Genomic DNA, 144,179 nt, shown 5'->3' on the forward strand with positions numbered 1-144,179 from the left:
GGGCTGCCCTTTGTCACCGGTTCTGTTCATAATTTTTATGGACAGAATTTCTAGGTGCAGCCGAGGGCCGGAGGGGGTCCGGTTTGGGGACCACAGGATTTCATCTGTGCTTTTTGCAGACGACGTTGTCCTGTTGGCCTCATCGAACCTGGACCTTCAGCGTGCACTGGGGCGGTTTGCAGCCGAGTGTGAAGCGAGCGGGATGAGGATCAGCACCTCCAAATCCGAGGCCATGGTTCTCCACCGGAAAAAGGTGGTTTGCCCTCTCCGGGTCGGTGGGGAGTCTTTGCCCCAAGTGGAGGAGTTCAAGTATCTCGGGGTCTTGTTCACGAGTGAGGGAAGGATGGAGCGTGAGATTGACAGACAGATCGGTGCAGCGTCTGCAGTGATGCAGTCGCTGTACCGGTCGGTTGTGGTGAAGAAGGAGCTGAGCCGAGAGGCGAAGCTCTCGATTTACCGGTCAATCTACGTTCCTACCCTCACCTATGGTCATGAGCTTTGGGTCATGACTGAAAGGACAAGATCCCGGATACAAGCGGTCCTAATGAGTTTCCTCCGTCGGGTGGCTGGGTGCACCCTTAGGGATAGGGTGAGGAGCTCAGTCACCAGGGAGGAGCTCGGAGTAGAGCCGCTGCTCCTCCGCGTCGAGAGGAACCAGCTGAGGTGGCTCGGGCATCTGCCTCGGATGCCTCCTGGACGCCTCCCTGGGGAGGTGTTCCGGGCATGTCCCACCGGGAGGAGACCTCGGGGAAGACCCAGGACACACTGGAGAGACTATGTCTGTGGGCTGGCTTGGGAACGCCTCGGGGTCCCCCCGGAAGAGCTGGAGGAGGAGTCTGGGGAGAGGGAAGTCTGGGCATCCCTGCTTAGACTGTTACCCCCGTGACCCGGCCCCGGATAAAGCTGAAGATAATGGATGGATGGATGGATGGATGTACCGAGGTGAAGTTAGCAGCGGGTTGGATATTCGATGGACATTCAAAAGTCATCGCCTTAGGGACTATCAATAAATGACTGCTCTAAATGTTTTTCTTCAATAGCTTCTCAGTCATGTGACCCAGAGACTCCAAATCAGTCTCAGATTATTATAATAAACAGGAGCTTTAGGAAACACCACTTAATATTTCTGTCCAGTCTATATTAATATTGTTTACGAATATTATTCATATTTTTATGAAAAAATGTCTGTTTTTTTCAATAGATTCTCAGTCATGTGACCCAGAGACTCCAAATCAAAGCTCCTGTTTATTAGAATAATCTGAGACTGATCTGGAGTCTCTGGGTCACATGACTGAGAAGCTATTGAAGACAAACATTTAGAGCAGTCATTTATTGATAGTCCCTAAGGCGATGGGTTTTGAATGTCTGTCGAATATCCAACCCGCCAGGGCCAGATTAACACTTCATTGTACCCTGGGCAACAATATTCAAGGGCCCCATCATCACAACCCCAGGATCCCTATAATCTGGCAAAATACAGAATAAGTTCCAGGAATATATGTAAACATACCCCACACTCCAATATCTAACTATTATCAATTGCATTTTGATGTACAAATGTGTAAATGCTCGTAGAACTATAAGTGCACCACTATAGCCTCTTGTCAAGGCCACTCACTTGCATATGATGATATGAAAACAAAACACATCATCATCAGTATAATCAAAAATTGATCCACTACATTAGAAAAAGAGGGAAGTGTCCTCCATTTTCACAAAAAATAAATAAGAAACCATTTCCAAAGTATCCAGTATTTATTTAACAACACTTTTTGCCAACACAAATGTATTGAATCGTCAGAAAAAGCCCACAGACAAAACACAAACATAGTCTGATAGAATCAGATATGAATTTTAAACAGAAATCCCCTTGTCACCTCAGAATTCAACAAGAGAGTTAAAGTGCAATGTAAACATCTTGAAATCTGCTTTCTCTCAACAATAAACATATCTCAACATTTTCATGGAGCCACCACAAGGAAAAAATAAATATAATGCAGTATAATCTGCTAAAATAAACATTTTGGTCCCAGTTTAACTTTTAAACAGAAAACACATCACAATTCAAGGCATGTCAAGGCAAGGGTTAAACATTTTAATACTAAATACTACATATACTAAATACTATAAACCAGTGCCGGCTGCTCGTCTTTTACACAGGGGAAGCTCACTGTCGGCTGACATAAAAAAAAAAAAAAAAAAAAAAAAGAATTAAGAAAATGCTCAGTAACCTTATCGTACCAAGTAGGCGTCTTTTTCAGGGACTGGACCAGTGTCCTCTCAGTATCCAGCAGAGCTGGTCTGCTCAGACGGCCTTGGCTCATTGTGTTGTGGGTGTCAGACTTCAGCCTTTTTAAACTACAGATGCTCCTTTCACTCCGACCTAGGCGACAGTATGACTGATTTAACTATCTACAAAACAATATTAAACTCGAACAAGAAATGATTAAATTATGGAACTGAAACAAGAAAACGCTGAAACTATGTTAAATTGAAACAAGGAAGTCCAATGAGTGTGTTTTATTTACAGTGCAAAAAATGAACGAGTAATTTCGTAGTACTTTCTCTCTTGATTTCCCAGCAGAATGTGTGACGGTATTAAAATGAACTGTGTCAGTGAAGGAGGAGATCTGAAAACAGCTGTCAGTCAAACGGGATTCAGCCTTTCGACCGATCCTCCAATCAGCACGTGGGATTCTGGCATCCAGCCCGTTCGAGCTCCGCCCACAGCTCCATTCACCCGCAGAGAAACCCGGCGACCGGGGGCGGGACAACATCGTGGCATTTATCCAATTACCGTCCAGTTTTGACGCAATGAAAAAAACTGTTCCATTCAGTCCCATTGAAGCCCACAGACGGACACAGTCTGTGGACACAGTCTGTGGACACATGCACTGAGCAGAGATGGAGGAGAAAACACAGACACGGGAATGGAGGAGAAGTGAACAACATCGAGTCCGTTGGTTTGTGATAAAGCTGATTTGAACGAACTCATCTTTGAGATGAACGTGTTGTAACGCATTTGTAGTCAATAAAATGTCAACACAACCGAACAGATTTAACCATTTAATTTTCATCATTTTAGGGGAAGCCGGGCTTCCACTGCAGTCTATGAGAAATCGCCACTGCTATAAACATCTGGAAAACCGTCAATTTCTCTCAAAGAAATACTTATCTGACCAATACTAAACTTCCCACTTAGCTGCTTCTCCATGTTTGCAATGTTTTGATTCGCGTACGTCGCGTAGTTCTTGACGTCTCATATCCCGCTCAGTGCACGCACGTTGATTTGCGTCACCGCTGATTGGCTTTTTGGACTGACCAATGAGGAGAGGGTCTGAGCTCACGGTCACAGACAGCAGGAGCAGGGTTTGTGTGCAGTGCAATGGCTCCGGGCAGCGGACAGTTTCATTTATAAGCAAAAGATAACCAGATATTTTCGTTATGCCCGAGCTACCCAGGGCCCTTCAGAGGTCGCGGGCCCCTGGGCAATTGCCCAGTTGCCCATATGGTTAATCCGGGCTTGCAACCCGCTGCTAACTTCACTTCGGTTAAACATGTTAATAACACATTGTAATAAACACATCCAAAATAACCTCATAAACATGTTCCTAACGACACGTTTGCATGTGAAATTATTTATCAAACAACAGAATGACTGACACATACAGGCGCTGAACTGCAGCAGTTCCACACACTTGGATTCAGCATTACCGGGACAGTTCGCAGGCTTTTCTGTCTCAGCTGCACCGGTGTCCCGCAGCTCAACTCGACAGAACACCGGCACCGACTGATGCGTGTGGAGCGCCAAAATAAAAGCATGAGTTTCAAAATAAGAGTCCGTATGTATAAATTAACTCAGACTTGCTTGAAAGGCAGAACGGCATTAACGGGAGATTTAAAAAATTGTCAGCGTTATTTAATGAATGCGTTAACACGGTAATAACGCGTTAATTTGCTCAGCCCTAGAAATAATACAACAGGAAGGACTCACAACCAGCCAACAACAGGACCGGACCTGCCAAAACCCCAAACCCACCAACAGAACCAGACCACTAGCCAAGTCCAGCCTCAGGACAGATCTGGTCTCACCAGTGTTTCCTGTAAGTCTAAACCCAGGGCAGCACCACCTGGTCCCAGAGGTCCAGAAGGAAGTAAACCCCTTCTGTTTCTGGAAAAATGATAGAAATGACTGAAAGAATGACTGAAAGAAAGAAAGAAAGAAAGAAAGAAAGAAAGAAAGAAAGAAAGAAAGGTCAGTCCTTCCCGCACCAGGTTCATTAGCTCTGAAGAATCGGTCCAGTTTATATAAAATATACTTAAGTACCATGTTTATGTGTAAATTGGCCAATTTCACAATAATTAAATACTGGACAAATTATTAATAATCTATGTTATAAAAGCCCAGTGGTGTGTGTGTGTGTGTGTGTGTATTTACACTAAACCCGTACACAGCTGACTGCTGCAGTTTGTCATATTTGTGTATTTTTGCTCCAGGAACAGACTAGCGAAAACACTAAATTGATAGGACCAATATTTTGGGAGATATTAGTAACTTTGAACACAACAGCCTTACAATCATGTTACTATGGCCAGAACACTTTAGCGGTGACTGCTGGACAAATGTGGTACAGCATGTACGAATACACACCAGCATAAAAACGACCACATCTAGAACCTGTGGGTCCTCACAGATCAACGCACTCGTTAATATTTTAATGTTGCAGATGCTGATGTTCATTTTATTAAAGAATCAGGATTCAGTACAGAGTATTGTCAGTGTTCGCTGGTTAACGTTCAGTCTTCATCTCTGCAGTTAAATGTAAAACCACCTCACCTCAGGCTCCTAAACTGGAATAGTGACGTCATACTCTGGAGTGCGGACTGCTGCTTGTATCATGTAACTTAAAGCTGAACGCATCTCTGCATGCCCTCCTATTTATTATATTTATTAAGTTTAAGTGGCCTACATTTGGACAGCGAATGCTAAACGCTGGACGGCTCTAACTCTACAGATCTGTAACATTATCGTCTTTCCTTAAATGAGCAGACTTGTGCCTCCGTAATGTGACACAAAGTGTGATGTAAAACAGAGTCAGACACTTGTTCTTTCTCCTCGTGTTCACAGATGCTGTGTCGTCTCCTCCGGGAAACGGTACCATAAATACTGACAGATGCTGTTACCCAATCACATCATGTACCTGTCCTGGGACCGCCCACTCGCCACCGGGACTGATTTAATCTGCTGAAGTGCTGAGGTCGACTCCCCGGTTCCTCCCAGATATGAATCTTTTTAAGGCTGAATCTCATCAGGTTAGGAGGTGAGGTCACTGCCAAAACCCTGCGCCCCTCCATCCCCCTGTCCTCAAACTATTATTTATGATCTGAGCGGCTAATTTTGTAAATGCATCCGTCTGCTAAAGGTTTTGTCGCACACCGAGGACTACACAGACGATGAATGGTCTCACACCAGCCAATGTCACTGAATTGGATGGACTTTCCACTGGGAGACGGAATCACATTTGTTCTGCACGGGTCATTGTCTGGAAGCCAAACAGTGTCCCTCAGCAGACGGAGTCTAAAAGACAAATGACATGCACACACTTTTACATGAGACCACTGGTGTCAAACATGTGGCCCGAGGGTCCAATCCGGCCCACCAAAGGGTCCAAACCGGCCCACCAAAGGGTCCAATCCGGCCCACCAAAGGGTCCAAACCGGCCCACCAAAGGGTCCAATCCGGCCCACCAAAGGGTCCAATCCGGCCCACCAAAGGGTCCAGTCTGGCCCACCAAAGGGTCCAGTCTGGCCCACCAAAGGGTCCAATCCGGCCCACCAAAGGGTCCAGTCTGGCCCACAGGATGAATTTGTGAAATGCCAAAATTACACTGAAGATATTAACAGTCAGTCCACATACAGACACATACAGACCAATTAGGTTTGAAGTGGGTCAGAACCAGTAAAATATTATCATAATAACCCATAAACATGGAGAATCAGCGTTCAGTTTCTATGCTCCGTAGATCTGGAACAAACTACCAGAAAATATCAGGTCTGCTGAGAGTCCAGGTTCCAGACTCACCTGTTCACTGGGTTCTGGTTCTGGTTCCAGACTCACCTGTTCACTGGATTCTGGTTCTGGTTCCAGACTCACTTGTTCACTGGGTTCTGGTTCTGGTTCCAGACTCACCTGTTCACTGGATTCTGGTTCTGGTTCCAGACTCACCTGTTCACTGGGTTCTGGTTCTGGTTCTGGTTCCAGACTCACCTGTTCACTGGGTTCTGGTTCTGGTTCCAGACTCCCCTGTTCACTGGGTTCTGGTTCTGGTTCTGGTTCCAGACTCACCTGTTCACTGGGTTCTGGTTCTGGTTCTGGTTCCAGACTCCCCTGTTCACTGGGTTCTGGTTCTGGTTCTGGTTCCAGACTCCCCTGTTCACTGCTGCCTTTGACTCAGAGGCTTTTTACATTTTAGATTCTCCTTCCAAACTCTGCACTGCAGCTCTTACTTTAATGTGTGTGTTTTTATATTTGTGGCTTTTCTGTGCTGTTTTCTTGCTGTTTTAATCCCCTTTTACATGTTTGTTTTATTATATTTTAAATATGTTTCCTTTTCCCTGTCGTATTTCAGTGTCCTGTGTGAAACTCCTAGAATTGCCTTGTTGCTGAAATGTGGGATATAAATAAACGTGCCTTGCCTATAAATAATGACAAACCCCAAATTTTCTCTTTGTTTTTTGGTGCAAAAAAGTAAAATTACATGAAAACTGTTTACATTAACAAACTATACTTTTATAAAAATGTGAATAACCTGAACAAATATGAACAAACAGAAATGTGTTCAGAAAAGTAAATGCGATTGTACCAATATTCTGCCTGTTCCTAAATGTTTTGTGTGATTGTAACGCACATGTGTAAATGATAAACTGAGGCAGAATATTGTTCAAATTGCACTTGTTTTTCTTAAGACAATTCAAGTTGTTCGTGCTATTTAGATTTTTAAGGAAACTTTGTAGATGTAAACCTGATCATAATTTTAATAATTTTACTATACTTTTACTTTTTTCCAATCCAACTTTATTTATGAAGCACTTTAAAACAACCACAGTGGACCAAAGTGCTGTCCAGAAGAATAAAAGCACAATACAAATGAATAAAAGCATTAAAAACATTCAAATCAAATCAAATCAAACAAGTTAAAACATAAAAACACAAACAAAATGTCAACATTGCACGAGTGTTAAAGGAATGTTTTCACTGTTATTATCTGACTGGTCTGACCCACTTGAGTTCAGTTTGGGCTGAATGTGGCATGAGTTTGAAGGCCCTGCATTAGAAGGTGTGGCTGCAGAACCAGGCTGAAGTGGAACAAACCAACGTACAGAACATGGTGTAGATGCAGAAGACCAGACCAGACCATCTGCTTCTGATCTCAAAAACACCTCTGATTAAGTAGAAATGCATAAAAGTCCAAAAAAAAACACAGTCAAATGTCTGGCTTCATAAATCCAGACGTGTCACGGTGGATGTGTCCGTTTCTTACCCTGGTGTCCTCATGGTCTGGATGTATCACATGGATCCTCCAATGAGAGCGCAGCCTCAGGTCACCTGCTCAACACAACCCTCAGGACCAACCAGGTGTGAACATCTGGGCTGAAAGGTGGAGCTCATGCAGTAACGGGAATGTCCACTAGGGGGCGGATCTAAAGTGTGATCTCTGTAGTTAAAGGAGGGGTCCGAGATGTTTTCCTGGAGCATATTTTACTCTGTTCCTTAAAATCCCCTTCACACCCCAATTACTGCTAATTAATTAAAGGCTCTAAAACAAAAATTAAAAAATCAGTCACCTGTGGAACGGACAGGACTGAAAAAACACCAGCCGATCATTCTGAGCGCCCACTGGAAATGACTGAACAGTGACATGTCTGTCAAACTCAACTGCCATTGGCCCCTCCCCCCTCTGTTCAAACCCCTTTTCGAGCATGAATGGTGCGTTCCCAGAGGCTGGAGCGCTTGGACAGGAAGTGAAGCCGGAACCTGGTTCTATCAGTTCTGTTAGGATGGACAGTTCACCTCCAGACTGTGTAGTCTCAAACATAAACCAGTAGGAAATGGAACATTAGTCCCACAGCTCTGAACTGGGACTGTTCTGGAAGGGGCGGGGTTAGAGGAGACGGAAGGAGGTATCCATGGATACGCCAGCAGGAGGCTCAGCCGGTGTCGGAGACAAGGTTATTATCGTTAACGAAAACGAACGAAATGACGAAAACTAAAATTGAAATAACATTTTCGTTAACTGAAATAAATAAAAACTCTAATTAAAAGAAAAAAACGATAACTAACTGAAACTTTATCGTGAGCTTACAAAACTAACTAAAACGTATACAAATTATGGATACAATTCCTTTCGTTTTCGTCTCTGTCAATGTCGGATTGATATGAAATTAATTTCTTTGGCTCCAGCAGTTTGAGCTGGTGACACCATAGGACACTTCCCAGTCTGTCATGTGTGGTCACTGGTGGTTTCCAGTGGTCTTCTGGTCCCCACTCTACCTGGAACATACAGACTAAAGCTGGGACACAGCAGCACAGTCCTGTCTGGGGTTTACTGTAGTGACACATGGGTCGGGTTTTTTTGTTTTGTTTTGGCGTACCGTGTGTGTGCGCGTGAGTGACAGACAGAGCAGAGCTAAAGGACAGAGTCAAACAGGACTAGCATCCAGGTTAAAACTGGAGAGTTTATCACCATGAAAAGGCCTTCCAAGCCCTGAACTGCACAGTTTAGAAGAGGAGAAAAGAGGAGGATGAAAACTAATCCAATTACAGAGGGATGGAACCTGTTAGAATGTTAAGAAACGTTTGATGGTACAGCTACAGCTAGCTGAACTGAACTGAAGCAAAGTTAGCTAATAATGGAACTGGAGATGATTAAGAGATGAGAGATCTGCTAAGGTGTGGTTTACTGATGATGAACTGGGTTATATATGTTTATAAGTGGTTTATATATGTTTCTATCTGCTTTAACTGCTGGTTAGCTGGTTTATATATGTTTCTGTCTGCTTTAACTGCTGGTTAGCTGGTTTATATATGTTTCTATCTGCTTTAACTGCTGGTTAGCTGGTTTATATATGTTTCTGTCTGCTTTAACTGCTGGTTAGCTGGTTTATATATGTTTCTATCTGCTTTAACTGCTGGTTAGCTGGTTTATATATGTTTCTATCTGGTTTATATATGTTTCTATCTGCTTTAACTGCTGGTTAGCTGGTTTATATATGTTTCTATCTGCTTTAACTGCTGGTTAGCTGGTTTATATATGTTTCTATCTGCTTTAACTGCTGGTTAGCTGGTTTATATATGTTTCTATCTGCTTTAACTGCTGGTTAGCTGGTTTATATATGTTTCTATCTGCTTTAACTGCTGGCTGCTTTGTGCATCTCCTCTCATGCTTTGCACATCTTTGCATTGTTTCACATAAGTGACGTTGTGTATGGATTGCACCCCCCCTCAACCTGCTATAGGGAATTTATACATTGTACGGTACATTGTGTCTCTACTCAGTCCATGAGCCGCCCTAACCCGACCCCCAAATAAAGTGTCCAGGGTAACCCATATCCACGCCTCACTAATTTCTTTGAATAGGATGATGAGGAAGATAAAATATATGAAATAACTCAAACTAAAACTAAACTAAACTAAAACTAAGCATTCAGAAAAAAACTATAACTAATAAAAACTAACAAACCTGCTCTAAAAACTAATTAAAACTAACTGAATAAGAGAAAAAAAAGTCAAAACTAATTAAAACTAAACTATAATTAAAAATCCAAAACTATTATAACCTTGGTCGGAGACGGTTCGGCCGGACCGGACCGTAGACGGCGTCGGAGCCCAACCCGGGTCTGGAGCAGAGCCTCAGCAGGTGAACTGTTGGTGTGCAGCGCTGGTGAACCCTCAGGAACAAGCACTGTGTGTGCCACCACTCTGGAGGCGTGGCCTCAGAGGCACGTCTGAAGAAAGGGGGTGGGACTGTTGAACGGAGGATTTTCAAAATGAAGCTGCTGGAACTGTTTTTCTACGATCTCAGACCCACCTTTAATTTCCTGTCCTATGACACCAGTGACCGTATATAAATCACCTGTTTAGATCAAATCAGGGCTTAAAGTTCTGCATAATTAAGGGTTAAATGTGTGTGGGTTTAATTAGCTTTAGCTCAGCTGTGGAGTCTGACACCCAGACTGTACACCGATAAGACCACCAGAGGATTCTGTCATGAAGTTTAACAGACATTCATTCCAACAACCAGAGGAACTCTAGCTTTAGCTGTTAGCATTAATATGTATTGAAATCTATAATGTGTCTAGTGTCTAATTAGCCCAGGGAGGCATAATTAGTGTGTTTGTATATTTATACTGTCGTCCACATGACTGTGTGTGCTGACATTATTAAGGATCTGACATGACCTGATGGGGTTTATTATGACACCTTTAGTGGGTGTGGGCGGGGTTTATTATGACACCTTTAGTGGGTGTGGGCGGGGTTTATTATGACACCTTTAGTGGATGTGGGCGGGGTTTATTATGACACCTTTAGTGGATGTGGGCGGGGTTTATTATGACACCTTTAGTGGATGTGGGCGGGGTTTATTATGACACCTTTAGTGGATGTGGGTGGTGATGGTGTGGTGGGGGGGGTAATTACGACACTGTTAGTGGATTTGTGCAGGGTTTATTGACACTGTTAGTGGACGTGGTGGTGGGGGTGGGTTTTATTAGGACACTGTTAGTGGATGTGGGCGGAGTTCAGTATGACACAGTTAGTGGGTGTGGGGGGGTTATTATGATGCTGTTAGTGGTTGTGGGCGGGGTTTATTACGACACTGGTAGTGGATGTGGGCGGGGTTTATTACGACACTGGTAGTGGATGTGGGCGGGGTTTCCAGGAAGTTTCCGCTTCAGACCAGAACCATTAAACCTCTTTAACACTTTAAGAACCCAGTGGAATCTGTGGCGGTGACCCCACACTAGAGGTTTCTTCACTATTTTCCACTTAAATTATTTCCCATGGTGCACAGTGGAGGGGGCGGGGCTTCAGCTCTCTTTACTTAAACCAGTGTGAGTTCACACTCTGAACTGATCATAACTGATGATCTGACAGAGTTCAGTCCAGTGTCTGCTCAGATCCGGTTCATGGTCAGATGAGTCCGGGTCAGACCGGACCACATGTTCCCAGATGTTTAACCCGAGGGAACAGCGGTGGATTATCTACAGACGTTCAGATCCACTGGACCGTCGGACCACAAACATCACATCAAAGCCAAATACGTGTTGGAGGAAGTTACTAGAGTGGATATTAAAGAAATGAAGAACATCCTGGTTCTGATTTTCTCCATTTGTCGTTCCATTTGTGGAAACAGATTATGTTTTGTCAGACGTCCAGACCTGAAGAAACAATCTGAGACCAGGAAATGACTTTTCAGGCAGATTGTTCATGACGGATGGACACGATGCAGGCGTTCAGTCATAAAACAACACATTTTAAATGAGAGAAGAACTTATTCATTCTTCTTTTCAACTGGACGTGGATAATCTAGGACATGGACGTCAAACTCATTTTAGTTCAGTTCCACATTCAGATCAGTTTGATCTGCAGTGGACCCAACCAGGAAAATAACATATATAACAATATAAGAGAATAATATAGAAATAATGTCATCTCCAAACTTTTCTCTGTTTTAAAGTGAAAAAAGTAAGTTTACATGATGAACAGGTTTACATCTGCAAACTATCCTTTCAAAAGATGTGAATAACATGAACAAACTAAAACAAAGTGTAATTTAACACTATTCTGCCTCAGTTTCTCATTTCCACATGTACATTAGAACGTACAGATCACAGTGGATCTACAAACACACACATTTAATAACAGACAGAATAGTGTTAACATTGTACTGACTTCTCTAAAGACATTTATTTGTTCACGTGATTCAGATTTTTTGTGAAATTATACTTTGTTTTAGTGTAAATACATGAAAATATTTACATTTACAAAGAGAGAAATTGGTAGTTTTCATGATTTTTATGTTATTATGACAGAATTTTACCCATTTGACCCGCTTTAGATTGAACTGGTCTGAATGTGGAACCTGAACTAAAAGGATTGTTCATATCTTAGTGTAATTTTTGCATTTCATAAATTCATCCCCAGGGCCGGACTGGACCCTTTGGTGGGCCGAATTTGGGCCCCGAGACACATGTTGGACACCTGTGATGTAGGACATGGACGTCAAACTCATTTTAGTTCAGAATTCTAACCTTTTTTCTGAGGAAAAAAGTCAGACTTCTGAGAAAAAAGTCAGTTTTAAAAAAAAAAAAAATTCTGACATTCAGGGAGAGTGTGACTTTAGCTTGATGGCATGCAGGAGTATAGCAGGCTGACATGATGATGGATTTAGGTGACTTTGAACACATCTGAGGGCTTCTGGAGGAAGCCGTTTCACTATTAGATAAGCAAAAGGAAAGGAAACAGATACCAGAGGTTTTTTTTCAAATTTATGAACACAAGTTTCAAAACATAACATTTACTCACCTGTGGGTCATCTGAGAAAAAAGTCACAATTGTGAGGTTAAAGTCAGAATTCTGACTTTAACCTCAGAATAATAATAATTTAAAAAATATGTTGGACCTTCATTTTTTTTCTTTTTTTTTGCAGTGGCCCTAACCCTTCTCTGTAATACTGGGCTGAATGTGGCCTGAGCTCAGATGAGTTTGACAGCCCTGGTGGAGACGGACGGAAAATCTCCTACTTCTTGTGTAACTTTGACTTTTTTTTTTTTTAACTTGTAACTTTGACTTTTTTTTTTTTTTCATTAAAGGTGTGACTGTCTCATCACCTCCAACACAAGATCAATGGATCAGAGACATGATGGTTAACAGAAAGTCAGAAAAAATTAGGTGCACCTTAAATAACTTTATCTATAAATTGTGCGAAGTATGGGAGCCTCTGCTCTCTATGTGTTTATGTCTGTAAATGAGATTCTCTTTCATCTGTGTCCGTGTTTTTGGTTTTATTAGTGGTTTTCATATTCTGAGATCCAGGCTGGGCTGGTATGGGGGTCACCACTGGTTCTGGGGGGGTGGGGTTTATACTTTGTGTGTCACAAAAGCTTATATCATAAAATGTGAATTTCTTTCTTTTTTTGCATCGAACTTCTGGAGATGCACAATGAAAATAAATAGAAAAAATAAATAAAATATGGGAGTCTCTTTTACGCTGTGTGAATGTGTTACCTGGCCTGGAAGTGTAAATACATTTTAGGTGTTTATATTGTTATGGACCTGTTTTGTTTATTTATTTATTTTCTTTCTTTCTTTAACGGTACCAGAATGTTTGTTCTGCCTTGTTTTTTGTTCATGTTGGTTGTTTTTCTCCCTGGGTTTTGGTATCATATCCGGTGTCAGTCTCTGTATCATGAGTACATTTTTGAAATTATAAATGATATACCTGTCGAATGAAAAGTTCTGTAAATAAAGTTTGAATTAAAAAAAGGTGTGTCTATTTGGTGTCGTTCAGAACCTGTACCGCCGTCATGGATCAGCGCCGTCGCCCTCTTGGTGGTGAACCCAGATAAAGAACGCAGTCGTTTTATTGGCTCAGCCTTCGCTGCAGAAACCTGAGCCTTCTTCTGCTTTCCAAGACGCCATAACCACCGGCACATCCTCTGAGACGCTGTCGGATCAGGTTGCTAATGGCTTTTACCCGCTGATGTACAAGACGGTGGGTGTACGGAGGTCCCACGCATTAATATTTACCAGCCTTTGAGGGGGGGGGTGGGGTGGGGGGGGTGACATTAATAAAACATGTCACCGCTGTGACCGTGCCCTCACCGTCCACCACTTCTTCTGAATTTACAGTTTGATTCATCTCGGTTCCGTGCGGGTCGCCGTGGAAAACAAGCGGTGGCGGCCATTTAATGGGAGTGGTTTAATCCACTTTATCCCAGAAACTGAGGATAAATCAACACATAAAGTCCTGCTTCGACTGTAAAAATGATCAGTGTGGTGTCTGAGGTGGAAAAGCTCTTACAGCACATATCAAAGTTTTATGTCGCAGGCTTTTAGCGTTCACCGTGGGTCTGCAGACGGAGAAGAGCGACGGCCGCATCCAAACACCACGGACAGGAAGTGCAAGAGGAAAAGGTCACAGCGGCGCAGGAGACCCAGACGTCTGATGTAGGAGATTCATGAGCAGAACAGGGAGAGTTTCTGAGCAGATACTGTCTTCTTCTGTGTGACCTTGGTCTTATGAAGCCTTTTCAGAGCAGTGCGTCTGCAGCTGCACTTGTCCACAGTCACTGAACTACTGAACCTTTGCACCGTCCACCAAATTCTAACAGCTTCTGAAAGCCGTTTGACGTTTGGACTTTTCTATTGCTTTATAATCCATTACAGCAGAGGCCTGGAGGGGTAGAAGTGGGCGGAGCCAAAAGCAGCAGAGTGCAGTCAGTGAGAGAGAAATGGGAGATTTGTATTATACTGACAGTCAGTAGAACTCTGAGGTGTGAATGTCTGCACATTCCTACTTGTGGTTGGCTGTAGTTCTTCCTAGTGTACTTCTTGCTGCCTTAGTGCTGCTCGTTCAGATCATGCTCAGTCGTCCTGTTGTCACGGTTCATTCCACATGGGTCGGTCTGTTTGTTAAAGTGGACCAAATACACACTGAGTAATACTCAGTGGGTCTGTGCACAGTCTGAGGACTGGTTTGGAAGGCCTATATAAAGGCCCAAAAAAGGCCTCCACTGTTAGTCCAGTGAACGCATCATGCCTCGTCTGTCACCTGAACGTCTGTGGGCTGGACCTGGTATGGAGGAGGAGCTCCAGTCGTACAGCCAGGACTATGGATGGGCTGGTCCCAAACCTGGACCAGGACCAGGACCAGGACCAGGACCACTACTGTTGGGACTGTGTGTTTGGCAGGTGTCATTTTCTTTCATTAAGTTTTTTGTTTTGAAATTATTCTTGAAACTTTAGATTTGTGTTTCTGTGCTGATATCCTAGACAAATGATTCACATGAAAAAATTCCAGTTTAGGGTTTCAACATAAAAATTATGTCAAAAAATATGGTCTCAAAGTTTTCATTGACTGCGAGTGTACTTTTAGCGAGGTTTAGCTGTGTTTTTGTGGTGAATTCTTGTCAATAATTGTATATAATCGTGATAGTGCTATGTTGGAATGTTCTACTAGTGTGATTTGCTGCATTTTTGTTGAGTTTCACAAAAAAATGTTCCCCTTTTTTCCCCTCTGTTTTGAGTGGACTGAAATGCGGACAAATGTGAAGTCTAGATGGACTGGGGTTGTGGGTGTGAAATTATGGAATGGACCTGATGATGCATTTAAGTTATTCACTCCTTTGGCGAAGTGCCTTAAGTTTAAAATTACTTAGAAATGTTAAATTGAGATGGTTGATATGTTTTTGTTGTTGATTTTTATTTTATTTTTTTTTAATTTTATTATTCTGGTGTGAATGTTCGATGTTGTTCACATTTAAGTTGATATAAGCAGTGTACTAGTTGAAAAGGAGAGGCAAAGAAATAAGCTTTTGCTTCCAGCCTATTCCTTTTTTGGTTTCCAGGTGAGTATTAATGTACTAAGTGCAATGACTGATGTAAAACCAAAATAAATTCATTCATTCATTCATCTGTATTTTTTCAGTTCGCAGAGTTCATTGACAGTTATATTTTAGCTGTAAATATTGCATAAATATATATGTACATGACTCAGGCTAAAACTGGCGATAAATAACTAAATATCTGAAGCTGGAACATGGATACAGCATGATCTAAATAAAAGAAAAAAATTGCGCACATGTAAAATAGTTGAAAGTTTACTTCTATAATCTTATAAAGCCTCGTTTTGCACTTTTACAGTCGTTTTTCATAATATGATAAAAATTCTTTCTTTTTTTTCTCTAACACACTGTTTTAATCATTACATATATTAATGATAATTTATGGCCAGATTTTGACAGTAAGTTGTTCCTGAAAAAAGGTGCAAAAGAATTGGCAAAAAAAGTCATTTTCTGACACTCTTAAAACAAAAATAACAAAGAAACCTCGGCGGTCTGTTATAATGGCAGTCCTTATGGGGGTTTAAATATCTCCGTCCACATGATAAATCAACAGATTGTGTCTAATTTTAACTTCTATAAACATTTGCAAATGAAATCTTCAATGCACATTAAATATGTTTAGTAAAATGTACCTCGTGGTGATTTCTAAAATAACTCCATCCTGTGGTTTTAATGACTGCCGTTTTACGACAGAAACACCAACCTACGTATTCGTGAAGAGTCTTTTGTGACGATGACACTGAAAATCGGAATCATCTGGAGTCTCAATGACACGTTTGACTGAAGGTTAAAGCTGATGTTCCGCTGCATAATTCATCAAGTCAGATATAAATCATCATTAGGATTTAATCCAAAACCCTGAATATGCACCTGTTTCCTAACCGGCCTGTTCTTGTTTCCTACATATTAATTAATTACTACTAATTAATTGAATCTAATATTGAATAATTACCAGGACCAAAATGCTGGAGGTGAGAGAACACAGAGGTTCAGTTTGTGTCGGAGTATCTGTAACCTGATTTATTTGAAGCCAAAATTCCCCCAAAGTGTCTCAAATTTTCATCTTTTTGTTCTTCTTTTGCATCTTCACATTTAATTCTCACCATTTAATTTTCACAACTCTAGGTCAGTGGTTTCCAACCTTTTTTTTACTCCTGACTCCATTTTAACATCACACATTTCTGTCGACCCCAGACATTCAAAACGGAGACTTTTTTTTGGCTAAAATTAATTTGTTTCTGATCATGTAACAGTTTGCTATAATATGTTGCAAATAAATGTTAATTTTAGGCAACATTTAGGCTATATAATGTAAATTTTTATTAGTAAATTTAAATTTTTTAATGTTTTTTTTTTTTTATAAATTATTAGAAATTTCAGGTGACCCCAAACATTCAAAACGGAGTTTTTTTTTTTTTGCTAAAATTAATTTGTTTTTGATCTTGTGATAGTTTGCTATAATATGTTGCAAATAAATGTTAATTTTAGGCAACATTTAGTCTATATAAGGTAAATTTTTATGAGTAAGTTTTAATTTTTTATCAATTACTAGAAATTTCAGGCGACCCCATTTGAATTCCAGGTGACCCCACATGGGGTCCAGACCCCCAGGTTGAAAAACACTGACCTAGACACTGTCAGCTGAGGTCCAACTGGACTCCAGATGTCCAGAGTTTTGTTTTAAAAAAAAGGTGTAAAAGAAAACATTAAAATAAAGAGAAGAACCAGAGAGTCAGGAGGTAGAGAAAAGGAGATAGCTTTACTATAAAGAAGGCGTCGCTAGCAGAAGTTGCAACATCTCATCATACACGCATACATGGTGAATATATTTATGCCATTTTGGGAGTAGATGTACCTTACAAAAGCTGTTATTCTGCGTGTCGAAGCAAGACTTGGATGAGCTGCTCTGATGCACATGGGAAAGAGAAGAAGATGCTAACATGGGAATTCATAAAAAAGCCGAACAGTACGTGATCGTTTAAAAAATCCAGTTGCAAATCTTTTATGTGCACCAGTAAAATTCTAGATTTTGCAGCATTTCGAAATGAGGAAAAAACAAACAAACCCACAACGATAGAAAAACCAAAGCTGTGAAACTGCACACGGACGCAGAACGGGACTTGAACGCACCTCAGAAAAAAACAGAAGAAAAGCACTGAGCATCAGCAAATATGCACAATTCTGTTTCCTTTGTCATGGGCTGCAGGCGTCCAGACCGGATGGGGAAGAAAACTCCTGGATTGAGTCCGTAGTGAGGAAGTTCGGATCTACAACGGGACGTCGGATCCGTCAGAGGGGTTTTCCTTCCAGTTTCAACCCCCAACATCAAAGGTGACGTTAACACAACATGGGAGAAAACACCCCGAGGATTCAAACTCAGGATGACGCTCAGAGGTTCTGCAGAAGGGCCGCAGGAAAAACAGGCTTCGGACCCATTTGGAAGGGGGAGGAGTTACAAGGCCGGAAGTTTCTCAGAACGGCAGCCGATCACCTGGACGTCAATCAGCCAAAGAAGTTCCTCATTGGCTCCAATTAATGGAGGAGACTTTCTTTGACAAATATGGAGGATTCATATGCAACCAGGATACAGGGAGAAAAGGCCTGGTTTTCAGGAGACTGTGTCCAGAGACGGGTGACAAATGAAAGGAAAAACCAACATTTAGAAGGTGTTGGTCCAACGTCTGCAGCCTGAGCAGATTCAGTGGATGAACACCAGGTTTGGATGGTGTTCGTCCAGTGTCTCCTGCAGGTGTTTAGTTGGGCTGAGACCACTCCCACCAGGTTTTTCCTCTGCTTTGTCAGCTGTTGTCATATCCCATCTTCAGGACATGCAATGAAAAAGCATCTGCAGGATGGAAATAATGGAATAAACTCCACCAGAGGCTGTAAACTGGAAACCACTGCACTGTTCGCCATCGTCCGGTCATGTTTTAGATGAAGGTTTCACTGGATTTACCCGAGTTCAGCACTGGAGCAGAACACTCCAGCACTGCCAGTGCAATTATACATGTGTAATATACAGACTGTGCAGATGCAGTCTGTGGAAAAGCAGAATATTCCAATATTATGGTTCATGTAACTCATTTTAACTGTTCCTTCCATCCAATTTGTGTTAATTTTCTCCTATTTACCAAATTCCAAAGCTGAGAACTGAAGAACCACGAGGACTTCATTAATCAGTGACCCCTTTTTTGAAGTTAACCCTTTCATGCACACTGGTCACTCCAGTGGTCACTCCAGTGGTCACTCCAGTGGTCAGTTCTTCTCCAGCTGTTCTCTTGTATATTCATGGGTTTAGTTGTTTCAGTTCCATATCAGCCGACACAGTGGACACTTATGTACCATCCCATAATAATACACTGACATTCATATCATTACTGTAACTGTGCTGTTCTAGATAAACCTGATCTGCAGGAACGTGTTTGAGTGGAAAGCAATTGCTAATTGTTATTAGACTGTAATTAACAGCTGTTTTTTGAAACAAAAAGGTTTTTTTTGCATATTATCTGAGTAATAACTAGGATTTTGGGATGTTAAAATGTGAGCCAACGTCAGATTAGCAGAATTATTTTGTTTTTTACTTCATAGTTTTCACACAGTTTGTCAGTAAATACGTTTCTTTACTTCAAATATTAAACATATTTTTGTAACTCCATGAAAAATAGGTTTATAAAAAATTTCAATGACATTGTTTTTTTCATGCCTAAGAGGAATAAAAACACCCAGGAAAAAATCTCGATTAAGGTCCTCATAATTCATGCATGAAAGGATTAATGACCTCTACTTTCAGACCATTTACTTTAATATGTGGATAAAATACAACCTGAACTACACCAGGTTCAAATTAGCTGAAACTGGTTTTTTTTTTCTCATTTTTTCAAACATTAAAAAAAAAAATTATGACAAGAATGGTCCAGGCGTGTGACACCAAAACATGTAGAAGTCTCATTAGCTTCCATCACTATCTATTGGATTCTTTCACTAATTATATTCTTTGCCAACGAATACTGTAAAATAAACTTAGAGACTCAACTGTGGAGAATGTAACAGTGTACAGCATGTCTATACTGACAAAAGTGTGACTGTAGAAAATAGTGCCAGGTGTGAATAAGCTACGCTTCGTCTCCTTTTCGAATACGACTTTTTCTTTTTTGTGTGTATTATTATTTTATGCCTCCTTGAATTTTCATTTCTACATTATGTTGCGCAAAGAAGTCAATTAGTAGCAATCAGGAAGCTTGTGTCATTTCCACATTCGAAATTAAAAAAAAAAAAATGTGTGAATGAAGCTTAAACCATTTATGACCATTTCAACCAAATCTAAAATAGTTTTGAATTTGGAAAACTGGTTCCTGGTTGTAAATAGAAGCAGGTTTTTCCATGATGCAAACCACTGTACAGGTTGTAAAGAAAAGATGTGAACCCTTGTGTGGTGTTCATGTTTTTGTTATTCAGCCTGTGTTCATGGGTGTGGTGGACCCGCTGCATTTGTAGGTTTTTAATTCAACATAAACAGTTTTATGTTAAAATACTCAACAAATGTTTACTTCATCCCATTTACAAGTATATAAGTAATAAAAGGCCATTTTTATGTTTAATATTTGCCTTTTGACTTTGTTAGGTCACATTTATGAATTAAAGTGCTGTTCATTTTTATTTATTTATTTATTTATTTTTAATAAAATGTAATATAATGAAGATATGAGAGGAAAACAATTCATAAAAAAACAAAAAAAATTACCCATTATTTTTTATGTTAATAGAAAATGAAAGCGGGTCCCACAGCCCCAAACACCATACAAGGGTTAAATAATGATCTGAGAATCTGATGGAAAACTAAGTCCAGATTGGTTTAAGTGACTGTTTGGAGGTACGGGGAAATACACATTCAAGTTCATTACAGACTTTTTCTACTGAAAAAAAGAGCAGGAAGAATCGTTCACAATGTTGGTTTTGGTGAACACACAAGTCCACTATTTTTCCAGTCTAAAACTATAAAACTCATTGACCTTGTGGAATTCAAAACTATTCAAATAATGTATAAAGCAAAGAATAACTGACTGACAGGAAATATTCAAGAAATGTTTAGTGAAAGAGAGGGAGGGGATGATTTAAGGGGAAAATTTAATTGACAGATTCATAAAGTACACACCAGGTTCAAAAGTTTCTGTTTGACCATCTGTGGAATAAACTGTGTGGAGATCAAACAAATATCAAATATAATTCAGTTTAAAAAAAGATATGCAGAATTGATTCTTGTGAGGTCCAGTATTTAATAATGACACTGAGTTCTGTTTGTTTATGATGTTGAACTGATAAATCTGCTGCAATTATTGAATTAAACTGTTGAACTGTTGAGTCTGTTTGTGTGACTGCACTGACATGAACAGACTGGTGTGTGGAATTCAGTTACTGCAGGATGGATTAATTGTGGTTCGATGCTTAAAATTAGGAGAATAGAATAATTTGATTGTTGTATAAGATAGTGATAAAGGTGTAAAAGCACTGAGGGCTTGGATTAAATCAGTTCAGACTTCTTCTTCCTACTCCTTTTCGACCATGAAAAATTCAGACTAGTATGTGCTGAAGATAGATTCTGTCCATTTAAAGGTTTTATTTTGTTTATTTTGTTTTATTTTGTTTCTTTGCGTGTTCGAAGTAAATAAATAAATCAAATCAAATTGGTTTGGTTGGTTCGAAATGGCTCAAATTTACAGATCCTGAAAATCCAAAGGAGTAACAGTGGCTAAAATCGGGTAAAAGTCGTGAAACCCAAAGTAAAACCATGACCTCCACCTGGCCAACAGTGCAGATGTTGGTGGAGACTGTGAATGCAGCACATTTGGACAAAGGCCTTGAAACGGACGGAAGTTTGTGCTAAAACTTCAGCGAATGCGTGACTTTAGAATAGGAGCATTTGGATGCTACAGACAGTTTATCGCAGGAGCACTTGCACCTTATTTACATCGTCTATTCCTCTTACACAATATAGAATCCAAACCATCATCAAACAAGTGACACATTTGCCGTAGCCGTTATCTTATATTACAATGTCAAAGCAAAGGGCAACACAGAGTGAAGGATGATTTTTGTTACTTGTTTTCGAGTGCAAATATTAGTCAAAGCTACATTACAACGGTGCACGACAGGCTAAAGATGCACCGCTCGCATTTGCTTGGTGGATACAGATTTGTGACTTTTATTCAGATAAAGCATTATTATTATTATTTTTTTTTTTGTCGGGAGGGGAAGGGAAATCAACCTTTAAATATTTACAAAGATATGAGCTTTTTATCCAAACCTACATGTACAGAATATATGCCAAATAAATAATAAGCAACGATAATCATTTTCCGTGTGGTGGAAACAGTTATGTTACATAAATCTGAATAACGACACAGAACAACAGTAATACAACATGAGTACGAGAAGAGCAGCAGCACAATGGACAGATAAACGCGATCTTTATGTATGAGGACTTTATGTCGTCGATTCGTTTACAGCAGAGAAGCAGCTGCTACAAAAATATCGTGAACATACTATTTAGATTAATGCCTCTCATGATTAACAATATCATTTTGGCTAATTCTGGTGTGAAACGACAAAATAAGTTGGTCAAAAATGTGTATATAACAAGTATTAAATTAAGGACTAATATATTAATACTATCCACATAATGTAATAAATAGAAATATAAAATAAATATCTGAAATACAATGTGAACTCCAGTCGCTAACTGTAGTTTTAGTTGATTTAGCATCGACAAACTACGACGTGAGCGGCAAAATTGTGCGACATTACCGACGAGCGTGAAGCTAAAGTAAAGAGAGTCGGTCTGTTTGCAGATCGACCACGTGACAAAACGCTGCTGAACAAGTCAATACTGAGCCGACGCACTCGGAAAAACATCGGATTCTCCTTCTTCTTCTGCAAAAAACTGAAAAGTCGGCTTTAAAGTTTACTTTCCGAAGGTGGCTGTGAATTTAATGGATATATTTTCATGCACTAATCTCAAAGTATTCTATGCATCCTTTTATGCCGTCTCTTTTTTTATTATTCGTAATGTTAACAGCATGATCGGATTTATTAAAACTAGCAGATGTTTGGGTTAAAGTGTGTCCAGACTTGAAATAAAAAGAATAAAAACTGTACAGATAAAAAATTAAGAAGGCAGTCTGAAAGAAAAAGGTCTTGTTGCTAACTAGCTTACAGCTAACGTTAGCATGGTTTAAGTAACATTAATGCTTCAAAAACATTAAAATATGATGATAAATCTGTCAGATTTCTGTGGAATAAACACGTCTGAACACACTTCTCTTTTTTTATGCTGCATTTATGTCCCATGGGAGACAAAACATCTTAAGCTAATCATGTTCGGAGAAAATCCGCCTCTGTAGGTAGTAGAGTAAAATATAGTTTAGATTATTTTTAATAATTTTGTTGTCATCTAGTCGGGTTCTTTGGTCATTTGATTTGACATTGATGATTGATTCGTTTCTCTTGATTACACAGAGAAACTGAAGTCGGGCGTCGAACAGTTGTTCCCATACGACATAAATGCAGCATTAGCCTGCATGCTAACTAGCTAATACGCTGGGATGTGATCTACAAGCTAACATCCTCTCTGTTGCCTTCCAGTTTCTCTTACGCTACGGTTCTACCATGCTCCAAAATCGTACTCGTCATCTTTTACACAATGGGATTCGTTAAAAACAAACCGTGAAGTCGCTGCTTGTGGTAGGAATGGCGTTAGCGGCGGCCATTTTGGACAGTTATTACAGAAAACAGAGCTGGGCAACGGGACGGTGGTTATTGCAGTACACATATTTAGTCTTTAGGGATTATTTAGCGCACATTTTCAGCTAAAATTATTTATTTTGTTGAATTGAACTCATACTTTTTGATGTTGTGCAACTATTTTTATTAAAATGCAGAGCTGAAAGTCTAGATTACACTCATTGTTTTTTACGTTGCTTTAGTGTTTTGTTACGTTTTATGCCAGTTTGTCTTATTTCTTTTACATTGTCGTCTGATAGTTTTTCTGCTTTTGTGAATCAATTAAAAAGAAATATAACTGTTCAGATTGTTCGGTAACACTTTATAATAAGTACACACTATGAAGTATTAGTTAAGCATTAATAAATACTGTATTCATCATTTATAAAGTATATTTATGACATGAATACTCATTAATATATGGTTTATTAACACAGTTATAAATGTTTTACTCATCATTCATAAGCTCATCTACAATGTGCTTAATGATTGTATTTTCATACTTTATAAATTATGGATTCAATGTTTAAACATTTAGTATTCACACATGTACTAATGGTGAGTGAATATGTTAGTGTGTATTTTATATTAACTCACACATTTATTTTCCAATAGATGTCCTATAAACAGTTCTTAATACAGGAATTCATTCTTTCAGGTAATTATAAAACACTTCCTACTCATGAATTCAGTCTATGGTGTGAGCTCATCTAAAGTGTGCACTATCTGTGACATTTAAAGCATTTACAAATGAAATTTAAAGGATGGAAATGAATAAAGACTCACAAAAGTCTGAGTTATTCTAACAAAGGAAAGACACAGCACGTGGGATTATTAAAACAAACTGCATGACTGAATGATGAAGGATTATTAACGATTAGTAAAACATTTATAACTGTGCTTATAAACCATATATTAATGCGTATTCATGTCAGAAACCTGCCTTATAAATAATGAATTCAGTATTTGTTAATGCTGAACTAATGCTTCACAGTGTGGACTTATTCTAAAGTGTTACCGACTGTTGAACTTTCACTCACATCTGCCTTTAACCGTAAACGCTGCCCACATGGCCCAGCCCTGTTGGAAAACCCAGTGAACCACAGTGTGAAAGGCAAAGTGAAGAAGATATTTAGCCTGTGGTAAAAAAACAAAACAAAACAAAAAAAAACACCAACCAAAACATGTACTTTTACTAACCAGACTGACCCCAAAACAGGAATGGAGGCGGTGATAGTGCATAGTTTTGCGGGCACTAACTGCGTGCCAGGACGGTTTACAGCATTCGTTAGGATTCAGTGACTCGCCGACCGGCCGTGGAAAACTCACTGTGTATCATATCAATATGATAAACATATCTGCCGGCATTTTGCTGAGTTTGATGGTTAGAAGCTGATATGTTACGGGGTGGGGGGTGCGGCCTCTGTGTCTACTTTAACTGGGATGCTACACAGAGGGGAACTGGGGGGGTGGGGCGGGGGGACCGGGGGGGAGAGCAGGGACACCGGAAACATTCGGAGCAGAAACGAACCAAAGAAGAATCTCCAGAAGACGCTCGTCCATGTCTCCAGATGCTGAAATCTGCCCCGAAGGCACACGACAAGTCTGTGTGGGTGGGGTAAAGGGGCGGAGCAACGGAAACCAACGCCGTCCGCTGGGTCTAAACTCCGCCTCCGAGGCTCGATTCTCAGAGCTGGAAATGAAACGTAAAGGCTCGTGGTTTAGCTCCGCCTTCGGCAGAGGAAAGCCCGCCCAGTCTCTAGACGGCCCCGCGGCGTCCTTCTGTTCACGTGTTTGTCATTTATTCATGTTTTCGTGTGTGTGTGTTTGTGTCTGCTGTGTGGTGCCGTGTGACCCGATGGCGGCGGCGGCGGCGCTACGCCAGCGAGTAGATGGCGTTGACGGGTGAGGTAGCCTCGGAGCTCTCGTTGCCCTCGGTCTCGTCCTTGTCCTTCTTGACCGTGTACTGGCCGATGAAGGAGCCGTCCTCGTTGAACTGGCCGTCTCCGCCTTCGCCGTAGTCCACCAGGCTGTCGTCGCTCTCCTTCACGTTACCGTCCAGCGACGTCTGGCTACCCTGGAGCGGTTTGTTGTCCTCGTCGCTACTGCGGAAGCACAAAAAGGGGCGGGGTTAGAGGCTGAACAGAGGCGGGGCTTTCAGGGACCTTCAGGAGGATGATGGGGATCGCAGGTAAAGAAATGAGTAAGAGCGCTGATTCAGTGGCTAAAGCTTCTGTACAGTTTGACGGTTCATTTCTTTATCCCCTCGTCCTTAAAACACAGGTTTGGATGTTTTAAGTCTGTTCTAACACAATACTCACATGCTTTAACCCTCCTGTATCCAGGTGAGTAGATTATGCACACTTTGCACCTCTAATTATTTCACTTTGTTTTAGGTCAGAATTCAAAAGTTGTTCGTTTTTGCATAATTTTTTAAAAATTCTAACCCAGTCACTAACTACATTCAGCACATTATGAAAAAATGGAAAATTACTACAGTAACACATTTTAGCATTTAACGTTTGACCTAGCATAAAAAAAACTAATGTATATTAACCCTTTCATGCATGAATTATGAGAACCTTAGTCAAGATTTTTTCCTAAGTGTTTTTATTTGTCCTTAGGAATTAAAAAAACCAATGCGACTGAATCTATTTTAATGATAATGAATTACAAAAATGTGCACCCAGCTGGACGCCATGTGTTTAATTTTTGAAGCAAAGAAACGTATTTAAAACGCAATGTCAGAATGTGATATACTGTGTGAAAACTATGAAATAAAAACATTTTTAATGCAGCTAATCTGATGTTTTCTCACATTTTATCATACTCTAATACTAGTTATTACTCACTTCATGGAGAGAATATAAAGAAAAACATTTTTGTTTTTTAAAAAAAACCCTGTTAATTACAGTCTAATACCTATTAGTATTTGATTTATACTCAAACATGTTAGTGCAGATCAGGTTTATCAAGAACAGCAAAGTTACAGTAACTGTATGAATTGCAGTCAATCAGTCAATCAGATTTTTTTATATATAGCTCCAAATCATAACAAAAGTTATCTCATGACACTTCACGTATCAAGTCGGTCGAAACCAGACTCTAAGCCAATTTACAGAAACCTAATAAAATCAGTGTATAGGATGGTACATTAGTGTCCACTGTGTCGGCTGATCTGGAACTAAAACAATAAACCCATGAATATACAAGAGAACAGCTGGAGAAGAACTGACCACTGGAGTGACCACTGGAGTGACCACTATGCATGAAAGGGTTAATCAGTGTTGCTGTTAATCATTGACATATAGCAGGATACAAAAATGAAAAAAAGTAATCCAATTTTTATGCAGTATATTGAAAAAGTTTTTTTTTTTTCAATAAACTACTAGAAGAACATATATATATATATATATATATATATATATATATATATATATATATATATGTATATGTAGAAGTTTTTTGTGTTTTTTGCATCAAATAATGTGGTTTGTTTACATTACAACCATGACATTTAAAGGGTTAAACAATATGATGTTATTGAGCATGTGATAGCAAGTTGATGATATACAAAAAAAAAGGAAAAAAGTGTGTGAAATAAACGCCTTTCCTACTTCCCTGCACAGAATCCATGTGTCAGTGGTTAGAAGGAATCTGGGCCGGATACCGGAGGGTTAAATATGTTGAAGAGTTATTGGACTGTACACATCCCTTCATTTCTTTGTCGAGTTTAAACATCAGGTGGAACTTTTTCTGAATTTGAACTGAACCCAATATGAGGCTTCACAGTCTGACCGCAATCAGACCACGCCCCCTTAGAGGAGGCGGGATCAATAACGTCATATCTTATCTCATCTCACTTATAGCATTTTCTAAGTTCATCTTTTAATGAACTTCACTTTCTTCACTTTTCATCTGTTGTTTTTATTGCTCTTTTTTCTTTTTCTTCTGCTTTTCTTTCTTTCTGTTCTATATCTTCTTTTTTGCTCTTTTGCTTGTCATTTCTCTTTTTTCTCTGAGTGCTTTTAAATATTTGCTTTTCGATGCTGCTCTTTCCCTGTTCTTCACCTACTGTGTGTCTTTCTGCCTTTTCAGTTTCATAGCAGTAACTCCATTTTCCTCAGACTGTGTGCTTTCATGGTTCATTTCCTGTCAGATCTTCTGATAGTTTGGACGTTTGGACCAAATGTAGGAACATCTGCAAAGCTACTGCTGCCAAAACTTTAAAAATTAGCTAAATTATCACCTGCCAGTGACAGATTTATGTAGATGATGACGAGAAATATTAGCTTCATTCTAAAATTGTAAAACTAACTAGACCAGCACATAACTAGTCACATAAATCCTGCAGAAATAAATGGAAATAAATTAACTTCATATCTACACCTTTGGCAGAGCTTCACAGATCTTTATTATAAACACTATGATGAGAATTTAAGGTTATTTTTTACATTTTTGACAGTAGAAATATTACATATAAACCCTTTTATTGTCTGGTGGACATGTTATCCTACATTTAATGGTAGAATTTAACTAAATACTTTATAATAATTAAGTCCATATTTGATCTATTGGATCCATTTTTTCATGTTCAGTGGAAACAGTGAGGCTTCTGTTTTTATTATTTATTTTCTTTGACTCTAGATGTTGTTTTTTATGATTCTCACCTTGTCAAATTCTCTAGTTGTTTACTTTCCAATACACTGTGAGAACAGCCGATTGAAGGCTTCAGTGACTCACTACTCCCTCTAGTGGTCACATAAATCCACTAGAAATCAATCCATTTCATATCTGTACAATCAAATACGATGGCATCTTTGGCAGAACTTCACAGATCTGTATTATACACACTATGATGAGAATTTAAGGTCATTTATGAAACATTTGACAGTAGAAATATTACATACGAGGGCTGTTCAATAAGTTCATGGCCTCACCCAGAAATACTGGTTGTTATAATACAGGATGTTACATTCTTTCGTGATGGGATAGTGATGCTTGAACATCGATGGACCAAGTGCATTGCTGTAAATGGAGATTATGTTGAAAAATAAAATATAAATTATCAGTCTGGGTTGTTCTGTTCTGGGTGAGGCCATGAACTTATTGAACGGCCCTCGTATACACCCTTTTATTCTGTGGTGGACATGTTATTTTACATCTAGTGGTGGAATTAAACTAAATACTTCATAATTCTGTTCATATTTCATCTAATTGGATCCATTAATTTACTTCAGAGTCGTCTTCAGTGGAAACAGCGATGCATCTATCTTTTATCTCTTCGTTCCTTTGACTCTAGATGCTGTTTTTAATAATTCTCACCTTGTCCAGTTCTCTGGTTCAGTTTACTCAAGGCTTCAGTGACTCACTACTCCCTCTAGTGGTCACATAAATTCCTTGGAAATTAATTCATACAATCCAATACACTGGCAGAACTTCATAGAGCTTTATTCTAAACACTAATGAGAATTTAAGGTAATTTTTTTAACATTTAACAGTAGAAATATTACATATAGAACCTTAAATGTACGTTTGTTCAGACTTTGGCCCTCAGACTCTGACGCCTCATATCCTTTGTCAGAATGTTAAATTAAAGTACAGAAACCTTATGAAGGTATTAACATGATCATAACCAGTTTGGAACGAAGGTCTGATGACAGCCACCGACAGCTCTCAGCATCTTCACAGCACATGAGTATTATTTTATGCAAGACTGAGCTCATAACCAGTCAGATCTTCCATTTTCAAACCAAAGATCTGTTGCCACGTTTCATTCTATTCTCATGCGTTTCTGTTGCAAACAAGCTCATCGAAGCTGAACATGACCCGAACACACTCTCCTCCACCGCTGCAGATCTGAACTCGGAAAAAAGGAAACGTACAACAGCAGTGGAAACATGTCTGACTTGTGGAAATCCCCTGATTCTCTGCATTAACCCACTCGAGGACGGTGGTTTTCTGCGGTTCTTCGGGGATACATGCTTGTGCCGAACCCATCCACGCTCTGGCATTCATGTTCCTGTTCGTATGAAGCCTTTTCAGATTAATTCCATGCACAAACCCTGGCCTCACACTCTGCTAAATGTACGATGTGGTAACACTTTATCTGACGGTCTAGTTTATAATGCATTAAGCACACATTCATAAGACATTATAAAAGTCATTACAACAGTTTATGATCATGTACAACAGCTTATACCAAGGTTAATAAAGCATTCTAAGTGTAGAGGGAAGATTAAAGAGTGCATAAGTGAAATGAAGGAGAACGGTACTTTACTGCCCAGTGCACATTAAATGTAAATGAAGCTTATGGATTGTTCCTGAAAGTGCATTGTTTAGTTGCTCAGATGTTTGGTTTTAAGTTTACAGTTATCAGATTAACATTGTGTGATTTGGATTCTGGCACAGAAGCAGTGTGAAGGAATTTAGCTTTTTAGGTGGGGAACTTTTATTAGGTTTTGTCACTGGTCTCTATACCCATCTATTTTAGGGATTTAATTTTTATTAAAAAAAAAAAAAAGTATGTGTTTGAATCAACACAGATTTAGAGCTGCCACATATCTTTTTTTTATTTATGTACAAAGCAATATGTAACACTTCTATTTACTGTCTCTGTTCTTTTAATGCTTTGTTTTCGCACAGTAGAGTTATTCAGAGCACTTGGATGTATAATTTTGGACTTAGACTTTACTCAGATCCAGCAGATACTGCTCATACGTCATCATACTTGTGTTATAATATCATACAATTGCTAATAACCTTAGACAGTGTTGTCACTTTACTAAAAGCTCTGAAAGCCATCCTGTAACTTATTATTGATGTTTATAAGGCATTATTCAGTTTCAGAAACCAGCAGTAACCTCTGAGGGTAACACTCCTCAGAGGAGAACCAACACATATTCAAATCCATATTTATATATTTTTTGCACTACATTCATATCAACCGTATTTGCACACTCCTTTTGAACACTTTTTAAACACTTTTTTTAATTTGAATTTATATGACTGTTTGTTTTACGTGTATGTTAATGTGTATGTTTTGCTGCTGAAAACACTGTGAATTTCCCCATTGTGGGATCAATAAAGGAATATCTTATCTTATATTCTAAATCTTCTATTCCTTCAGCTATGACACTTTTAAACTCTGACAGAAGCCATTTTAGTCATTTTATATGATTTATTTGTTGTTGTTGTTTTTTTTCTTTTTTTAAATATTAGTGGAACCAAAAGGGTCTTTTAGTCTGCATTGGTATTTATTGATTATTTATTGTTGATTATTTAAATGCATTTACTCGTAGTTGCTTTCAATAATCCTGTATTTGTGCACTGATTTATTCATGTTTGTCACAGTGCACTTTGGATGAGGCTGATGTCTGTGGTCAGCTGCTAATAAATTGCCCGTATGGGATAAATAAAGTTTTCTGAATCTGAATCTGAGAAACTACATGTCAGAGCAGTTCTGTGTGTTTTTATAAGTGTCTACAGTTCTGATGGTTAGAATGTGTTCTGTAACCCAGGACTGGAGATTCTTCCTTCAAACACTGTTGTCACTTTGGTGTGGAGGTATAAACATTATGAAAGCTGCATTTATAATACATTATGCCTACACTTATAATACTTTATTAACCTTGGTATGAGTTGTTGTACATGCTCATAAACTGTTGTAATGACTTTTATAATGTCTTATGAATGTGCACTTAATGTATTATAAACTAGACCTTCAAATAAAGTGTTACCTAAGATGTTTTATAGGAAACATTCAGGCACTAATTAACTTTCCAACCAAACCTTCTTAGGGGGAAAAACACCAGACTGATCAGGAGACAGGGTTGTTAAAAGAGACGAATGCTGCTTCAGAAATTCATCTGCATCCACATGCGTGTTGGACGCCATGTTCTGACAGGAGACGGAGCTGATCTCAGGTCAGAACGTGGCTTCATGTGTCTTAGCTTTGATTTAACGAGGAGGAAACTTCATGCACAGGTTGTGAGAGCTACAGACTAGCATTAGCTTCTTGAATCAGATCAGGCCAGAAGCATAACAGCAGACGATGCAAGGAAGGATGCAAGAACCGACGAGTTTATGCTCAGGTACCATGGAGACGACGCGATCTACACAGGAAACATGACTGAACCAGATGTACGTTAACCAGCATCACACAAGAAGAACAATCCAACAACAAGCAACAAATCCACAACTTATTTTCAACATTGAGAGCATTTTCCGAGTAGAACAGACGAAAAAATGAAAAGATCGGAAAACCTAAACGCCAAGCTCGTGTACGACGTCCTGACGAAAACAAAACCGTTTCAACAAAACGGACCAAGTCGACATCGAACGAAAAAACGGAGTCGATCAAAGACGATGCCTTTTAGTGAAGTCAAATGTTTCCTGATCTGGACCAAATTCAGCCCAATTTGACCTCAAACGGGTCGGACCAGGAAAATAATAACATAATAACCTATAAAATAAGGACAACTCCAAATGTGTCTCTTTGTTATGGTGCAAAAAAAAGGAAAATTATATGATGAAAATATTTACATTTATAAACTATGCTGTCACAAAAAAAAGTGAATAACACAAACCTCAAATTTGTTTTGAAAAAAAAAAGTGTAATTTTAACAATATTATGTCTCAGTTTATCATTTACACATGTGCATTAGAACTTGATCTACAAATACACAAAACATTTAATAATAATGTTGTAGAAGATGACAGTGTTTCCATGGTAACTACAGAGCCTCTGAACGTCCAAATGGGTCATATTTGATGACCATGAAAAGATGAAGAACTGCATTTTATGCCGATTATTGACATGTACTGATAGGATTAGTGGATCAACAGGTGTTAAACAGTTCAGATCAGTAGATGGTTTTGGACGATGGTGGATGTTTGGGTCTTTATGGTTTAACTTTATGATCAAAACTACTTATCGTGACTTAGTGACACTTGTGTTTGTTAATATCTTCTGTGTAATTTTTGCATTTATGAAAAGAGGTGAACGACACGCACATCCAAAAAATAAGAGGTGTGCAGGATCCCAAAATTAACGATGAAAAAATAAAGGAAGGTCCGCACAACCTGTGAGCTCCAAAAGTTTTATTCCACAACGTGACGTTTGGGGCCGAGGCCCTTCATCAGACTGAGGACAGATGGATTTACTCAAGTGTTTTATATGTAGTGTCTGATCACAACACCTGACCTGCAATATATGTCACTGTAGAGAAACAGAAAAAATTATTTTTAAACTTGTCAAACATATAATCAATCATAAATGATCAAATGTTTCAAATGTCCACAAGAACAAATATTTTTAGTGATCCAACTGCTTTACACTCATGTAAGTATGTATTTGATGATTTATGATTGATTATATGTTTGACAAGTTTAAAAAAGTTCTTTTCTGCTCTTCTAAGATGACGTATAGTGCAGGTCACATGTTACTGTGGTCAGACACTGCATACAAAACACCTGTGTAATTGAAACATTTGATTATTGATCATTTATAATTGACTATACGTTTGATAAGTTTAAAAATAATGTTTTCTGTTTCTTTACAATGACATATATTGCAGGTCAGGTGTTGTGATCAGACAGTGCATATAAAACACTTGTGTAAATCCATCTGTCCTCAGTCTGATGAAGGGCCTCGGCCTGAAAGGTCATGTTGTGGAATAAATGTTTTGGAGCTCACAGGTTGTGCGGACCTTCCTTTAATTTTTGCATTTAACAAATTCACCTCATTGGAGGGACTGGACCCTCTGGTGGCCACTTTTGACCCACAGGCCGTATGACTGACACCCCTGCTTTAGATCTTCATGGAGCGAAAACGTATCTGTGAGTGAATTCTTTTTCCTTAAAAGCCTGGACGTTACTGATGAATGGTCCTGGGTTCATCGTCTGCTGAAGTTGAACAGACTGAAGGTTTGTCTACGGTTCATCGGCTGAATCTGAACCACGCCTCAGCCAATGAAACGCCTCCAGATTAGATCTGTCGCAGCTAATTAAATCAATCCGGCCAAGAGGCAGAGCCTTTTTCAGATCGCCGCTCGTATTTGCCAAACTCGCTTTCATTTGTTGACCGTACGGCGGCGGGCTTTTATTTCAGTGCCTTCAGACGGCGTCAGAATGAAAGAGGGCTGAGTCAGGAACGATTCAATTATCTGATTAGGTGGGGGTTTTTTTCAGTCGAGGAGCAAAGGTGGGGAACTAAGTTAGAAACGGGAGTGGATTTTCAGATAACCTGCCGCACATAACAAACCATCTGCAGCATAAAACGAAACTCTGCAGACACAGATTAACAAGGTTTAAGAGGCAGGAAGTCACGTCATCCTGGTGTTTTCGACCCTCCACCTCCACATGAACCCGTATTGTTGTTATCAGTCGCCTTCATTAGAATAACAACAGGACAGACGTCGGTTCATTAAAATGCACCAAATACAGAAAATAAGAGTGTTTTTATTCAGAGCAGGAATAAAAAAGGCGCAGGTGGTGAGACAGGAGGCGTCTCTGTTCATACCTTTGTAGAGACCTTTGGACCAATGGGGAAAAAAAATCCAAAAGGAAAACAATGACAGAGACAGAAGGTGGAAACAGAACAGAGACAGACACCAACACATGAAAAACAGGATGGAAACAGAGCATCACAACAACCAAACACAAACAGTAAAAGAAGAAGACACTGGAGCTGCACTTTAAAGGTAGAATTCAGACAAAGAGTTGAAGAAATCAGTCGCTTTTATCAGTAAAACTTTTCTGTATCAACATGTTGAGCATCTTTCATTTTGGGAAAAACAAATAATCCACATTTTCCACTTTTATTTCCACTTCCTGCAGCTTTTATCTCATAAATTCTACCTTTAAGGGAACAGTGTGACATCCACCTGTCTGTTCTGTTTGTCTGATATCTGGTATTAAATGTAAAAATCTGCAGTTGAAACACCGTCCGGTTAAATTAACCTTTAGTCTCGAAACATGGAAGCAGCTGGAATCAGAGCAGAGTAAAGCATCCACTGTAGTCGCTTTTCCATTGACCCTCAAATTGCATGAATATAACTTGCGCATAAAAATGTAACTGATGGATAAATGACAATTTTGCCAAAACTGTCGTTTTTTGATGAAAAGTTTCTGCGCTATCAAGAGGTGGTTTTTCGCAGTTGGTATATCACGCAAAACTACAATGGAGAGACGTTTTTCTGCAACTAGTGTCACATGAATAAAAAAAAAAACAAAACAAAAAAAACAATGTTGACGGATGTTACAACAAGCGAAGAAGAAGAAACATGGTGCAGTGTGTGGACACATCAGGAAAGTGAATATTTTTTAAATTTAGTACGAGATAGAGGGGTTATATATAATAATAATGAATATATCTGTAGATCAACACCATATTTACATTTGTCACCATGTTTATGGAATGACTTCTCATGTCTTCTCACGAAAATAAATTAACAAATCATCGCATTTGTGATTTAATGGAAAAACCAACATTACACACTTCTGTTTTTTCAACATTTAGTAAATATCGTTAAAATTTTGCGAATATGTCCAATGGAAAAGCAACTTGTGTCTTCAATAAAGTGGAAAAAGGACTTTAAAAATAAAAATGAGCTAACTGTCAGTACCTGATCGGGACCAGAAACTGGGTTAGTTCTAGACAGGAGCTAATGTACGACTGCGGCCAGGATTTCAATGGATTTTATGACATTTTCTAGGATTTTAAGACAATTAAGATAAATGTGTTAGCTGTGTTTTAGTAATAACCAAATATTCATTCATTCATTCATTCTCTAAACCACTTAATCTTTAAGATGGTTGTGGTAAATAGTAAAACAGAAGATTTTTTTTCTCACTCAAAATCATTCTAATCAACCAGGAAACATTAGCTAACGTGCTAACAGTGGCTAATGTTAGCTAACAAGCTAACAGCTGTTTACTCAGACAGATGGGAAATGTGATTAAAAAAAAGGCTCTTTTAAAGATGTAAAACATTCAGGGCTGCAGATTTACTTTATGTAGCATTTTTGTTTTAGTAAATCTACTGAGTTTATTATTTCAGCTCTAGTTTGTAGGTCTGTGAATCTAATGTCAGTAAAGATGAAATGAATCAATGAAGTAAATGTATATTATTTTCTGTTTCAGTGCTGTTGTATCTCAGACACTGTTACCAAAGGAAAAACTGGGGTTTCATACAAAATAAAAGTATCTAAGAAATCCTGTAGAACAGACTTTGTGTGTGGATGTTAGTGGAAGGTGGTGTTTTCCAGCTGTTTCCACGTCGTCTCAGTGTTTTAACTGTTTAACCTTAAACCTGATTCATTTTCACTTCTATGTTTAGTATGGATGATTCATGTGAACTTCATGTAAAGTTTGTGCTGGAGTTTTGAGTTGGATCTGGTTGTTGTTTTAGACATTAAAGAACTCTGACAGTTGCCATGGTAACAACCTGGATGTTAATTTCCACCTAGAGAACAATCTGATGTTTCCATCGAACTGAGTTTATTCACATTTTTAATCTTAAATTAGAAGTGTATGATAAATGGGATACAAACAAACAGCAGATAATATATGTTTAGTTCGAAAACAAATGTAAGATAAATGTAGAGAACAATATCTGCATTATTGTGGACGTTAAACTAGACCCAGACTCAGGTTATTACATCGTTAATGGATCAAAAACTACACTGAACTGGAACCAATGAAACATATTAAATATATCGATGATGAACCAGCTCTAAAGTAGAAAAAGGAAACAAATATATTCGTGCATTTTCTGAAAATGCACTTAATTTGAGATGAAATCTGCGTCGTAAACCAGATACTGTTAACGACTCCAACACAAACATCATGTTACACATTCACATCGAACATGGTTTTATGTGATTTAAAATGACTTTTTTTATTTAATATAAGCCTGTCAAATGGTGTAACCACAAAAAACTGGGAAAATTAGAATATCCCATTAAACTAGACTGAATGTAAATGTACACAAATGAATAATGACTATGTTTTTAAAATATCACATGAATATTATTATTAATTTCATTTTACGGGCTGATTTTTAGTCGAAGAAACCGGATTATAAAATTATAAATAAAAGACTTAAAAATGAAACAACCTTAAAGGACAAAACAAACTCTTTTTTTTTTGTTTTAGTTCATTTTCATTTAAATAACTGAAGAAACGTGAATTCACTTCGACTTCCAGACCTGTTAGGATCTAAATGTAATTTTTTTTTTGCATTCGTGTAAAACTGAGCAGAGGGGATGAACGTGTTATTTTTTTTACTGCATTAGAATAAAGGATTGCATTGTTTTCCAGATTAATTCTCAGTTTATTTTCAGATGATTATGGAAAATATCGGTTTCACCATTTGACAATGACACACGTCTTCAGCTGGACTTGATGCGGTTATTTTAACTTTTTTTAATATTTGGTATTTTAATATATTTTTATGGACAAAAGCTGAAAAAACATGGACGTAATACTGAACAGTGATTCTAACAGGAGTTAGTGTTCTAAATGTTCTCCAGTTGTTTCCTCTCCTCTCTGTTCCTTAAAGGTGTCAAACTGTGCTAAACATGTTTTTTCTTCTCGACCCCTCCCACCTCGCTGAGACCTCAACTCATTTCCCCGCCATCACTGAACGCCCCTGGCAAACGCTGTAAATGTCAACTCTAGAAGAAAAACAAAGCAATTAACCTCCAGAAGGTGAAAAACATGTTAACGCCTCCGATGGAGCTGAAAGGAGGAAGAACGGAGGATTCACAGGATCGAAACGGATCAGAACCAACCTGGGAAGAGGTCTGAGAGGGTCTGAGGTGGTTCAGTTTTATGGACCGGATACAGGGTTGAATCATGGGAAAAGCTCCAATACGGATTCATTATCAGCTCTGGATCATATGAATAAAAATAAATTATTTAGTTCAAACCAGTCGATATCAATAAACTCATGAATGTCAAAAGGTTTAGCGGTCAATCTTTGGTCTCATGTTAAAGTTGAAGAAACCAGATGGTTAAATTATTCATAAAAGACATAAGGAGGTAAAAACACTCATTAAAGATGACAAACTAACAAAAATAAATAATAAAATGATCAAAAACTGAACAAAAATGGAAAAAAAGAAATGAAAAATAACAAGAATGAACAAAATAATCAATAAAATGAACAAAATGAATGACAGAAAAAAAATTTACAAAATAGAATAAAATACTAAAAAAACGATCAAAATAAGAGATAAAATGTGCAAAAATAAAGAAAGTAATCAATAAAATGAACAAAATAAGATATAAAATGTACAAAAATGAAGAAAGTAATCAATAAAATGAACAAAATAAGAGATAAAATGTACAAAAATTAACAAAATAATGAAAAAAATGATGAAATAAGAAATGAAATGTAAAAAGAAAAGAAAGGAAAGAAAAACTAAACCTCCCCCAGGTGTAAATGGATGCGAACACGTTTACAGGTGGAAGTTGTGGGCGGAGTCTGATTCTCTGTTACAGGTGAGTATTGTCACCTGGTCCTCAGGTGAACTCCAGCTGTGGGCGTGGCCACCTGGTTCTTACTCGATCCCTGTTGGCTGTTTGACACCTTTAAGGAACCTGGATCCACATCCACAGACTGGACCAACAGCTTTCCACTAAAAACACACCAACACTGTCCAATGACCAGTGTCCTCGACCCCCCCCCCCACCCCAGAACCGACGCCAGCCCCGCCCCCTGCCCCGCCCACTCATCCATCCATCACACATGCTCAGGCCGGGAGATGCCGAAACCAAAGTACCTGTTCTCGTTCTCGTTCCTGTCAGGTACAGACGACCCATTTCAGCGTGAGGAGAGAGAGGGACGAGATGTGAGGACACAGGGGAGACAGCGAGGGGGCGGGGCAACTGGGCATCCATGCAGGACACTACATGCACACGCACATGTAAGACCACACCCACAGCCACACGGACAGACAGCTGATTGGACAGGGATTAGAACAAGGATGGGTCCAAACCAAGGAGACCAGGTCCTGCTGGACCGGACCGGACCAGGACCCAAACGGATCAGGACAACGTGGACATGTGGGCGTTTAGGCAATGTGAGGATAAACATAGGTTTAATTACGGATCAATAACACGTTAACGATTAGTCTGAAGAACGACCTCACATGACAGAGTTTTACCCTCATGATGATGAACTGAGTTTATACGTTTGGATTTAGTTCATGAAGAGTAAATAAAGACTGAATCAAACAAATGAACAAAACTGAATGAAAAATTAACAAAGTCATGAAAAAAATCCACAAAATAAGAAATAATGAAAAATGAGTAAAATGAACAAAACTGAACAAAGACATAAAATGACCAAATATAAATAAAATAATGATTAAAATGTACAAAGTAAATAAAATGAACATAATAATGAATAAATGAACTAATGACTAACAAAAATTGCAGAAAAAGAAGAAAATAATGAAAAAAAGCATAAATCTGAATAAAATAATGAATAAAATGAACAAAAATGAACACAGGAAGAAATAAAATGAACAAATATATATATAAAAAAGATTAAAATGAACAAAATAAATAAAATGAACAAAATAATGAATCTGAACTGAATAAATGAACTAATGAAATAAACAAAAATTTGCAGAAAATGAACCAAGTAATGAAAAAAAAAGCATAAATCTGAATAAAATAAGAATAAAATGAACAAAACTGAACAGTAAGAAATAAAATTAAAAAATTTGAACAAAATAATGATTAAAATGAACAACATAAATAAAATGAACATAATAATGAATCTGAATTGAATAAATGAACTAATGAAATCAACAAAAATTTGCAGAAAATGAACAAAATAATGAAAAAAATGCACAAATCGGAATAAAATAATGAATAAAATGAACAAAAATGAACCACAAAACTAAAACAAAGATCAAGTCAATAAGCTCCAGGGCTGGTCTGTGGATTTTCTTCTTCTGGTTTAATGTGTTCATGACGTGAGGATGTAAAACTGACATTAATCTGATGTGAATCAAACTGTGGGTCGGCGTCTCTATGTGGGTTAAACCGGATCAGAACCGGCTCAGAACTGGACCGGACACACGGGGTTAATGGAAGCAGCGGTGACGGGAAACGCTGACGGCGCCGGTTTGTCCCCGAAGACGCCGTCAGACGCTGCGTTAAAGCACGTTAATGACAGCTGAGGTCCGTCTGTCCGTGCCCTGGTGCATTATGGGTAGAGGACAGAGGACGCTGCGTTAATCTGGACGGATGTGTTACAGTTACACACACACTCTGACGGTTACAACACGTATGTTAAGATCAACACGTTAGAAAGATTAAGAGAAGAAAGTCAGATCAACAGGACCTGGAAGAACAGAAGACACACAACTTAACACATTACACACAAAAAGACACACAACTGAACACATTACACACAAAAAGACACACAAAAACATCCTGAAAATGCACAAAATATATCCACACAACAACAAATGAACGAAACGAAATCAAATACTAAATAAAATGTAAACCTTCTATAAATGAGTACGATAAGCGTTTCCATGTGCGTGAATATTGATCATTATCGCAATAAATGTAAAGGCTGAAGTTTTGATCCTGAGTGAAAGTTGAAGAAACCGGATATTAAAAGAAGTTTGAAATGTTCTGAAAAAAATTGTAAAAAAGATGCAAAGAGGTTGAAAAAACATAGTAACAGACTAAAATACAGACACGGAAAAGCTGTAAAAACATAAAAGATGAACAAAGATAAAAATGTAAAAGAAAAAAATGTAAAAGATGCAACAGGGTGAAAATTTAAAATTAACAAAACAAAGGAAAATTATTTAAAAGATGCAAGATGAAAATATTATAAATTATTTTTAAAAATTACATTAAAAACTGTACACAAACCAAAAAATAAAAGATGAAAATATAAAAGACACAAAAAGCTGTAACGACGCAACAAGAAAAAAGATGTAAACTAAATAAAAATGTGTTACGACAAATTCAGTAATCACCATAAAACAAGGAAAAATGCTACAACAAAATACTACTACTACTACTACAAATACTACAAATACTACTACAACAACTACTACCAGTACTACATCCACTACTACTACTACAACTACTGCCAGTACTACAACTACTACTATTACTACTGCTACTATTATGACTACTACCAGTACTAACCCACTACTACTACTACAACTACTGCCAGTACTACTACTACTACTACAACTACTGCTAGTACTACTACTACTACTATGACTACTGCTACAACTACCAGTACTATGACTACTACTACTATGACTACTACACCCATTACAACTACTACTACTACGACTACTACTGCAACTACTGCCAGTACTACAACTACTACTATGACTACTATTACTACTACTACTACCACCAGTACAACAACTACTACTACTACTACCAGTACTACTACTATGACTACTACAACTACCACCAGTACTACAACTACCACTACTACTACTACTACTACCACCAGTACTACTACTATTACTACTACTACTACTACTACTACTACCACCAGTACTACTACTATTACTACTACTACTACCACCAGTACTACTACTATTACTACTACTACTACTACCACCAGTACTACTACTATTACTACTACTACTACTACCACCAGTACTACAACTACTGCAGCAGATCAGTAAAATAAAACACATTAAAACCTTTTAACTGACTCATGATAAAATGAAATGAGGATTTAACAGAAACAGAAGTTTTTTAATGCAGATAAAATCAGGTTTAACTTTTATAGAAATGTAGTTCTGTTGCATTTTTTGTCTTTTTTTTGTCTTTTACGGTGTTTTTTTCTTGTGCGTCTTTTATAAAGTTTTCATTTTATTAGATCTTTTTGGTCTTTTTTGCATATTTTACCAATAATTTTCACTAAAAACTGTTTAGTTTCACTTTCACTCAGGATGAAAAACATCTTTGAACGTCTCTTTTAATTTGTCAGAGTTTGATTCTGTAAAGTTAAAGGTTTTTCCTCATTATTTGACATGTTTCTGTCTGTGATTCGTGGATGCAGATCTTAAACTTGATCCGGTTTCAGTGAACACAGGTTGTTCTTTTCTACTTACTGGTAATCAAAGGATCCGTCCTGGTCTTTGTGATCCACCGGGTCCAGAGGAAGGTCTTTTTTATCTCGAACTGAGGGAAAAAAAACAAAAAACAAACAGATTCAGGATTTTAGGTCCACAGACGTTAAATTAAACCCAAACCTTAATGTTAATGTGAACATTTAACGACAAATACAAAAATAAATGTTAACGATCGGCCGGTTTATCAGTTTATCAACTTTAGTATCAGCAGATCAACAGTAGAGGACAATTGATTATATTGTAACTGATACGGAGGAAAATTAACAGATAATAAAAATTTAAACTCGTAGAGAGAAAGTGTATTTAGAGTCTTTGAAAGAAGATTATGGGAAAACATTTTACTGACTGACATTTTATCCAAGTTAACATTTAACATGGGTCAAAAATCATTTCCATGAAGCAACTTTTAATGAACAAAAGTTATTAACATTTAGGACATTAAGTTTGCATTAATTCCGGTTAAAATGTTAAATTAAGTCATTTTAGTTTTAGTATTCAGCCTTAAAATGTGATGTGACCATGATTTATCTTAAAATCTGTTAATTTTCTTAACACACTCATCATTTTCCTCTTTTCTCAGTATTTTAAGGGATTTTTAACAAAATGATCTGCATTTCTTTTCAGTTTTTGTGAATATTATATAATTTTCTTATATTTTTGCTCTGTAATGTCACAGTTGTCTTCTGGAGGTAGTTAATGCAGTTATTTTTCCTGTAAATCACATAAAACCAATAAAAACCTAGCTCAGTGAATCTTATTTAATACAAATATGACAATTACTCCATTCTCTTTTCCTATTATTGATGCACAAACTGCACAAAAACTGCAAAAAAAACCCTTATATTTTCAATAAATTCAGTCCTATATATGTATTATTACACTATTGACTACAGTTTTTACATTTTTTTTTGTATTTTTTTATACCAAGTGGAAAACGGAATAAAATATTATTACATAATTGGCTTTATTCCATGTAAAACGACCAAAGTTATTCCATTATTTGTTGCTACAAAATGTTTTCATAGTCACACCACATGATATTTTGATGCTAACAAACAGACAATTGTATGCCTTAGTGCACAGCTGCCAAATCCAGCCCCCCAAAGGGTCCAGTCCGGCCCACGGGATGAATTTGTGAAATGCAAAAATTACACTGAAGATATGAACAATCCTTTTAGTTCAGGTTCCACATTCAGACCAGTTCAATCTGCATTGGGCAGGATCAGTCAAACACTATCAGAATAACATAGAAATAATGACAACTGCAGTTTTTTCTCTTTGTAAATGTTCAGGTTCAGATTCAGAAAACTTTATCCCATATGGGCAGCTGACCACAGACATCAGCCTCATCCAAAGTGGAATGTGTCAAACAGAAATAAATCAGTGCACAAATACAGGACTATTGAACACAACTACGAATAAATGCATTTAAATAATCAACAATAAATAATCAATAAATACCAATGCAGACTAAAAGACCCTATTGGTTCCGCCAACATTAAAAACAACAACAAAACATCATATAAAATGACCAAAATGGCTTCTGTCAGAGTTTAAAAGTGTGATAGCTGAAGGAATAAAAGATTTTGAATATCTGTTGGTTCTCCTCTGAGGAGCGAGGGAACACCTGAAGGCCTGAAGGCATTAAGACAAACTTCAGATGGAACACATGCTGAGGGTCCTGATGATGGACTGGGCTGTTGACCACCTGAAGCTCCCAGAGGGAAGACCAGTCTGTAAGTCTGACTCCAATGATCTGGAGCATATTTTAACAATAGCAAGCAGACTGTTCTTGTCTTTCAAAGTTAAAACATTGAACCAACAGATAAAAGAAAAAGTTAAAAGGCTTTCAATAAATGAACAATGAAAGTTTCTTAAAATCTTCTCACTGACATTAAAAGAGTTCAGTCTCCTCATGTAAATATTTTCATGTATTTACACTAAAACAAAGTTTAATTTCACAAAAAAATGTGAATAACCTGAACAAATATGAACAACCTGAAATGTCTTAAGAGCAGTAAGTGTAATTTTAACAATATTCTGTCTGTTATTAAATGTTTTGTGTGTTTGTAGATCCACTGTGATCTGTACGTTCTAATGAACATGTGGAAATGATAAACTGAGGCAGAATAGTGTTCAAATTACACTGATTTTTTTCAGTTTGTTCATGTTATTCACATCTTTTGAAAGGATAGTTTGTAGATGGAAACCTGTTCATCATGTAAATTTACTTTTATCTCTAAAACAGAAAAGTCTGGAGTTGACAGTATTTTTATATTATGATGTCATATTGTTATGCATGTTATATTATTTGACTGGTTCGGCCCACTGCAGATCAAATTTAGCTGAATGTGGAACTGAACTGACATCAGTTTGGCATGCCTGCCTTACTGGATGTGCATCTAAAACCACTGATAACAGGATAAAAATCCTCCGTACAGCGTCATGAGTCGTGTGCAGATTTGGAAAACAGTGCGTTTGACCACAGCCAGTGTCAGTTCACACAGTGAGTCAGTGTTAGTCTGCATCATGTGTGATTCTCTTCATCACCGGGTGTTAGTTTGGTTTTTCGTGTCCAGTTCAACACCTACCTAAACACTCTGTGAAACCAGTCACGCATCCACCACCTAGACATTATAGAAACTGAAAACATTAACACAACTCTGTAAACCAGCGTCCAGGTTTCACCTACACAGTGTCTGTTCGCTGTGTTCGTACTTTCAGGTTTTCATTCAGAGTGAACAGACAAACTCACTCTGACCATGAAATAAACAGCCTTTACACATTCACCTTCTGGTATCTAGGTGAGCGCATCATGCACACTTTGCACTTCATATTATAAAAGGTCTTTTTTTTTTTTTTTTTACAATTTGTATTTGGTCAGATTTTAAAAGTTGTTCATTTTTGTATGATTTAAAAAAAAACTCCTACACTAACACTCTCTTCTGAGGTGAGTAAAAAATGCACATTGACACATTTTAGCATGTAATGTTTGACCTAGCACAAAAAAAGTGTAATAACCAATGTTGCTGTTAATCATTGGCATATGCCAGGCTACAAAAATAAAAAATAATGAATCCAATTTTATGTAGTACATTGGAAAAAATAAATAAATAAAATTGTGTGTTCTTGCATCAGAAAACACGGTTTGTACAAAAGTGATAAATATAAAGTGATACAAATAAAAGCCATTGTTTCCATTGGACACAACTGTAAATGAAAATGATAAAGTTTTTAAATGATTTTAAGCCTTATTTTAATTTCTCTGTTATTCATCGGGGTAACGAGTACAATCCTGAACAGTGCAACACAATTTACTGCCATGAAACCCTTTAGTTTATTTACTTTCAGAACACTGTCTTTTTCAGAATTAAGCTAATTATGAACCTCCTGCCTTCGTTCTTACCTGGATATTTGCCGCCACGACTCCTCTTGATGAAACAGACGATGAGGAGGATGAGGATGATGAGGGCGATGGCGCACATCAACCCGATGAACCAGCCCTGAGTGGCGATGTCCACCTGGTCCATGTAGGCTGGAAACACAACCACAGGACGGAGGAAGGAAAAGAGCGTGAGCGACTCCGGACATGAAACACCAATCCGACAACATCGTCATCAACTGGAGCTGAAGCCATGACCCTGAGGGACGCTGTCGGAAACAACCTCTGAACCAGTGAATATCAGTGAAAGGTCATTTTAGAGACATCAGAAGGTTTTAAGTCCAAGTTAAAAGAACAGACTCTGAAACAACGTAATAAGATCATGTACTAACGAGGTGACATTTGGAAAACTTCATCTACTTAAAAACACTGTAAAATGAGTAAAACCATGTCATTGAGACACTGCTGCTAAAAAGAGGATTTCATTTTGAGGTCTGCAGTTTCTGGACGGTGGTAAACACACAACAGTCTAGGGATGTAACGATTACTGCTATAACGATAAACGGCAGTAAAATCACAGATGGTTAGTATTACTGTTTAAATTGTAATTATCATGATAACTGTGTTTGATTACCACACTTTTAGGGGAAAAATACCTATGTAAAGATAATAATAATAATAATAATAATAATAATAAAAATAGATAATAATAATAAATTGCATTTATGAAGCACTTTTCATTCAGCAGAATCTCAAAGTGCTACAGAAAAAAGACAGTCCAATAAAAAATAAAAGAATAAAAATACTAAGAAAATACTCAGATAATACTAAGATCTGCTTTTATGTCCAATATTTGAGTATAGTTTTAATTTATTACAATTTTAATTTTCTATACCTAATATTTGGAACCAATATTCACTTTTAAAGTCTCTGAAAAGGTTCATTAAGCATCTGTGTGTCATTTATGCAATAAATTATATACGTTTTTGAAATCGGATTTTATATTTTTTGTGTGTTTTTTGTCCTTTTGTTTTTATAGTAGGTTAAAGTGAAAAAATAATAGACAGATGATCTAGATGAAGTTGTGCTGAAAAAACAGATCCCAAACATGGGTACAGTAAACATTTGTTTCTATAGTATATAAAGGCCAAATCAAAAGGACTGAAAAACAGACAAAATAGACTCAGACCACTAAGGGTTAATATTGGAATGTTTCTGACACAGAAGGGACACTGGGACTATTATTTTATTTGTTTGTTGTTGTTTTTTTTTAAATACAACTTGGTTAAATTCTTTCAATGTGTGTATTAGTACTTTTTGAACATTTTGAGCACAGTTTCAATAATATCGCGATACTAATGATAACCATGATAATTTTGGTCACAATAACTGTGATCGTTACATCCCTAGTTACATCATCAGCAGTCCTCGATGCCGCTATAAACAGATGTGACAACTTTGTTTCCGACAGTATTCCCTGTGTCGTCAGCAGCTGTAACCGTTTCTGTTCCGTGGGCTTTGGTCGTCTTTTCCACCTATCCACCACAAACCCCAGAAATGCGATCTATAACACACTGAAATGGCATTAAACGGTCGATCAAATGATTAAGTTGTTCATGAAGAAAATACATGCATTTGTGTGTTTCTTTCGTCACACTGCTGCACTTTTTTGCTGCATTTACCTCCATCTTACGAACTGAATTATGGGAAATTTCCCCTACCCCTCCGTTCATAGTGTGGTCCTGAAAAATCTCCATTTCGACGGCCAAACAGCCCTTCCCCTCCGTCTAATCGAGAATCGGAACAACACTATCCCTTCATGTGTACGCGCAAAACAGAGAGCTAGGGGTAAGGGGTGAAGTGGGATTGGGGCCAGCATTAGCAAAACAGTTTAAGCAGCCATGTTTTTTAAGCCCAGGATGGAAAGATGCTTTATCATATCACTACCTTGAGTTAGCATCAATCACCGCTAAATCTCACCATCAACTCGCCACAACAAAACTCAGATCCATGTCTGGTCAAACAGCTGATTTACACCCAAGTGCACATGCAAAAAAAATCAGTGGTGTGACGGTGGAAGCATTTTTTTCATTTAGGAGCCACATCTACTTGGACGGGTACAAGGTCAGGGTTAAAGAATCATGGTTTGGAAAAAAAATTAACCAGGTCTAAGAAAACACTGAGTACTTAGTGCAAATGTAGTACAGTAGAAGCCAATGTAACACACAGGTATAAACAGCACTCCACATATAGAGGTGAAGCCACGCCCACACCGCCGGGCATCATGGGACCAAAACTATCATTCCATCAAATATAAACATGACAATTAAAATAGTTTTGCAAGTCAAATAAGCGCCCATTTGTGGTAAAACAGACATAAAATCCTCACAGTGCATTCCGTTTCCAGTAACAAATAGAAACATATACCAAGAAGACATCTAAATACCCACAATCCCCTGGTGTTGCGTCATATGATCACTTATTTTACATATATGGTAAATAATACTGACTACTGGAAAAACTATTTAAGTAGTGGCAAATATTAGTGTAGTGTGAAACCTCTCATTGGGCTGGTTCTCTAATACCACATTCCCACTACATGGTATCGGCTCGACTCGACTCGGCCTTTTTGCGTTTCCATTACGAAAAAGGACCTGGAATCTGGTACCCCCGGTACTAGTTTTTTGGTATCACTTCTGCCAAAGTTCCAGGACTGGGGACCAGATACTAAAAGGTGACGTGTAAACACTGCAGACCACTGATTGGTCAGAGAGTTGCTTCTGTGACCCGTCCTTTTACACAAAACAGATGCGGAAGTTTTCAGTAAATATAGCGGTAGGTTAATCCACATGATGACAGTCCAAAAACTACACCATGGTCGGTTGAGGAGATTCAGTCTTTGGTGGCCGACGTAAAAATTCAGACGAGACAACACGCAATGAGCGAGTTTATCAGCAACTCCCGGTTCAGATGACACAGAAGTAACGTGCTGCATCGCTATGACGACCAGGTACTGTAAAGTGGGTAATATCCTGTAATGGAAACGGTCTGGAATAGGACCTGGTACCAGAGTCGAGTCGAGCCGAGTCAAGTCGAGGTGGTTCCATGTAGTGGAAACGCAGCAGGGGGACTGAAAAGTTTTGAGTCTAACATGGAAAGGATTAAGATAAGAAGACCAAATTTGGTCCATGAAATCTTTCACATATCTTAATCCTATCCACTACATCTCTTGGTCAGGTCAGTCTTTTTCCTGTTTTCCAGGTCCCTGAACTTTCTGTAGCGAGTGTTTCCTGAAAAATGGACAAACTTGAGTATGGGGCTGTCATCAAGTATGTGTCCGACCTTTGGCTTCTTTGTGGTTGGTGACGTGGGATGTTTCCATAGTTTTACTGCTCCTTGGTCTCAGGCTCATAGTGATGGACCCCAGTCTCATCCATCGTCACAAATCAGCCCCATACTCAAGTTTGTCCATTTTTCAGGAAACACTTGATACAGAAAGTTCAGGGACCTGGAAAGCAGGGAAAAAGATTACTAGGATCAAGAAATTTAGTGGACAGGATTAAAATATGTGAAAGATTTCATGGATCAAATTTGGTCTTCATATCTAAATCCTTTCCATGTTTGGCTCAAAACTTTTCAGTCGCCCCTCGTAATACAGTTCCCACAGGTCTGCATTCTAGAGCCATCCTTAGATATTTTAGACAGATTTAATACAAATTGTCGCTCCAGAAACTGCATTCGAAACATATTTTATCATAGATGAATCATAGACATAGTTTTTTTTTTCCACATTTAGCTGAAAGAACACAATCACAGATATCGAATATGGACAAAACCGGAGAAAACGAGAACAAACATGGCCTGGTGAAGGTGTTGAACAGCGTTAGAACCAGCAACCGCTCACCTGGCGTGGACTGACCTACAGACACACCCCCCGACAGATCCCGGACCGGCCCACCGAGCCGGGAACCGGGCGTGCTCTCACCTGACTTGGTCACACAGGAGGTGATCTGGCTGCTGACGCTGTTGAGCTCGTGGGAGTAAACCCTCACATGGTAGGTGGCCTCTGCGTTCAGATTCCCCAAACGAATGGGGGGCTGCTGATTCACCCGCACCACCTCCACCGACTTGTCGCCTTGGAGACACAGGAAAGGGGGCGGATCACACTCCGAGGGGGGCGGGCCTTCGTTCCACAAATCACGGCTAAAGGTCACGACATCGCAGTACTTTACAGGGACATGTGATCTCAGTGGAAGCAGAGAATTGAGCTGAAACAATGCAGAGCCAGGATCGTCCACGTGGTGAAGGGTCGTTCATGTATTTAAAGTCCACAAAACGGAACATGTGACCGTTTAAAGGCCCATTTATGCTCTACGTTAAAGATGCACACGTTCATTACAAGCTTAATTTGGTCCATGCTCTGGGAGTTTGTAGATGCGAACCCAAACGGAGAATATGCAGCAGTACCCCAACAGAAACCATAGGGGGCAGTGTTGAGATCTGAAGAGAATAGATTCCAGAAGTGGTGGAACTTTTCAAAGAGTGACTGTGTTGAGCTGGTGAAAAACTACTGACACATTTACAACTACCCTTCTCAGTATCAACATACCTCTGTTGTGTTGTGTTTGTTACCTCTGCCAAGGAACGGCGGAGGTTCTGTTTTCATCTGGGTTTGTTTGTTTGTCTGTGTGCAAGATAACTCCAAAAGTTATGGACAGATTTTCAGGAAATTTTCAGGAAATGTTGATACTGGCACAAGGAACAAATGATTAAATTTTGGTGGTGATTGGGGGGGGACACTGATCTGCCTTGGTGGAGGTCTACGCCCTCTATGTGCTTTTCTTCTTCTTCTACTTCTTCTTTGTCATCTTCTTCTTCTACTTCGTCTTCTTCTACTTCCTTTTCTACTTCATCTTCCTCGTCTTTTACTTCGTCTTCTTCGTCTTTTTCTACTTTGTCTTCTTCTTCTCCTTCTTTGTCTTCTTCTACTTCTTCTTCCTCTTCGTCTTCTTCTACTTCCTGTTTGTCTTCTTCTTCTTTTTCTTCTTTCAAAAAACTTTACTTTTCTTCCTGGTATTTGGCCAGTATGTTAATTCAGAGTGGCGCCCTTTGGTGGATTGATTGACAGCCGCTCATTCCAACACAATGGACTCATTAAACTGTAAAGGTAGTGATGCTTGACAATGTTTGAAATGGACAAACCTATTTATGTACATAAAGTGAGCATAAATGGGCCTTAATGGAGCGAATTTCACCTAATGGAGGAGCTAAAGCTGATCTATTTTCCTATTTTAGGGCCTTTTCTCTCCAGAACATAATTACCAGGATCAGATGTTCCTCAGGTAACCTTCACTCAAGTGAATAAACGCTCCAGGTTTTAATATTACCTTTGGATAAATGTGGCAAAGCATTGTTCATCTCAATCCCTAAACAAACCAGCGGCAGCATCCTGCGTCTTTCTGGCAGAAAGACGGTGTCGGAGGTGAACATGACTGAAGCGTGGATGTGAACGTCATGCACCATGCTACCACTTCACCTCCGCACAGATCATTCCAAAGCCATGCCCTTTATTCGACCGCCGTTGGAAACCAGCTACAGAACACATGCCACAGTGCATCCTGCACCAGTACAGCAGCTCAGTCTCAGCGCATTTTCATTTCACACAGTGAAATTAGGCAAAATGCAGCTGGTGGAAGGTTGGAGAAATGGTCCTCGACCTGAACACGGCATTCACAGCTTCAGCTTCAAAGCAAGACTTTATTCTACCTGAACTTCAGCTCAGTTGCACCAGCTCTACCTGCATTAGATGCCATTTTTCACCTTCATGCATACTAAACTGGACAATTCTTTTTGTATATTTTGTTCATCTCAGAAGTTCTAGTAGTACTTTAGTAGCACATGTGTGTTAATATTTTATTCTGAAGCCTTTGCACAGTCCTACTCTTTCTTTAATACTCTGTGATTTTTTTAGTTTATTTTATCTTATTTTTTTTCTTATACAGTCCCTTTGCACTAAGTGTTTTGCTGCTAAATTGAACTGAGCTGCAAAACTGATTTTCATTGTTCCTGTAACAGTGACAGTAAAGATCTATTGTATTGTATTGTATTCTAAACATTGCACTTAATATTGGCCCTTACAGTTTAACCATCCAAGTCTGTTTTTACACTTCTACTTTATCTATGTATCACCTCCTGAAGCTGCAGTGACTGATCATTTATTGGCATTTTTTGGACACTAATTCCATACATCTCCACATACATACATGAGAAGAGATGAAACTTCTACCTCTTATCTCTGGTCTGGACAGATGTTTCCAGACAGGTAGGGGTTGGATTTAGACTTGGTTTGGGATCAAGTGGTTCAAATTCTAGTGTTTTTTCTCCAGATTTCAGCTCCTGCAGCTTTAAGTTCAGTGTCAACACTAAACCATATGTTGAAACCAGTTATTTTTTCCATAAAGCTCTGCTGATGTTTGGTTTTAGTCCAAAAAACGACCAAATCGCTGCTGAAAAGAACCATATTTTCACTTGCTGTGGCCCACCAATGGGTGAATATCAATAGAAAAATTCTCTAAAAGTCCATCTTTTTCATAATCTTCCTTTCTCCGTCCTGTTTCCTGTATTTATCGGTGTTCTCATGTAGCCTTGGTTTGACTCCAGCTTTTAAATGAAACACTGAGAACAGGTTGGTATCTAAAGCTTTGAAATCAATATCAGAACTAAAAAATGACATTGGTGACTAAGGACATTTTACTCATTCTTATTCTCTAAGTTATCCTACCTTACATAAGACTTAAGTTGTTGTAGTTATGTTGAAACTATTTCTGCTGGTGCAACCTTGGAAATGTTATTAGATTCCAACTAGAACAGGGGTGTCAAACATGTGTCCCGGGGTCCAAATCCGGCCCGCCAAAGGGTCCAGTCCAGCCCTGGGGATGAACTTATGAAATGCAACAATAGATATTAAGAAATTAACAATCCGTTTAGTTCAGGCTCCACATTCAGACCAATTCAATCTCCAGTGGGTCAGACCAGTAAAATTCTATCATAATACTCTATAAATACTCATAACTCCACATTTTTCTCCTTGTAAATGTAAATATTTTCATGTATTTACACTAAAACAAAGTATAATTTCACAAAAAAATGTGAATAATCTGAACAAATGTGACAAACCTGAAATGTCTAAAGAAAAATAAGTACAGTTTTAACAATATTCTGCCTGATACTAAATGTTTTATGTGTTTGTAGATCCACTGTGATCTATACGTTATAATGTACACTACCAGTCCAAAGTTTGGACTCACTGTCTCATTTAAATGACATGAGATGGACCACAGATGTCCAACCAGTGCTCAGCATCACTGGAACTCCTTCAAGACTTTTGGAAAACATTTCAGGTGACTACCTCATGAAGCTCATCGAGGAAATACCAAGAATGTGCAAAGCAGTAATAAAAGCCAAATGTGGCTATTTGGAAGAATCTAAAATATAAAACATGCTTTGAATAATGTCACACTTTTTTGAACTACATAATACCATATGTGTTCATTCATAGTTTTGATTCCTTCAGTGAGAATCTACAATGTAAATAGTCATGGAAATAAAAAAAAAAACAGGCGAGTCCAAACTTCTGACTGGTAATGTACATGTGTAACTGATAAACTGAGGCAGAATATTGTTAAAATTACACTTATTTTTTCAGTTTGTTCGTGTTATTCATTGTTTGAAAGGACAGTTTGTGGATGTAAACATTATCATTGTTTAATTTTACTTTTTTCACTGTAAAACATAGAGAGAAGTTTGGAGTTGACATTATTTCTATATTATTCTGTTCTTATTTTACTGGTTCGGCCCACTGCAGATCAAATTTAGCTGAATGTGGAACTGAACTAACATGAGTTTGACACCCCTGAACTAGACTCTGCAAACCCGGCTCATGTTAGTGAATCTTTGAGTAAATACATGAAATCGTGCGCTGATAGTGGACTTTGGGCATTAGCCACTCATCCTTTCATTTTAACGGTAAAGAGCATCATACAGGGTGGACCCACCACTCTCAGCTTTTAGCTTTGACCTTGGACAACCAGAGACAAAAGGGGCGGGGCAGATTCAGACCATTAGATCAGTGTCATCACCCCCCCCCCCCCCCCCCCCCCCCCCCCGCCACTCCTTCTTTAAGATCCACATTCAGACACCATTAAGAATTAAAGCCACTGCCCGAGTACATGAAAAATACATCCTCTTTTGTTTCCGTCATCAATCACAGACTGGATTAACCATTTTCCGTATGTGACTGTCTGATTTCAGAAAAGCAGGGATGATGTGCTGAAACGCAGGCTTCAAGAGTGAACGAAGCAATCGAGAGCAGAAGCAGGCGTTTATGGAAGCAAATAAGAGATGTACTAAAAAAGCAAAGTGTGCCGAGCAGCCGACTGACAGGAGGTTCAAAGCCAGGCAACAGAAATGAAAGCCAGGGAGATGGTGAAGTTGGTGAAGACATGATGAAGAATATGTTGACACAGATAAATAACAACCAGACAGAGACATGAAGACAGTGGAAGGTGGAACCTCAACATTTAGCTGCTGAATCACATCTTTACAGAAGTTCAAGGTTATCTTTGACAGCACCTGAGTGTCAAAGATCCAGCTTCTTCTACACTTAACAACACTTTAACCCTTAAAGACCCACAGATGTTTGGATGGCAACGTCCAAATTAATGTTTCTCTACATTTAATCTTTTCTAAGTGATTGATCACCATTTATTCTAATATTATCTTCTGAATTTTGCATTTTTCTGTGTAAATCTTGTATTTTTCATATTTAATTGACTGATCATGTACAGGGGTTGGACAAAATAATGGAAACACCTTAAAAAATCAACAAAATATAATTTAATATGGTGTAGGTCCGCCTTTTGCGGCAATTACAGCCTCAATTCTCCGAGGTATTGATTCATACAACTTGTGAATTGTTTCCAAAGGAATTTTCAGCCATTCTTCAGTTAGAATACCCTCCAACTCTTCTAGAGACGATGGCGGTGGAAATCGACGTCTTACTTGAATCTCTAAAACTGACCATAAATGCTCAATAATGTTGAGGTCTGGGGACTGTGCCGGCCATACCAGATGCTCAACTTCATTAGAATGTTCCTCATGCCATTCTTTAACAATTCTAGCTGTATGGATTGGGGCATTATCATCTTGAGGTGAAGGTGTTTCCATTATTTTGTCCAACCCCTGTAGATGTTCATGAACGCTCAGAGTAAATTCAAAGGTAATTATATCAAAACACAGAAACCTGAACAAAAAGGGACTTTTTCTGAAAAATATTTCATTAATTGAACATAATGGGTTTTACTGGTGAATCAGTGTTGTAGAAGATGACAGTGTTTCCATGGTAACCACAGAACATCCAAATGGGTCAAATCTGATGACCATGAAAAGATAAACTGCATTTTACACCACTTATTGACATGGATTGATAGGATTAGTGGATCAACAGTTATTAAACATTTAAATCAGTAGGTGGTTTTGGTTGAGGGTGAATGTTTGGGTCTTTAAGGGTTTATTTTTTATTACATATGCTTTTTCTTGTGGCCTTGGTTTGGTAAAACACTGATGCATCTAAAGGTAAAGAACGGACAAGGACACATTTCTGCAAAACTCTTGAACAAGGAATTCTGGGGAAACAAAAACCTGCCGGTGAAGTGTAATATAAGTCTGCACGAAAAGGAGCCATTAATTATTAAATGAGAGGCCGCTGAGTCGCTCTTTGGCATTTCCATTATAGGCGGCTTGCAATCAGAGTTCTTCTGCTAAAAGAAATTAATATCATCCTGAGCTGCAGGGAAAACAGAGTTTTGATAGAAAATTACAATTCTGTCCAATGGGGATTTCTGTGAATATGGATGAAACAAACAGGACTCAGACTGGCTCGAGTGGAAACGTTCTGCTGCAAAAACTGAACCAGTCTGGGTTCATTCTCATGTAATAGTAGCTTCTAGATTTAAAATAATAAAATGATCAATGTCCAACTACATCCACACTAATGATGTTTCCATTTTAACTGTTCAATGTTTCAATCAATATTTAGTGCCTTTTAAGGGTGAAGTTGACACTACGGTGGACGTAAAAACAGCCTCCTACACATTTCTAAAGCCAGTGTTTGGTGGAATTTGTTGTTGAGAGACTAATAATGTAGTTGTTAATGTGTTGTAGACGAATGTGGAAACATGACGAACACTACTGAGATTATAATTCTGGATATTTCTAATTCTGACACATACTCCATATAAGTGTGTGGTTCGCTCAGATTTGAATGTGTCCTGTTGTTTAAAGCAGATGGGCTGTTACGTTAAAGTCCTGTGTGTTTGGTTCACGGTTCGACTGTAGATCTGCTGTAAATAGAAACACATTTACACAAAACCATTATCTAGTTGACGTTAGATCTGATCAGGAGGCGTCATCATCTGCTGGTCTATGGATCAGAGGTTAAAGGTCATCCCAGAGGTCATCTGGTTGGTTTTCAATAAATCGTTGTTTATTGGATCCATTCACACAGATCAGACTCTGGTCAAACTCCAGACCTCCAGACCAGGACCTGGTTTCACCTGAGGAGTCTTTAGTCCACTCATCTTTAGTGTAAATATCTAAGTCTGACATGATGGATCATGTTTAATGGGAGTTTGGGATTGGAAATCTAGTTTATACATTGATATGGTGACACTTTGGGATTGGACTGTTAAGTCTTTGGTCTGAGTCACTGTTGTAGATGCTCAGTTTACACTTTATACTGTTTGGAAATATGGGGAAATGTGTTTAAAACTAATATAGACCTGATAACTAAACTCCAAAAAAAAAGCTATTAGAGTAATAAATAAAACTGGTTATCTTCAATCAAGTCGTCCATTTTTTGTAGAATCTGGTTTATTAATTTTTTTTTATATTGTATATTTACAAAGAATGGAAATTATGTTTCGTGCTAAACGTAAAAGTCTTCCTGTTTGTATTCAGAAAATTTTAAGTTAAGAGAAGGGAATTATAATTTAAGGGGGACGTTTGTGTATGAAACATATAAAGTAAGAACTAACGTTAACCTCCTCAGACCCAGGAAATGTCAGCACAGTACCAGCTTTTTTGTTTTTTATTAAATCAGTGCCTATATTGGAAACATCAGGATGCAACAGTTTTTTCAGATGCAGTTTTTAAAATTTTTATGGAATGTCCTTTGTGGTGGATAGTTTTCTGTTCTTTTTTTTTGCATAAAGTTGTGAAACTGTTGTCCATAAATGTGGACAGAAAACCCAGAGCTGGGTCTGACGAGGATAAATCTCACTGTGTTTCTGTTATTGGGGTCAAACTATGGAACCAGTTGAAGGATGAAGTGAAACTGTGTAGCTCGCTGTCGAGTTTTAAAAAAGCTTTAAGTTGTCCAACTCTCAAGGTTATGAAAAAAAAAAAAAAAAAAAAAAGATTTCAAAGTGACTTAAGAAACTGAATGTTGACTAATTTGTGTTAATGTTTTATCTGCTGCCACTTCAGGTGTGGAGTTGGAGGAAGGATGGAGAAGGAGAAGCAGAAATAAACCTCTGACTTCAGCTTCTGCCTTTTTCAGTTACCAGTTGTGTTCATTTTAGGTTTGTTGTTTTTTTTTTTTTATATGTATGTGTTTTTGTACATAACTGAAATAAAGTATTCATTCATTCATCCATTCACAGATGCTCAGTTTTGTTAAAGTTATACCAGATCGCAGCATGGACATGACCTCAGAGTTTGAAAACAGCTCGACCTCAGAAATGTTGTCCGGTGTCCGTCCTCATCTTGATGCTCAGTGTCTTATTCTAAACCTGCACTAGCTTCGCTTTAATCTCAGTCTGGTTTCTTACTGTCCAGTGTGTATTCTATCACAAAATCGCTGCTGCTCGCCGGTAAGTTGTGTCTCCAGCTGACGTTAGCATTGTGACTGTTACAAACCACCGTCAGATTCCAGATCTCCCACCCAGTGGTCACTACACAGGGTCAGGGGTTAGGAGGAGGGGGTAGAGAAGGCACAGTTATAACAACCACACACAGGCCTCTGATGTAGAGGTAGATGATGTCAATTTAATGTGTTCATGGACTGAAAATTCACCCGTAATGAGGATTTTTCAGCTCATGAATCCCTGAAGCTAATGGAGAAAAACTAGCTCAAAAGTCTCTTAATCAACATCCACTTAATTAAATAAATAAAAGTCTGGATTCTCACTTCCTGACCAGGAGGATAGTTGGCGGCTACATCCCAATATTCTGAAGTAAATTCCCACTTTTTAAGAGCAGGTAGAGCACAGCTTATCAGAATGTAGCCCTGATGTAGCTTCCTGTTTCGTCAGGTGGGAGAAGGCAATCATCTGTCACCTCTAGAGGAAGTAAAAACCACAACGGGACAACAGCATGTACCCAACACACTCTGATCAGTACGCTTCGGCGTCACCAGCACCCGCGGCCTGGACGTAGTGGTCGTAGTAGTAGCAGTAGTAGTAGTAGTAGTGGAAGTAGTAGTGGAAGTAGTGGAAGTAGTGGAAGTAGTAGTAGTAGGAGGAGGAGAAGGAGGAGTCTCTGTCGGAGGCTCGGCAGTTGTTGCAGTACTAATGGTTGTAGGAGCGATGGTGGTAGGAGGAAGAGGAGCGAGAGGAGGAGGAGTAGGAGTGAAAGCTGAAGCCAAGGACGCGTCGGTAAGTTCGACTACAAGAGGAGGAGGAGGAGAAAGCAGAGGGTTAAAGACACAAGGCAGCAGGAGTCCATGAGAAGAGAGACAGACAGGAGGAGGAGGAGGAGGAGAGGGAGGGGGAGGAAGTGGAGGAGGAGGAGGAGAGGGAGGAGAGGGAGGGGAGGAGGAGGAGAAAGCAGAGGGTTAAAGACACAAGGCAGCAGGAGTCCAAGAGAAGAGAGACAGACAGGAGGAGGAGGAGGAGGAGGAGAGGGAGGGGGAGGAAGTGGAGGAGGAGGAGGAGGAGAGGGAGGAGAGGGAGGGGAGGAGGAGGAGAAAGCAGAGGGTTAAAGACACAAGGCAGCAGGAGTCGACAAGAACAGAGACAAACAGAAGGAGGAAGAAGAGAAGGAGAAGGAAGTGGAGGAGGAAAAGGAGGAAGAGAGGAAGAAAAGGAAGGGGGGGGGGCAGGGGGTTAAAGACACAAGGCAGCAGGAGTCGATGAGAACAGAGACAAACATGAGGAGGAGGAGGAGGAGGTCCTCCACAGCAGTGACCATAAATACATGAGCCTGAAGAACCGACTCTTCATGACACAAAACAATCAGTATTTTAAGCAGAGCTGCAGCTATTAATTATTTTTGCAATCGACTAATCTATCAATTACTTTCTTTGATTCAATTAAACGATTATTTGAATAGGTAAAAAAAAAAGGAAAAATGTGAAAAAGCCTCGTCTGGAAATGACAAACAACTGAACCAGCTGAACAAAAACAACCACAAAAAGTAAAAAAGTAAAAGGATATATTAAAAAAAAAATCTATATAGAAATAACAACAGTATAAAAGTATTTAGATATAAACAACAAATAAGTCCAATCACATCTACAATCAATATGTCAGTGCACTCTTCAGCACATTTGGATCCATGTCATGTAAGAAGTTATTTTCTTTCTCATTCATGATTCAGTCTGACATTTCCAGGTTCAGATCAGACTTGCATACTTCCACAAGTTTCTTTTTCTTTCATTTTGCTTCATCAAACATCAGCTCAGACCAGTTCAGACTTTTTCCCTTAATTGAACAGCTGTTACTCTGGCGCCCCCTTATGGGGAACAGGAGCATCTCTTGCCACTATTCTCACTCTTCCTGCACCTTTAAAGCAGGCCTGTCAAACCCATGTTAGTTCAGTTTCACATTCAGCCCAAACTGATCTGCAGTGGGCCGGACCAGTAAAACAACAGCATAATAACCTGGAAATAATGAGGACTCCAAATTTTTCTCTTTGTTTTAGTGCAATCAAAATTAAATTATGAAAATATGTACATTTACAAACTATCCAAACAAAAATGATGTGAATAATCTGAAAAAACTGAAATTTCTTGAGAAAAATAAGTGCAATTTTAACAATATTACACTTCAACATACCATTTAAACATGTGCATTATGGATTGGATCTACAAAGGCACAAAATATTTAATAACAGGAAGTATAATGTTAAAATATTACTTACAAAATTTCAGGTTTTTCACATTTCATTGTTAAAGGATAGTTTGTAAATGTTCATATTTTCATAATTTAATGTAAGTTTTTACAGTAAAACAAAGAAAAATATGGAGCTGTCCTTATTTATAGGTGTAATATAATATTATGTTTTTCGCAATAAACTAAGAACAATTGGAGTCATTATTTATCGGTTATTATGCTGTTATAATTTGAGTTGAGCTCACATTGTCCTGTATGTGGAACCTGAACTAAAATGAGTTCCACATCCTTGACTGTTGACATCTGAAGCGTCATTTTTACAAATTCATCCCGCGGGCCAGATTGGAACCTTTGGCAGGCTGGATTTGGCCCCCGGGCCTTATGTTTGACACCCCTGCTTTAAATGGAGGTGATGTTCAGCAGGTACAGGGTCTGATACCCCCCCCCCCAACCCCAGGCATCATGCTTGTATCACCAGGCTGATGACAAGCACAAACAGGCAGAGATGAAACTGAGGTGTGTTGGAGTCATTACAGCCCAGTTAATGTGGTTCTGGTTCAGCCCAAAAGCATTGAAGCCCCCTTACCTGAACGCCCCCCCCTCCCCCTCCCCCCCCCCCTCCCCCTCCCCCCCCCCCACCCGGCCCAGTGAACAGAGGGAATGGATGATGAAGGTGTGACTTTAGAAAAAGCTCATAAGCGACAGGATGAGGCCAGTGAGTGGTGAGTGGGCGGAGCCAGCAGTCAGCTGATGGGCTGCATCATGTTGTGCACATGACCCCCCCCCCCCCCCCCCGGATAAACAGCAGCACCATCATGACATTCAGTTAGTGACAGTACACGACGGCGGTGAAAGGAGCGACACCATGAACTGAAGGACGACGATGAGGAGAAAGAAAAGACAAACAGAAACAGAAAACCAGAGCAGGACAGACCAAAGAAACGAAAAGAAAAAACTGAAGTTTTACATAATTATTTTTTCATACATATTCAGTGTTTTTATTACTTTTACAATATTGGTTAAAACCTTTTCCTTTTATACTTTAGCTGTGAAACAAAATATTTCAAAGTACATTTCAGATTTTTTTTCTATCCTCTGTGAAGTGGTAATAATTTTAGAATGTTTTATTTAGATTTTATTAGTAGAATACTTACATTTTATTTTTTATTCATAATATCTTTGATTTATACTTATATTTTACTCATATTTAACATAATAAAGCCAGTTAACCTTGTAACAACCAATGACGTAATCATTTTAGCCATTTTACATGCATTAAATGTTAAAATGTTTTAGCCACTAATGTAATAATATTTTACCAGTAGTGTAATAAGTTATCTACATTTTCAGTGGGTATTTTTTAAATGTTCTTATGTTTTTGGCTCAATCATTTTATTACATTAATTTTAGCTACAAGGCTTTTTTTCATCAATATCAATGAGACACTTCTGAAGTTTAATTAATAATTTTATTGATTTTAATTACTCTTGTTCATAACTGCTTTTACTTTTTTTTTTTTTTTTTAACTCTGTACAACTGCAGTAATTGGTTTGATGCTTTTGCTTCTTTGTGTCTGTATTTTATTGTACAGGCATTTAACATTTTACAATAGTCGATGATTTTGGTCACTGGTGGATGTTTGGGTCTTTATGGGTTACAATTGAAGAAAATAATCAATATAATAATAAAAGAAATATTATTATTATCAGTCATTTTTATAATGATAATTTATGATAATAATAAATAATACTTTAAATAATCTTTTTATAATAAAAAAGAATCAATAGCTGCAGCTCTACCCTGTATGAATGTGGTTCCACCAGGGCTAGTTTGGTGCCCCCTGTTGGCCATTATAAAAACCAAAGGGAGGTTTAGTGGACTTAAACTGAGGCACAAAGTGGACTGAACTGCAGGATGTGACTGAGTGAACAGATACTGTATAAAGACAGACATGGAGGAGGAGGAGGAGGATGGAGGATGAGGAAGGTGGAGGATGATGAAGGTGGAGGGGAAGGCAACAGGCAGAAACACTGCGTCTCATTCCCCATTACCTAGACCTGTAGCATCTGTAAAGTTCTCTGTCAATGAAAAGAACAGAGAGAAACAGCAGGGACACAAGTAAGAAGGACAGAGGGACAACAGGAAGGACATTTTGTCTCACTCATGGTTTTAGTCACATGACCCTGGAGGTAAAAACACACACCACACGTTTTCAACATCGGACACAGAGCGAAGCCTCGTCTATGCATCGATAATAAAACACAGATGTGATCAGTTTGGGACACGGTGATCCATCTGCAGCATTTAATTACTAAAAAAAAAAAAAAAATGCTAAAACTTAAAGGTCTCATAAAATTTCCGACAGCTCGGATATTATTTAAAGCAAAAAACAAATTACTACCGGCAGATATTCCAAAATTATTCAGAGAAAGGGACAGGGGTTCTGAATTAAGAGGACCAGTTCATTAAAAAAACAAACCTTTATAAAAGTTAATGTGTTTTAATATGTGAGTAAATGATGGAACAGATTAACAAACGTCCAAACATCAGCCAAATTAAAAACAGATGGTTTACACACAGTGTATGTGTACGAGTACTACCACATTTAGGCTACTGTTTGTTTGTGCTCACTTGAATTATTTATTTTGTTATTTATTCATTTTGTGTTATCTTCAAAAACGTGTTTATGTATTTTTGTAAGTTTGCATAGATGTGTATGTATGTATGTGTATTTTTGTGAAAAATGAGCATTGCAACTAACAGTTTACAAAAGACGTTCACACTTCCTCCCACTCCTTTTCCATTATGCAAATCAACTCATTATATGTGGTCATAAGTTTTCATGAAATCTGTTTTATTTCCACCCATTATGGTCATATTATTTTGTTATTGCATATTTGATCTAAACTGAACTAGTCCATGGTCTGTTTATTTCACATTAAAGCTGTTATTGTTTTGTTATCGTAAAAGTGCTGCTAATATTAACCTTATGACTCCTATGGTATAATAGAAGTCTTGTGGTTTGGTTAACACAGTATCTTCTGACATAAAACTTAACATAAATGTGTTCAGATTCATCCAGTCTCCATAGACTGTCACTTCTGAGGACAATAAATCTATTTGTATGTGTCTGAGCTTTGATAATGTTGAAGGTTGTATCTTTGTTACATTGTTCAAACAAATGAACACAAAACAAACTCCTGGTTTTACCATGAGTGTCTGACAGCGCATTAAAACAATAACTAGCTGGAGGCTAATCTGTCTCTTCATAGACATTAACTACACACTATAGTCAGTACTTAGTGTTCACAGAACATCTGGTTGATCCCAAACCTTCAAAACCAGAGTTACAGGTTACACTGTAAAATAAAATACTGCATAAACTGTAAATATCTTCTCAGACTGTAGTCACATTGCACTGCAGATCAGTGCCTCCATCTAGTGGTGAAAAGAGAAAATGCAACCACACTGTTTTTCTACAACTGTTAAAGTCAGTGGGTCATACATAGAATAGACTGTATCTGGTCTAAATTTTGCAGAAACCACTGCATGGAACTGACATATTTTCAGTAAATTTAATGCTATTTGTTACAGTGAGAATCACATTTCTTACTCACTTGCGTTTTTATAATTTACTACTTGAGGAATAAACAGCAGTATAGTACGGAATGTTTTCAGTTATTTTCCTGTATTTTTTTTTTCACTAGTCTCACTTTCATCTCTAATCCAACAGAAAATTTAAAGAAAAACACTTCAGTTGAGTTTTAAAACGCTCTTCAACTTCAACTGAAATTGAGGTTAAAACATCCCACAAATATGTGAAAACCAGAACAACCTGTATGAACAGACACCACTACAGACACTCTGGTAGAATCTAGACCAGTGGAGTTCAGCTCAGACTGTTTGGATTATTTATTGACATGACACAGATCTGTTTTAAACTTTAACCCCTTCACTCCCACCAGATCAGGAGCCATTTCATATTAAATATATTCAAGATTCTACAGCAAAACTTTTGTCAATCTAGACATGTTATACCTTGTTGAAAAGATTAGATTCTGCAAATTGTATTTTTATTTTATTTTACAGTATTCCTGAACAACTAAACATAATTAAAAACAATCACCTGTAGAGTGATCGAAGCTAATGGGGCTAATGCTAATGCTAATGTAGTTCAGGTTGTATTTTATCCACAAACTAAAACAGGATATATTCTGAAACTAGAGCTTATTACCTTTAAATGAGGCGTCACTAATTAATTTTGTCCTTGGAAATTGGTAAATAAGAGAAAATTACCACAAAATAGGTGGAAGGAGCAGGTTAAACTGACCTTTGCAGCGCTTTAGACGTCAATGTGAAACAAACAAGAGTGACCTTTAAGTTCATCTGCAGCCACATTTTGAGGCAATAAACCATTAAAAACATATTTATATATTTATATACATATACACGTAGGTTAATTGTCCTTGACCTCTGTGCTGATATGGGTCGAGTTGGTCCATGAGCCTCTTCGGTGAAAACTCTCTGCTTCTAATGCGCTAATGCTAACCACTAATGCTAGTGCTATGTGCTGTGTGTATTATGGGTAAAATGCAGAGATCAAATTTCCCCATGAGGATATGACAAAGTTAACCTTTAACCTTTTGACTTGGGTAGGACACAAATACAGACAGCGCAATGATAAAAGCTACTGGGGTTACGAAGATTGTATTAGCATACATTGTTTCCGTTTACCACAATAGTCATAAAACATGATGCTAAGCTAATGACTGCACAGTGTAACAGTGTTGTTTATTTGCACAAAAAAAATCCAAAGTCGAGGTTAAAGAGGGGAGTGTAAACCTGGTCAAGACTCGAGAAAAGAAGTTAAAATAGGTTTGTAGTTTCGGAAACATAACTACACTTGTTACATTGATCAGTGGGTCGTTTCATGGTGAATTCTTATTGGTTGATAAGCAGATGTAAGTCAAGCCAAACCCAACCAGGACTGTGAACCAGTTTTCACAGTGGAACATTGAATAAACGTGTACACACCAGGCGTCAGGGTTTAAACACTCACCCTCATTGGCGAAGTGTGGCGACTCCTCGGCGAACACCTCCCCCGCCCCCACCTGGGTGAGCGCCGACAGGTAGAACTTGTATCGAGCCGATCGGTCCGGCAGGCGGAGGGTGAAGTCGGTGACGTTGGGGAGGAACGTCTCTAAAATGGGCCGACCCACCCTGGACCCGTTCACTGCAGACACACACACACACCAGAATACTGCAGGTCAGCTCAGAGTCAGCACCATAAACATGTCACCCAGTTTAGAATGAGGTACAGAACATGAGGCACAATAATTATCCACACCACTGCAAAAAATGTACCAGCAATCAACCGTTTGAACAGTGCGACTACAATAAGAGTCACAATCTGGGGGGAGATGCTCATATTGGTGTTATTTTTGCAAACGTCTGAACCAAACAAACAGAAATTGCTAACTGCTAATGCTAATGCTAGGTACTGTGTGTGTATTATGGCTGAATTGCAAAGACTGAATTTCCCAACAAAGAAAATAGAGCAAGTTCACCTTTATATCAGTGGAATTTGTTTTAAAGACCAGGCTAGTCCCTATGTTTTTACATGAGGCTTTTAGAGACTACTGACAGCAAAGAAGCACAAAAATTATCCACACTACTGCAAAAAATGTGCAAAAAAACTCCTCTGTTTTAATACTGTGACTACAATAAGAGGCACGATTTGGGGAGAGATGCTCATGTTGATGTTATTTTTGCTGAGGTCTGAACCAATCCAATAAAAATAGCTAATGCTAATGCTAATGCTAGATACTGTGAGTGTATTATGGGTAAAATGCAGAGACAGACTTTAGCAGTAGGAATAATAAAGAGAGTTAACTTTTAACCTTTATACCAGTGGAATATGAGACTAGTCTCCAGATGAGTTGATAAGTTTTATTGGAACAGAATCAAAATGTAATTTCAACAACGTGGATCGTTGCACCTTCACTGACCTCAACTGAAAAAGGGATTGACCGTAGTTTTGTCTGTCGAAAAAAATCTGTAAAAATAGAGACAGACCATTTTTCTCTTTGGTCTGACATGTTTCAGGTCTATCATAAACTTGCAGAGGCCATACTGGAAATTTACCGCTTAATTATAAACCCCATTTTCTACAGAATGTGTCCTGGGGTTAGGGTCTAATGTACAAATGTTCCTTCAAACAGAGATTTCACCTAAACGTTCCAGTGTCCCACAGCGGTACAGTGGATTGGGTTGTGAAGGTTCTGACTGGATCTTTCAGTGTCTTACCTGTCTGGTATTTGAGCTGGTATCCGATCAGCATGCCGTTGGGCTCCAGAGGTTTGTCCCATTCCAGGTGTAAGGTGTCAAAACTCCTTCGGTTAATCCTGAAGAATCTGGGAGCATCCGGCACTGAACAGAACGACAGAAAACAGATGAAACGCAATGAGCTCCACTGGTGAGTCCTGGTTTATGAGGGTTCAGGTCAGACCTGGACCTCCAGACCTCACAGAATCCACCTTTTCCACCAAACCAGATCTGGATCTTGACCCGGTTTTATTCAGAGTTCTGGTACCTCTGGTGAACCTGTCCACGTTTCAGATTTCCATAAACATTTTAACTGTTTCTCCACGTTTTGAGTCTCATCTTGTTTCTTTACTGCTTGTTTTTGGTGTTGAGTGAAACACCAAGTCTTTTTACTAGTTTAGCTTTTTTTCTGGTGGTATATTCTACTTTTTTTCCATTGAAACTAAGGAGACAGACCTAAAACTAGCCCTGGGTTTCATCTGCAAATAGGGTTGCCAACCGTCCCTTGAAAAAAGGAATCGTCCCGTATTTAGAAACAGAAGTACACGTCCAGTTTTCAGCTGAAAAGGGACACACTTTTTCACACACACAAAAAAGGCAAAATAAACTCACCAAGGCGGCAAATGGGTCGGCCGGCCCTGCCAACGAGGTGTCCCTTTGTTTTTTCCAGGGAGTTGGCAACCATGTCTACAAACCACTGAACTCATTTCACTTCTGGTTTCTCAGGCTACATTCACCTCAACACATTTGTCTTTGTTACCTCCACCAGGAGGTACTGTGATCGCTTTGCTTTGTGTGTTTGCATGTGTGGGTGTTTGTTTGTTTGTTTGTTTGTTAGCAAGATAACTCAAAAAGTTATGGATGGATTTTCAGGAAATTTTCAGGAAATGTTGATACTGGCACAAGGAAGAAATGATTAAATTTTGGTGGTGGTGGGGGAGTCAGATCTGTCTGGCGGAGGTCTGCACTCTCCAAGTGCTTTTCTTGTTTCAAATGTACTCAGGACAGTTTTCTACATTTTCTTTAATTGTCCACATTACTCAGGTTTTCTCCTCCTAAAAACAGAGACCTTTGGAAATGCTACTGACTCTAGTAGGTCAGGACCTCACCTACAGTCGATGCTTTTAAAACTTGTATAAAAGCCCCATTTTTATTCTTTGGCTTTTAAACCAGACTGAGTATTGACATTTTGGTATTTTATTTATTTATTTCACTTCACTTTGTTTTATTTTACTTGTGTAGATTTTATTCTCTATTTTGTTATTTCTGTTCCTGCTCTGAATCTGTATAGCACTTTGGTCAGCATCTGTTTTAAAATGTGCTTTATAAAGAAAATTAACTTGACTAGTAGTTTGTTATCTCCATTGTTGCGTTGTAATGTAGACAAAAAGAAAAGGAGACTTTAGGAAACAATGACTCATGTTCTCGACCCTTAATTTACTGAGTCTTTACTGAATTACACGTCAGATCATCTGCTTTTTATCTTAACAGCTGATGTTATTTGAGGAACCTATGATGATTTCCACCTCCTGTCAATCATCAGTTTACATTTTCTTTATATTCTCATTATTAAACACCTTCTTAAAATTAAGTACTTTGAGTTACAGCATTATTCTCCATCATATATGATCTACAGCTAGACTGATTCACTGATTTGGCTGATTAATTAGGACAGACAGGACATTTTATAAACTATTGGTATCTGTAAAATTTACCCCTGATAGCGGCCCAGTGGCTAATATCAGACTTTTCAACTGGAATTACTGAATTTCTGTGAAATTAATAATAATCAATAAAAATAACACCTACAATTAGTCTAGAATTTCTTGCTCACGTCCAGATTTACTCATTTATTTTTCAGGTATTTGTGACTTTGACTCAATCAGCTTCAACATGAACTTGAGTCTAATTAAGCAAAAAACAAACAAACAAAAAAACAGTTAATTTCCAAAAAGAATTATCGGATGCTAGTATATTGCCAAAAAAAAAAAAAACCCTGAAAGTGTTGTTAGTAAATCAGCATTTAGAAGATAACCATCAACAATTCAAGAGGAAGTCTATGATTTCCAGGTTCTGAACAGATTTATTTGAACTTAAAGTGTATTAAATGGTTCTAAATTAAATGTGTGCGTGGTACGTGGTCCACATTAGTATAAAACAGCAGATCCAGAGTCAGTGTTCAGCAGCGTTGGCCTCCTCACCTCCCTCCTTGGTGCTGAATGCCACTGTGTTACTGGGCGGACTCTCATAGCGACTGTTTGCAACGACCATGAACATCTTGTACTGAGAGAACGGAACCAGGTCGCTGAGGATCCCAGTCGGGTCGGCGGCGGTGCTGAAGAACCCTTTGGTTTTCCTCTCCTTAGTGAAAGTCAAACCCGGAACCAGACTGGACTCACGCCAGTAGTAGAGCTGAGAAGAAACGAAAAGAAACAAGTGAATAAATGAGGAATGATGTAGACGACGAACCATTAAAAATGAAAAACGTTCAGCTGGACGTCGACACAAAATAAAGTAATGATTATTTTCACCTTCCATTGATCTGTCAACTGTACACTCCATTAATTGATGAGGTGTTTGACTTAAAAACTGTCAGAACTTTGTGAAAAATGACGATCAAGATGATGTTCAGTTAATGTTACAAGAGGAAAAAAAATGAAAATATTCACATTTAACAAACTCTTGAAAATGTGACTAATATATTACAAAACCGTCCCATTTACAGCATATGACCTGGTATTTAAAAAAAACAAAACAAAAAAAAATTAACAAAAATTAACAAATAAATAAAGAGGATGAATAAGATCTTGAAAAAATGAACAAATAAAAACAACATAATCAACAAAATGAGCAGAAAATTAAAAAAATAAAACAACTTGTGAGTGTCCAATTTGAAAAGAATCATGTGACTAGTGTCCCAGAAATAGGTTGGACAAAAATTTAAAGTGGAAATTGTCAGAAATTTGCAAAAAATCTGAGAAATAGGATGGACAGAAATCTCAGATGGACTGACGGATGGAGGGACAGACAGAATTCCTGGTATGACAATAAAAACCCCGCCCACCCCAGACAAAAACAACAAAAATGATAAAAATAATGAATAAATGGACCAAATTTAACTAAAACTGAATACTGAAAAATGGGCAAAAATTAATAAAAAACTAAGTAAAAACAATACAACAAAAATCAAAATCCCTACAATAATTAAAAATCAAAATGAACAAAAAAATAACGTAAAAGCAAAAAAAATAATAAAGAAAATGAATAAAAGTCACTGAAAAAATGAACAAAATTGAATAAACCTGAACTAAAAAATCATCTGACCTGATGCCTCTGGTCAGTCAGTCTCTCATATCTGATATTTATTTTATTATTAATTAACTTCCATTGATTTGGTGAAAATGACATTTCAGGTCTAGACTCAAACTGACAGATCGATTATTGATTAATAGTGAATAAAGAGCGGACAGGTCCAGGTCTGCAGTCCAGTCCATCTCACCCTGTACTCCTTGAATTCTCCCAGGACAGAGTTCATGTCCACAGGTTTCCAGTGGACGTTGGCCTTGGTGCTGTCCACCTTCGACACCCGGAGGTCAGTGGGGGAGTCTGTGGGTTCTGGAGACAGGAAATGGAAATAATGTCAGCGTCTGGACCTGCTCATGTTGGAGAAACACAGGTACCTCCAGCCCTAATCTGGATAAATGGGCTCTAGACTAGCTGGTTAGCATTAGCATTAGCATGTTAACCTTTTCTGTCTTTCTTTAGGACCCCCATCAGCTGTACCATAGCTACAGCTATTCCTCCTGGGGTCCTTACAATAATCTTTACAACTTGTCAATGTGAATAACATACAATCTAATCATACAAAACAATTTTCACATACAACATAACATACAAAAAAAAAAAAACCAGACAAAAATACAGACAGGACTGCTCCTTTAGGTCAGCAGCGGTACAGTATATACACTACATATATTCAATTAACCCAGATATCAGTCATTTAGAGTCAATAGATGTTTCTTAACTGATTTCTTAAATTTCATTTTATACTTTTCTTGTGTGATGTGTTCCAGTCGTTTGTTCCATTCGTGCATAGTTCTGTTTATTACCATTCTTTTCATTGCATTTGTTCTTGTTTGGGTCTGTGTAAAATTCCCTCTGGTTGTCTGTTTGGTTGCATAGCTCTGTCTATCTGAACTAAAACAAACATTTTTGTACAAAATGGATGTTTTTTTGTTCTAATAATATTTCTAAAAAAAAACAGTAATGAATAAAGTCATCTTTTTTTGACAGACTTCAGTACATATTCACTGACATAACATCAAAACTGTAACGTCTTCACAAACTATTGATTATTTCTGTTCTTTTGTGACTTTCTGAAAACTATAAAAATTACAAATTGCTCCTTTAATGTCCAGATTTGGTCTATGCTGCTGATTCCAGACCTGGTTCCTGGACTTACTGTCCTCTCCAGAGTATCCAATGACCATGTTGGACTCCGGTCCTGGTCCGAACTCATTCCTGGCCTGGATTTTGATCTCATAAGGCACGTAGGTTTCAGTGTTGTGGACCACGTGTTTGGATCCCACCGTGGTCACATTGTTCCACTCGTCTCCAGAGTCCTTCCGCCGCCACCAGACGCTGTAGTGGAGGTTAGCGCCGTTTCGCTCCAGGTCGAGCAGAGGCTGGAGGAAAAAAAAAGTTTACAGTATATGATTAGATTAAGATGCCTAATTTTCCTGGGGTCCACAAAAAAACTTAGATTTTAACAGTAAACCATAAATAATAAAATGACAAAAAATAAAATAAGAAAAACTCCTCTCAATATTTAACATCTATATAGTATCAAAACAAAAAAGGACCCTTAGATACATGAACTGATGATTTACAGTTTTATTTGTCATTTAATTTTAATTTAAATGTTCAACCACACTTAAATTCCCAACCACATTTTTTCATCATCAATCCAAAAGACCTTCTGAACTCTGACAGCAAAAATGAATGAACACTAAGTAAAAATAATACAAAAAAAACCCCAATAATTAAAATCCCTATAATAATCCAAAAAAAAGAACAAAAAAAAAAGTAAGGATGAACAAAATAATAGAGAAATTTAACAAAAATTGAGTAAAACTGAGCTAAAAATCCATCTGACCTGATGCTTCTGGTCGATCAGTGCCTCATATCGGATATTTATTTTATTATTAATCATTTATTGAGTCTGTGAAAATCAGGGACTCGTGAATAAATAGTATAACAGCAGAATGAACAGACTCACATCACCTCCAGTCAGTGAATATGTGTCTTTATCAGTCAGTTTAGAAGTTTATACGTCACACATTCGTACCTCCCATGTGATCTCCATGTTGTCCTTCCTGGAGCCCCATCCTCGTAGACCTCTAGGAATGGAATCTGGAGCTAAAAGAACAAAAACCACCACACAACAGATAAAACTGAGTCTGAATGGAGTGTATGTTGTTTGAGTGATGAGTTCAATGACATTAAAAAAAGACTGGATCAAATGAACAAAATGAAGAAAACAATCAACTGAATGAACAAAATGAACAAAAACTCAATAAAATCCGTCATCTGATCCCAATCTTTTGCTGAAAGACCTAATCTGAACACAACAGTTGTCTGTATTTACTCACAGATTAGCGAAACTCCAGCTAATTAACATGTTTCTTTTTCTGTTCAGGTATAAATAATGTTAGCGTTTGTGGATGTGAATGTGGGGTTCACCTGCTCCGCTGGTCTTGTATCGTGGTGAAGGTCGGCTCGGTTCACTCCTGCCCACGGCGTTGATGGCGATGACCCTGAACTGGTAGTTGACGAAGGGAACGAGCTGAAGGATGACGGAGTTGAGATCTCCGGGGTAAGTGAACAGGTCACGCCAAACGCCCGGTTCCCAGTGGTCCTCCTCAAACTGGACCAGGAACTCTGTAGAGAACCACGTAAACAGAAGATACTAGCTAAACTATGAGCCTCACCAGGACTGAGAAGAATTTTATCTGTGAATAAATGATGAGCAACACTAACTAGACAGCAAATGTAGGGAGAATAACAGGGGCACCAGAATCGAGCCCTGAGGGACGCCACACAAGCTTTCAATCAGAAGAGAATGCTTTTCAGAAACTAACTGAAGAAAAAGACGTAGTTTACCAGCGTTTTACAACCAAGATGAGCAAGCTGGACCATGAACGTGTTGTGGGTCATCTTTCCTTGTCTGTCTTTTTGTTGTTGCTATTATTAGCATTTCTAACTATTCCTATTAAACAGGTTTTGAGAGCGTTAATATATAACAAATGATAACATAAGTATTGTCAGTGTTTCGTGTAGAGGAGGCGGAGTTAGAGTGTGACTGACGGGTGACGGGGCTCCTGTGGTCATTTCCAGGGATCCAGGTGAGGCGGACGCTCCGGGCCGCCGGGTCTGACAGGTCCAGGTCCATGGGCGGGTCCGGACGGTCTGGACACAGGAAGTGACGGAGACTTAGAGATGGAAAACAGGAATATGCAAATATGCAACACGCAGATGCAGACGGAGGCGTGCAGCGGTGAAACAAAACAGGAAGTGACGACGGCGAATCAGGGCTAATTCAGGTAAAATGAGGTTATTAAAAAGACGAAGAAGAGAAAAAACCCAGAAAAGTAGGTTATTATTGTGCATATTCTCAGACTGAAGTCACAAATTTACAAAAATAAAACTGACAAATAGGAATTTAGAAAGAAAGGTTATTTTTACATAAATGTCAGAAAATTCAACGTTTTTCTCACATATTTATGACTTTCTAGTTCCTGAGAATATTCCACTTTAAAATTTACATTTATATTCAAAGGAGAAAAAATATTTGAGTTTTTTCAAATATATTTTTTACTTTAAATATTTTTTTTCCTCCAAAATTGATCAATTTAATACAAAATTTGAGTTGTTTTTCCAGAATTTGCATTTTTTTCCCCTGATAACTTATTTACTTTAAGACAATTTTCCTCACAAATGTATGAATTTAATGTAATTTAAAAAGAATATTTAAGTTGTCTCTCCTAAATTTTTAGATTTTTTTGAATATATTTTTGACTTTTTCCAAATTCATAGAATATTCTAAGGCAATGCACCCGTCTATTGGTATTTCATAAATATGACATAGTGTGTCTTTTGTTTCTTCACTGAATCCAATGAGCATTTTTAATATTGTGCTTTCTCATAAATTTGTGAGTTTTTCTTCTTATAAACTGGGACATTCTGATTTTTTTTCTCATAACATCACCTCTTCCGTCTGTTTTAGACTGAAATTAAACCTAATTCACCAACGTAGACAAAAATGAACTCAACAAAAAGGACATGCATTTGTATTAAATAATTTTTCATTACAAACAAAAACACACACACAAAAAACATTCCTTTTTAACTGAGACTTGGTGAAAAATAAGAAGTGAAGAAAAAGTCATACAGAGAGAACATCAGACGATTAAAATCACAAGATAAATCAGAACAGTCAGATTTGTGGACGATCTGTGAGTTACCTGGAGGTAAGGCACTAGACACTGAGGGGTTGAGGGAGGCTTCCTCTGTGGGCGGGGTCAGGGACAGGAAGTGGGTGTAAAGGTTAGAGGTCACAGATTAGACTACAGCAGCAGGGAGCACAGTTATTCGCATGAGATTTAGTAGAAAAACACATTCATTCAGCCTCGGTTCGAGCCCGTCATCGTCACTTTTATTCACATTTGAGATTTGAGCATTGATATGATGTGAGCCGCAGACACCGATGAGATTTATTCTGTCATATTTGATGTTTTACCTCCTGTTTATGGAATAATGCGTCTAATCCAGGTACATCTACGTCCTCACTCTACCTCATTTATATGAAGTCAGTCCCGATCCGACTAATGTGGACTCATCCGCTGCTGAAAATAGTCCCGAATGTATAGTATTTTAGGTTGTCATCAAGCTTTTTCAAAAATAAATATTGAAGTAAGGTTGTATGAGATACTTATCCAACACAGCTAGAAAAATCCTACTAAACTACAACATAAGTGCACAATATCATAGATTTTTTATTTTAATATTTTCATTGCTTATCTTGCTATCAGACGCCCAATCTATGACTGTTACTCTTCTCAAAGACGCAAAAATGTTCAGAAAATCAGCTTGTTTTCAATACTGGTTGACATTTATGATTAAATTCTTTGCTATAAAATATAAAATAACTATATTATAATTATAATAACTATAACTATGTTTATTTCTATTCATCCTTTTATTTTGTGGCACTGAAGAGGGTAAGCTCTACCCAGTTTCATTGTATAGCCATTATATAATGACAATAATTCTATTCTATTCTATTCTATTCTATTCTATTCTATTCTATTCTATTCTATTCTATTCTATTCTATTCTAAAACCTGTCAAACTAACCAATCAAACCAGCGTTAGACTACCAACTCCTATTTTCAATGTGATAAAATTGCTGTTTTTGTCCTTTTCCTCTGGTGGCTTCAAGAAGAGTTTCAGAGCTTCTGAATTAGAGATCGATCAGTTCATTGATTTGACTGATTTGTGATGATTCAGAAACAATATATATATAAAAAACATCTGAACATGAGGCTAATCTTCAGCTTCTAAACTAAAATGATGGACTTTGGAAATAAAAGATTAAAAATAAATATCACACATTAAATTTGCTTGATTTTCAACTCAATAATTATCCAATTTATGTTCAAATCAAATGATAATCAGATGAATAGTCTCTCTCTTCAGGTGACATTCCCACCTCCTTTAAAGGCTGTTTTTGCGTCTTCACTCAAACAGACACCAATAAACAAATTCTACCTTTAATTCTCAACTTCACTTCAACGACTCACATCTTTTCATCGATGCAAAAATCTCAAATTTCCCACAGTAGTAATGCATGAGGCTCAAACCGAAAAACAGCAGCTTGTTGACTACATGACTCCAGTCTGTCAGTATCCACATGCAAAATGAACCAGAGTAAGTAGCAGGTGAAGCTGAACTACAGATTTAGTCCAATGAAGTTTTCAAACATGCATGATTTCATGTTAAGGTGAAGCTGTAAAATATTCAGAGAAAAGCTGAAAACATTTACAGTGAAAGTCTAATTCAGAACATCTAGAAAACACAAAAATACATGAAACAAAGAGAAAAGACCAAGAAGAGTATGATATATCTGTGATATAAATGCTTATTTTAGTGTTGAATAAGTAAAAACAGGGACTAAAACCAAACATTTAACTGATGGTTCATTAATAATGTTATGTTTTACATACAGAATACAAAAAATAATCAGGCCAGATTTACTAAGGTTTAATACAGTTTAGATTTAAAAGGAAACTCCAGTGGAGATTTGTGGCTGTAAAGTCCGTTCTGGAAACATGTGGACAGTTAATTCAACATAGTGACGTTTACTGAGTCGAATGTGTCATTAATTAAAGTCAACAAATGTTCAGGAGGATCAAAGAAAATCTGAGGTTTAATAAAAACACTAAAGCTTCAGGTCGTCCTTTGGTCTGGTCTGGTTTTATCTGTTCTGGTCCAGTTCGGTTTGGTCCAGATGCACTTGGACAAAACACAGTGAGACGGGCTGAGGATGAGTCCTGTTTGATCTGGTTCTGTCTGGCCAGTTCTGGTCTGGTCTGTTCTGGTCTGGTCCGGTTCGGTCCGGTCCAGATGTGGGTGTACGTAACACAGTGAGGCGGGCTGAGTCCTGTTTGATCTGGTTCTGTCTGGTCGGTTCTGATCTGGTCTGGTCTGGTCTGATTTTGTTTAGTCTGGGCTGGTCTGGTCTAGTCTGGTCTGGCCCAGTCCGGTCCAGATGTGGGTGTACCTAACACAGTGAGGCGGGCTGAGGCTGAGTCCTGTTTGATCTGGTTCTGTCTGGTCGGTTCTGATCTGGTCTGTTTTTTTTTTGTAGTCTGGGCTGGTCTGGTCTGGCCCAGTCCGGTCCAGATGTGGGTGTACCTAACACAGTGAGGCGGGCTGAGGCTGAGTCCTGGTCTATTTCAGATTTGACGGTACACATGTACGTTCCCTCGTCGCCCTCGTTGACGTTGGGGATGGTCAACGACTCCTCGTCCTTCCTCAACCTGGAACGAACACCAGCGTTATCAGTACTACAGAGTACTACAGAGTAATAGAGTACTACAGAGTACTTCTGCAGTACTAGTACTGCTTCATGAAGTTTAATCCTACTTAGCCACATCAGAGTAATTGTACTTTTTCCTCCATTTATTTAACAGCTTATTATTTTATTATGTCATCAATTCATTGATTTAGATGATTAATGATGATTTTAAACCTATCAGTATCAGCTGAACTTGACTCTGATTGTGGCTGAAGGATTATATTCAGCTTCTCAACTGAAACTGTAGACTTTGACTGAAAAAAAATTCATTAAAAAAAAAAAAAATCACACCTGGAATCAAAAAATTATTTTACACTTAGACTGATGTTCAGTTTAATGGTTTAAAATTTCTATTAAAATGAAAAATAGTTTCATTCCAGCAATGCAAAACAAGTTAAAAGACAATTGTTCTAATTATTATTTAATATTGGAATACATTGAGGTGGAGGCCTCATTTGTAATATAACCAAGAAAATACTAGAAATTAGAGATAAAATGACAAATATCTAACAAATATCATTAGAAAGTTATTCCACTTTGTAATAAAAGTAAAACAAGTAAAACCAGTTTAAATATAAATATAAATCATTAAATGAGTTGAAACTAGAACAATTATTGGTAAAATTGAAAATATGAATCATTCTACAGATACAAATGATGCATCCTTATGCTTTTTCTGCTGCTGTTTTATGTTTTAGGTTCACAACAAAACTAGACTTTCTGATTTTCAGATTTTCGATCAGTGGAAGCAGGTGGTCTTTGCAGCAGAATTAAATTACTTGAGTGTTTTATGGGCGTTGATATTGATATTCAGTAATGCAATCATGTATGGAGGTCAAAGGTTCTAACATATTGAGTTTTTAATCGAGACTGACGACAATAAGCCCTAAATCCTGATAGACGGTGTATTCTGATGACATCATTGTGGCGTTGTGGTCATGTGACCTGTGCTTTGTGGTCCCTGTTGCGTTACCTCCAGCCCATGTGCAGAGGTTTGTCGTCCTTGGTCCAGGCCACGGTGACGCTCAGGCTGGGGTCGGACGTCACCTTACAGTCGAACCGAACCGTGGAGCCCCTCACCGCCGACCGGTGCTCCGGGGCCCGGACGATCCGGGTTTTCTCTGAGGTGGATCGACGACAAACACACAAGGACAACGTGAACAGGGACGGTAGACCAAGGGTCGGGGGGTCGGGGGGTCGGGGGTCAGGGGTCACGGTGAACCCGGAAACATCAGCAGATAAAGAAAAGGCACCAGAGACGATCCGACTGTTTGGCACCAGGAAGGAAACCAGTCACACATTTCATTAAACACAGAACCACGATGAAGAACTGTGGGATAACAGAGACCGGTCCCACAGTCTGGACCTGGACCTGGACCTGGGTCTCTGAACATCTGACCCAGAAGACAACCACAGTCTCAGTTCATCACATGAAGCTCAGAGTTAATCCACAAAACACTGACTTCCATTTAACCATCCAGTATCCAGGTGAGCATATTATGCACACTTTGTACTTCATGTTATAAAAGCTCATTTTATTTTTTAACAGTTTGCATTTGGTCGGAATTCAAAAGTTGTTTATTTTTGCATGATCTTTTAAAATTCTAACCCAGCCACTAAACTCAGCACATTATTAACAATGGAAAATTACTCATCACTAGCACCCTTCACTGAAGTGAGTAAAAAATGCACATGCAACATGTGACAAAATCTGCACAAAAATAATAATGCATATAAACGAATGTTGCTGTTAATCACTGACATAAGCCAGGATGAAAAAAAAATAAAAAAATCTAATTTTTATGTGATAGTTTTTTTTTTTTTAGTTTTTTTTTTAATGAATTTTGCATTAAAAATATGTCTTGTTTATATTACAAACATGTAATTTAAAGGGTTAAAAAACATGACAGTTATTGAATATTAGGTATTTTTGTTTATGATTCAAATTGTTCAAATTTTAAAAAAAGTTGAAAACAAACTATATGAAAAAAATTCTGACATGGCCACGGCACTGCACAGATCACACACTTCTGGTGCTTATGAACGGCGTCTCTTGAGGATGTTAATGCTCCTCAAACTCATTCCTATAAATAATAAAAACAGTGTTTTGTGGGAAATAAACTCAAAGCTTTTCATTCAGTAGGAGCCGATCGTTAACATACATCATAATAGTGCAGAGTAACTTCCGTTTCCACCTTTGAACATCCACCGTTCTCATGGATCTTCAGGTTTGTGTTTAATGTCTGAAGTGGAACATCTTCTCATGTTATTATTGAACAGAATCACTCTGGTTCTGGTTCCACTGAGACCCAAACCCTGATCCCACTGACCCGGTGGATGTTAAAAGGTGAAGATAAACATGTGAGCCCAGGGTGATGCCTGACCTTTGACCTCCAGGCGGACCTGGTTCTCCGCCGTGCCCAGGATGCTGTTGGCGACGCAGGTGTAGGTTCCCTCGTCCTCGGTCCGGGCCCGTTTGATCTCCAGGGTTCCGTTGATGTGGGCCCGGTACTGTCCCCCATCCAGACCGCTGCCCTGGCCGTTCTTAAACCTGGACACGGGACGGAAACGCGTCTGAATACACGACGACAAACAAAAACCCCACAAAAACCCACAGAGACGGAACGTGCTGACGCTCACCATCGGAGCTCCGGTAGAGGAGAACCGAAGAACGGACAGTCCAACAGGGTCCGGTTGTTCTCGATCACTTTAATCAGCTGGTTTTTTGGACCCAGCATCCGCGGAGGCATGTCTGCACCGAGAAGAACGAAAGATGAGGAAGAAATAGAGTATAATCACATCTGCAACGCCGGAGTTTTATTCTGTCAAGAAAGAGTCAAATCTGATTTACTTTGGTTCATTCATTCATTCATTCATTCATTATCTGAACCCGCTTTATCCTCACTAGGGTCACGGGGGTTCAGTTAATAAAGTGTAAAATTAAGACTTAGAAAACAATTCAATGAAGGTTCATCTACTTTCTTACCCAGAAATTATGCAATTTTTTTTCGTACTTTTTTTTAACATTTAAATGTGTTTGGTCCAGATCTATATAAACACTAGACATGTAAACAGACTAAAAACAGTATCTTCTATGACATAACGTGCACTTGTGTCTAGTTTTCTGTAGTTTTGTACTGAGTAAAAACCACACTAAGGCTCACAGATCATCAAATAATATTTATAATTATCACAGTAAACGTCAGATTATTATTACTTTCCTGTTTAAAGGTTAGAAACTGATGGTTAGTTTTGTTTTTCATTTATTCGCACAAGATGCAACAAGTGAAAATGAATGTAAAAATGCGAAAAGATGAAAATGTAAAAATGAAAGTGACCTAGAGGAGTCTCTGGAAACGGAACAAGACCAGGATAAAATCTGGGTTAAGATAGATAGATAGATAGATAGTGCAGGATGAGTTCTTATAAACACTGGAACTAAGTGATTTAGTCTTCCTACAGTGACCTTTGACCTTCATTATCATTCGTGTTTCCTGTTTCTCACCGAGGACGCTGACGAAGGCGTTGGCGAGCAGGTACCCGTGCTCGTTGGAGGCGTTGCACTGGTAAACGGCGCTGGTTCCCATCTGGACCGAGCGGAAAATGATGGTATCACCCAGAACATGTCGACTGGGGTTTGGCAGAGAACCTGAGAGAGCGACAAGAACAGGAAGTAAACACCACCGCGTTACGAAGGCGGACCGGTGGACAAACACGGCGGTGGAGGCGGTTGTACGTACTCTCCAGAGGCTGTCCGTTGATCAGCCATTGGATGGTCGGCTTCGGGTTCCCGTTGGCTCGACAAACCAGGCGCCCGTTCTCATCCGGCGCCAGAACCAGGTTAGTGGGTTTGTCCAACCAGTACGGAGCAGCTGAGGACGGGAGGACGGTTAGAAAGACAACACAGATACAGGATCAACTGGAACCACCTAGAACCATCTAGAACCATCTGAAACCATCTAGAACCACCTAGAACTACCTAGAACCATCTAGAACCATCTGAAACCATCTAGAACCACCTACAACTACCTAGAACCATCTAGAACCATCTACAATTATCCAGAATCATCTAGAACCACCATAACCATCTATAACCATCTGAAAACATCAACAACCATCAAGAACCATCTGAAACTATGCAGAACCAGGTTAGTGGGTTTGTCCAGTACAGAACAGCTGAGGACAAAAGGATGGTTAGAAAGACTGCATCAATACAGGACCATCTAGAACCATCTAAAACCATCCAGAACCAACTGAAACCATCTAGAACCATCTGAAAACCATCTGAAACAATCTATAACCATCTGAAACCATCTAGAACCACCTGACACCATCTAAAACCATCTGAAACTATGCAGAACCAGGTTAGTGGGTTTGTCCAGTACGGAACAGCTGAGGACCATCTAGAACCATCTGAAACCATTTAAAACCATCTAGAACCAACTGAAATCATGTAAAACCATCCTAAACCATCTGAAACCATCTAGAACCATCTGAAAACCATCTAAAACCAACTTAAACCATCTGAAACCACCTAGAACCATCTGAAAACCATCTAAAACCAACTAAAACCATCTGAAACCATCTAGAACCATCTGAAAACCATCTAAAACCAACTAAAACCATCTGAAACCATCTGAAACCATCTAAAACCAACTAAAACCATCTGAAACCATCTAGAACCAACTAAAACCATCTGAAACCATCTAAAACCACCTGAAACAATCTAAAACCATTGGAAACAATCTAAAACCACTTGAAACCAACTAAAACCATCTAGAACCATCTGAAACCATCTGGAAAGACATAACTGATCGGATCTTCCTGGAACTGAAACCCATGTGGTTTGTAGAAGTATCTCGTTCCTCCGGTCCGTTGTCCAACTACAGAACCAGAACAACTCTGAGGTCCAGTCCAGACCTGGTGGATTACCAGAACCATCACAACCATCGGTTAAATATGTATGTCGGACTGTTGAAGACCCTGCAGAACCTCTAAGGAACCCAGACCCTGCAGAACCTCTGAGGAACCCGGACCCCACAGAACCCCTGAGGAAACTGGACCCTGCAGAACCCCTGAGGAACCCGGACCCTGCAGAACTCAGACCCTGCAGAACCCCTGAGGAACCCAGACCCTGCAGAACCCCTGAGGAACCTGGACCCTGCAGAACTCAGACCCTGCAGAACCCCTGAGGAACCCGGACCCTGCAGAACCCTGAGGAACCTGGACCCTGCAGAACCCCTGAGGAACCTGGACCCTGCAGAACTCAGACCCTGCAGAACCCCTGAGGAACCCAGACCCTGCAGAACCCTGAGGAACCTGGACCCTGCAGAACCCCTGAGGAACCTGGACCCTGCAGAACTCAGACCCTGCAGAACCCCTGAGGAACCCGGACCCTGCAGAACTCAGACCCTGCAGAACCCCTGAGGAACCTGGACCCTGCAGAACCCCTGAGGAACCTGGACCCTGCAGAACTCAGACCCTGCAGAACCCCTGAGGAACCTGGACCCTGCAGAACCCCTGAGGAACCCAGACCCTGCAGAACCCTGAGGAACCTGGACCCTGCAGAACCCCTGAGGAACCCGGACCCTGCTCACCTTTGACCTGTACAAAGATGGAGTGTCGGATGCTGCCCAGGTGGTTGTTGGCCATGCACACGTACTCGCCGGCGTCCTCCTCCGACACGCTGACGATCTTCAGCGTCTTGTTGTAGTTCTCAAACTTGACTTTGCGTCCGGGCAGGTCTCCGCCTTTTTTAAACCATTTGATGGTCGGCGTCGGACTGAAACCAAGAAGAAACGAGGAATCTGTGAAACCTGGAACGGACTTTAGCTAAGTATTATTATTATTATTATTATTATTATTATTATTATTTATGGTGATGATTGTGTCATGATGTGTATTTTCATTAGTCTTTAAGGGTTATTTTACTCATGTTTCCAGCTAAATTTAAGTCTTAAATGTTGACTTATTCCAGTTGAACCCGTCTGTATGTTTAAGTTCTGAATGTTTTCATCTGGTTTCGTCCTTTATGATCTTTCGTCTTTTTGACTCCTTTGGTTTTATTTTGTCTTTTACATAATTTTCTTCTTTTGTGTTTTATGTAGTTTTTGTTTCCTTATATATTTTACTTTTTTGCATCATTTTAATTTTCCCATTTTATACTAAATTTCCTTGTTGTTTTTCATGTTTTTTTTTTATTTTTGAACTTGCTTTTATTTGTATTTTACGATGTTTTAATTTTGTTGTGACCTTTTGTTCATCTTTTCCATAATCTTCTTATTACTATGTCTTATATGTTGTTTTATCTTGTATGTTGTAATATCTTTTTTTGTTTGTTTTGTTTTCATCTTGTTTTGTTTCTCTTCTTGTTGTAGATCTTGTGTTTTTAGGATTGTTATTATAATTTTTGTGCTTTTTACAGTCTGTGTCTGATTTAAGCTTTGTCTTTTGTTCCAGGTGTTTTGGGGTTTTTTACATCGAGTGTTTGTTTGTCTTTTCATTCTTTTCTATTACACAGTTCTATATTTTTTTGTTTTGTTTTTTGTTTTTCAATGGTTCCTAATGTTTGTTTTTTTCTTTTTTTTTTTACGGTTCTGTTTTTGTTGGGTTTTTTTTTTACATTCGTAGGTGTTTCTTTTTCTCTTTTTTTGTGGTTCCAGGTGTTTTATTCTTTTCTATTACAGTTCTATGTTTTTTTGTTTTTGTTTTTCTTCAATAGTTCCTAATGTTTGTTTGTTTGTTTTTTTTACGGTTCTGTGTTTTTTGGGCTTTTATTACATTAATTGGTGTTTCTTTTTTTTTCTTTTTGCAGTTCCAGGTGTTTTGTTGTTTTCTTTTACAGTTCTGTGTGTGTTTTTTTGTTGGTTTTTTTCATTTGTAGGTGTTTCTTTTTTTTTTTTGCAGATCCAGGTGTTTTATTCTTTTCTTTTACAGTTCTGTGTGTGTTTTTTTTGTTGGTTTTTTTTCATTTGTAGGTGTTTCTTTTTTTTTTTTTGCAGATCCAGGTGTTTTATTCTTTTCTTTTACAGTTCTGTGTGTGTTTTTTTTGTTGGTTTTTTTCATTTGTAGGTGTTTCTTTTTTTTTTTGCAGATCCAGGTGTTTTATTCTTTTCTTTTACAGTTCTGTGTGTGTTTTTTTGTTGGTTTTTTTTCATTTGTAGGTGTTTCTTTTTTTTTTTTTGCAGATCCAGGTGTTTTATTCTTTTCTTTTACAGTTCTCCGTCTTCTTTTTACTCACAGTCCGGCGGCGATGCACTCCAGCAGCAGCTGTTCGTCTCGTAGAACCATCTTGGAACTCTCGCTCCCCGACGGCGACAGGAAAGTGGGCGTGGACTCTGCTACTTTACGGCCTGTTGATCAGGAAACAGAAGGTTCATAAACACATCCAGACCGTCCATTCTTTATCTCTGGGGTCTGATTCATTTCCAACATCCTCCTATCCAACATCCTCCTAAACTCAACCCTGTTACTGTGATGGTTTCCTTTTGGCTTGGGCCTCTAAACGGCTCCAAAACCCACAGGACGACGCTAACAGACGTAGGAACAGCAGCGAGGACGTCGATCAGCTGATGTTAAACTGTCAGAGCTGATCTGAGCTCAGTGGTCGAATATGAGGAAAACCTGCCAAAACCACAGCCTTCACAGCAGACCTTTACTGGCACTTTGTTCAGGGTTTTAGCAACGGCTTGGATCAAACTCCTCCAACAAACTGTGAATAGAAGGTTCGACTGTGAACATGAAGCCGAGATGTGACGGAAATACTAACAAGTGGTTTTGTTTCAGTCAAACATTTGGAGAATTTTAATCAGACGAAGGTTTTAACAGGTTTCAGCTGTTAGAGATGTAAAAAAAAAAATAGACTCAATTCTGTCTGAAATAATGCAATGCTACTTCCTATGTAGACATTTATATAGTCTAGAGAGTTTTATTAGAATAGAATAGAATAGAATAGAATAGAATAGAATAGAATAGAATAGAATAGGTAAATTGTCACTGTTACAGATATAACGAAAATCAGTTTAGCAGCAAATACCTTGCAAAAAGACAGACTGTATATAGAACTATTACACAAAATATATACTGAAAATATACAAAAACTACACAGAAATACTAGAAAATACAAAAGGCCAACTCTATACAACAGACAGAAGAAATATTATACACAACATATAAAGGATAAAGACGGATATATACATATATACACACACACACAAATATAAAACTAATTACTTACTAATTATTATTTTCTTGCACTATCCTTATGCTGCTCTTTTTTTGCACTTTATCCTCTTGCTAACGTTATAGGATCAATAAAGTTTCATCTAATCTAATCGTAAACTAAGACTGTTTAGAGGAATAATTAAATATATTCATGTATGTGTTCAGTAAATGTGAGTTATTATTATCAACCTCCGACCCCGTTGACGGTTTCAGGTTAGAATAAACGGTTTTCATCTTTTTTCATCTTTTGTGTGACCTTTGTTTATCCTAATCCTGACCACATGATGGCGCTCTACTTGAAAACACAGGTGAATATATATATATGTTTATATAAATACCAGACACATGAATACATGGACTAAATATTGTCATTAGTTTAAGTTATGTTCCGTGATGATATACAGTGGAGGGGGCGGGGCTTCAGAAGCTTAGTTCCCATAATGTGTTTCATGTGAATCTGGTCTTGGTTTTGATTAGATGGTCTTGAATGCATCCCTGGCATGTCTCTGAGCTCATTTAAAATACACTCATCCATATTTTATCTTCTAACCTGAGCGTCTACAAATCTGAACTTCTTTTCTACTTCAGGAGTCTTTGATGGTTCAGGTTTAATCCTGTGGTTGGAGTGGATGGGATTAAATTAGCATTAGCCTCCTTTGTCATGCAGATCTGTGTAGAATAAAGCATCTGTTAGCCGTTAGCTTCCACAGAGGAGGGAGGAGAGGAGGAGGAGGAAGAGGAGGAGGAGGGAGGAAGAGGAGGAGGAGGAAGAGGAGGAGGAGGAGGAGGAGGAGGAGGAAGAGGAAGAGGAGGGAGGAGGAGGAGGAAGAGGAAGAGGGAGGAGGAAGAGGAGGAGGAGGAGGAAGAAGAGGAGGAGAGGGTGGAGGAGGAGGAAGAGAAGGAGGAAGAGGAGGAAGAGGAGGAGGAGGAGGAAGAGGAGGAGGAAGAGGAGGGAGGGGGAGGAAGAGAAGGAGGAAGAGGAGGAAGAGAAGGAGGAGGAGGAAGAGGAGGAGGAAGAGGAGGGAGGGGGAGGAAGAGGAAGAGGAGGAGGAGGAAGAGGAGGAGGAGGAGGAGGAAGAGGAGGAGGAGGAGAGAGGAAGAGGAGGAGGAGGAAGAAGAGGAGGAGAGGGTGGAGGAGGAGGAAGAGAAGGAGGAAGAGGAGGAGGAAGAGGAGGAAGAGGAGGAGGAGGAGGAGGAGGAAGAGGCTGAAAATGAAGGTTGAATAGTTCAAATCCTGTGGGAGATTTGGATATTCATTCATTTCTACATGTTTTTCAGTCTTCTATAATATTTGTTGTGGTTTCGATCATCTTTTGTTCTTTCTGTCTTAATGTTATTTTTGTCTTTTCTTTCACATATTTTTATGTCTTGTTCATCCTTTTCAACTCATTTCATCTTTGTCTAATTTTCATTGTTACATTCATTATGTTTTTCAACATTTTACACTTTTACACTTTTTAAATCACAGTTTATCACCATTTAGTTTTCTGTTTTTCATCTCATTACATCTTTACCTCCGCCAAGGAGGTTATGTTTTTGCCAGGGTTTGTTTGTTTGTTTGTTTGTCTGTCTGTCTGTCTGTCCGTTAGTGTGCAACATAACTCAAAAAGTTAAGGACAGATTTGGATGAAATTTTCAGGGTTTGTTGGAAATGGGATAAGGAAGAAATGATTAAATTTTGGTGGTGATCGGGGGTGGGGGGGCCCACAGGGGGGCCCACTGATCAGCCTTGGCGGAGGTCTGCGCTCTCCGAGTGCTTCTAGTTTAAGTTGTTTTCATCTTGTTTCATCTCATTTAATGTAATATTTTATATAACTTGAAACTTTTACAATATTTTTGCTGTTTTCTTCTTTTACAGTCATCTCATAAACTACAGCTTTTTTCTGTCTTGTGTCTTTTCTGTCTTTTCCATCTATTTCAAAAAACATTTTTTGATATATTTTACAGTTTTGTTGTTTCTGTCTTTTCCGTTATATCATTTTCATCTTCTACATCCCTTACATCTCACTTTATATGTATTTATTATTTATATCTTTTTTTATTCATATCTTTTCTAAATTCATTATTCATATCATTTTCAACTCTACATCTTTTACATCATTTTGCTGTTTTCTTCATTTACAGTCTTTGCATAATTTATAGAATTTCTTGTTTTTATCTCCTTTGTCATTTCCACTATTTTTATTTTGTCAAATCTTTTACATATCATTCGGTCTCGTTACTTCTTTTTTGTCTTATTTTGTCTTTTACATCATTTTCATCTCATATCTATTATATCATTTCATCAAATTCTACTTGTAAGTTCTAAAAAAAAAAAAAACATATTTAATTGTTTTATCTTTTTTGTTACATCACATAATTTCCTCTTTACATCACTTTTTTTCTTATTATATTTATGCCATTTCATCAGTTTCTTCTTTTACTTTTCATACAGGTTCTGCACCGTTTTTCTCTGGTTTTGTCTGTTATTTTCATCTTACTTTCATCTATTAACATAAATTCCCATCCGAATTCTTCCCGTTTGACCAAAAATCCTGCATTAATCTTGAAATAAACTACAGTTGGATGTTTTTTGTGGAGTAATGTAGATGTTTTATCCTGTGTCTTCTCGTGAAATGTCTTCAAATTTATTTCTATTTGTTTATTAATGAAGACTTGGCTCCAGACTGAATATTCATCATGTGACCTAATCCTGGTCTCATCGGGGCCCCGGTCCCTCGCAGACTGAACCCCTCCCCCTGGGGACGTATCCCATGGTCCCCTGGGCTCGACGGCACCATTTGCTGCTATTGGCCGATGAGTCAGACCGGTGATGAATAAATCCATCCAATTCTGTGAGATGCACAGAGTTGAATTAAGGATAATGACGTGTTAATGCCTGTATGTTTATTCATCACACATGATCATTTAACACTGATTGAAAGGTGAAACTAAGTGATTACAGACTAAATGAGATGGGTTTGATTTCATTCTGAGTGCAGATTAAGGTCAAAGATGTTGGTTTGTATTTTATTACAAAAACCATCTGTCAGTCTTTATCTTCATCACAGCTCTGAATGTGATATTTACTGTACAGCTGATTAAAATAAGATTAAAATGACCCACAGCTACTCGTTCTATGTGACTAATGTGGACTTTCATGAATATTCTGAATGTAAAAGTCTGAAATTAATAGGATATGTTTAGAATGTCACCAAAAAATTACTAAAAACCATTGTAGAACTGAAACAAAACAGATGTAGAAAGATTCAAGTATAAAATTCTCATTGTGCACTTGAATGCACCAAGAAAAGCAGATAGCAGAATATACGAGCCGCCCTTGAATGCACCATTCAATCTGTGCTTCAGACAGAAGAAAAAAGAAACAGGATGAAGAGATGAAATTATGAATGGAATTGGAAAATGACAGACACATGCTCATATTTAACTGGTTTTGACTCTATTACACCGTCTCCTGATTGGTGGAGGACGTTTACAGCAGGTTGTGTTGATGCTCGTTAATGATATTAATCTGTCAGATGATGAATTTATTCATGGCTTTTAGATCCTGCAGGTCTAATTAACATGAGCCCATCTCATTTGTTTTGATTATAATAAAACAGAACAAAAATTATGTGTCTGAAGTACCAGGATGCATTTCTTCTTCCTGTTTTATAGCTGAATGTGAGCAGTCAATGATCACTGTGACAGAATTATGTGGTTTATATTTGAGAACATAACCACTGTGAGCAGAACTAAGAGGTCAGAGCATATTAGTCCAGTTCAAAAGTCTTTACTCTGGCTCCCAGTCAGCTACAGAAGAGATTCTAAAGTTCTGCCACTGCTCTACAAGTCACTGCATGGTTTAGGTCCAGAATACATGAATGAGATGTTAATAGAATATTTATTTTATTTTATTTATTTGATTTTATTTATTTCGAACATGCAAAGAAACAAAATAAAACAAAACAAAGCAAAATAAGACAAAACAAAATAACATTTAAATGAACAGAATCTATCTGTGCAAGTTCATTACAGACTTTTTCTACTGCAAAAAAGAGCAGGAAGAATCGTTCACAATGTTGGTTTTGGTGAACACACAAATCCACTATTTTTACAATCTAAGACTGTAAAACTCATTGACCTTGTGGAGTTCAAAACTATTCAAATAATGTAGAAAGCAAAAAATAACTGACTGTCGAGTAATATTCAAGAAATGTTTAGTGAAAGAGAGGGAGGCTCTGATTTAAGGGGAAAATTTAATTTACAGATTCATAAAGTACACTCTAGGTTCAAAAGTTTGTGTATGACCATCTGTGGAATAAACTGTGTGGAGATAAAACAAATATCAAACAGAATTCAGTTTAAAAAAAGATATAAAGAATTGATTCTTGAGAGGTCCGGTATTTAATAATGACACTGAGTTCTGTTTGTTTCTGGATGATGTTGAACTGATAAATCTGCTGCAATTATTGAATTAAACTGTTGAACTGTTGAGTCTGTTTGTACGACTGTACTGACACGAACAGACTGTTTTGTGGAATTCAGTTACTGCAGTATGGATTAGTTGTGGTTCGATGCTAAAATTTGGAAAAATGTATTGTTTGATTCTTGTCTTCGGTCTATTTGGTGAATTCAGAGCAGTTATTGGTCAGTGGAGGTTGTTGAATCTTGTTGCTTTTGCTTCATCCTTCATTGCTCATGGAATTGTTTGTATGTAAACTGTTTGTTCCACTTCCCTGCACTTTCATGATAATATTCATGTATTGGGACTAATTATTTATGCTAAACTGTGCACTCGGTCAGCTGGATATGATATGTTTGTGCAGTGATATTTACAGGACAATTCTGCAAATCCAGTTGAATTGAGTTGCATTGTTTTTTTTGTTCTAGTTTTATAATTTCTACATGTATGAAAAGTGTTAAAACTCACAGAAGACGGTTCTATGGGTTAAACCAGCTAGTGTTAACATTTACACCATCCTTCAGAGCAGAGTTAGGGGTTAGAGGTCAGCGCAGGGTTAATCTGAGCGTGTCTGAGCTGCAGGTTAGCGTGCTAACTGGACAGGAAGCGCCTCTGTCCTGACAGGAAGTGACTCACCACCGTAGGGGTCAGTGGCATTGAAAGACGTGTCGTTATACGGCTCGTCTGAAAACACAGACAAACACCAACACTGAGCAAACAGCATGTGGATCAGGACCTGGGACCGCGGACCGGACCTGGACCGGGGTCTGAGACCACAGACCGGACCTGGACCACAGCCTGGGAACGTGGACTGGACCTGGACCAGGCCCTGAGATCATGGACTGATTTGAATTGATAAAGCACTTTGTGACTCTGTCTGTGAAAAGTGCTCTATAAATAAAATTTACTTTACTTACTTTACCTGGACCGGGGTCTGGAATCGTGGACCAGCCCTGGACCAGGATCAGGACCTGGGACTGTGGACCTGACCTGGCCCAGGGCCTCAGATTGCTCTCTGGACCTGGACCAGGGCCTGAGCTTGTGGGCTGGATCTGTACCAGGGCCTGGGACCGAGGACTGGACCTGGACATTGGATCACGGGCCAGATCTGGACTGGGGCCTGAGACCACAGACCAGACCTGGACCGGGGCCTGGAACCGCGAACTGGACCTGAACAGGGTCTGGACCTGGACCAGACCTGGACCAGGGCCTGGGCATTGAACCACGGACCAGACCCGGACCAGGTCTGTTACTGCGGACCGGACCTGGACTGGGGGCCTGAACCTGGACCGGGCCTGTTGCTGCAGACCAGACTCGGACTGAGGCCTGTTACTGCGAACTGGACCTAGGACCGCGGACTGGACTTGGACTGGGGCCTGTTAACACGGACCGGGCCCAAACCTGGGCCTGTTACCGCAGACCGGACCTGGACCGGGCCTGGGCTGACCCGGCTGTGTGGTACTCACTGGTGTGCACTTTGAGGGTGAAGGGGTTCTTCTGCTGGATGGTGTGGGTGAACAGGAAGCGTGCGTTGCAGCTGTAGTCGGTGTGGGCGTCGTGGGCCAGGACGTTGGAGAAGTACAGGTCCCCGTTCAGACCCATGGACACGCGTTTGTCCTGAGGGATCGGCGTCATGGCTGGAACAGAACAGACAGGACATGGTCATGAAACCGTAAACCAGAACCAGAACCAGACCAGTGTTCAGAACTCAGAGCTCCTCCTTCAGCCTGAACTCTGTGCATGTGTGGATCCACTCTGTCTGTGTAAATTCCACAGTTTCCAGGTTGTTCCATACACAGAAACAGTTGAATCTGGTCCCAGTCATGTGTCTGTCCAATTAGATTCAATTCACATCAATATTAGTTGAGTTCTAATTTTAAATGTGTGGGAAATGGGATTTTCAGTGTTCAGTGTAAATGTCCACAGAGTCCACATTCCACAGTGGATGTGGACAGTTTAGTTCCAGATACAAGAGACTGTTCTAAGCTACAGGTGGATCCAACTGGAGGAGAATCGGAGTCGATTGGAATTTTTTTGATGAATTCTGGAAAATGTCTCATTGATGACAGATGGAAAACTGTAGATGTCGTGACCTTGCTGTGACCTTGAACTTTGTCCTACTGGGACCAAAATGGACTGGGTTGGTCCCAGGGCCTAGGCCTATCTGTGGGGAAGATCTGGGAAAGATGGGTGGAAGAGTTTTACACTAAAGATGAAAACAAACAAACAAACAAACACACAAAGCAAAGTGATCACAGTACCTCCTGGCAGAGGTAAACATGGCTTTAAAGAGAACGAGGAGATGAAATGAAACTCGTAGAACCTTCACCTCAGGAACCTGGAAGGATCACCACCAGTCGGACTGCTTCTACAGATCCTGTGTTTCTGGTTTGATCATGTTCATGTGTTTGAACAGATTTTAAATCAGTTCTTTTATTCAGATTTTCATCGTGTCTGTTTTAGATGTTTCTCAGTTTGAAGGTGTGTCCCTTGGTTTGTTCTCATTATGTCTAAAATGCAGGAACAGATCTATAGAATATCCACAAAATTTGGCACAAATTTTCACTTGGATGAACTTTGGCACCAGCTGTCACCTGAACTGACTGAACCTCAACCACACAAACAGATTATACTGACAGACAGTAAACGCATCAGACTCAACTCATGGGGGTTTTTTGTGTTCTCCAACCTTTTTCAAATCATCAGTCTTACTTTTTTTCAAACTTCTATCATTCAACACCATCGTATGGAGTCCTTTTCTCTCATTTACAAACATAATATAATTAATCTGAAGTTTATTTTATACCTTAACCTTTAAGTCCAAGTGGATGTTCTTATAGAGAAGCAGTGATGATGAATTAAAAAGTAGAAGAAGACAAAAAAGACAAAGAAGATGAAGAAGAAGAAGCGGAGGAGGAAGATGAAGAAGACAAGAGGAGGTGGAAGACAAAGACAAAAATAAAGAAGAGGAAGTAGAAGAAGAGGAGGAATACAAAGATGAAGAAGAAAAAAATGAAGGAGAAGTGGAGGAGGAAGAAGAAGCAGAGGAGGAAAATGAAAGAGACAAAGAAGAGGATGAGGAAGACAAAGTAAGATGAAGAAGACGTCAAAACAGAAGAAGAGGAGGAAGACAAAGAAGAAAACAATGAAAGAAAAGAGGAGGAAGAAGAGAGAGAAGCAGCAGCAGCAGCAGGTGTCCACTGTTCTACTGGAGGAACATGGTGGTTCTTCCTCTACTGACAAAACCAACTCATTCTAATGGAACAAACACACAGCACCTCCTGTCTGTCTGTGTCTGTCCTTCTGTCTGTCCTTCTGTCTGTCTGTGTCTGTCTGTGTCTGTCCTTCTGTCTGTCCTTCTGTCTGTCTGTGTCTGTCCTTCTGTCTGTCCTTCTGTCTGTCTGTCTGTCTGTCTGTCTGTCTGTGTCTGTCCTTCTGTCTGTCTGTGTCTGTCTGTGTCTGTCCTTCTGTCTGTCTGTCTGTCTGTCTGTGTCTGTCCTTCTGTCTGTCCTTCTGTCTGTCCTTCTGTCTGTGTCTGTCCTTCTGTCTGTCCTTCTGTCTGTCTGTGTCTGTCCTTCTGTCTGTCCTTCTGTCTGTCTGTGTCTGTCCTTCTGTCTGTCCTTCTGTCTGTCCTTCTGTCTGTCTGTGTCTGTCTGTGTCTGTCCTTCTGTCTGTCTGTGTCTGTCTGTGTCTGTCCTTCTGTCTGTCCTTCTGTCTGTCTGTGTCTGTCCTTCTGTCTGTCCTTCTGTCTGTGTCTGTCTGTGTCTGTCCTTCTGTCTGTCTGTGTCTGTCTGTGTTTGTCCTTCTGTCTGTCCTTCTGTCTGTCTGTGTCTGTCTGTGTCTGTCCTTCTGTCTGTCCTTCTGTCTGTCTGTCCTTCTGTCTGTCCTTCTGTCTGTGTCTGTCTGTGTTTGTCCTTCTGTCTGTCCTTCTGTCTGTCTGTGTCTGTCTGTGTCTGTCCTTCTGTCTGTCCTTCTGTCTGTCTGTCCTTCTGTCTGTCCTTCTCCACAGAACTGTTAGATTCCATATCTGAGACTAAAGCGCACACACTGGCCTTTAACGCGTTCTGATCGCAGACCTGAGCACCGACTTCACACTGAATCTGAACCACTTCCGTCTCCATCTCCATGTACACTTCAGTGGAGTGTGGTTACCACGGTGACGTGTCATCCTGCAGGCGTTCACGCCATACGTCCGCGCGCAGAAACTGTTACCGCGGCGACTGACGGGAAACGTATGGTTGTCAAGACGATGCCTCAGGACCAATCAGCCGCTGCCTGGTGGTGCATGTTAATGTGTGTGGGCTTCAGACCAGACCAGGACTTTAACGGACGCCAGTGGACGGCGTCTGCTTTAATACGGCTTTACACCACTGATCAGACACTTAATCACATCCTGCATCTACAACACCACTTTATAGACGGATTTAACCCCTTCATGCATGAATTATGAGAACCTTAATCAACATTTATTTCCTGAGTGTTTTTATTCCTCTTTACACATGAAAAAAACAAGGCGACTGAAAATTTTCTTATGAACCTATTTTTCATGGAGTTCCAAAAATGTCCACTAGACACCATGCGTTTAATCTTTGAAGCAAAAAAACATGAATTTACTGATATATCATGTGAAAACTATGAAATAAAAACATTTTTAATGCTGCTAATCTGCCGTTTTCTCACATTTTAACAAATTCAAATACTAGTCATTACTTACTTCGTGGAAACAATATGCAAAAAACACAAAACAACTTTTTTGTTAAAAAACAAAAGTTAATTGTAGTTTAGTAACAATAACAAGCAATTGATTTTGTTTTTTTGTTTTTTTTAGTTTAGTTTATTTCGAATATGCAACAAGAAAAGGTAATCTTACTTAATCTTAAGAAATAAAACAGGTAATAAGAGGTCATGGAAGAAAACAAAAAAACAAAACTTATACATATACACGACTTCATTTGCACACTTGAAAAGGAGTGGGAGGAAGTCGAATTTATTTAATCCCACCCCTCCAACACTCAAACATGTTAGTGCAGATCAGGTTTATCTAGAACAGCAAAGTTACACTAATGGTCTGAATAGTTTTTATTAGTAGCTAATTTTTTATTTATTTATTTATTTTAATTTTTATCAATTACTAGAAATTTCAGGCGACCCTGTTTGAATTCCAGGCGACCCCATGTGGGGTCCCGACCCCAGGGTTGAAAAACACTGCCCTAGTATCTATACTTCTGAGTAATGAATGTGAATACTTGTGACACATCTGGTGTAAAGTCACAAAGGTAGGGTTGTGCTGAAAAAAAAGATGCCAACTTGGCAAAGTAAAGAGTTTTATAAAGAGAAATATAATATAAAGTCAAAATCCAAGGATTCAAAAACCAGACCACTCAGACTCCTGGGGTTAATGAAGTGACATCAGTGTTTGGTTTGTCAATAAATGTGGTTTGAGTTTAAAGAAGCCTGTTTGTGTCTGCAGAGGTGACCTGAACGTGTCTTTCTAAGGCTGTAAAACAGCTTCTCGCTGGACAATCGAGCCCTTTCAGCTTTTTCTGAGGAACAAAGAGACACACACAGCAGTGAGTAAAACCCTCTGAGGACGAGACGAAGAGAAGGAAAGGAAACACTCAAACTGCTGACGGTCACCAACGCAGCACCAACAATGCCAGCGATAAAACAAGGAATAAGCGTTATGTTTAGAGGTCAACGGAGACGAACCGCAGAGAGGAAAACAGGAAGAAAAGGCAGAGAAGAAGAAGAATGAACAAAGACCTGGAGCAGGAAATCAAGAGAAAGCAGAGGACATAAGAACATTTATCTGATCCGATCTGCTCCTGTTACTGGAAATGAAAAGAATAAGAAAGTTCAATAAGAGGGAACGTCCACCTGATCTGGTTCAGTGGGATTTAATGTTGTGAAAGTCAGTCTTGTATCAAAATGAGTAAAAAATGAAGAAAAGGTATAAAACGATATGGCGTAAAATCCCCTGAGGTACTCCTGCTCCTGCTACTTTTTGTGTGTTTACTGGAACTTAGACTATTTCACCCGAGTGGAATGTACTGTTGGACAGAGGGGGAAAAAGCACACACACACACACACACACACACACACGCACACACACACACACGCACACACACACACACACACACACACGTGCACACACACACACACACACACACACGCACACACACACACACACACACGCACACACACACGTGCGCACACACACACACACACACGCACACACACACACACACACACACACACGCGCACACACACACACACACACACACACACACGCACACACACACGCACACACACACTCAGATGATTCAAATATTAAGTAATCATATGATCCTACACCCACATCCAACAAATCCAGAGCATTGCACAATAACGACCGACCCCTTCAGGGGTTGGGGCTTTTTGTTCGTCTGTCTTTCTTGTGTAACTTCGTGCTTTGTCTTGTCTCACTCAGTCTGTGTATGCAGTAAATAAATACTGAAACTAATTAATAGTAATATGTTTGTCTACTTAACGGCACCACACGATCAACAAAAATGAATAAAAACTGAACAAAAGCGATTAAAAAGAACAAAAATGGATAAAAAAAAAAAAGCACCAACAAAATTTATGAAAATGAATTAAAAAATTCAACATTAACCTGATAAATTTTAAAAATCAACAAGAAAATCAACAAAATTATGAATGAAAAGAAAACAAGTCACCAGAACATAAACAAAAATCAACCAAAAAAAATTACAAAAATGAAGAAAATACTCAACAAAGCAAACAAAAGAATTTAAAAAATGAAGAAAAATGGATAAAATGAACAAAACAATGAAAAAAAAATCACCAACACAATAAAATTATTGAAAATGAAAAAAGTCACTGATAAAATTAAGAAAAATAAACAAAAAATGAACAAAACTGAAATATCTTGAAAATGGTTCAGAAATCGAGTGAAAACCTACAGATTTCAGAATCAGAAAACTCTTGTTTTTCTGTCAAAACTTCCACAAACAGACGCAGTTTGAGTTCATTTAACATTTGATGATGAACTGGGTTAAAGGTAAATGATACAATCTCTGTTTTTATTCTACAGGTGTTGGAGAACCTGACGTTCAGACCTCAGATTAGTCGTGTTCCTCCTTCATGTTCCGTTATTTAGAAAACCAACGTGTCATGTGACTCTGGCGTGTCATGTGACCCAGTGTGCGTCCACTCACCGCTGTTCATCCAGAAGGTGAACGGAGGAGGAAGACCAGGAGGAGGATTACAGGGGAGAACCAGAGGAGACCCTTCAGAGACCACCATGGGCTCCAGCACCTCCTTAGGCCAAAGAGGAGCCTCTGTAGAAGAGGAGGAGGAGGAAGAGGAGGAAGAGGAGGAGGAAGAAGAGGAGGAGGAGAAAGAAGAAGAGGAGGAGGAGAAAGAAGAAGAGGAGGAGGAGGAAGAGGAAGAAGGGGAGGAGGAGAAAGTAGAAGAGGAGGAGGATGAAGAGGAAGAGGAGGAGGAGGAGGAAGAAGAAGAGGAGGAGGAGGAAGAGGAGGAAGAGGAGGAGGAAGAAGAGGAGGAGGAGGAAGAAGAAGAGGAGGAGGAGGAGGAGGAGGAGGAAGAAGAGGAGGAGGAGAAAGAAGAAGAGGAGGAGGAGGAAGAGGAAGAGGAGGAGGAAGAAGAGGAGGAGGAGGAGGAAGAGGAAGAAGAGGAGGAGGAGGAAGAAGAAGAGGAGGAAGAGGAGGAGGAGGAGGAGGAAGAGGAAGAAGAGGAGGAGGAGGAAGAAGAGGAGGAGGAAGAGGAGGAGGAAGAGGAAGAAGAGGAGGAGGAAGAAGAAGAGGAGGAGGAAGAGGAGGAGGAAGAGGAAGAAGAGGAGGAGGAAGAAGAAGAGGAGGAGGAGGAGGAGGAGGAGGAGGAGGAAGAACATTAAACGTGGATTCTACAAACAGACTCTTCAATGTGTTGTGTTTTTGTACGTTTTGTGTGTTGTGTGTTTTTGTGTGTTGTGTAGTTGTTAGCGTGTGTGTCATTGTGTAGTTGCGTTTTTGTGTGTAGTTGTTAGCATGTGTGTGTTTTTGTGTATAGTTGTGTGTAGTTGTGTAGTTGTGTGTGTTCTCTTACTGGACACCCTCAGCAGGATCTTGTTGGACAGGGCCACCCCGTAGTCGTTGCTGGCGAAACACTGGTACTCTCCTTCGTAGTCCTCGGGTCGACCCCCGCTCCTGAAGCCCACCTCCAGGGTCCCAGAACGCTTCCTCATGGTCACACGAGGGTCCTTCCCAATGTTGAAGAACTTCCCGTTCCTCCGCCATGAGAACCTGGACCAGAACACACACAGAGGGTCAATGGGTCCGGTCTGGTTTAATGGGTCCTGGTCTGGTTTAACAGGTCCTGGTCTGGTTTAATGGGTCCTGGTCTGGTTTAACAGGTCCTGGTCTGGTTTAATGGGTCCTGGTCTGGTTTAACGGGTCCTGGTCTGGTTTAATGGGTCCTAGTCTGGTTTAACAGGTCCTGGTCTGGTTTAATGGGTCCTGGTCTGGTTTAACAGGTCCTGGTCTGGTTTAATGGGTCCTGGTCTGGTTTAATGGGTCCTGGTCTGGTTTAATGGGTCCTGGTCTGGTTTAACAGGTCCTGGTCTGGTTTAACAGGTCCTGGTCTAGTTTAACAGGTCCTGGTCTAGTTTAACAGGTCCTGGTCTGGTTTAACAGGTCCTGGTCTAGTTTAACAGGTCCTGGTCTGGTTTAACAGGTCCTGGTCTAGTTTAACAGGTCCTGGTCTAGTTTAACAGGTCCTGGTCTGGTTTAACAGGTCCTGGTCTAGTTTAACAGGTCCTGGTCTAGTTTAACAGGTCCTGGTCTGGTTTAACAGGTCCTGGTCTGGTTTAATGGGTCCTGGTCTGGTTTAATGGGTCCTGGTCTGGTAACAGGTCCTGGTCTGGATCTAAACATTATTTTGGTCTCATCATTGACTGTAATATAATTAGAGTCTGTCCACGTGCACGTGGTGGTCCTGCAGCCTAACCCTGCTCCCTGATTACTGGACCACACTCTGTATTCTTACATAACAAGCCCCCTTTTTTTTTTTTTGGGGGGGGGGGGGGGGTTAATAAGGTGTTTTTGGTCATTTTCAGTGAGTTGGAGGTGGGACCTGGTTGGGGGTGGGACCTGGTTGGAGGTGGGACCTGGTTGGGGGTGGGGCCTGGTTGGGGGTGGGGCCTGCCTGGGTCCAGGGTCCCAACAATGAGCACTATTGAAAGTGTCCGCAGTGACAGACTGACGGTCAGTGAATAAGAGAACGATCCTTTTCGCTAAATGTTTCATGAGCATGAATAGTCAACTGGACTCATTATCGGAGCACAATGGGAGTCCGGGGGGGTGGGGGTGGGGGGGGTCCGTGAGGGCCGCATTGTGCATCGGTCCACAGGAATCTGGACCAGAGTGGGTTATGTAAAGAGAACGGGCCTCCAAAAACACAATGTGCCACTGTCCAGAGCTGGTCATACCCCAGTGACGTAGCCCCCAGTGGGTCTGGAGGAGGACGGTCACTCCACTGACCACTGACCACTGAGTCCAGATCAGACCCACTGAGTCCAGATCAGACCCACTGAGTCCAGATCAGACCCACCAGCAGAACTCACACTACTCTTACACACACATACAGTCCAGGGGTTTGCAGGTCCAGAACCAAGGGTCTGTCCTGGTCTGGGGTCAAAGGTCAGTAACCCTCAGAGTTCCAAGGGTTTTTTTTGGGGGTTTTTTTTTTTTTTTTTATTTCTACATGTTCTTAAATTCACCTTCTCAAGGCACTTAAAAAAAGAACACAAAACAAATGTGTTTATAATGAAAATGTTCAGCTCAATCTCACCTTAATGTAACTGAGGTCTGCATTAGAAAGAGAGAATTCAGCCCAAATGCTGAAAAGCTGAAGTTCGACTTGTGAAAATGTTCAAATCTGTTGTGAAAACACACTTTCACTGATGCAAATAGTGTTTTGGTGTTAAATAGGTTTAACAAAGTCTGAGTTTCACAAAAATAGTGAAATATACAAATAAACTCATGGATATCTGTAGAAAACATGACTAACTGTCTTCTGTTTTGTTCATTTTATAGATTACTTTGCTCAGTTCAATTACACATCAGTTATTTGATATTATAAAAACAGGTGATTGACAGCTGTAATGACCAATCCTGGTCCAGAACGCAGACCAAAGTATGAGCTTCACAAAAGTAGTGTAATATATGAATACATTCATAGGTAAGTGTAGAAAACCTGTCTGAAATGACATTTTTAATACATTATGAAAGCATAAATCCACTGAGTACAATTGATAGAATCACTCCAGGTAACACTGCTTTATTTTTTAACACCATGTGATAGAACCGACAGGTGGATCTGATTGGGTTTAGGGGTCTGGTTCTGACCATCAGACTGAAGGATGGAGGTACCAGAAGAACCACCTGAACATGTCAGAGTCCCACAGCAGTCACAGGGAGTTTCAGAGGACGCCTCAGTTTCAGAGGCTGTTAGGACGCCTCAGGGGGAAACGGGATGGGGGTCGGCCATCGGCGAGGGGGCGGAGTCAGGTTAAAACAGACGGACAGACAAAAAAATCATCCTGAACTTTAGTGGTTTTAGAAAAACATCTACGATCATCTTTAACCAGTACACAGCTGTGTGTGTCTGCGTTTGTGTGTGTGTGTGTGTGTGTGTGTGTGTCTGCGTTTGTGTGTGTGTGTGTGTGTGTGTGTCTGCGTTTGTGTGTGTGTGTGTGTGTGTGTGTGTATCTATGCAGGTCTGTGTGACTCTGTATATGTCTTTGTGTGTCTGTGTGAGTCTGTGTGTGTGTCTTTGTGTGTCTGTGTGGGTTTGTTTGTGTGTATTTGTGTGTCTTTGTGTGTGTGTGTGTCGCTCACGTTGGCACAGGGGTCCCCTTGGCCTCACACTCGATGATGATGTTATCTCTGGGGTCGACAATGTAGTCCTTCACCGACTGTTTGATGATAGTGGGAGGCTGTTTGACTGTGGAGGACGAAGAGGAGGTTAAAGGAACGACAAAATCAACGCACACACACACACACACACAGTCACACACACACACACACACACAGTCACACACATGTGGATGCTACACTATCAGTGTTCCAGGTGAAATCCTCCTGCTCTGTGATGAAACAGACCTGACTGAGTTTTAAAGCCTGTGGACGGACGCCATGACAACGCCACAGGCCACGCCCCTTCCATGGATCAGTGGAAACAGATCAGAACAAGAAAAGCACTCAGAGAGCGCAGACGTCCGCCAAGACAGATCTGCCCCCCCCAGTGTTTGTTTGTTTGTTTGTTTATTTGTTAGCAAGATAACTCAAAAAGTTATGGCTGGATTTTCAGGAAATTTTCAGGAAATGTTGATACTGGCACAAGGAAGAAATGATTAAATTTTGGTGCTGATCGGGGGTGGGGGGGGTCTGCGCTCTCCGAGTGCTTTTCTAGAAAAGACAGTGCAGACCTCCACCAAGGCCGATCAGTGGGGCCCCCCTGTGGGCCCCCCCACCCCCGATCACCACCAAAATTTAATCATTTCTTCCTTGTGCCAGTATCAACATTTCCTGAAAATCTGTCCATAACTTCTTGAGTTACCTTGCTAACAAACAAACAAACAAACACACACACACACACACACACACATGCACACAAAGCAAAGTGATCACAACACCTCCTGGTGGAGGGAAAAAGTGCGTCTTGGATTTGTGGATGAATTGTTCTAATTAATGTAAATTAATTTGTCTCTGTCGTCCTGTGTGATAAAATCAGCTGATTATCAGACTTAATATGTTTTACACTAATGTTTATTCTTCTACTTGGAGGATTTATTTGCAGCTGTGGTTGGATCTTTTTTATTTAACAGCAGAGGATTGTGGGTATTTTAACAACATCCCTGAAGTTTCTCCAAAGGAAGTACTTGGTTTTCTGAAGGATCCTGGACTTTGAACGGTTAAATGTGATTTTAATTTACATAAATGCTTGAAGGATCCTTCATGGAGATTAAAAAACAACTGATGAGACTTTTGCTGAGCTAAAATCTAAATGTTCGAGTCTGCAAAACATTTTAAAAATATCTTTTAAGACATTTAACGTAGATTCAATCAGGTACGTTTGTGTTCTGATCAGTTATTTGTAATAAAGTGTCAAGAACATGTCTAATTGTCTTAATTTCTGTTCATTTTCTAGATTTATTCACTCAGGTCAGTTACAAATCAGTCATTTGATGCTATAAAAACAGGTGATTGACAGCTGTAAAGACCAATCCTGGTCCAGAATGCTGCTGCAAACCAATCAGGACCCATGTGACATTCTGACTGGACATTTACATCCTAATTAACTGTGCACTGGTTCCAGGTTTGTGACATAATTTCCATTCACAGAGTTTGGTCCAAAATTTCAGTTGTTCTGTGAAATTGTTCACGATAAATCAGGTTTTAAATATAAAGAGGATCTGAAATAATGACCATGACCTGGATTTTTTCACATTACAGGATTTTAACAAGAAGCAAAAGCATGATAAACTTCTGCATCACTTTTAACAACATTATTGCATTTTTAGACAAAAGAAGAAACACAAGACAAATCAGTTCACTGGTTCACTCTAAACGTCCCAGAGGATCCTTTAACACACTGATGTACATTTACTGGGATGCTTTTTAATAATTAATAACTATTACTCGCTTATTTTCATTCGTAAAGGGCTTTTCTACTGTTACAAAATACCTTATGAAAGAAAAGATCAGAAAAGCAAGAAAAAAAGAATGAAATAAATACTAAAATCACCCAAAATAATCTCTTTTTCTTCTTTAATAGGACCAAACTAAGTCTAAATGTTCGATGAGTGAAATAACAAATAAAATTAACAAAAAGAATCAAGAAAATGAACCAAAATTACAAAAATTTGCAAAATAATCAACAAAATGAACAAAAATAAACAATAAATGAACAAAATAATCAAAGAAATGAAGAAAACAATCGAGATTATTAACGAAAAACAAAAAAATTGCGGAAAAAAATTGAAAATTAAAAAATTGACAAAATGAGAAAAACTGAATTAAGCAATCATGAAAATTACCAAAAGAAATTACAAAACTAACTAAAAAGAACAAAATGATTAAAATAATCACCAAAATGAACAAAAGAATCAAGAAAATAAACTAAAGCGAACAGAAAATTAGAATAAAAAAATAGAATATTAATAAAAAATGTACAAAATCAGCAAAAATTAACAAAAAATGAGCAAAACAATACAGAAAATCAACAATAATGGAAAGAACGAGCAAAAAAACAAATAAAACTAGAAGCACTCGGAGAGCGCAGACCTCCGCCAAGGCTGATCAGTGCCCCCCCCCCCCCCCCCCCCCCCCATGGGCCCCCCCACCCCCGATCACCACCAAAATTTTATAATTTCTTCCTTATCCCATTTCCAACAAACCCTGAAAATTTCATCCAAATCTGTCCTTAACTTTTTGAGTTATGTTGCACACTAACGGACAGACAAACAAACAAACACACACACAGACAGACAAACAAACCCTGGCAAAAACAGAACCTCCTTGGCAAAGGTAACAATCAAGAAAATGAACTAAAATCAGCAAAAACTTAACAAAATAATAACTATTGCTTACTGAGTTTTTTTCATAACATACTTTTCTACCAAGTTACAAAGCCCCTTATGTGAGAAAGATCAGTAAAGTAAGAATCAAACAATGACATAAACACTAACATCACTCCCATCCGTCTCTTAAATCATCTCTTCCTTAAAATCCTCTGAGTATCCAGTGGTTTTCTTCAGTTTAGGTTTTATATTTAATGGTGGACTATTCTTATCCTCTTGATCCTGATCTGGATCGTTGGTGCTCCCTCTGCAGATGCTTTCGCTCTAATATCTATATTTAATGTCTCACTTATGGTTAAAGACGCTGCTTCATTTCTAGTTCAGCGATCCCTGAGGGGCTTCCAATCTATACAAACTGGAACATAAACCCACATACACTCACACACGACATATGGGTACGACTGGGACTTTTCCTCCTTCATTCAGGCTTTTGCCACTAATCTGACGTTGCCATGGTAACCATAAGAGTGTTTTTACAGTAATAAAAGCTGAGGAACCAGAAATAATTACTATGGAAATTGCTCTTCGATTTAGGAGCTTATGGAGGCCGAGTTTTGCATATAATGAAAGCGTCGCCACGGATACTTCCTACGTTGTCATGTTACCGTTTCACATCCGTGGACGTTTATCATCAGTTATAACCTCACGACGCCGGTAAAACATGCCGTTTATCTCCCGTTAGCAGTGAAAGGTGAGGCTGAAACACTTACGGTCTTGCAGGATCTTTGCTGTTAGTCCAGGGTTGAGCGTGGAATCAGAGGGTGGAGAGGATGTTAGTCATATTAGACACACAGTGACTACACATACACAACAGGAACCCTCTGGTATCCAGGTGAGCATTTTATGCACACTTTGTACTTCATGTTATAAAAGGTCAGATTATTTTTCACAATTTACATCAGGTCAGAATTCAAAAGTTGTTCATTTTTGCATGATTTTTTTAAATTCTGACCCATTCACTAAAATCAGCACAATGTAAACAATGGAAAAACACTATATTAACACTGTAGTGAGTAAAAAATGAGCTTTAAAACAAATTAATATTTAACATTTGACCTAACACAAAAAAATAATTATGCATATTAACCAATGTTGCTGTTAATCATCAACATATGCCAGGCTGCAAAAAAAAAAAAAAATTAAAAAGTCATCATATTTTTTTTATAGTATATCGAAAAAATGTTGTTTTTTTGCATCCAAACTCGAGGCGTAATGCTCATCCTGCACAGCGACTGAAAGGCTCACATACACAATTAAATGGAAAACTCGCATCTTCCACATGATATGGAATTCATTTCTAGAATTTGTAGAATCAAGGCCTGATATCTCATCATAACTTACAAATTGAAACCATACAGACATTTTTTTTTCTTTTTTAAATGATATTTGATGATGTATCAGATATAGAAAAATGGATGTTGAGAAGTATTCAAGTCACTGTTACTTATATTGTCTGTCAATTATTATTTTGTTATTTACTTTCACTGCTGTTTCAAAATTCAGAGGTGGTCTTGGGGTTTATGCTCAAGGGAGATCCACACAATATTATCAGTTCATGTCAGAAAAGATACGTAATGTGTTAAAACCTTAATAAAAATATGTGTTAAAAAAAACAAACAAAAAAAAAGAGGGGTGTAACGGTACAGAAAAATTTCAATTCGGTACATTTTTGGTACAGGGGTCTGTCAATCACTGACATACCAGGCTGCAAACAAAAAAAAAAAAAAAAAAAAAAAAAGAATTTTGCATAAAAAATATGTAGTTTTTTTATTACAAACATTACATTATAAAAAAACAATTTAAATAGTTACAAAAAATATGAGTTATTGAGTATTTGGTATTTTTGTGTACGGCTGAAGTTGATGAAATTGCAAAAAAAAAAAAAAGAAAAAAAAAAAAAGAAGTTAAAAACAAACTGTATAAATCCACTCTGACATTAGTACTACACTGCACCGAACAGAGACTTTCTGTGTTTGTAAATAGTCTCTGTGGGTCGGATACCAGAGGGTTCAATATGCTACTAGTTATTAAAGTTCATCTATGAAGATGTTACAACTTGTGGTTAAAATGTTTCCTTTATAATAAATGATTAATTTATTATTAAATGTGAGGTTTAATGATGAGACTCACCTGTAATGAGCAGATTCCACAAAAGAACATGAAAAGAAGAAGAGACACATGAAGTTAAAGTCAAAAATTTTAACAATAGTCAGAAAAAAACCGAATGTCTACGTTTCTGCAGATTCAGTCATGCCATGTGCATTATAAGTTTTTTGTGAATCTCAGTTCATTTTCTTTATTTTCTTTATATCTTTATCATTTATTGCAATTTTTTGTTCATATTCTTGATTTTGTTCATTATCTCAAATATTTTGTTAATTTCTTGTAAATTTTAGTTAATTTTAGTTTGTCTTCTTGATTATTTTTGCCCTTTTTTGTGAATTTTCTGGATTTTTATTTTTATTTTTGAGGGGTATTTTCTGTTATCTTTCTTAGTTAATGCCAATTTTTGTTCATATTCTTCATTATTATTTCATTACATCAATTATTTTGTAAATTTTTGTTAATTTTGGTTTGTTTTCTTACTTATTTTGGTCATTTCTGTCCATTTTTCTGATTTAGTGTCCGTTCAATCATACATCCGTTCTTCCGTCTGTGTAAACCGACTGGATTCATGTTTTCTTCTGGTTCATCCTCTGATCTTACAGTGAATGTGTGAAGCGTTTCTTTCTTTTCTATCTTCGTGGAAATCCTCGTTGATGCTTTGTGTGAATTCGATCGCCACGGACTGAATACATTAATCAGAGGTCACCGGGTCAATAGAGCATCATAAGTCCAAAGGTCAAAGGTCGCGCTTATAAAACCAGAGTGAGATGTCGCCACAGGGGGCGGAGACAGAAGAGAGACCGTCGCCGACAGCTGTGATTGGACGAACCAGGTGTCCTTCACCCTCATCATTTTTCACTTTACAATAGACAACGTTGAGTCGAGTTATTCATCTTCACTGAGGAAAAAAGAAAGAATGTGTGTGTGTTTTCAGTGAAAGGAAAAGTGTGTGATGTCCCATTGTGTCGGGTTTCCCTCAGGAATTTATTTATCACATGAATCCAACCGGGTTTCACAGCTGTTATAGAGGACAGGTACGAGTACGCACGATAAATAAATGAACTCAGTGAACGCTGAGGCTGAAAAATGAACACGATGAATGAAATAATGAACAAAATGAATGAAATGGTGAAGATAATCAAGAAAATTAACAAAAGCATCGAGAAAATTAACTAAAATAAATTAAATAATGAAGATAATCAACACATTTAACAAAAGAATTGAGAAAATTAACCAAAATGAACAAAAGATTAGTGAAATTATCAACAAAATTTACAAAAACGAACACTAAACGAACAAAATAATCAACAAAATGATGAAAACTAAAATGAACAATGGGCGAAATAATCAATAAAATTAACAAAAATTAATAAAATAATCAACAAAATTAACAAAACAATTGCAAAAATGAACTAAACTTAACAAGAAATGAGAAAACAATCTAGAAAATGAACAAGAATGTCCAAAATTTGCAAAAAAATAAATATCAAGAACACAAATGACCAAAAACTGAACAAAACTAAGAAAATGACCAAAATCCTATAAAAACAAATGATCAAAATACTCAAAACATTTAACAAGTAAACACAATAATGAAGAAAATTAACATTATGAGCAATAAATCTGAAAACTGAACAAATATTTTAAAATAAACAAAGTGAATGAAATGAAGAAAACTTCAAAGTGAAAATAAGTGAAATAATAAAACAGAATTAACAAAAATGAAAAAAAAACAAAAGACCAAAAAATGAACCATTTAACTCATAAATCAACCCAACGTGGACTTACGGTCTTGTGGGACTTCGATGGCCGCCGTCTCACGCCACAGCAACAGTAACGACAGCAGAGTCAGCGCCGTGACGACGCCCCGCCCCATCATCGCTCCCGCCTTCTGATTGGCCCGTCTCACCCGTCACCTCTCCTGATTGGCTCGATGGTTCCCGCCGCCGGCCGCCGCTCCAGGGACCTGAGACGGACAGAAGACAGAGACATCAGCCCTTAAACTGTAAATAAATAAAGATTTTACATTTATGTGATAATTATCCACTGAATATTTACTTCATGACACTTTGGGTTTGAAAGTTGTATTTTATTTTGAAGGACTCTGTTTAAATACGATTGTTGCTCCAGGTTTTGTTGGTTAAAACATGATCATTCCGTGTTTATTTCAGATAATTTGGTTAATCTACACACGGTTTAGTTCAGTTTCATTTATTTTCCTCTTTAAAACAGCAGAAACACAACAGATGCTCATTTTGTTCATATATTCTTCATTATTTGTTCATTATTTTGACCATTTTGTTGATTTCTTTGCCCATTTTTGCTCATTTCAGTTCATTTTCTTAATTATTTTCCAATTATTTTTTAATTCTTCTTCATTAATGCTCATTGTGTTCACATTCTGGATTTATTCTGTTCATTATCTCCATTATTTTGTGAATTTTTTGTCCAGTTTTCTTAATTTGGTTCATCGCTTTGTTCATTTTAGTTCATTTCCTTGATTATTTTGCTCATTTTTGACCATTTTTCTGTCTTTTTTTTTTTTTTTTTTTTTATCCTCAGGAAACACGACAGATTCACAGCCTCAGGGTTTGACTCCGACTTCACCCAAAACCTGCAAACACCTACGACACACAAACACACACACACACACACACACACACACACACACACACACACACACACACACACTGACTCACACTGTACATCAGCCATCTGGTGGTATGTCAATCCAACACTATTCAGCTAAAGACCTAATCTGGCCCTGGGGAGTTCATGCCCCCCCATTGGCTGGCATGAGGTGCCAATCACACACACACACACACTCACACACACACCCACACACACACACACACACACACCATGCATGGTTGCAGATGCACAGGGAGGTCCAACACATGGTCAAACACACATATCTGTGCACGGCAGCTGCTCCGAAACCCGACCTGCATCACCCACCTCTGTTAATTACTAAGCTCCGCCCCCCCGGAGGCAAAAGGGGCCGGATTAGGACGACGGCATCACAAACCTGCTTTGAATTTCAGATGGAGTTCCGCTACGAAACCACGACCAGATCCAGATAAAGAAGAGGCAAAGACAGCGCGAGTGGCACAAAGAAAGCAGTGAAGGCTGTGAAATAGGTCAGTGCATTATGAATGATCACACACTGATACAGAGGCAGAAACAGGGTCAGTGAACGCCTCATACTACACACCACAGTGCAATGAACGCATCGCATCAGCAGCTGCAACCAGACTGAACAGGAGGACGCCAAAGGATCCTTTATGTGGAGTATTTATAGGATAAAATATTGAAATATTGACCTAAAATCATCATCAGTGGGTTGAGAATAAACATCTGTGAAGTTCTGCCAAAGACATGAACGGAACAGTCATTTTATTTTAGTTTGTTCTGAGTATTCTGCTTTATTTTTTCAATTTAGTTCATTTTCATATTTTGTTATTTTTCTGTTCATCTCTTTTTTTATGCTAATTTTTGTCCATATTCTCCATCATTTTATTTATTTTCTCTATTTTTGTTCATTTTTTGGTCCATTTTTACATTTTTTTATTCATAATATAAAACTAGATGATGACATTAGACCCCTGTTAAAAAAGAAAAACACCTGAGATAGAGTTTTTGAGGATTTCTTTGAGGATGGACCGTGGTTCTGGATCGCAGTCCTGGTCCTGATGACCATCTAAACCTTCGTCCTCCACACCCACACCCTCCGTCCTCTGATGTGGCGTCGGCCGACGGCGTTTTGGCCTCGCCGGGTTTCAGTGATGATGAAACGGGTCACGAAGGTGACTCACACATGGGCTGATGTTTGGAGGCGTGGAGCCGGTCTGGAGGAGGTGGACCTGGTCTGGAGGAGGTGGACCTGGTCTGGAGGAGGTGGACCTGGTCTGGAGGAGGTGGACAGGGTCTGGAGGAGGTGGATCTGGTCTGGAGGAGGTGGTTCTGGTCTGGAGGAGGTGGTTCTGGTTCAGAGGTGGTGGTTCTGACTTGGAAGCAGTGGTTCTGGGCCAGAAGTGGTGGATCTGGTTGTGAAGAGGTGGTTCTGGTCTTCAGGCGGTGGTTCTGGTTCGGAGACAGTGGTTCTGTTCCAGAGGCGGTGGATCTAGTCCAGAGGTGATGGATCTGGTCCAGAGACAGTGGTTCTGTTCCAAAGGTGGCGGTTCCAGTCCAGAGGAGGTGGATCTGATCCAGAGGTGGTGGACCTGGTTGTGACAAGGTGGTTCTGGTTCTGAGGTGGTGTATCTGGTTTGGAGGCAGTGGATCTGGTCCAGAGGTGGTGGTTCTACTCTTCAGGCGGTGGTTCTAGTTCAGAGACAGTGGTTCTGGTCCTGAGGTGGTAGGTTTGGTCATGAGGCGGTGGTGCTGGTCCAGAGACGGTGAATCTGGTCCTGAGGGGGTGGATCTGGTCTGGAGGAGGTGGTTCTTGTCCAGAGACCGTGGTTCTGGTCTGGAGGTGGTGGGTCTGGTCGTGAGGCGGTGGATCTGCTCCGGGTGTGGTGGTTCTGGTTCTGGTTCTGGTCTGGATGTGTCAGGTCTGGAGTTGACCTCGCTTACGTCATATCGGACCATACGGACACACACTAAAAACAGAGAGACTCCATGAACGAATCCAACACAACCAGGTCACGGTTACCATGGTAACGCCTCAGGTCCTCATCCTCAGGCGTCTTCATCATCATCACACTCTGGTCTGACATTAATGGAACATAAAGCTCCAATTACACATGTGGAGGTCGTGGAGGTTTGGACGCCGCTTATTTTCAGACTAAACATGTTCATTTGTTTCAGTTTCAGCCGCTGCTCGTTGACCTTCAGTTTCAGTCAGTTTGGCCTGAAGCAGGAACCACACGAACACCACAGAAGAAGAAGAGGAAGCACTGACCCACAGAACCACACAAACACCACAGAAGAAGAAGAGGAAGCACTAACCCACAGAACCACACAAACACCACAGAAGAAGAAGAGGAAGCACTAACCCACAGAACCACACAAACACCACAGAAGAAGAAGAAGAAGCACTAACCCACAGAACCACACAAACACCACAGAAGAAGAAGCACTAACCCACAGAACCACACAAACACCACAGAAGAAGAAGAAGAAGCACTAACCCACAGAACCACACAAACACCACAGAAGAAGAAGAAGCACTAACCCATAGAACCACACAAACACCACAGAAGAAGAAGACGCACTAACCCACAGAACCACACAAACACCACAGAAGAAGAAGAAGAAGCACTAACCCACAGAACCACACAAACATCACAGAAGAAGAAGAAGAAGCACTAACCCACAGAACCACACAAACACCACAGAAGAAGAAGAAGCACTAACCCACAGAACCACACAAACACCACAGAAGAAGAAGACGCACTAACCCACAGAACCACACAAACACCACAGAAGAAGAAGAAGAAGCACTAACCCACAGAACCACACAAACACCACAGAAGAAGAAGAAGAAGCACTAACCCACAGAACCACACAAACACCACAGAAGAAGAAGAGGAAGCACTGACCCACAGAACCACACAAACACCACAGAAGAAGAAGAGGAAGCACTAACCCACAGAACCACACAAACGCCACAGAAGAAGAAGAAGAAGCACTAACCCACAGAACCACACAAACACCACAGAAGAAGAAGAAGAAGCACTAACCCACAGAACCACACAAACACCACAGAAGAAGAAGAAGAAGCACTGACCCACAGAACCACACAAACACCACAGAAGAGAAGAAGGAAGCACTGACCCACAGAACCACACAAACACCACAGAAGAAGAAGAAGCACTAACCCACAGAACCACACAAACACCACAGAAGAAGAAGAAGAAGCACTGACCCACAGAACCACACAAACACCACAGAAGAAGAAGAAGCACTAACCCACAGAACCACACAAACACCACAGAAGAAGAAGAAGCACTAACCCACAGAACCACACAAACACCACAGAAGAAGAAGAAGAAGCACTAACCCACAGAACCACACAAACACCACAGAAGAAGAAGAAGAAGCACTAACCCACAGAACCACACAAACACCACAGAAGAAGAAGAAGAAGCACTAACCCACAGAACCACACAAACACCACAGAAGAAGAAGAAGAAGCACTAACCCACAGAACCACACAAACACCACAGAAGAAGAAGAGGAAGCACTAACCCACAGAACCACACAAACACCACAGAAGAAGAAGAGGAAGCACTGACCCACAGAACCACACAAACACCACAGAAGAAGAAGAGGAAGCACTAACCCACAGAACCACACAAACACCACAGAAGAAGAAGAGGAAGCACTGACCCACAGAACCACACAAACACCACAGAAGAAGAAGAAGAAGAAGAAGAAGCACTGACCCACAGAACCACACAAACACCACAGAAGAAGAAGAAGGAAGCACTAACCCACAGAACCACACAAACACACAGAAGAAGAAGAGGAAGCACTAAGCCACAGAACCACACAAACACCACAGAAGAAGAAGAGGAAGCACTGACCCACAGAACCACACAAACACCACAGAAGAAGAAGAAGAAGCACTAACCCACAGAACCACACAAACACCACACGAAAGAAGAGAGAGAAAGCCCTAACCCACAGAACCACACAAACACCACAGAAGAAGAAGAGGAAGCACGACCACAGAACCAACAAACACCACAGAAGAAGAAGAAGAAGAAGCACTGACCCACAGAACCACACAAACACCACAGAAGAAGAAGAAGAAGAAGCACTAACCCACAGAACCACACAAACACCACAGAAGAAGAAGAGGAAGCACTAAGCCACAGAACCACACAAACACCACAGAAGAAGAGGAAGCACTGACCCACAGAACCACACAAACACCACAGAAAAAGAAGAAGAAGAAGAAGAAGAAGCACTGACCCACAGAACCACACAAACACCACAGAAGAAGAAGAAGAAGAAGCACTAACCCACAGAACCACACAAACACCACAGAAGAAGAAGAAGAAGCACTGACCCACAGAACCACACAAACACCACAGAAGAAGAAGAAGAAGCACTAACCCACAGAACCACACAAACACCACAGAAGAAGAAGAGGAAGCACTAAGCCACAGAACCACACAAACACCACAGAAGAAGAAGAGGAAGCACTGACCCACAGAACCACACAAACACCACAGAAGAAGAAGAGGAAGCACTAAGCCACAGAACCACACAAACACCACAGAAGAAGAAGAGGAAGCACTGACCCACAGAACCACACAAACACCACAGAAGAAGAGGAAGCACTGACCCACAGAACCACACAAACACCACAGAAGAAGAAGCACTAACCCACAGAACCACACAAACACCACAGAAGAAGAAGAAGCACTAACCCACAGAACCACACAAACACCACAGAAGAAGAAGAGAAGCACTGACCCACAGAACCACACAAACACCACAGAGAAGAAGAAGCACTACCCACAGAACCACACAAACCACCACAGAAGAAGAAGAGGAAGCCTGACCACAGAACACACAAACACCACAGAAGAAGAAGAAGAAGAAGCACTACCCACAGAACCACACAAACACCACAGAAGAAGAAGAAGAAGAAGCACTAACCCACAGAACCACACAAACCACCACAGAAGAAGAAGAGGAAGCACTAACCCACAGAACCACACAAACACCACAGAAGAAGAAGAAGAAGCACTAACCCACAGAACCACACAAACACCACAGAAGAAGAAGCACTAACCCACAGAACCACACAAACACCACAGAAGAAGAAGAAGAAGCACTAACCCACAGAACCACACAAACACCACAGAAGAAGAAGAAGAAGCACTAACCACAGAACCACACAAACACCACAGAAGAAGAAGAAGAAGCACTAACCCACAGAACCACACAAACCACCACAGAAGAAGAAGCACTAACCCACAGAACCACACAAACCACCACAGAAGAAGAAGCACTAACCCACAGAACCACACAAACACCACAGAAGAAGAAGCACCCAGTTTTACCCAGTTTTGAGTCTCATCTTATGCTTTTTTCATCTATTTGTGTCTTTTATTCTTTACATTTTTGTTTTCCATCATTTGCATTATTTTTTATTCTCTATCTTGTGTCTTTGCTTTGATCTCGTTGCATCTTTTACCCAGTTTTCACCTAAAATACATCATTTTTTGCATCTTATTCTTTACATTTCACATTTCCTCTTTCCGCATCTTTTATGGCATTTTTGTGCTTTTTCCAATTTCTTTTACCCAATTTTCAGTCTCATCTTAAGCTTTTTTCATCTATTTGCATCTTTTATTCTTCACATTTTTATGTTTTCTGTCATTTCGATGGCCAAAAAACAAAACCTCTTATCTGCAAATTTTTACATTTTGAGTTTTCACATTAAATGGTAAGAACAAGAATGATATGTTAACACATAATATAGAAAGACAGTCTGAAAACAGTAGAATATGCTTGAATATCTTTAACAAAGACCCTACTATAATAAAACTAAACGTTTTTTTTGTTTGTTTCCTGAAAAAAGTGATTGTTTTAGATAGGAGGTTTTGTATTCTGGCCATTAATTCGCATCATTTTTTATTTTCTATCTTGCATCTTTGTTTTGATCTTGTTGCATCTTTTACCCAGTTTTCACCTTCAGTGCATGTTTTGTTTTGTTTTGTTTTTTCACATCTTTTTAAGGTTTGGATCTTGTTGGATCCTTCTATTCAATTTCCACTTCATTTAATCTTTTCCAACATTTTTACCTATTTTTGTCTTTTGTGACCAACAGAAGCATCTAAAATAAAACCTGGACACAGAACACACTACAGTTTAAGGCTTTAAATCTTTCATTTTGTTGCTTCCTTTAATTCATTTCCCTTCTATTGTGTCTCGAACATTTTTGTCTGCGTCGAAGGTGTTTTTGTCTTTTTAATTGTTTTATTCTCATTCCTTTTTTCCAGATACTTTATCAGTATTGACTGATATGAAAAACGTTGTTCTTCTAACATCTTGGTCCGTCTTGTGCAGCTCAACCTCCTATTATTGAAGATTTCCCCTAAGTCTGTTAATGTTCAGCTCTTTGTTTCCAGTGTGTGTGAACGTGTTGCTCATTGTTGTGCATCTTCATTCAACCCATTCCACACAATCTGACAAACACACACACACACATATACACACACACACACACACACACACACCCCTCTGGTCTTTGCAGCATCGGTCGTTCCATTGTTTCCACTGGGAATGATGGGGGATTCCATTAAAGTCATTTCGATGCTCAGTGCTAATGGTGCATTCACTGAGCGTTTGCATTTAATGGATGTGTGAAGTGTGTGTGTGTGTGTGTGTGTGTGTGTGTTTGATGTGAAGTGTGTGTGTGATGTGAAGTGTGTGTGTGTGTGTGAGAACAAACACATCCCAAAACTGGAAAATCCACTCTTTAAGCTCTTGAACCTCATTGAATGATTCCACATGCGTAAAATGCATGAATGTTAATATGTGGACCCTCAGATGGGCTTTATACCAGTGGAACTGAACAGATATAATAAAAACAGAGCAGATACAGATGTACAGAAAACTAAAGGAACCTTATTTAACTCTTTATGGTAATGCATAAAAATTAAAATGTTTTGGGAAGAGGTGAGAGTAATAATTGAAAAATTAATTTCAAAAACAAATGGTATCAAACCCTAAACTGTTTCTGTTTGATCTGTACCAGAAAAACACAACTTCAGCAAAGGTGACAGAATATTCACAGATTTCAGTATCGTACAACTGTGGAAAAAAACAGTCCAAAACCAGATGTGACTCAGTGGTTGAGACAGATGTTAACAAATACACTGAAATCCAAAAGATACGGAGACTTTTCATTGATTATGTCCAAAATTTAAATAGAAACTTGAAGACGATGAAGGATGTTTACAGACCATGGAGTTACACATCTGTGAAATTTTCTTTATTTTATCTTTTTTTTTTTTTTTACTTTTTATTTATTTTTAGTTTCATTTATTCATGTGTTTGTTTAATTATTCTATAAATAATTTTTAATTTAATTTTAATTTTTTATTTTATATATTATTTTATTTTTATGTTAATATCTATTTATTTATTTTTATTTTATACATTATTTTTCCTTTTCTTTTATCCTTTAATTTTTTTAATTTTTATTTTACATATTTATTTATTTATTTAGATATTTTATTATTTATTTATTCCATCCATTTTGTCCAGATAATTCCTTAATTTAATACTGGATATTTTATTTCATTGTACACAATGTACTTGTAATAGATTACCTATTGTTTTTATTTATTGTAACAGAGAAGCTATGTTGTGGATATTATTTTGTATCTTTTCTGTAAAACTTAAATAAAATATATTGTGGGAAAAAAAAAACCATGTAGACCCTCAAAGAAATGTTCATCGGCTGCAGAACGATGGATGAAAAAGTGAAAGCAGAATCTACACCTTCTGTCACCTCTCTCTTAAAACAGTCGCATTAACTCTGCAAAATCAGCCTTTCTAAAAATATTCTACAATGAACAAAACTGTCGATGAGGTAAAAATATCAGCTAATGGAGTAAAAACGATGACGCAGAAATTCACAGTAGAAAAAACAGTCTAAGCAATAAAAGTCTGGTTTCATTTTTGCAGAGTAAACCAGTATTAAATACATTATGTATTATTATATTCACAGAGGTTTTCCAGTATTAATATTTAACACCATTATGAATTTATGCACCAATCTGAGGAGAATCATGATAATGAACAATGACTGTTTAGTGACTAAATGTAAAATATTAACACAAGGAAACATGTAAAAGTAGAATTTAAACTAAATAATATGAGGAAAAAAAACACATAAATGTACAGTTTTTTTCAACCGTTGTGGCCATTTGAGTATAAAGGTGTGAACCTCTTCAGTGTATGTGGATGCAGTCGTACATTTGTGTATTTCAGAGTTGCAGAGTTTACGAGGGGCATTGAACACATCGTGAATCTGTGTTAAACAGCAGCAGAAAAAGAAGTTTCTGTTTTCTGTCATTCGCATCAATTTTTTTCCATCTTGCATCTTTAACAATATTTTGATCTTGCTGCATCTTGTATCCAGTTTTCACCTTATTGTGTCTTTTACATTTATCTGTTGCACCGTTTTAAATTCTGATATTGTCTGTACAATGTTCTGTCTCATTCCATCTTTTACATTTTTGTCGAGTCTTGAACATTGATTTCAGTTTAGCATCGTTTACGTTTCTCGTCTACTTGCGTCTTTTCTGATGTTTTTCACTTTATTTTCATTATTTTGTGTTTTTAATTATGTTTTGATCTTTATCTTTTACTCAGTTTTCACTTTATTTTCCAACATTTTCATCCATTTGTGTGTTTTATGACAAACAGAAGCAGCTAAATAAAACCTGGATGTGTTCATGTCATCATCAACACTAGTTTTATCTGGTTTTGAGGTCATTTCATCACCTTAAACACAGTCTGATTCCATCTGAACTGTGGGTTTGATGCTGTTGTTCAACTGTTTCCTAAATAAACCACCACACATCTCTGCTGACTGTTACAGATGTTGGCGACGCCAGAGGCTTTAACACATTTGTCTGACACAACATCACCTCCACTCCTTTCAAAATGACCCAAATATACCTGAACGACTGTCACAGTAACACACAGTAAACCTGTATCTGTTACCATGACGACGACAACCTCCACTGATGTTTTCTACCATCTGCAGCTGAAACACAGCAGGTTTAACGGGCTCATATTTGTCTAAACCCACTTTTCTTAGTCTGTGCTTCATTTCTTTGTGTATTTGGACCCTAATAGTTCAAACAGTTTGAACTGGAACCCTCCAGCTGCCGCAAAACTATCTTTATATTCATTTCGGCAAAAATCCAGTGGATTTCTACAACCTGTTTCAGAAAGCACGGTCAAGTGGTCAACAACCTGGAGGGGGCGGGGCCTGAAGTGTCTCATGTGCATTTAAAGGGCCAGCGCTCCAAACCACCTTTCTGGTGTCATTACTCAGAAATAGTGTTGCAGATGGACCTGTGGAGTTGAATGAATGAAGAATTCAGACCCAAGCAGAGCATTTACAGTTTATGGAGACCACAGGGAAATGTGGGAAAAGGAAGAATTCCATTTTAAAAAAAAAAGCAAAACACCACTCCTTTAAGTATTTCCTTCACATCTTTATCTACTAATTAATTCTTCTGGCAAAAAACCCCTATTTTTTCACCCAGTCAGAACGAAATGTAAGAAAAAGGTTGGATCAGTCAAAGTTAGATTCAGATTAACAGAGTAAATGTGACGGAGGAAAAAAAAATCAGCGATAGGATGAAGATGTTTCAGGTTCTAGAAACGATCCAAACAGATCTACCAACTGAAAAACTACCATAGATTAACTGAGATGAAGGAGGAGTCGATCACATTTAACCATTAAAGACCAAGAAAAAACAAATACATATTTCTCTGAACTTGACCGTTCAGGATTTATCACCTTTTATCATTATCAGAGTAAAGCATGTATTTCCTAGCTTTAGCCCCGCCCCCTTTTGTCCGTATAGTTTAACAGCATTGTTTGGATGTAAATGAGAAAACATTTAGAAATTCTGTGCAAAAATCATCACCTTTCTATGCAAATAAACTTTTCATCAACACCATCTACACTTAGACAGGAGATATGAACGTCTACATGGAAATAATCACCATCTTTTCCTTCGGTAAAATCTCCAGGATCAGGTTGTTAAAAACATATGTTTTAAAATAAGACGATCCTTCACTCACCCACTGTTCATTGAGTTAAAAGTGCAAAGTCAGTGTATTTTTTTTTCATAAAATATCAAAGCTAATAAAATATAGTAGGACAGAGAACATATTAAATGATGAAACCGCATGAGAATGATCAATATGATGGTGTTTTATGGAGAAATTTGTTATTTAAATCATGTTTTTGGTTCATTTTTGCCACCGTTTCCTAAATATTCTGTCAAAATGAACTGAAATCAGTAACTTTAGACTAAATTTTCAACATATAATTGTATAAAAATAGCTGAATATGTGAATTCTTTATCAATTTTAAATATGTTCAACGCGATTAAAACATGTGTCTGGGGAGAGGGAAGTCTGGGCGTCCCTGCTTAGACTGCTGCCCCCGTGACCCAGCCCCGGATAAGCGGTGGATAATGGATGGATGGATGCTTAAAACATACAAACCCATATAGACTGCTGTAGTTTTTATGTAAAGGTCAAAGGTCAAAGGTTAACTGACTTTTCTATCACCAGTTTGTTGTAATGTAGCTGTTTGTCGAGTGGTTGTGGATGTTTTCATGGAGAACAGAGTCATTATGTTTGGTTTATTAGATTAGATGAAGTTGATTCGTCTGAAACATGGACTTACGTTCAGCGCTGTGGATTGTCCGTCCGTCCGTCCGTCCACTCCGTCTAGACCTCTGTCTGTAGCAGACCTGTCAACACAAACACACAAACAAAACACATGTTACCAACGGTTGAACGGAGACAAAACAGCGTCTGATCGACCTGAACGAACACGTGACCACCAAGGTTCGAATAGTTTTGGATTTTTCATTCTAGTTTAGTTTCATTTAATTTTAACTCTTTTTTCTCTAATTCAGTTTGTTTTAATTAGTTTTTAGAGCAGGTTTGATAGTTTCTATTAGTTTGCATTTTTTTCTAAATGCTTAGTTTTAGTTTAGTTGTAGTTCAGTTGTAGTTCAGTTGTAGTTTAGTTGTAGTTTAGTTGTAGTTTAGTTGTAGTTCAGTTGTAGTTTAGTTGTAGTTTAGTTGTAGTTCAGTTGTAGTTCAGTTGTAGTTCAGCTGTAGTTCAGTTGTAGTTTAGTTGTAGTTTAGTTGTAGTTCAGCTGTAGTTCAGTTGTAGTTCAGTTGTAGTTTAGTTGTAGTTCAGTTGTAGTTCAGTTGTAGTTTAGTTGTAGTTTAGTTGTAGTTCAGCTGTAGTTCAGTTGTAGTTCAGTTGTAGTTCAGTTGTAGTTTAGTTGTAGTTCAGTTGTAGTTCAGTTGTAGTTTAGTTGTAGTTCAGTTGTAGTTCAGTTGTAGTTCAGTTGTAGTTCAGTTGTAGTTTAGTTGTAGTTCAGTTGTAGTTTAGTTGTAGTTCAGTTGTAGTTCAGTTGTAGTTCAGTGGTCTCTTTTCTCTTCTTCTCTGTGCTCCTATTCAAATCAATCCCAGACAGGACTCTGCTGCTTTAGTCTCCATGTTTCCAGGTAGAGTGGGGACCAGAAGACGACTGGAAACCACAAGTGAACACAAGTGACGGAGCAAAAAGTGTCGTATGGAGACAGCACAGAAAACTGAGAGAGACAAAGAAAACCATTTCGTATCAATCCGACACTGACAAAGATGAAAACGAAGGGAATTTTATCCATGATTTTTATCCGTTTTAGTTAGTTTAGTAAACACACAATACAGTTTCAGTTAGTTATGTTTTTTCTTTTAATTCTAGTTTTTATTTATTTCAGTTAATGAAAATGTTTTTACAATTCTAGTTTTCATCATTCGTTAGTTTTCGTTCACGATAATAACCTTGGTGTCCACTAACATGTCCACCGTCCACGGAGAGGGAAAGGTGAAAGGATGACAAGGGGACGATGTGGGGACAATGAGGGGAAGGTGTGGGGACAGTAAAAGAACAGGGATGGCAAGAGGACGGTGTGGGGACAGCAGGGGGACAGCGAGCGTCTCCACGTGTGCAGATCCTCGTTAGTCTTTGTTGAGTGAGTCGAGGACACGCTAACACGTCGACGCCTCAGGACGTCGACATCGACTCGTTTCTCCAGCTGCGAGTTTGCGTTTTCAAAGAGCGGCGTTCTCGCCAGACGCCGCCCTCGGGATCACACGATGCTCTTTCCAGCTTCTTTATGTGCTTCTCATCTGAGTTACAGACACACACTTCTACACAGTCTGCCTGGAGGAAACACAACAACACAACACAGCGCGGTGCGAGTCTGTGTACAGTGTGTGTTACTGTAGATGAAGCCAGGCTTTGACAGAAGAAAACAAAGCAATGAACACAAAGACGAACAAAAATGAACATAAGGACCAACAAAAAACAATAAAATAATGATTAAAATTGACAAAATCAACAGAAAAAACAACAAAATTAATAAAATAAGGATTAAAATTTGAAGAAATAAGCAATTAAAATGGTTTAAATTGATAAAAATGCAAAAAAAATAATGAATGCAACAAACAAAATAATGATTCACATGGATAAAAATTAACAGAATCAATGAAATCAGCAAAACAATGACTAAATTAACAGAAATTAACAATTTAATGAACAAAAATTATAAGAAAAATAACAAAACTGTACTACTTTGATTATTTTGTTCAAACTACTATATTTCATCATTGTTTTCATATTATACATATATTTCATATTTTTATCGTCTTTATTTTATTTTTACACATTGTACCCATAATTTTTTGTTGTTTTGTCCATTTTTATTCATTTTTACCATTAATTTGATCATTGTTGTGAATTCTAACCTGTATTTTCTTCAGTTATTTTGTTCATCTTAACTTTGCGTTCAGAGTTTCGTGGAACCTTCAGACTCTATGACTGTTTTTTATTTACAGACTCATTCCTCTTCATGGACTTTGATAAACGTAGGTTTTACTTCTGCATCTCTGGTTCTTCTTGTATTTTACCGACTCATGGATCAGTCGTGTTGCTCAGATTCACAGAACATGTTCTACGCTGTGTTCCTGCGTCTACATGTATGTTCTGATCCACATACGACGATTTCATGTAAAAACTAAACTTAATTAAAACTGACTCATAAACCACAGATGATGCTTTAATGTAAATCTTCTGCAGAATTCATGACCGTGTCCTCGTCTGCATCGACTCAGCGTTTACTCTGTTACATCATATTTATCTCCACGTGACGCGACGACTAAAGACTCTTATGAAACGTCTACAGCCCGACTCCACATATGAAACACGTATTGAACATCTGAGGAAACGTTGAAGTGGGTTAAGTGCATCGCCGTCGGCAACCGTGGACGATGCCCTACTTCCACACCACCGTTAAACGGCACTGACATTCAGAGGCGGCAGACGGCCTCGGCGCGGCGTTTCCTGTAAACAGTGACGAGCCCCGAGCCCTGAAACCGAAACGACTTCACCACAATGACGGCACAACGCAAATATACACAAACACAGGAAAAATAACACAATGATGAAGAAAAATACACAAAAAGATCAACAGAATGAACCACATTATGACTAAAATGAACAAAACAATGAATGAAAATGAAAGAAATAAGTAAAACAGTGATCAAAAATGAACAAAATAATCAACAAAATGAACCAAATTATAACTAAAATAAACAAAACAATGAATGAAAATGAAAGAAATAAGTAATATAACGATCAGAAATGAACAAAATAATCAACAAAATGAACCAAATTATGACTAAAATGAACAAAAATAATAATTAAAGTGTACAAAAATGAACAATAATTGTTAAAATGAATAAAAATGACCAAAATAATGACAAAACGAACAAAAATTTAAAGATTAAAATATTAACATTAGATGTCTGTATTGTTACTATGGTACTGTGTCATTTACTGTGAGTTATTTAATCAGAATAGAGTTTATATGAAAAAAAAAGTAAAACAAGAACAAAAACACTGGAGGCAAACATTCTATATAAATGTCCCAGTATCCACAGTGATGATGCTGACAGACTGCCTGACACACTGACCATTTAATTTGTCTAGTAAAATTACTTAGTGTGTAGTTGTGTAGTTGTTTTGTGTATTTGTTGATGCTTTTTGTGAAATGTTCCCTGATGACCAGCTGACCAGCTTTTAACATCGACATGGGACGAGATGAGTGTGTTCATGTTTGTGTATGTGTTCATGTGTGTTGGTTTGTGTTAATGTATGTGTATGTCTTCGTGTGTGTTCGTGTGTGTGTGTATGTGTTCATGTGTGTGTTCATGTTTGTGTATGTCTTCGTGTGTGTTCATGTGTGTGTATGTGTTCATGTGTGTGTTCATGTTTGTGTATGTCTTCGTGTGTGTTCATGTGTGTATGTGTTCATGAGTGTTGGTTTGTGTTAATGTATGTGTATGTCTTCATGTGTGTTCATGTGTGTGTGTATGTGTTCATGTGTGTGTTCATGTTTGTGTATGTCTTCATGTGTGTGTTCGTGTGTGTGTGTATGTGTTCATGTGTGTGTTCATGTTTGTGTATGTCTTCGTGTGTGTTCATGTGTGTGTGTATGTGTTCATGTGTGTGTTCATGTTTGTGTATGTCTTCGTGTGTGTGTATGTGTGTGTGTATGTGTTCATGTGTGTTGGTTTGTGTTAATGTATGTGTATGTCTTCATGTGTGTTCATGTGTGTGTGTATGTGTTCATGTGTGTGTTCATGTTTGTGTATGTCTTCGTGTGTGTTCGTGTGTGTGTATGTGTTCATGTGTGTGTTCATGTTTGTGTATGTCTTTGTGTGTGTTCATGTGTGTGTATGTGTTCATGTGTGTTGGTTTGTGTTAATGTATGTGTATGTCTTCATGTGTGTGTTCGTGTGTGTGTGTATGTGTTCATGTGTGTGTTCATGTTTGTGTATGTCTTCGTGTGTGTTCATGTGTGTGTATGTGTTCATGTGTGTTGGTTTGTGTTAATGTATGTGTATGTCTTCATGTGTGTGTTCGTGTGTGTGTGTATGTGTTCATGTGTGTGTTTGTGTGTATATGTCTTCGTGTGTGTGTATGTGTTCATATGTGTGTTCATTTATGTCTTCTTGTGTGTGTTCGTGTGTGTGTGTCTTTATGTGTGTGTTCATGTGTGTGTGTGTGTGTGTGTGTGTGTGTCCAGTCTATCACCTCCCGTTCACTGTTGGTCTCTATGGTCTAGCATGTTCTTCATACATGTACCTCCACACACACACACCCCCGCTTCATTACACCCCTCAGTACCCCCCCCCCCCCCCTCACCCGCGGCTGACCTCTGACCCCCGTCCATTACTGCTCAGAGGGGAGGTCGTGTCAATAAACTCCTGGCGTTGGCGCTGGAAGGTCAGAGGTCACGGACTAAAGACGTTATGGAGGAAACATCTATGACAATGACATCATTTCCTCAGGGTAGATAGACTTTAAAGAGGTTTCCATGACGACGGGCTCTCATGGGCTGATGGGACATGGGAAGTGTGACGCTCTGATGACTGACCTGAACCGTGAACAGATAAACACACGACTACGTACTGGAACGGTTCGCACATGGACGTGGATGTCACAGTTCACGTCACACTGTTTGGTTCATTGTTTGATCTTTGTGTTGAATTCTGTCACATTAAACCACAGTAAAGTACAGCTGGTTTCTGTTTTTTACTTCAGTTCCAAAACAAATCCAAACCTTTAGCTTGTTAACGTTGTAATACCACCATCAGCCACTAGACGCTGCTCCAAAAAGCCTTTGATTTACACTTATATGAACTCTAAAAACACTGACTATATAATGTTTTTCCAGGACTCATTCTGATTTTATTTGGTTTCTCTAATTATACGTAGATCTAGTCCATCTGTATTTTTGGTCCAATGGCAGCTCAGATGGCTTTGATTGACAGGTGTGATCACCTCCCTGAGCTTCTGTTTATTGAATGAAACATTTCATGACACACAGCTCAACTGTAGACGTGGTTCATAAGTTACTAAGAATAAGAAAAATGACTTTCTTACACAGCATTTCATGAATTTTGGCATTTTACAGTGTCAGTAAGCTAGCATTTAGCATTAGCTCACCCATGACTCCGCCCCTTTTGTCCAAATATGGTCAAAAAGCCCAACCAGGGACAGGAGTTGCAAATTAGCTAAATGCTACATGCATCAAACATACAGATTCGAAAGAAAGAAAGAAAGAAAGAAAGAAAGAAAGAAAGAAAGAAAAAAAAGGAAGAAAGTTCGAAAGAAAGAAAGAAAGAAAGAAAGAAAGAAGAGCCAACATGACAATAACCAAAACAAACATCTAACATTTTCATTTTAATCATTGTTTTATTTAATATTTTTGTTGTTTTTTTCTGTTCAGCTTTTATTTTAATTATTTTTATACATTTCAACCACAACTTTTCTCTTGTTTTGCCCATTTTTACTCATTTTAACCATTAGTTTGTTCACTGTTGCAAATTCTAACCTGTATTTTCTTCCTTGTGCTGATTATTTTGTTCATTTTAACCGTTTTAACCTTAAGGTTTTTAAAGAACTCATCATCTAAGTTGAAGTGAGTATTTTATCCACTGGCCTCGCTCTGCTCCAACAGTGATGGTGTCCTGGTGTTTAGCAGATCCACGTACTGATAATAAAGACAGACGACAGGAAAAATGTACCGGCATAATAATGTAATTTGGCATCGACCATCCGTCCAGTGTTCTGGTCCACATTTAGGTTCAAACAGAACTGGTCTATGTTCACGTGCATGTGCGTAAGTGTCAGATTAAGCCTGTGTCTCCACAAAGCCCTGTTCATTTAACCCTGAACACACACACAACAAAGAGGTGTCAGGTTTCAGGCCCCGCCCTCTGCACCAAGCCCAACCTCCTGGGGAAGGTAAGATGAAGGAGGACGGAGGAGGACAGGGGAGGACGGGGGAGGATGGAGGATGCGGTGGGTGAGGGGAGAACAAGCGGTTGCCAGGCGATACGAGAGCGTGTGTAGATGTCACGCTCGGTAGGAGACGAAGCTCGATGCTGCAGAATGACCTAGATTTAATGGAAAGAGAGGACGAGTAGGGTGAAAAGAGAGGGAGAGGAGGAAGAGGAGGAAGGAGAGGAAGGAGAGGAAGGAGAGGTGCTGAGGGACAGAGGTGATGAAGAATGATAAAGACGTCCCAGAGGAGGACGATGAAAGGAGGAAGCATGGAGTGAAGCTGATTGACTGGTCATGGAGAGGCTGTCTGTCTGTCTGCGTTTGTGTGTGTGTGTGTGTGTGTCTGTCTGTCTGTCTGTCTGTGTGTAGTTCCAGGTCTAAAGTGAACCCCCCACCCCCACCCCCCCCTTGTTGTTCAGCCTCAGATAAATCAATCCCAGAGTTCCCGGAGTGAAGCACTTCCTGTGTCCACTGAGTGTCTTTTATGAAGCTTCTTAATAAATGATGATGATGATGATGATGATGATGATGATGATGATGATGATGATGATGATGATGATGATGATGATGATGATGATTCCACCTGAAGCAGTAGGACAGACGGACAGACCTGTCAGACCTGTCACATGATCTTCAAATGCTGCTGAATTTAAGGTGGACCGGATATTTTACACTTGTTCAATTGATATTTTAAATGTAAGGAAAATGCTGCGACTGATCTGAGTACGAAAACATCTGTAATTATAAACTCAATTTGGGATCTTTACGGTTTATTTTGACCTTATTTCCACTAAATCACTTACAGACTGTTTCACTGCTTCATTTTATTGAATGCATGAAAACAGAGGCAATCAATAAAATAAGCAGTAACATCGACAGGTTCTCATCTTTTACAACACTGACATTTCATTGCCTCTTATCAGACATTTTTTAAATTCCCTGTTAAAGCATATTTCTTGTCATTGTTTTTTATCGTTTTTTAATGGTTTTATTGTTTTGTTTTGTTTTTGTTTTTGTTTTTTTTACTGTGTTGCTTTAGTTTTATATTTGACTTTTATGTGTTTTATTTGTTTACAGCACTTCGGCTCATTGTGTTGTTTGTTAAGTGCTTTTTAAATAAAGTTGAATTAGTTTGGATTGGATTTTCATTTTATTGTGTCCTTTTGCTTCTTTTTCTCTTGTTGACATTTGAAAAAAGATAAAACAAAACAGAAACATAAATCCTGTTGCATCTTTTATGAATGATGTAAAAACCACAAATACCCGCTTGGGTTCTTAAATTTTCATCCTGGATATAAATATGTCCTCAAACTACAAAGAAATAACAGCTCTGTGAGACATTACATGCACATTTTTACAATATTTGTGGCCGTACCATCAGCACTAAGATTGCCAATTCACATTTTCTTTCTTTTTTGTGACATTTCACATGTTTTTTTCATCATTTTTCTGTGACTCTACAGGAAACTGATACCTGAGGAGTCACCACAGTTACTTAAACATCTATAAATTCCATCATATCTTAAAAATATAAGCTAAGTTTTGCTTTCGACTTATTTTAGGTAAATTATTTGACATGTTTTCACACACAAACAAGTTAATCATCAACATACAGTAAAATCCAAGAGTCAGACCCGAACAAAGAACATGTAATAAAGTGAAAGTGTCCAGGTGAGGCGTTCAAAGACAGCAGGAAATTAGGCTCAATTCAATAAAATGATACCATCTAATCAGTCAAATGGTATCATCTCCATCCTATCTGATAGTGTTTTTATTAAAATACCAGTATGAGCCTCCGTTTCCCATCACCATGACGACAGGAGCATCTCAATAAACTGACACAGAAAACAAACCAAGCATCAACAACATTCCGACAGGACTTCAACCCAAAACCAGCCCAGACTCAACAGGAAAATCTGAAGGTGGAGGGCGGGGGGGTCAGCTCGTTGCCCCCCGTCAGTTTCCACCCATCAAGTCCACGAGGACGACAAGACAAGTTCCACCCAAAAGTGTCAAAGGTTTTAACAGAACTTTAAAGGAATCAGAAAAAGAGAAAAGTTTTAACTTTAATTTATACACATTTCATCATTAATTTAAACTTCAGACCCAAACATCCACCACCGACCAAAAGCATCTACTGATCTAAACTGTTTCATACCTGTCGATCCACTAATCCTATCAATACATGTCAATAATCGGTGTAAAATACAGTTTGTCATCTTTTCATGGTCATCAGATATGACCCATTTGGACGTTCAGACGCTCCGTAGTTACCATGGAAACACTGTCATCTTCTACAACATTGATTCACTAGTAAAACCCATGGAGTTTGATAAACAGCAGTGGATGGACACACTAATTTTTACTTTTAATTAATGACATACTGTATTTTGCTAAAAAAAAGTCACTTTTCTTCAGTTTTTTCTGTTTTTAATATAACAATCCTCAACTTTACATGTTTAGTAAATTTAAATGTTGTAAAATACCTGATATTCACTGAAAAAACACAAAACACAGAGGATAATATTTTCATAAATGGTGATGAACCACATAAGGATGGTTAAATATAGAGGAAAAAAATCCTTTGGGAACTGCCACAGATGTCACACTGGGTCCTTATGAGTTAAACTCTGATTTATGTCACCAAAAAACATTATTTGTAGATTTTGTTTGTTCGGGGTTAAACAGAGTTTTAGGATCCAAGACCTGGTACTGAGTTACAGGTCTCATATCTGTTGTGCTGTTAAATTCAGCTGTTAACCCTCAAACTGCAGATTAAACGTACAACAGAAGTAGAGTTTATGATCATTCCATTTGTGTCCAGCAGCGTCATGTGACGCACAGGTCAGAAGAGTTACAGTATTCAGGGACTGATTCTGAAACTTTTACTTTTCATTTTCATGTTAAAAAAAACTAGAAGATACTGAAAAGAAAAGAAAAGAAAAGAAAAGAAAAGAAAAGAAAAGAAAAGAAAAGAAAAGAAAAGAAAAGAAAAGGAAAAGAAAAGAAAAGAAAAGAAAAGAAAGAAAAAAGGGCCTAAAGCTGATAAAACATCAGACAATGAAAGAAAGCAAAGGAGACAACAGAGAAGAAAAGGAGACAGAAGAGAAGGGAAATAATAGAGAAGAAAACAAAGAGAACTGAAGAAACAAAGAGCGACAGCAGCTGTGAATCCAATAAACCAGATGTTGAAACAATGACGCCGATGACGGAGCCAAACAACAGATGAACGTCATGTTGGACCCAAAACCATCCCGTCCGCTGGAGTCAAATATAACGTTCAGATATCTGAACCTGTCGTATTCATTCTAATCCCATCTGGACGTGAACCAGGATCTGATCTCAGACCAGCCGTTGCTGCCGTCGTTAACTGGTCTGAAATATTCAGGACGTCCTGCTGAGCCTAAAGACGGTCCCTCTCACCTCCGCCACCGTCATCACAGATTCATGACTTTACAAAGAGGCCGTTTAGAGCCCGCCCCCAGGCAACATGTTCACAAAGCCACACCCCCGACGGCGGCCGCCAGACGCACAGACACAAGGACATATGGACACGAGGATGACTTTAGGACACTTAAACGTGAAGAAAAAGACCCAGAGAGGCAGCGACTTAGAGCTAAAGACAAATGAAACACACAAAAATATTCTAACATGTTGAGAATTAACACAATAAATATACAACTATGATGTTTTTGCTGTAAAAGGCCTTAGATGGTGAGTTTTTAGTGGTTTTAGATCATCTGTACAAGACTTGAGAAGGATAAAACATGGTGAAAAACACAAAAAAGACAAAGAAACAACAAGATGCAACATGGGGAAAATGTCATAAAACATATAATCACATGAAAATAACAAAGATGCAACAACCCAAAAACAATAAAAATATGCATCAAACTGAAAATGACAAAGAAGCAACGAGACACAATAAAAGATGCAACAACATGGACACAACAAACAACGACGTGAAGATAACTTGAAAGTCAAAAACTACAAAAACATGAAACCGTATGAAAATAGCATGAAAATGACAAAAAAGTCAAGAAATCGCATGAAATTGACAAAAATATACAACACAGACTCAACAAAAAATGCATCATTGTGAAAATGACAAAGAACCAACAAAACTCAAAAACATGAAAATAAAAGACACAAGAAGGAAAAACAACCAACATCTTGAAAATAACTTGAATCAAAAACTACAAAAACCATTAAACATAAAACAAGACACAAACAAATGAAAAACACACAACATCAGCCACAAATAACACAAAAGACACAACATCAAAATGAAAAAAAGATGCAACATGAGAACAAAATGCAACCAAGAAGCAAAACAGCATGACATGAGAACAACAGGAAAACACATGAAAATGGTACAAAAGACACAACACAAAAACTACACAAAACACACATCAATGTGAAAATGATGTAAAAGATTAAACTTATATCGAAGACACAGAAAAAACAAATGGAACTTCAAGTCAAAAACGATAAAAAAGATGAAAGAATATGAAGACAAGACACAACCATAAGAAAATGACGACTACATCAGACAAAAATGATGCAAAAGACACGACAAAAGGAAAATAATGTGAAGGATGATGCAAGAAAAATATTTTTTAAAAAGTTATAACATCATGAAAATGACAAAAGGACAAGAGACGACGAAAGAGACAAAGCAAAGAAAAGAAACAATGACAAGCAACGAGAAAAACAGAAGAAGAAATGCAACAAAGAAAGACAAGAGACGTAAAAGATAAAAATGTATCTGGATGAAAACAACGAAAAGATACAAAAAAAAAAGACAACGAGAAGGAGAAAAAACATCAACATTAAAATTGGCTTCAATATAAAATTATCATCTTCTGACCGCGTTACTGCTGTTATTTTCATTTGAATGTGACTATTATCGTTTATTTTCTTGATAAAGTGGATCCACACGAGCAGAACCTCCAAACGTGGAGGTTAATAGAGGTCATGTGACCAACCTCCATCTGTAGGTTCCATCACACATCCAACACAAAAACACAAAGACACAAACAGACTCACAAAGCGTCGCATCCAGACGCTGATAACACCTGACAAATGACGGCCAGTAGAATGAGGTCTGGTGTGGAAAAAACCCAGATCAGCACAAACAGAGGAGACGTCGTGTGTCAAAACGATGACGGAGACGCAATAAAAACCCAGGACATCAACTCCCATCAGCCAATAGATGTTTGACCCTCTGGTATCCAGGTTTACAATATTATGCACACTTTGCACTTTACATTTCAAAAGGTCACATTATTTTCCTCAATTTGTACGAGGTCAGAATTCAAATGTTGTTCATTTTTGCACGATTTTTAAAATCCTGACCCAGCAACTAAAATCAGCACATTGTAAACAGTAGAAAATTACTACGCTAACACCCTAGTGAGTAAAAAACGCACACTGGCACATTTTAGCGCAGTGTTTCTCATGGCCCTTTACATCAGGGGTGTCAAACATGTGTCCCGGGGGCCAAATGTGTCCCGCCAAAGGTTCCAATCCGACCCATGGGATGAATTTACAAAGTGCAAAAATTCCACTGTCAAGGCTGTGGAATTTTAATTTAGAGTTCAGCTTTATTCAGTTCTTTTAGTTCAGGTTCCACATACAGACCACTATGATCTACAGTCAAATACTAGCATAAAAACATACAAAAATAATGACTCCATATTTTCTTCGCCGTTTGATGTGAAAAAAATAATATTACACTATTCCTATAAATAATGACAACTTCCAATTTTTTGTCTTTGTTTTAGTGCAAAAAATAACATTAAATTATGAAAATATTTACATTTCCAAACTCTCCTGTAACAATAAAATGTGAATAACCTGAACAAATATGAACAACCTGAAATGTCTGAAGAAAATTCAGCCAAGTTTGAACTCTTTTCTGCCTGTTCCTGTTTAGTGTCTGTAGATCTGATCCAGAATGCACACATATAAATGATAAGTGGAGGCAGAAGACTGATAAAATTGCACTTATTTTTCTTAAGAAATTTCAGTTTTTTCAGGTTATTCATGTTTTTTTTTTTTTGCACTTAAACATAAACCAAAATTGTCAGTTGTCGTTATTTATCGGTTATTCTGTTATTTTACTGGTTCAGTCCACTGCAGATTAAATCCGACTGAATGTGGAACCTGAAAGAACAGGAGTTTGAGAACCCTGGTTTACATTATCATGATCTCCCTGCCCCCCCCAGAAAAAAATGCAAGGGGGGGGGGCAGCAATCCGTAACACATTGTCGAGCAGGGGGAGTGGTTCTGATCGAGCTTATATGTGTTGCATAGGTAGTGCCCCCCTCAAAACCAGGGGTGGGGGAGGCACCGTGGACATTACCATCCGAAGTCCAGGGGTGGCACCATGCTGTTACTTATTGTGGAGGACCCGGGGGGGGGGGGGCACAGTGATTCGCCATTGACAAAACATGCAGTTTGATATTGATACTTATACAGACTAATGCTCCCATTTGGGTCTCTGCGCCCCCTTCTCAGCTTTCTCGCCCCCAATGTCGCCTCCATCGAGAAACACTGTTTTAACATTTAACATTAATCAGAAATCAATAATTACATTTTTATGTAGTATATTGAAAAAAATTCTGTGTTTTTTGCATCAAAACACATGGTTTGTTTACATTACAAACATGGCATTTAAAGGGTTAAAAAGTATGTGACAGTTATTCAGTATTTGGTATTTTTGTTTATGGTTCAAGTTGATGAAATACAAAAAAAAAGTTAAAAACACACATTACTAAGGCACTGTGCTGATTATGTGCTTTGGTGATTAGAAAGTCCTCTATAGGCAGGATAACAGAGGGTTGAGTGTCTGTTGTGTAGGTGAGGTTAAAACATCCTGTTCTGGTCGCACTCACTTCAGTTATTTCACTTCACTTTTTCACTGTATTTTCACATATTTGTCCAAATCTTAAATCAAAAGAACTGTAACACCAACGTCCATATGTGATATTCCATTGGACGTGTTTTTGTCCTCACCAAAAATAGGTCAGATTTCAGAAACTTTGTCGTGGTTGAGGGCAGATTTATGCCACATATCCTCTACATCTGAACTTCACCTGTAGGACGTTTCAGAACTCGGAGGTTTTCAGATACAGCTTTTGGACTAAAACAAGAAGGAGTGGCCCTCACTTCTACTGGAATACATGAATGTGTGTGAAGCTCTGCAGGATCCACACTGGACCTCCCTCTCCTCATCCTCGTCTTCATCACTATGTCTCTCGACCCCCGATGTCAACTCACCGTCCTGCCTCTCCTCCTCCTCCTCCTCCTTCTACATCTCCTCCTCCTTCGATTCATCTTTTGTTCTATTCATAGACATGATCTCATCTGTTTCTAAACTCACCTTCACTGTCAGCGTCTTCATCACAGACGTGGACAAAAACCACAACAAAAATATCCAACAAGACAGAAATGACCAAAAAGTCGCAACAACATAAAATGACAACAATACAATGACAAGAAAACAAAAAAAAGGAATAAAATGGAAAAAGTGAAAAAAGATGCAACAAGATGGAAATGACAGAGAAGACACAAAATTAAATAAAGCAAGAGACAAAAACAACATAAAAGAGACAACAATGTGAAAATGACTAAACTTGACAAGAAAATGAGAAAATATGCAACAGCATGAAAATGACAACAAAAAAAAACAACAATAAATAACAGCAAAAGTGAAATGAAGAAACAGGAAGTACCACTGGTATCAGCCAACGCTTTTCCAATCAGTGCATCACTAGTTCTGTTTCAGTCCATTAATACTATTGGAACAGTGTTCATTTCCTCAGTTCTAATTCTGTAACCTCGTTAACAGATCATTAAACATTCCTCAAGTACTAGGATGTCCAAACAGGTCTTCAGGTCATTAAAACAACCATATTTCAGACACAATGAAACATAAATGACACTGAGCTAACAATAGGTTTTCACCACAAAGGACAGAAATCCATCTGCCCTCCAGCCGAGGTTATTTATAACATCAGCAGGTCCAGTTCCACCGCCCACGCCACTTCGCCTTTCTACTGCTATGTCAACATGCGCAAAACCCACTGAAATCCAGGAAAAACCACCAGAACACACCAAAACTCACCAAAACCCAGTAAAGCACAACAAACAAAACACAATAAAACCCACCAAAGCCAAGGAAAACCCACCAAAACCCAGCAAAACTCACCAAAACCTAGTAAAACACAACAAAAGCCAGTAAAACCCACCAAAACCCAGCAAAACTCACCAAAACACACCAAAACCTAGTAAAACACAACAAAACCCAGTAAAGCACAACAAACAAAACACAACAAAACCCAGCAAAACAAAGGAAAACCCACCAAAACCCTGCAAAACTCACCAAAATACACCAAAACCTAGTAAAACACAACAAAACAAAGGAAAACCCACCAAAAGCCAAGGAAGAGCCACCAAAACCTAGTAAAACACACCAAAACCCAGGAAAATCCCACCAAAACCCCGTAAAACACACTAAAACACACCAAAACCTTGTAAAACCCACCAAAATATACCAAAACCCAGTGAAACCTACCAAAACCTAGTAAACTCCACCAAAACCCAGCAAAATACACCAAAACACAATGAAATCAAACCCAGCAAAACCCACGGAAATACACTAAAACCCAACAAAACACACCAAATCCAAGCAAAACACACCAAAACCCACTGGAACCCTCGTAATAACCCACAAAAAATGAGTAGAAACTGAATAAAAACACACCAAAACCCCGGTAAAAACCCACAAAAATCCAGCAAAACATACCAAAACACACTGAAACCCAACAAAACACACATCCACTGAAACCCACTAAAATCCACCAAACCCCACTGAAGACCAGGAAAACCCAGTAAACACACATCCACATAAGGCACTGAATGTCACCGACACCCACATCCACAGAGCTAAACAGAACCCACCAAACCCCCATCCACCAAACCCCCATCCACGGATCAAAACAAACCCCTGAAGACCTGAACAACAGCTACAACACCGACCATAACCAGCCCCTCAGGCATCCACCAATAGAAGAGGAGAATCAATACGTCATCATTACTTTCTACATGAGATGAAACAGAACAGGAGGGAATTGGACGTGGGCGTCACTGCAGAAAAATGAAGGCGTGTCCTGATGAGGTCTGCTCATCACCTATTAATGGAGACCCAAACATGACCTTTACTCACACACAGCACCATCATATGTGACGGATGAGGTGGACGTGGATGAAGAGGACAGTGGAAGAACAGAAAAGTACTGTGATGTGATGAAACGACACCAAATGAAGACATATTTATGAGTGTATATTAGCTCCACTAGCACGTCATGTCAGCTTATGCTAACTGCTAACTACGGTTGCCTTGGTAACCTATACAGAGCACCTAGAGTTGTGGAAAAAATTATTAGACCACCCCTTGTTTTCATTCATTTTCTTTATAAAATGGACAAAATGCGACTTTACAGGTGTGTTCGTGTCATGTTACTTTGTGTTTGGCTGTGGTGTGTGTTCTGTTGTTTTGTCTCATTGTACTGTTTATTGCATGATTTTTGTGTCATTTAGTCTGTGACACGTTTTTAATGACATCTTTTTATCTTTTGCACTTTGTTTTTTCATTCCTTTATGTCTTTTGTATCTTTTTCATCCTGTTCTGCATTTTTACACTTATCTTAAGACAATTTCAACAGGTTTATTTGTTGCTCTTGCTGATGTAAACACTGCTTTTCCTTTATTAATGTCCTTAGTTTTCTATTAAATCCTACTGCCGTGTGTGTCGATGTGTTATTGATTAGACACTTTTCTGATCTTAGACTGATCCATTAATTACCTCTGCCAAGGAGGTTATGTTTTTGCCAGGGTTTGTTTGTTTGTTTGTTTGTCTGTCCGTTAGTGTGCAACATAACTCAAAAAGTTATGGAGAGATTTGGATGAAATTTTCAGGGTTTGTTGGAAATGGGATAAAGAAGAAATGATTAAATTTTGGTGGTGATCGGGGATGGGGGGGCCCACGGGGGGGGCCACTGATCAGCCTTGGCGGAGGTCTGCGCTCTCCGAGTGCTTCTAGTTGGTAAATTGATCAGAAGGACAGACTCTGAGGGTCAGTGTGTATCTGTTGGTAATTGGATTTTATTTTCAGAAACAAAAAAAAAACTTGTGGTTATTTGATTTTCTTTTTAAAATACAAGAATTAAAATTCAATTTCAAGGTGTTTTTCTTTTTCAGTATCAAAACAGATAAACCAAATTTTTAAAAAAAAAATGGATTGATTTTCGTTTTCTCTTTCTAATAACAAAAGAGAAGCGCTAATGCCTCGGCCACAAAGATTCTTACGAACGATGGGTTTGTACGAAATCTGGAGTTCATAAACATTCGTGGAGGGAACATGTCTACAATGTCCAGATTTCATACGAACTGGAAGATTCGCACAAACCCATCGTTCGTAAGAATCTTTGTGACCAAGGCATCAGCGCTTCTCTTTTGTAGAAAACGAAAATCAATTTTAAATTTGGTTTATCTGTTTGCCGCTGAAAAAGAAAAACACCTTGCAATTCAATTTTAATTCATCTATTTTAAAAACAAAAATCAATTCACCACTAGTTTTTCTTTTGTTTCCGAAAAGAAAATCCAGTTACCCGCAGATACACTGGCTGCATTAGCGCTCTTTCCTTAAAAATGACAACATCCAGTCTCAGAAAGTGAAAAAAACGGGCGTTTTTGGTCCGTTTTTTCCATTTCTGTCAGGTAGTAACTTTGTTTTTAGTTATTAGAAAGAGAAAATAAAAATCAGTCCATTTTTTAAAATTTGGTTTATCTGTTTTGACACTGAAAAAGAAAAACGCCTTGAAATTGAATTTTAATTCTTGTATTTTAAAACAAAAATCAATTAACCACTAGTTTGTCTTGTGCTTCTGAAAAGAAAATCCAATTACCCACAGATCCACTGGCCCTCAGAGTACATCTGTGCCATAAAAACATACTTTTACTCCAAATAAAAGTTGTTTTTGCATTCAGACGAACCCACACATCACACTCATCAGCCTTCATCCATTATGTAATGTGATGCAGGTGAACTGTAAAACTGTGAAACCCATTCAATCAAACAGTACGACGTGTACGTTCTGCAGCGTTGGAAGCCTCTTCAGTCCAGTGGAAACAGCAGCTATTGTTACTGAATGAAAGGATGTGTTTATGTCACATACGAGGCTGTGGAATCCACACCACAACACTCATGTTTATTCATTTATTGGCATCTGCGTCACTGGGGAGCTTACCATGCACTAGACTTCACCATTAGACTGTTTTTTCTATTTTAATTAGAATATAAAGTAGACTCTCAGGACTTTATTATGAAGGCTGGACTTTAATGCCAGCAGAGATAAAGATAATGCTATGAAACACCGCTGGATTAATGAAGATTTTGCTTTATCTGACTTTCACATTTCATGTTGATTCGTCTTTTATTTATTCTTTCATGGTTTATTTAGACTGGGACAGAAATTCATACATAAATAAGTTGAGAACAACATTTTTGTAGTCGATGGGAATTTAAAAGAGAAGGTTTTTATGGAACAGAAAAAGTACAATATGACGTAAAATCAGAGTTTTGGTTCATTTATTTCCTTATATCCTCCTGAGACCCAGGAAAGCGAAAGTTTTAGCTTTTTTACATTAAAAAATTGTCTTGATTGGAAACTAGAGGTTGACCAATATGGGTTTTTCTGAGGCTGATGCCGATTTTAAAAAATTTGGTCAGCCAACAGTCGATATCTACAGCTAATATTTGAGGCTGATATTTAAGTCCGTTTTATTTTTTAAAGCACATTGACCATAAAATACAATTGAAACACTCAGATAATTACAATTTTTATGCAGCAACATAAATAAATGATTAACACACATAGTACTCTTTTAACATTTATTGAACTTCAAGTGCTGCCCACACAGGTGCCTGATTAAATATCTTATATCATTTTTACTACTGATCAAATATCAGCTTTCAAAAAAAAATTGGCCGATATTAAAAACAATCAATATATTGTCAGCTGGCTGATATATCGGTCTACCTCTATTGGAAACTGCTTAATGCAACAGTTGTTTTTTTGTTTTTTTTTTTAATGAAATGTCCTTTGCAATGGACAGCATTTTTTCTCTATACTTCATTTTTATTTGTTTTATCAACAGACAATACAACACAGAAACTAGGGTCAACGGTTAACACAAAATATTTAAATGACAGACAGCAGTAAGTATGCTTTGTTTTCTTTATAGTCCAGTCATTTTCTCCAGCGCTTTATGAAGATATGTTCCTTGAGCTGCAGCTATAGGGATGTAAGAAAATATCAGTTCTGCAACACATCAAAATATTTCATTTCACAATACTGTACTGATATTAAAAGGTATTGTATCGATATTTTTAGGTATTTATTCAAATGCAGACATGGCAGAGGTTCATTTTTGTTTTTGGTTTTCTTTATTGTTTATATCTTATTATTATTTAACACTGTTTTATTAAATAATGGTTATTTGAATCATCCTAAAAGCACTTTTTACTGTCTGAGAGGCAGATGGGAGTTCCTTTGTTGGGACTGCACAAAATCCTGTTCTGATGTTAGTTCTGAACTAATAGAAAATGAACATTTGAACAGGATCTGAAACTGGAATGTCTGTAAAACACAATTTAACATAAAACACACATAAATGTATTTAGTATTTGTGCATATTTCTGGTGTAATTCAGTTCTTCCAGGAAATAATCTTTCAAAAAAAAAAAAAAAAAACTAATAAAAAATTGCCTTTTTAACAGTATCATGATATATTGTGATATATCGCATCATAATCCTAGTATTGTGATTTGTATCGTATCGCCAGATTCTTGCCAAAACACAGCCCTCCGTAGGTAACAAGTCAGTCTTTCTGTTGAGTAGATTTCCTCTGTTATAGCCACTGATCCTCTCGGGGTGCATCCGTTTTGAGCCAGTTCCTTGTAATGACCGTTTTAGAAGCAAAAGAATTTTAAAGACGTATTTGTCTTCTTCCTCTAATACATCTCCAGGTAGCAGTCCCAGCAAAAAAACAAAAACAAAAAAGAACTTGGAGTCCTTATGAATTGTGAATGGACAGCCTTTTTTAAGTAAAACTGTGAATCTTTCATCCCCTACAGAGGATAAGAATACATTGCTGGGTCTCAGGAGGATATTTGAAATATTTTGCTCATTTTATTCTCATTTTATAAGCTTGTGTACATTTATCCTATGAATAATTGAAGTAAAACTGCATTTTTCATCATTTATTTACATGTATTGATAGGATTAGTGGATCAACAGCTGTGAAACATCAGTAGATGGTTTTGGTCCCTGGTGGATGTTCAGGTCTTTGAGGTTTATATGGTTTCTATGAATCATATTAGAAACTACAACAGTATTAAATATATCATCATGATCACTCACTTTTAAATTTCACATTTGTTTGCATGATTTTACTTGTTTTAAAGGCATATTTGGTTTCTTTCTGCAGACCTACATGTTTTTTGCTCTTTGTATTTGCCTCTAAACCAACATTTTTTGTAGCTGGGTTTGGAGCCCACAGCTTTAATACCCCCTCTTTGTATTCTGACTGTGGGCTGTTGAACCATGCAGCTGATGCCAGACGCTGAATCCATGCCCTCTGGTTCAACAGGACGTACAGGAGATTTCTGCTAATTCTGCTTTTACTTCATTAAAACACAGCGGGTGCACTTTTATTTGTTCTTCATCGTTGTGTTGTTTTTTTTTTGTTTTTTTTTTTTACTCTCAGATTCAGGGCTTTGATAACGATGAACACACCTCCAACCTCACACTCCCACTGGGGTCGCCTCCCCGTTCACCTCCTCCTCCTCCTCCTCCTCCTCCTCCTTCTCCTCTTCATCCCTTCTTACCCCCCTGCTCCTTCTATTCCTTCCTCCCCCCACTTCTTCCTCGAGCCCTCGTGTTCCCCTTGTGGGGCTGTTGCTAAGGAGCCCTGACGACCGGGCTGTTTTCTCATTGGCCGAGGAGGAGGGGGGCCGGAGCTCAGATCCAGATGTGCTAATGAGGTGGTGAACTGAGACTGTCACGGCCTGTGACGAACAGACTGATGGATGGAAGGAGGAAAAAAGAAGTGAAGGACAGTAACAGTAAAACACAGCTGTGAACTGGAGCCCAGGTCGTCAGAGTTACATTTACTGCGATACATGACTTCTGTTTACATTTAAAAAAAAAAATAATAATAATAATGATAATAATAATAATAATAATAATAATACTAGATTACATTTCTATAGTGCTTCACATTATTGATCCATTATTCATTCGCTCTGTCATTCACACCCTGGTGGTGGCAGCCTACGTTTGTGGCCTGGGGCACACACTGGAGGCAGAGTGACTGGGGTGTCTTGCCCAAGGGCAGAACGGCACGACTAGCACAGAGTGGGATTTGAACCGCCAACCCTTCGGTTACTGGACGACCCCCTCTACCTCCTGAGCCATGGCCGTCCCGTTCTATTGACATAAAACTAAATTATCCAGTGTTTTCTTCTTGTTCAAATACATTGAATGAAATGAATGAATGAAACAAGCGTTAAATGAATGAAGCGTCGCTGTTGGCTGGAAACCTCTTATGTCCAAAACGGTTATTTTTCAGGAAACTGGAAAAAAATGTACATTCTAAATGAATGAATGGAGTTAAGAGATGCAGTCACAAGCTGTTTTCAACATTTTCATTGGTTAAATAATTCTAAACCTGTCAGGCCAATGTGAAGACTGACCAATAGAATCGTTTTATAAAGAAAATGGACTTACAAGGTTTCCACCCGACAGCAACAAACTGTTAAAATTGACTGCAGGTACGTTCGTCATTTAGGTCTAGTTTCTCTGAAGTCATTTTCGTCTTTTTAAATTTTTTCATCATAGTATGTCTTTAATTTTCATCTCGTCACATCTTTTACGTCATTTTCATCTTATTTTGTTGCTTTCATCGTATTCTTTTAATTTCACAATTCTGTTAATTTGTTACCGTCTTTTGTTTTCATCTCGTTACACTGTTGTTTTATTGGTTTTGTTTGATCTTTTGTACATTGTTACAACTTTAATGTTTTTGCTTTGTCTAATTCTTTTGCACATCTTGTTGAATTTGTCTTTATGTTGTTATATTGTTTTTGTTTTCTTTGTTTGGTTTCATGTTTGTTTTAATCTAATTATGTTAATTTCATTGTTGGGTTTGCTGCGTTTTCAACCATTGCTGTCTTACATTGTTTTCATTTTGTTGCATCACATTATTTTCATCTTGTTTTGTTGCTTTCATCGTATTCTTTTGTTTCCATCTCTTCATTATAGTTTTTTTTTGTTTCATTTTTTGCATCTTGTTACATCTTGTATGTTGTTTTTGTTTTTTTTATGTCTTGTTCATTTTTTTTCATCTTGTTGAATTGTTTGTTGTTTTAATTTTCTTGTCTTTTACATAATTTTTGTCTTGTTTCATTGTTTCATTCTGGTTGTGTCTTCCATGTTGTTGCTGTCTTCATTTGTTTTTAACTCATGTTGTTTTTCTTTCATGTTTTAGGTCATGTTGCGTCTTATTGTTTTATCTTATTTAATTTTGGTTCATCATTTACATCACTTTTGCCGTTTATCTTGTTATGTCTTTTACATCTTTTTTATTTGCTGTTGGGGTTTTTTTTCATGTTTTTCTCATCTTATGTTTTCATTTTTATTTGATCTTTTGTCACTTATGTTCTGCTCTTGTTACATTGTTTTTGTCTTGTTCAGTCACTTGAGCTTTTTGTCTCATTTCATCTTTTACACCTTAAGTTTTTTCAGCCATTTTTGTCTTTTCATCTATTTCCATCTTGTTCTGTCCTGTTTAGTTTTCACTTTTCCATCTTTTATGTTGTTTTTAATCTTGTTTCTTCCTTTATATTGCTTTAATCTGATGAAACTAAATCCTGGATGAACTGATATTAAAGCTTCTCAAACTTTTGCATTTTACCTACATGTTCCTGCTGTGTTTTTACTGATCAGCTGACAAATGCGGATCTGGTCTAAACTGTGCAATGACTTTTACACAGTTCTATTATTCGATTTTCTATAGCAGGGGTGTTAAACATTCGTACCGGGGGCCAAAGGTTCCAATCGAGCCCGTGGGATAAATTTACAAAGTGTAAAATTCCACAGTCAAGGTTGTTGAACTCATTTTAGTTGCGGTTCCACATACAGACCAATATAATCACAAAGAAAATAACAGCATAATAACCTACAAAAATTAATGACTCCATATTTTCTTCTGGGTTTGACGTGAAAAAAATACTAATACAATTTGCCTATAAATAATAACAACTTCAAATTTTTGTCTTTGTTTTAGTGCAAAAAATAACTTTAAATTCTGAAAATATTTCCATTTCCAAACTCTCCTGTAACAATAAAATGTGACTAACCTGAACAAATGTGACCAACCTGAAATGTCTGTATTAAATTCAGTCCAGTTTGAACTCTTTTCTTCCTGTTCCTCAGTGTTTAGTGTCTTTGTAGATCTGATCCAGAATGCACATGGACTAATGAGAAGTGGAGGAAGAAGACTGAGAAAATTACACTGATTTTTCTGAAGAAATGTCAGTTTTTTCAGGTTATTCACATCTTTTTTTTGTTTGGATAGTTTATAAAAGTAAGTATTTTCATAATGTAATGTTTTGTTTTTTTGCACTAAAACAAAGTCATTATTTAGAGCTTATCATGCTACTATTTCACTGGTCCGGCCCACTTGAGATCAAATTGGGTTGAATGTGGCCCCGAAAAGAAAATGGGTTTGAGCGCCCTGTTCTGTGGTAAACGTTAGCTCTGCTGTCACATGTTCCTCTTTATCCAAGTTTAAACCACAGTGAAACAGGTTTGATTCCTCATGTTGTGTGTGTGTGTGTGTGTGTGTGTGTGTGTGTGTGTGTGTGCTGTTCATTTGCCAGCGTGGGCCCATCTGCCTCCAGGTTACCACGGTGATTAAAGTCACTCTGCCATTGGCTGCTCGGTCCTGCAGCCTCACACTCAGTCGACTTCTTTCCAATTTCAGCTCTGTAATTACACCACTGCCAAATTTCACTGGCAATTTCCCCTCCTTGTCCCTTTGTGTCGGATGTGTAAATGACGTTAAGTCCATTATGGGGGGGGGGGGTGTCCAGTCCAGGGCCGTACTGAACACCAGTCCTTCTGTTCATTATGTAAGGTGATATTCCATCTATCTCTGCTCCATCTCCTCCATAGAAAACACAGCTGCTCTGACTTCATACGTCGTCTTTGTTCCAGCTCTGGTTTTCTCTGGTATGTATGTGTGTGTTTGTGTGAACGCTGTGAGGAAACCCCCCCCACCCATGTACACCCACCCCCTCCCACCGCCATCCCGCCTCCTCCAAAACCCTCCCAGTGGGACGGTGGTGTTAAAATGACTGACACGTCGGAGTGTGGATGTGAGTGTAGTGATTAGGGCTCTAGTGAAGTGGCTAAAAGCTGCGAAGGTGTGTCTTTGTGTTGCATGAAGCCGCTGACAAACCTAATTAACGTTTTGGAGATATTTATCAGATACACAACGAGTCAATGCACACGCGACAAACACTTTCCCTCAGGTTATTCCAACACAGACCACATTAAGAGTCCAAAAGAAGCTCCTATGATACACATTATTCATCAGTTCATGTCAATAACAGCCAAATACAAGTGCAAAAACCACAAAATAAACCATACAATGAGAGAAAAATGAGGATAAAACACACAACAAGGCTAAAAACAAAGAAGTAATAGGGAACGAACACGTCTTATTTGGTCTGTTTTATACATATCTATACTTTTTATCATCACTTCATGTCAATAACAGCCAAATACAAGTGCAAAAATGACAAAATAAATACAGTCGTGGAGAAAATTATTCAGCCGTCAAAAGTCATCCAAAACAATGGTTCTGCAGTCCAGTCCTAACTCCTGTGTGTGTCATGTGACTAAAACAGACAGAAAAGAAAACATGGAATGAATAAAAGCACTGTTTTTGTCAGTACAATGACACAGATACTGATGGAAGAACTGAAGGGATTTTGGTTTTTATCCAGAAAACATGTTAAATGGATAGATATCAACTCTGAAATTAAACTACTATGAGCTATTTTTGTTGGTATCATTACATTTGTCCAAACAAATGGATCTTTAGTTGGACCAGGAATTAAAATGAACAAGAAATTGAAGAAAACAAGGGGTGGTGTAATCATTTTTTTCATGACTGTAGTATAATGAGAATAAAATGAGGATAAAACACACAACAAGGCTAAAAACAAAGAAGTAATAGGGAACGAACACAGCTTATTTGGTCTATTTTGTACATATTTATACTTTTTTTCATCAGTTCATTGCCAAATAAATGGAAAATGAATATGTCTGTCCAGGTTAAAGTCTGATGAAGCTGATTTTGATGTTTTAAGATAAGTGTAAAAATGCAGAATAGGATGAAAAGGATACAAAAGACATAAAGGAACGAAAAAACAAAACAGTGCAAAAGATTAAAAAAAAAGATGCTATAAAAAACATATCACAAACTAAATGATGCAAAAATCATGCAATAAACAGTACAATGAGACAGAGCAACAACCGAACACACACCACAGCCAAACACAAAGTAGTGACATGACACGAACACACCTGTAAAGTCAAATTTTGTCCATTTTATAAAGAAAATGAGTGAAATTTGAGTCTTGGTTAAACAAAATGAATCCCATAAAACATTCTGTAAGTGATTTATCTGAAAATGTGACAAAAATAAATCCTAAAGTTGAGAAAAAAAGTGTCAACCCTACTTTAAATCAAACAGTTTTTCGGAATTTCACTAAAAATCCTGTGGTAAATGCTGGAAAATGACATGGAAATACGATGTAAATAGGTAGATGCATGACTGTTTTTAGGGTTTTCTCAATATATGTATGATATCATCTGTGGTTTATTGTGAAATCCTTTATGAGATTCATTATAATAGAGCTCCATCTTTCCTGATGGTCAATTTGATGCAATTACAGTTTCTAAATAAATGACTGACATCCATTTTTTGCTTAAAATTAATCAAAATTGAACTTTATAGCATCTGTACAGGTTCACATCACATTCAGGCTGAAAACTGTTGACGTAAAACTCGACCCAAACGGTGTCTGAGGGTTAAAAATGCTCAGCGATTATCCAAAACCCTTACACTCCTGCAGAATCCTGGGTAAAAGCCTGGACCGGTCACAGTAAAACCAGGATGTGGGTGTGGTTGGTGTCGTCCTGACATGTGATGAGTCAAAACCAGAGACAGTTTAACCGCAGACGAAGCCGCCGGCAGCTCAGACGCTAATTAAAGGAACATTTCACGAGTGAGCGGAGCGGCGGTCGGTGACAAGCTGAGCCCCGGGAGTCGACCACGAAGACACGCACTAGAAAAATACATGTCACCTCCCAGAATGCACTGTGAGAGCGAGGGCGGCCGTTAGTTACTGTTTACTGCCCTGGATTCATGAAGCAAAACGGCCACGAGTGTTGATTTACCGTTTCATCCCCGTTGTGTCAGAGGGTCAGCGTGTTTCAGGAGATTCGGTTGCACTAGTTAAATGTGAGGCAACAAATTTAACATTTTATCATCAATATGGACAAATGTGCAGACGCTTAGAGAAGGAATGGAGGTGATTTTGTCATTTTTCTTTGGCTTCTTTAAGTGAGAATAATGTTGATCAAGTGAAATCTCAGTATTTTTTGTGTCGATTTCCAAGTGAATTTTTCTCTACATTTAACCTTTCCTTAGTAATTTATCACCGTTATATTTATTTGACTGAAATGATCAGCCTATCATCCAGCTCTGCAGAAGTCCGATAACAACCATCAGGTGTGCTGGAAGAGGGAGACATCTGAAGCATGCAGGATAGTGGCTCTGCAGGACCAGGGTTGGACACCCCTGTCCACATGCTGAAGGTGAACCAGTATGGAACTCAGAGCAGCGTCACAGGTACAAAGCCAGAGTGGAAGTAGGGATGTAACGATTACCGGTATAACGATAAATGGCGGTAAAATTGCAGACAGTTAGTATTACTGTTTAAATTCTAATTCTCATGATAACCGTGTTTGATTACTGCACTTTTAGGGGAAAAAACCCTATGGAAAGATCTGCTTTTTATGTCAAATATTTGAGTATAGTTTGAATTTATTACAATTTTAATTTTCTATACCTAATATTTGAACCAATGTTCACTTTTAAAGTCTGTGAAAAGGTTTGTTAAACATCTGTGTGTTAATTATGCAATAAAGTATATACATTTTTCAAATCAGATTTTATATATTTTGTGTGTTTCTTGTCCTTTTGTGTTTTTATAGTAGGTTAAAGTGAAAAAATAATAGTCAGATGATATAGATGAAGTTGTGCTGAAAAAACAGATCCAAACATGGGTATAGTAAACATTTGTGTATATAGTATATAAAGGCCAAATGAAAAGGACTGAAAAACAGACAGAATAGACTCAGA

General features: G+C 38.6%; 1 protein-coding gene across 8 annotated transcripts; it reads right to left on the reverse strand.

Annotated features, from left to right (window-relative positions):
* Positions 1-24,429: 24,429 nt before the first annotated feature.
* Positions 24,430-117,460, reverse strand: nfasca (neurofascin homolog (chicken) a). 8 transcript variants are annotated; one of them, XM_030134917.1, is made up of 33 exons: positions 117,384-117,460; positions 105,764-105,941; positions 102,580-102,597; positions 99,126-99,231; positions 96,334-96,530; positions 95,445-95,567; positions 89,691-89,861; positions 88,861-88,908; positions 82,798-82,909; positions 81,155-81,339; positions 79,298-79,429; positions 79,063-79,206; positions 78,198-78,309; positions 77,942-78,108; positions 76,531-76,678; positions 75,395-75,519; positions 72,944-72,988; positions 71,787-71,888; positions 71,163-71,360; positions 70,768-70,838; positions 69,883-70,105; positions 68,920-69,035; positions 67,622-67,832; positions 65,403-65,525; positions 64,156-64,329; positions 61,148-61,174; positions 57,364-57,648; positions 56,814-56,936; positions 48,911-49,060; positions 44,950-45,078; positions 44,135-44,170; positions 41,523-41,592; positions 24,430-25,505 (listed from the first exon to the last, which is right to left on the reverse strand). In XM_030134917.1, exons 2-33 carry the CDS (start codon positions 105,852-105,854, stop codon positions 25,277-25,279), a joined length of 4,191 nt encoding a protein of 1,396 aa, XP_029990777.1. In that variant the 5' UTR covers positions 105,855-105,941; positions 117,384-117,460; the 3' UTR covers positions 24,430-25,276. The 8 variants fall into 8 exon arrangements, with proteins under 8 accessions (XP_029990777.1, XP_029990778.1, XP_029990779.1 ...); XM_030134918.1 differs by lacking the exon at positions 57,364-57,648; XM_030134919.1 differs by lacking the exons at positions 48,911-49,060; positions 56,814-56,936; positions 57,364-57,648; positions 61,148-61,174.
* Between the last annotated feature and the right edge of the window lie 26,719 nt (positions 117,461-144,179).

Source organism: Sphaeramia orbicularis, chromosome 5 (genome assembly GCF_902148855.1).
Source record: "Sphaeramia orbicularis chromosome 5, fSphaOr1.1, whole genome shotgun sequence".
Lineage (NCBI taxonomy): Eukaryota > Metazoa > Chordata > Actinopteri > Kurtiformes > Apogonidae > Sphaeramia > Sphaeramia orbicularis.

Excerpts from the sequence above, each read along its gene's own strand:
- nfasca (XM_030134917.1), bottom strand. The coding sequence starts at position 105,854 with ATGATGGGGCGGGGCGTCGTCACGGCGCTGACTCTGCTGTCGTTACTG. Across the intron at positions 96,531-99,125 it reads AAGGGGACCCCTGTGCCAAC|GTTCTCATGGCGGAGGAACG; the intron begins GTGAGCGACACA and ends GTTCTGGTCCAG. Across the intron at positions 72,989-75,394 it reads AGCCCGCCTCACTGTGTTAG|AGGAAGCCTCCCTCAACCCC; the intron begins GTACACCCACAT and ends CCCCGCCCACAG.